This window comes from Callorhinchus milii, unplaced genomic scaffold (genome assembly GCF_018977255.1).
Source record: "Callorhinchus milii isolate IMCB2004 unplaced genomic scaffold, IMCB_Cmil_1.0 Scaffold3, whole genome shotgun sequence".
NCBI classification, from domain to species: Eukaryota; Metazoa; Chordata; class Chondrichthyes; order Chimaeriformes; family Callorhinchidae; genus Callorhinchus; species Callorhinchus milii.
In genome coordinates this window covers 77,321,363-77,464,349 of record NW_024704744.1, presented here as the reverse complement: position 1 = coordinate 77,464,349, position 142,987 = coordinate 77,321,363, and the positions used below count along the sequence as shown (strand labels likewise).

The 142,987-nt window shown below is 46.2% G+C and overlaps 6 protein-coding genes across 11 annotated transcripts; 3 read left to right on the top strand and 3 right to left on the bottom strand.

Moving 5' to 3' along the window:
- The first annotated feature begins 9,908 nt into the window (after nt 1-9,908).
- On the top strand, nt 9,909-57,028 carry LOC103181595 (equilibrative nucleoside transporter 1). 6 transcript variants are annotated; one of them, XM_042332997.1, is made up of 15 exons: nt 9,909-10,161; nt 20,991-21,053; nt 27,819-28,030; nt 30,013-30,640; nt 31,023-31,104; nt 31,250-31,416; nt 32,014-32,153; nt 37,863-37,997; nt 38,251-38,348; nt 39,674-39,773; nt 40,360-40,463; nt 41,192-41,300; nt 42,429-42,514; nt 54,216-54,412; nt 55,403-57,028. In XM_042332997.1, exons 4-15 carry the CDS (start codon nt 30,612-30,614, stop codon nt 55,512-55,514), a joined length of 1,359 nt encoding a protein of 452 aa, XP_042188931.1. In that variant the 5' UTR covers nt 9,909-10,161; nt 20,991-21,053; nt 27,819-28,030; nt 30,013-30,611; the 3' UTR covers nt 55,515-57,028. The 6 variants fall into 6 exon arrangements, with proteins under 6 accessions (XP_042188931.1, XP_042188934.1, XP_042188933.1 ...); XM_042333000.1 differs by lacking the exon at nt 20,991-21,053 and having other exon boundaries at nt 30,568-30,640; XM_042332999.1 differs by lacking the exon at nt 20,991-21,053 and having other exon boundaries at nt 30,561-30,640.
- Nucleotides 57,029-63,204: 6,176 nt separating this feature from the next.
- Nucleotides 63,205-81,287, top strand: hsp90ab1 (heat shock protein 90, alpha (cytosolic), class B member 1). The gene is made up of 11 exons (XM_007898209.2): nt 63,205-63,372; nt 67,611-67,757; nt 68,737-69,103; nt 73,149-73,315; nt 75,346-75,660; nt 76,078-76,243; nt 77,801-77,991; nt 78,394-78,541; nt 79,243-79,511; nt 80,077-80,410; nt 80,931-81,287. The coding sequence occupies exons 2-11, from the start codon at nt 67,611-67,613 to the stop codon at nt 81,038-81,040; spliced, it is 2,214 nt and encodes a 737-aa protein (XP_007896400.1). The 5' UTR covers nt 63,205-63,372; the 3' UTR covers nt 81,041-81,287.
- A 9,574-nt stretch (nt 81,288-90,861) lies between these two features.
- slc35b2 (solute carrier family 35 member B2) lies at nt 90,862-99,568 on the bottom strand. The gene is made up of 4 exons (XM_042333573.1): nt 99,467-99,568; nt 94,481-94,674; nt 93,716-93,876; nt 90,862-92,963 (listed from the first exon to the last, which is right to left on the bottom strand). Exons 1-4 carry the CDS (start codon nt 99,481-99,483, stop codon nt 92,031-92,033), a joined length of 1,305 nt encoding a protein of 434 aa, XP_042189507.1. The 5' UTR covers nt 99,484-99,568; the 3' UTR covers nt 90,862-92,030.
- A 5,933-nt stretch (nt 99,569-105,501) lies between these two features.
- On the bottom strand, nt 105,502-117,575 carry nfkbie (nuclear factor of kappa light polypeptide gene enhancer in B-cells inhibitor, epsilon). Its single transcript, XM_007898211.2, has 6 exons — nt 116,796-117,575; nt 112,431-112,533; nt 111,315-111,558; nt 110,848-110,936; nt 109,917-110,165; nt 105,502-106,465 (listed from the first exon to the last, which is right to left on the bottom strand). Exons 1-6 carry the CDS (start codon nt 117,149-117,151, stop codon nt 106,397-106,399), a joined length of 1,110 nt encoding a protein of 369 aa, XP_007896402.1. The 5' UTR covers nt 117,152-117,575; the 3' UTR covers nt 105,502-106,396.
- A 4,315-nt stretch (nt 117,576-121,890) lies between these two features.
- tmem151ba (transmembrane protein 151Ba) lies at nt 121,891-130,605 on the top strand. Its single transcript, XM_007898212.1, has 2 exons — nt 121,891-121,959; nt 129,169-130,605. The coding sequence occupies exons 1-2, from the start codon at nt 121,891-121,893 to the stop codon at nt 130,603-130,605; spliced, it is 1,506 nt and encodes a 501-aa protein (XP_007896403.1).
- A 5,455-nt stretch (nt 130,606-136,060) lies between these two features.
- On the bottom strand, nt 136,061-142,616 carry tcte1 (t-complex-associated-testis-expressed 1). The gene is made up of 4 exons (XM_042333477.1): nt 142,562-142,616; nt 141,124-141,357; nt 138,620-139,629; nt 136,061-136,419 (listed from the first exon to the last, which is right to left on the bottom strand). The coding sequence occupies exons 2-4, from the start codon at nt 141,314-141,316 to the stop codon at nt 136,210-136,212; spliced, it is 1,413 nt and encodes a 470-aa protein (XP_042189411.1). The 5' UTR covers nt 141,317-141,357; nt 142,562-142,616; the 3' UTR covers nt 136,061-136,209.
- Nucleotides 142,617-142,987: the final 371 nt, after the last annotated feature.

The window sequence follows — 142,987 nt, the reverse complement described above, 5'->3', positions numbered from 1 at the left end:
GGCAGAGGTAGGAAGGAGAAAGACTTTATAGACGCTATATAAAATGCAAAGATAAGTCTTGTTTTGCAAGAATGTATCCAAAACACTGTCCAGTACCTTTGCATATCTTCCCCACGTGAATGGAGCTATAAAATATCATTTTATAATGTGTTGTAGGTTATCAAGGCTCAGGGCTCCTGCTGTGATTTAAGGTGGAACTCTAAGCAAACAAGTTGTAAAAGTTTAGTTGTATAAAGAATTGGGAGAGAGAGAGAGGAGGTGATTGCTGGATTACCAAACATGCGTTAAGTAAGCAAGGCATGAGTGAGGAGTGAAGCAGGGGGTGTGAGGAGAGTGGAGGTGGGTAACTTTCACAACCCTCAATCTATTTCTCTCACGTCACTTAAGATCCGTCTCAAGATCTACAACAATAACGACAACAACAACTTGCATTTATGTAGCACCCTTCAAGCCGGACGGAGTTTCGGAGCGCTTACCTCTTTAATAATAAGAATAATAATCTTTGCATTTGATATAGCGCTTTTTACGTCTTCGAGACGTCTGAAAGCGCTTCACAGAATGGACTGTAAAGTGAATTGACCGGATATTTGTGAGCAACCCTGCTCTTGGGATCATCTTTTCCCTCCCCAACCCCCTCGGCTCCCACCCCCAGCTCAGGTGTCAGACAGTGCTCTGGAGGTCCTTCTGACGTGAAAGACACTGTGTCAATGTCAACTTGTATTGCATTGTCTAATTGTTAATCACACAAGTGATTACATTTTACAAGCTCTAAGAATTTGTTGTCCAGGACTGGGAGAAGCACCCTTCTCTTTTTAATCAGTGATTTCACACGTATTCGTATTTGTCCTTAAGTAATCGCTCAAGTCGCGTGCTCACAATCAAGAGGTAATTGGAAAAGGTGTCAGCCTGGCTCACGCCTCTGAGTCAGAAGGTTGTGGGTTCAACTCCACATCAGGACTTTGAACTCATACAGTCAAGGCTGACACTTCAGTGCTGTGGGGAGCCCTCATTTTGTTGGCAAATTTAACCAAGGTCCCAACTCTCTGTAACCATTTAAACATCCTATTGCACGATCAAAAAGCGAAGCGAGTTTCTCCTCGTGTCCTGGCCAACAATCTCTCAGATAAAACGGCCGTTTGTGGGAAATTGCTGTGAACAAATCGACTGTGCGTTCAATTACAAAACACACAGTCGCTACATTTGTCAGTGAAGCATTTTGGTCATCATTGGCTTTGTCCCAAATACAACGATTAGTATTAATTGTGGATTAAGTCTTAAATTTGGTTTTAATTTGCAAGACGGTCTTCCGCAGTTCTTAGACAGAAAACCAGCTACGTTTAAGAAATTCCATAAACCCACGTGATCTTTAATTTGAAGACAAAAATGGTTACTCAGGAGAAAGTTTTGTGCTCTTGAACTCCTGCCCATGAGCACTGCAAGAACCTCACTGTTCCATCCTCTGAAATCCCTCTCCCTTTTACACTCCGCCCTTGCCAACCTTCACCCTCTTCTCCCCTACACCCGGTCCCCAGAGAAGGGAGACAAAATGGGAGGTGGGAAGGAAATTGGTCACTGAACCCATGACTGTTTGTGGGACATTTCTGTGCACAATTGGCTGCCGCATTTCGCCCACAAAATATAGTCAATCCACTTACATTATATTCTGTTAAGCACTTTGAGATGTCTCAACAACGTGATGAGGCGCTGTATGAAATGCAATGATTATTATCATTTGGTTTGATACTCGTAAAGCGTGGTGATGGGTTTCCGCACGGATCAGATACCCGACTGACCAAAAACAAATCCTAACATCTTTCTTTGTCATCAAAGGATTCCTTCAATGAGTCCCAGCATTCTCGCTCTCAGGACCTCTCTCTGCTAACTCCAGCTGTTGTTCCCCCCTGTATGTATAAAGAATCATTTACCAGGTGTCTGTGTTCTCCGTCGTGCCTTGACGACAATGCTGGATTTTTGGCAGAGACTTGAATAAAGGAACGGAATGATGTTTACTGACTGTCTTCTATCAGTGTTATTTCACTGTGTGTGTGTGTGTGGGAGGGGAGTTCTCAGTTATGTGGTGAGAGTGCATATCACATGCTGTTTGCTGCTCACATGAAAGTCTGCTTTATTTGGACAGTTGGGGTGCAGTTGGATCGTAGTCTGTGAGAGAGTAGACGTCCCCAGGTTCAACCTCCACCTCTCCTCTGTTAAACTGACCTCTTCTCCTCTAGGTGGTCAGAGGAACAGAATTACTATAATAATAATCCTTGCATTTGATATAGCACCTTATCACGTTGGTGAGACGTCTCAAAGCGCTTCACAGAATTTACTCCAAAGTGTAGTGAATTTGTATTTGTGGACGAAACCTGGCAGCCAATTGCGCTTAGCAGTGTCCCACAAACAGCCCTGGATTGAATGACCACATTTTTTTTGAGGGATTATTATCTCCTGCAATCGATCCGCTAATCGACTAACAACTGGGTTCCCACTTACTGCAGGTAAACAGTGGTGTGTGGAGTAAGGAAACTTGCCTAAGGTTTTGCCTTGCCCAGGAATCGAATCCGGTTCTTCTCGCTTGCAAGGTGAGCGCTATAATTACTATGCTACGAGACTCTTATTTCAGAGAAAATGTGATGCCTATGTGAGGGGGAAGGGAATAGAGGGCTATAGAAGAAGGGGAATAGGCAGGGTGAGGGGCTTGTGTCAGGTATACACACACTGGCATGGGCTAGCTGGACCAAATGGCCTGTTTCATATCGGTCTGTGCAACTAACAGCAGAGCTTACCTTAAGGATTGTGTTTTGTAGTCACAGGAGCGCTTTGAGACGTCTCAACGATATATCAAATGCAAGATTATTATTATTATTTTAAATAACAATCATACAAATAACAATATAGCAGGACACCTGATCTTACAAAGAAAAGCAGATTTTCAAATGAATCAAAAACGAAATCTATCCGACTGAGGATTGCTCCCTGCAAGTTAGTGAGCACAGCAACAGTTAAATAATACTCCATTTCATTATTATTTTAAATAACAATCATAGAAATAACAAAATAGCAGAAATTTATGCCTTCCAAAAACATTTAATTTCGGTGATGTAAAGATTATCGTACGTACTTCCAGAGAGTCAGCACAGTCACAATATGATGAATGGATTGCTTCTGAGCATGCAGAGAATTGGATATTTACTTGAGAAGGAAAAATCTGTAAGAGGAGTGGGATTAGTTAGATAGCTCTTTCAAAGACCCGGCCCAGGCACGATGGGCCAAATGGACTCCTTCCGTGTTGAAAGATTTTATGATTCTATGATAGGGGAGACAGTGAAACTGATTTGCAGGAAGTTTACCTTTAATAACTCAGGGATTATTTTGGCAACCTGCCCATAAATCAGGGAATTAATGGTCCTGAGGTTAAACATTAGCTTGGGGCTGGAACTCTTCAAGGTGAACAGTTTGTGAAATGTACATGTATAATTGATACAAAACTTACCCGGCTGTGAACTTTAAACCACTGTTCCACTTCCCACTGTTCGACCAGCGTTAACCTAGTCAGCTCCAGCACGGGTTAGACACAGAATAACGCTCCCTCTCCAACCACTCCCAGATCAGCTGCAGTGAAACTATTTCCTCTGGTGGGGGAATCCAGAACAAGGGGGCATAATTTTAAAATTAGAGCTAGGTCATTTACAAGTGGAATCTGGAAGCATTTTTGCACACAAAAGGGCAGTGGAAATATGGAACTCTCTCCCCAAAAAGGCTGTGGATGTTGGATCCATTCACATTTTCAAGGCTGAAGTGAATAGATTTTTGTTCGGTCAGGATATCAAGGGATATGGGGCAAAGGCAGGTAAATGAAGTTGAGGTACAGATCCGTCACGATTTAATAGAATGGCAGAACAGGCTCGAGGGGCTGAATGGCCTACCCCTGTTCCTGTGTTTCTATATCGGCTACAGCACGGGTTAGATTACAGCACGGGTTAGAGTCACAGCGAGGCTGTTCATTGCTCTTCGCTGTGTAACCCTGGTCACAGTCTGGTATGGAATTGATTGCTAACAGGTGGACAGAGGTGGGTGTACGAGATGGTGGTGATGGAATATGTGACTCTTTTTAGCCACAAACTAATTGGTGAAATTATAACCCGAAGTTCCCAATGTTTGTTAATTGGCCGTGTGAACACAGTGCGTCTGTCCCGGCTCAGTGATCTGCCGTGCCTGAGTGTCAAAGGAAATGCCTGCTGTCCTGGAGATGTGTCCAGTCCTGGAAATCTCTGCTCCACAATCCAGAGACAAATAGAAATAGATCAAGAGCCTCGGGGGTTTTAATGTTCCATCTGATTCCAAAAGGTTTGAAGGTGGATTTTAATATAAAAACGTGTGTAGGAAATGAATTAGGCAGTCTTAGTTGTACCGTCCTGAATAGCTTTGCAATATCGGACATGAAATTTTGCCAGTTTCTTTGTTTTTTGATGCAAAACAAAGATGGGGCTAGGGTTAGGAAGTTGTCAATAGCTTTGTTAATTTACAATACAATACAAATTACATTTGTATAGTGCCTTTCACGTCGGGAGGACATCCCAAGGAGCTGAACAGGAATGTAAGTCTGGTTTATTTCACATACAGGCAACATAGTGCTTCCATTTGTTTTTCTGAATCAAAACGGAATGTGCTGGAGGCAGAAGGCTAGAGTCAGCACTTTTCATCCTCTTGAGAGGCTTATTCTGATTTCTTGAAGCATACTATTCCCTGAAAATAGCACATCACATTTCCTCAATTTTTCTAAGTATTGGCCTGCCATAAAGACAACAAACAAATTCCTCCCACATTTCTGTAAAATGACGATTTCTAACGATCCAAGATTTCCAAGAGCTTGCAGAAAGGTTTCCAATTGTTCAACCAGCTCTGGTGGATGAATCGTTCCCTTTCACAATAATTGCATCCAGTAAATTGTGTAAACCTGGCAGCGCTTAACATAGATTCTGAACATGAAGTCCAGTCTATGTAGTCCTCTTGTGATCTCATTGTGTCACACATCCATCCAGACATTTGATTGTAACTTGTTTATGTGGAACAGCAGTTCAACCAAAAAAATCAGTATCATAACAGTGCACAACTATATTTTGCAAGGTGTCAATGAAAACCTGAAAACTTTCAATAGGTCCACTTCCATAACAGTTGCAAGATATAACAGTCGTCCAAATAAATCTCTTGTCCCCCTCAGCTTCCAAATTTGCCAATCTTTTATTTCCAACTTTACAGTTACTGCAGCTGAAGCAAAATTCTTCACCTTTCGATGAGGAATAGGTTTATCAAAACGAGAAAATCTGCAAAGCAACTGAGGCAAAACTCCTCAGTCCATTTCTGATCTTTCTCATCACAGTTAGTCAAGTCATCACTTACATCATTAGGCATATCCTGACCTGTTGATTTGCAGTAGAGATTATCATCATGGGAATTCTCTGCAAAGGGATCTATTGTCGTCTGTATACCACTGATGAATTTTTTCACGTCTGAGTTATCTTGTGATATTCGATTTCTTTCTTGGCCGGCTTCAGCAATCCAATTGATCTCAATGTGAGATCAACTGGATTGCTGTAAAAGGAAATACACCTGACTGTTAAAGCACCATTATCCAAGATTTCTCTTGCGTCTGGATGTGTGTTGTCCATATTAAGCAAGTTGAGGTGGTATAGCAACAATTTGGATGACCAGCGGCAAACAATAATGAGCACATCTTCCCCAGATAATATATAAACAGTTCCAAATGGTTGGTACGACGTGCCCTGCTGATTAATAGAATGAGTTCAAACATTTCAATTTAAAGGATTCAGAATATTGCTGTCTTCCCATGATCCCCTTTTCTCGTTTTGCTGGTATAGATCTCATACTGGTTGAGAAAGTCTTCATATTCTTTTGCCAATTCAAATGTTTCTACAGTTTGTGGGTTAAGGTTGTCGTGCAGCTGAGATAAACCAGCTGTGGAGTCTGTGGGTATGGGGCTGCCGGCTTCTTGCAAGAAACTTTAGAAGTGCAAGTGTCAAAATGCTAAAGCCAGAAGTGGATGGATGTGTTTGCAGTGGTTAAAATGTTTTCCTGAGATGAGCTCATTGAGTTACCGGCAGCCAATAGTTAGTTCTGAGTCAGAGATGAACTGAATTTAAGCTTTAAACTTTGATCTCCAGTGGCCTCATCTGTATCAATTATATTAACACATGCTGTATATGTGTGCATGCAGCTATACATTTCATGTAAAATGATGCCTTGTATGTGATGATGGAATTAAAAATGTAGAACTTATATATGGTTTTGAACTAGAATCCCCAATTCTGCCATATATCTTTGGAGTGTAAATGAGGCATAATTATTTGACAAATTCTGTAAATCCATACAGGATGGTACGACTAAGTCTGCCTAATTCATATTCTACACACTTTGTTGTATTAAAATCCATATTCAAACCTTTTACAGTCAGACAGAACAATAAACCCCCTCCTCCGTAGGTCTTGGACTAAAGGGAAAGATTGGAGCACGGCTCAGAGTTTCAGCAAGTTCAGCAAGTCCACTCCAGGAATTGTTTCTCATTTTATCCCTTCCAACACTTGCACAATACTACGCTTGTTTCCTGTCATATGGCACTCAGTTTCCCACCCCATGGAGGTGGAAATCAGAGAGAATGCCCCCCTCCCCCCAATTCAGGACAACAACAGCAACTTGATATGACAGTCACACACTGACCATCACGCACTGACACACTGACCATCACAGTGACATACTGACCATCACACACCATCACACACTGACCATCACACAGTGACATACTGACGATCACACACTGACCATCATACACTACACACTGACCATCACACACTGACACACTGATCATCACACACTGACACACTGACCATCACACACTGACCATCACACACTGACACACTGACCATCATACAGTGACATACTGACCATCACACACTGACACACTGACCATCGCACACTGACCATCACATACTGACACATTGACCATCACACACTGACACATTGATCATCACACACTGACACATTGATCATCACACACTGACACACTGACCATCACACACTGGCACATTGACCATCACACACTGACCATCACACACTGACCCACTGACCATCACACACTGACACACTGACCATCACACACTGACACAGTGACCATCATGACTCACACACTGACCATCACCCACTCACACACTAACCATCACACACTGACACAGTGACCATCACGACTGACACACTGACCATCACACACTGACACAGTGACCATCACCCACTCACACAGTGACCATCACACACTGACACACTGACCATCACACTCTGACACACTGACCATCTAATTCACTGTCACATTCACAGGTTAGAGACAGAGTAAAGCTCACTCTACACTGTCCGGCTAGCACTCACACTGACTGTTAATGTGTGCTGGTCAGTGTGTGAGTAATGGTCAGTGTGTCCTGGTCAGTGTGTGACTGTCAGTGTGTGCTGGTCAGTGTGTGAGCGATGGTCAGTGTGTGCTGGTCAGTGTGTGTCTGTCAGTGTGTGCTGGTCAGTGTGTGTCTGTCAGTGTGTGCTGGTCAGTGTGTGTCTGTCAGTGTGTGCTGTTCAGTGTGTGTCTGTCAGTGTGTGCTGGTCAGTGTGTGTCTGTCAGTGTGTGCTGGTCAGTGTGTGCTGGTCAGTGTGTGAGTGCTGGTCAGTGTGTGAGTGCTGGTCAGTGTGTGAGTGCTGGTCAGTGTGTGTCTGTCAGTGTGTGTTGGTCAGTGTGTGCTGGTCAGTGTGTGTCTGTCAGTGTGTGCTGGTCAGTGTGTGAGTGCTGGTCAGTGTGTGAGTGCTGGTCAGTGTGTGAGTGCTGGTCAGTGTGTGACTGTCAGTGTGTGCTGGTCAGTGTGTGAGTGCTGGTCAGTGTGTGAGTGCTGGTCAGTGTGTGTCTGTCAGTGTGTGCTGGTCAGTGTGTGAGTGCTGGTCAGTGTGTGAGTGCTGGTCAGTGTGTGACTGTCAGTGTGTGCTGGTCAGTGTGTGAGTGCTGGTCAGTGTGTGCTGGTCAGTGTGTGCTGGTCAGTGGTGTGCTGGTCAGTGTGTGCTGGTCAGTGTGTGAGTGCTGGTAGTGGTGTGCTGGTCAGTGTGTGCTGGTCAGTGTGTGAGTGCTGGTCAGTGTGTGAGTGCTGGTCAGTGTGTGAGTGCTGGTCAGTGTGTGTCTGTCAGTGTGTGCTGGTCAGTGTGTGAGTGCTGGTCAGTGTGTGAGTGCTGGTCAGTGTGTGACTGTCAGTGTGTGCTGGTCACTCTCGTTATAATAGCACCAATTAGTCTGCCTGAAAGAAACGTAGTCTGCCAGAGCGAGGCAGACTAGGCACTTTAGGCACTCACGCATTTCGGCACTCAGTTTCCCCCAGCGGCTATCAGTGTGTGTTACAGTCAGTTATTGTGTGACCGTTAGTGTGACAGTAAGTGTGACTGTCGGTGTTATTTTGGGCTCAGGGCTCGTGTGACTGGAATGTGGAGACATTTATCTCTGGATTTATTCTGCTCACTAATTGGAGTTAGCGAGTTTCCAATCAAATTACTGGGTCTGGGAATTCATTTCCTGACATTTGATCGCTTACAATTGTCGCGTGTGAACTTTTATTAGATTCCTCTCAAATCAAAGTAATTTGCGTCACATCTGACCTGCTGACTCATTGCATCCCCAGTCAGTGTCCCTGCCCCCACTCTCACATAATAATCCTTCCATTAGATATAGCGCTTTTCACATCGTCGAGACGTTGCAAAGCGCTTCACACTGTACACTGTAAAGTGGATTGAATGTGTATTTTGCGGGCAAAATGTCCCACAAACAGCCATGGATTGAGCGACCAATTTTATTTCGGGGATTTATTGGCCAGGACACCAGGAGAGAGAAACTCTCTTCTCTCTTCGAATAGAGCCATGGGATCTTTAATATCTGCCTGAACAGGCAGATGGGACCTGGGTTTAACATCTCATCCGAAGGACGGCACCTCCGACAATGCAACACCCCCCCACAGCAGTGCTTTGGACGGTCAGTCTAGACTACGCGATTTCATGTCCCGACCGTAGGGCTTCAACTCACAACCTTCTGACTCAGAGGTGAGAGTTCTACCACTGCGCCAGGTCCTCTCCCGTGACTCTCACTCACCCGGCAGATGCGATATTGGGTTGCAATCTAACTTAGAAAGCAAAGTAAGATGAGACGGGTAAATTCAATTGCACGTTGTCTGGGCTGTATGTAAGGTTATTTTGGGAATCCAAAGTTTGCATTCCAACCCATGGAAAGCGCTTTAGCTTTCCTCCCTTATCTTTAATCACCGTTAAAAAAAATCTTAAAGCCTTCCTCTTCGATCTCTCTGTGGTCACCATCCTTCTGACTCAGAGGCAAGAGTCCTACCAACTGAGCCAGGTTGACATTTATTTGTTTCATTCCCTTTTGGAAGCTATTACAGGTTTGCTTCAACCATGTGTTTGGTTAGGCATTCCATGTGCTGATAACCCTGTGTTAAAGAAATTCTCCCTTTATGACGATTTTAATGCCCTCTCATTACTGACTAACCAAACTGCGCTGATAGTTTCTCCCTGTTCAAGAGGGCAGAGCCACCAAACAAGGAGGACTATTGAGGGGATATGTCCACAGAAGAATGTATAAGGTGCCTGAGACTGCCCCAAGGTCCAGATTCTGGCCAATCCGGTCAGAGAGGACCTGGGTTCGATTCCAGGCGGGATAAAACCTTAGGCAAGTTTCCTTACTCCACACACCTGTTTACCTAGCAGTAAGTAGGAACTTGGTTGTTAGTCAATTGATGGATAGCTATCGATAATAATCCATCCAAAATAAATAAATTTGGTCACTCAATCCACGACTATTTGTGGCACAGTGCTTAGCTGCCAAGTTTTCCCCACAAAATCTACACTGCTGTACAAAAGGGAGTGGGAATCTCTTTGACACAGAGGCAGTGTCGCTTTAAAAAGGGGAAGGTTGGAGAACATGCAAGATGTAGGAGGAGCGATGTTGGAGAGAAAAAGAGAGACACACACACAGAAAATATTCATAGGCTCGGTGTAGTGGAGGATCAACACAGGAAAGAGCTGTATACAGCGCAGACTGACAGCCTGACATGCAGGCAGGTGAGAGACTGTGACTGCACTCACACTGGCTCACACCCATGGCTCCCATTCACACTGACTCACAGTAACACACTGGCTCACACACACACACACACACACAACACACACTCTCTCACACACACTAACACACACTCTCACACAGACACTGACATACACTCTCAGACAGACACTGGCACACACTCTCACAGAGACATTGACACACACAGACATTGACATATACTCTCACACAGACACTGGCACACACTCTCACACAGACATTGACACACGCAAACACTGACACACACACACAGCCTCACATACTGATTCACAATAATAATAATAATCCTTGCATTTGATATAACAGATTGACACACACTCACGGGCTCACAAACACGCATACTGCAGCTGCTCAATGTGACCTAGAGGAGAGGAGAGTGAGCTGTGCCTGTGCAGGGACGGGGGACAGGCAGGGCTGTGTGTTTTCTGTTCCTGGGGCTCAGGCAGCTTTCAACCTTCCCCTGTGACTGGGATATGTGAAGGTCACGGGCAGTCACACTGGACAGACAGGGACGGTACCAATGGGAGAGTATATACTGCGCTGTTAGTGTATATGTTGTGTACACTCTGCTGTGTGTGTAAATCTGTTGTGTATACTGTCCTGTGTGTACATATCTATGGTGTATACTAGAATCGGTGTACACTGATGTGTGGGTCTATATTGTGTGCGCTGGACTATGTATATATTAACGTGTGAGCGCTGAACTGAAAATACTAGTTTGTGTGTCTGTGTGTGTATGCTCGGTGTCAGACTAACTCAGTTGCTAGCTCTCTCGCCTCTGAATCACGAGGTTGTGGGTACAAGCCTCCACATCTGGGCTTTGAGCTAGATTGACGCTCCATTGCTGAGGCGTATGGGGAGGGGTTGGGGGCTGTATTATCGGAGGTGCTTTCAGGTGAGATGTTAAACCGAGGTCCTGTCTGTGCTTGTTCAGTTGATGTTATGGGTTCCGGGGCACTACTTGTGAAGAGAAGGATGTCTCTCCTGGCCGACAATCCTCCAAACAAAATGGTTCACTTGCTTCATAGCTGATTGAAAAGATTGACTGAAATCACTGTCCCAAAAGAGGTAATTCCTGAGACGGACCTTCAACAAGAGAGGGAGTGAGTTGCAGGGACTCCAAGATGAAGTTGCAGAGAGCGGGGACAGATGTTGCCTTACTGTTTCATGTGTATTATACTGTATGTAATAATAATAATAATCCTTGCATTTGATATAGCACTTTTCACGTCTTCTCGACCTCTCAAAGCTCTTCAATAGACTGTAAAGTGAATTGACTGCGAACGCGGCAGCCAATTGCGCACAGCAGTGTCCCACAAACAGTTATGGATTGAAAATAACCAATTTATTATTGTTTTGGAGGGATTATTATTAGGCGTGTGGAGTAAGGAAACTTGCCCAAGGTTTTGCCCTGCCTGGAATTGAATCCAGATGTATACTGTACTGTGTCTGTGTGTGTGTGTGTGTGCATAGTATATTCTGTATTGTACGAGTGTGTGTGTGTACTGTAGTGTATACATATTGTACTGTGCATATACTGTACTGTGTATGTGTGCAATGTAATACAAGTCTGTGAGCACACTGTAATGTGTTTTCTTCTGCACTGATGTGCAAGTGTGCCCGGTAGTGTCTGCGTGTTCATTTAGTGTGAGTGTGCGCTGTAGTCTGTGTATGTGTAAACTGTGTGCAACATGATGTGCACACTGTAGTGTGATTGTGAATGACTGTTCACACTGTAGTGTGAATGTGTGCCCCAATACATCTGCAAACAATCCTGTTTACTGACCAGGGAGTTCTCCCTCTTAAGGCGAATATTGAGCTCTTATTTGAATTTGACTCCGTTCAGTAGGAACCCAGTTGTTAGTCAATTGGCAGATCTCCTTTCCAGGGATAATAATCCTTAAAAAAAGTCATAATTTGGTGACTCAATCCACAACTGTTTGTGGGACACTGCTGTGCGCATTGGCTACCGCATTTCGCCCACAAATATACAATCAATTCACATTACAGTATATTCTGTGAAGCACTTTTAGGTGTCTAGAGATATGAAAACCTCTGTACCAAATGCAGGGATTATTATTATTTTTCAAATCCTGCTTCTCCAGGGAATGTGGAGTTGTGTTGTCTAATGGCAAAATGAAACAAAGTACTTCTTCTCTCCTTACAAAACACTCCGACAAGCTTCGTTCCCACCTTGTACCTCTCTTTCCGGAGAGTTGCAAACTGAAATTCCTCAGAGATAATCCATAATAATAATAATTCTTGCATTTGATATCATATTTGATGTCTTCGAGACATCTCAAAGCGCTTCACAAAATATGCTGTAAAGTGAATTGACCATATATTTTGTGGGCGAAACAATCCTTGCATTCGATACAGTGCATGTAATGTCAAAATCCATCTCAAAGTGCTTCGCAGTGAACTGCTGTCAATTGTAGTGACTGATAATGCAGATGCAAATGCAGCAGATAATTTGCCAGCTGCGAGATCCCACACACACCCGTGAAATGATTCACCAAGCTAATCTTAACATCTTAAACAAGTTTGTTGTTTATGTGTGTGTCACCCTGGTTGTACTCTCACCTCTGAGTCAGAAGGTTGTGGGTTCAAGCCTCACGTCGGGACTCAAACACACATAGTCTAAGCTGACACTCCAATGCAGTGCTGTGGGTGCGTTGCATTGTTGGAGGTGCCATCATTCAGATGAGACATTAAACCCAAGCCCCGTCTGTGCCTGTTCAGGTGGACATTAAAGATTCTGTGGTGCAAGTTGAAAAGAGAAGAGACTTTCTCTCTCCTGGTGTCCTTGCCGACAATCCCCCACATAAAATCGGTGGCTTTCTCCATGGCTGTTTATGGGGATATTGTTGAGTGCAAATTGCCTGCTGCATTTCACCCACAAAACACACAGTCACTTCCCTTTAAAGTATATAATAATAATAATAATAATCCTTGCATTTGATATAGCGCTTTTCACGTCAGGAGGACGTCCCAAAGCGCTTCACAGAACACACTGTAAAGTGAATTGACTGTATATTTGTGGGCGAACGCGGCAGCCAATTGCGCACAGCAATGTCCAACGAACAGTCATGGGTTGAAAATGACCAATTTATTATTGTTTTTTTTTTGGTTTTGGAGGGATTATTATTAGGCGTGTGGAGTAAGGAAACTTGCCCAAGGTTTCGCCCTGCCTGGAATTGAACTCAGGTCTCTCGCTTGCAAAGCGAGTGCTCAACCACTGAGCTACAGGACTCCACTGGGAAGTGCTTTGGGACGTCCTCCCAACGTGAAAGGAACTGTATCAGATATTTCCAGATCATAATCCCCTTTCAACAACAACAACAAATTACATTTGTATTGCGCCTTTCATATCGGGAGGACATCCCAAAGCAAATCCCTGAATGAATGCTTATTGAGGCGGTGTCTGCCTTGTGAGTCAGGTGGACAAGAATGCACCTTCCCCTCAAGGCCTTTATACACAGTACAGTATATACAGTATATAAAGACTTTCCTCTTTGATCGTGCCTTTGGCTATCCCCACCCCCACCACCCCCTGCTACCCTCCACCCCTCTGAATTCCAACCCCCAGCTCGGGTGCAATCCCTTTGTGGAGTCCTGTAGCTCAGTGGTTAGAGCACTCGCTTTGCAAGCGAGAGACCTGAGTTCAATTCCAGGCAGGGCGAAACCTTGGGCAGGGTTCCTTACTCCACAGAGCCTAATAATAATCCCTCCAAAACCAAAAACAATAACAAAATTGGTCATTTTCAATCTACGACCTTTTGTGGGACATTGCTGTGCGCAATTGGCTGCCGCGTTCGCCCACAAATGTACAGTCAATTCACTTTACAGTGTGTTCTGTGAAGCGCTTTGGGACGTCCTCCCGACGTGAAAAGCGCTATATCAAATGCAAAGATTATTATTATTAACAGCGCACACTGGCCTGCTTCATGTCCTCTGCCCACCCCACTCCACGTCAGTGGACGAGCTCTCATCCATTCTACCTCTCGCTTTTTGAAACTCCTTCCTGGAGTCCCTCCACCTCGCCTCTCTCTCTTATGGGCACCTCACGGACTGTGGACTTGCCATAATACCTCTCAATCAAATGAGCCCTTGGAACTCTTGACCTGACTCACGCAATGCTCCGTAATAAACCTCTATTAGAACCAGATACAGCCTTACATTTGCAACCCAGCTGATTGCTGTTTACCCAAATGTCGCTCTGTGTGGCTCGGTATCAAATGCCCCTGTAGCTCTACTGACTCAGGTCCTAGTTGTGTACTGATCTGGTTTCCCTGCTAACAAAGCATTATGGTCTACTGTGTCTTTCGCTTGCCTCAAGGAAACGTCTGGAAGCTCCTTTCAGAATAATATTGATTGGAAATGAAACCAGAGTTATTATAGAGGCAAACGTGGCAGCTGAATCTCCACCAGTAACAAGACAAGTAACTAATTAATTTGAACGTGTATATATATATGATAATCCTTGCATTTGATATAGCACCTTATCACGTCATTGAGACGTCTCAAAGCGGTTCACAGAATATATTGTAAAGTGAATTGACTCCGTATTTTGTGGGTGCATCGCGGGAGCCAATTGCGCACGGCAGTTTTCCACGAGCAGTCATGGATTGAGCAACCACATTTTTTTTTGGAGGGATTATTCCCCTCAGAAAGCAATCCGCCAATCAACTAACAACCAGGTTTCTATTTACTGCTAAGTAAACAGAGGGGTGTGGGGTAACAACAACAACAAGATTACATTTGTATAGCGCCTTTCACGTTGGGAGGACGTCCCAAGACGCTGGACAGAGTACAGCATTTCAGACCCGAGCTGGGGTCAGGGGGGAGAAGGGAGGGGAGGGGAAGGAGGGTGGCCGATGGCATGGTCGAAGAGGAGGGTCTTGAGGTGGGACTTGAAGGAGGCTAAGGAGGGGGCGAGGCGGAGTGACTGGGGGATGGAATTCCAGAGGTTGGGGGCAGAGTGGCTGAAGGCTCTCCCACCAATGTTGGGGTGGGTGGGTCGGGGGACGTGGAGCAGGCCAGAGCCGGTTGAACGGACAGAACGGGCGGGTTGGTAGGGTGTTAGGAGGTTGCAGAAGGAGGGTGGGGCGAGGCCGTGGACGGTTTTGTATATGAGGACTAGGATCTTGAACTGGATCCTCGGAAGGATAGGGAGTCAGTGGAGTCGGGCGAGAGTGGGGGAGATGGGGTCACGGAGTTTGGTGCGGGAGAGGACATGGGCTGCAGAGTTCTGGATTATCTGCAGCCTGTGGAGGGAGGAGTTGGGAAGGCCACAAGCAGGGCGTTTGCATAGTTGAGCCGGGAGGTGATGAAGGCACGAACAAGAGTTTCAGCAGGACACTTACCTAAGGTTTCACCCTGCCCTGGAATCGAATCCAGGATCTCTCACTTGCGAGGCGAGTGCTCTAACCACTATGTTACGGGACTCCACATAGTTAGTAAAAGAACAAATGGGGAGGTTTGGAGAATTGTTTTCACGCACAGAGTAGTTATGTATGGAACACTCTGCCCTGAGCGGTGATCGAGGCAGCATCTATATTGGATTTCAAAAGGAAACTAGACAAATATGTTAAAAGAGTAAACTTCAGTGGTAGGGGGAAAGGGCAGATAAACGGGACTGGAAGGATTGCGATCGCTCTTTAGGAAGCTGGCACAAACACATTGGGCCAACGTCTTCTGTGCCGTAAATTTCCATGGAATTTATCTGCACGCTGAAATTCCACCTAGTCTTAGTCTGCATGAATAATTTTGTCTTAAATTAAATCTTGAATTAAATTAAATCTAGCACTAAGTAGGAACACGGTTGTTAGTCAATCGGCGAATCGTTTTTCCGGAGTTAATAGTTCCTTTTAAAAAAATATCTTGGTCACTCAATTGTTTGAGGAACTGTTTGAGGAACATTATTGTTTGCAATTGACTGCCACGTTTCGCCCACAAAATCCAAAGTCAATTCGCTTTACACTATTGGTTGTGAAATGCTTTTACTGTGTCTTTTAGCTTGCCTCAAGGAAACGTCTGGAAGCTCCTTTCAGAATAATATTGATTGGAAATGAAACCAGAGTTATTATAGAGGCAAACGTGGCAGCTGAATCTCCACCAGTAACAAGACAAGTAACTAATTAATTTGAACGTGTATATATATATGATAATCCTTGCATTTGATATAGCACCTTATCACGTCATTGAGACGTCTCAAAGCGGTTCACAGAATATATTGTAAAGTGAATTGACTCCGTATTTTGTGGGTGCATCGCGGGAGCCAATTGCGCACGGCAGTTTTCCACGAGCAGTCATGGATTGAGCAACCACATTTTTTTTTGGAGGGATTATTCCCCTCAGAAAGCAATCCGCCAATCAACTAACAACCAGGTTTCTATTTACTGCTAAGTAAACAGAGGGGTGTGGGGTAACAACAACAACAAGATTACATTTGTATAGCGCCTTTCACGTTGGGAGGACGTCCCAAGACGCTGGACAGAGTACAGCATTTCAGACCCGAGCTGGGGTCAGGGGGGAGAAGGGAGGGGAGGGGAAGGAGGGTGGCCGATGGCATGGTCGAAGAGGAGGGTCTTGAGGTGGGACTTGAAGGAGGCTAAGGAGGGGGCGAGGCGGAGTGACTGGGGGATGGAATTCCAGAGGTTGGGGGCAGAGTGGCTGAAGGCTCTCCCACCAATGTTGGGGTGGGTGGGTCGGGGGACGTGGAGCAGGCCAGAGCCGGTTGAACGGACAGAACGGGCGGGTTGGTAGGGTGTTAGGAGGTTGCAGAAGGAGGGTGGGGCGAGGCCGTGGACGGTTTTGTATATGAGGACTAGGATCTTGAACTGGATCCTCGGAAGGATAGGGAGTCAGTGGAGTCGGGCGAGAGTGGGGGAGATGGGGTCACGGAGTTTGGTGCGGGAGAGGACATGGGCTGCAGAGTTCTGGATTATCTGCAGCCTGTGGAGGGAGGAGTTGGGAAGGCCAACAAGCAGGGCGTTTGCATAGTTGAGCCGGGAGGTGATGAAGGCACGAACAAGAGTTTCAGCAGGACACTTACCTAAGGTTTCACCCTGCCCTGGAATCGAATCCAGGATCTCTCACTTGCGAGGCGAGTGCTCTAACCACTATGTTACGGGACTCCACATAGTTAGTAAAAGAACAAATGGGGAGGTTTGGAGAATTGTTTTCACGCACAGAGTAGTTATGTATGGAACACTCTGCCCTGAGCGGTGATCGAGGCAGCATCTATATTGGATTTCAAAAGGAAACTAGACAAATATGTTAAAAGAGTAAACTTCAGTGGTAGGGGGAAAGGGCAGATAAACGGGACTGGAAGGATTGCGATCGCTCTTTAGGAAGCTGGCACAAACACATTGGGCCAACGTCTTCTGTGCCGTAAATTTCCATGGAATTTATCTGCACGCTGAAATTCCACCTAGTCTTAGTCTGCATGAATAATTTTGTCTTAAATTAAATCTTGAATTAAATTAAATCTAGCACTAAGTAGGAACACGGTTGTTAGTCAATCGGCGAATCGTTTTTCCGGAGTTAATAGTTCCTTTTAAAAAAATATCTTGGTCACTCAATTGTTTGAGGAACTGTTTGAGGAACATTATTGTTTGCAATTGACTGCCACGTTTCGCCCACAAAATCCAAAGTCAATTCGCTTTACACTATTGGTTGTGAAATGCTTTTACTGTGTCTTTTAGCTTGCCTCAAGGAAACGTCTGGAAGCTCCTTTCAGAATAATATTGATTGGAAATGAAACCAGAGTTATTATAGAGGCAAACGTGGCAGCTGAATCTCCACCAGTAACAAGACAAGTAACTAATTAATTTGAACGTGTATATATATATGATAATCCTTGCATTTGATATAGCACCTTATCACGTCATTGAGACGTCTCAAAGCGGTTCACAGAATATATTGTAAAGTGGTTGACTGCGTATTTTATGGGCGAAATGCAGCAGCCAATTGCGCACAGCAGAAGAAGAGAAAGAGATAGACAGATAGACACACACACACACACACACGAGTGAGACAGACATACACAGAGCAAGCAAGCAAGAGGAAGGGAGAGACGGACAGTGAGTGAGAAACAGACAGAGAGAAAGTGAGAAAGGAAGACTAATCTCTCTAGGACAGAGGAAATTTTCCACAATTCAACAGTCTGTATCTAAGCCGTGGACTTTTTTTTGTCTATGCTGTAGGTGGGAGTGTTGGACGGACAGTGGGGAGGGAGCTTTACTCTGTACCTAATCCATGCTGTCGCTGACTGGAAGTTCACAGTCAGAGATAATAATAACACATCAACCTCCATGGTTGCACACTACAACTCACCAAGCCAGTCAGGAACCTCGGCGTCTTGTTCAACCCTCAACTGTCTTTTCTGCCCCACTATCAAGCCATGACCCGCTCTGCCTTCCCTCACCTCCGTAACATTGCCCGACTCTGCCACTACCTCACCCCTCAGGCCGCTGAAACTCCTGTTCACGCCTTCATCACCTCTAGACTCGACTATGCAAACACCCTGCTTGTCGGCCTTCCCAACTCCTAATCCAGAACTCTGCAGCCCGTGTCCTCTCCCGCACTAAGCTCCGTGACCCCATCTCCCCCACTCTCGCCCAACTCCCTATTGGCTCCCTATCCTTCAGAGGATTCACTTTAAGATCCTGGTCCTCACATACAAAGCCTCCCATGGCCTCGACCTACCCTACCTCTGCAACCTCCTAACCCCCTACCAACCCGCCCATTCCCTCCGCTCAGCCGGCTCTGTCCTGCTCCACGTCCCCCGACCCGCCCACCCCACCATTGGCGGAAGAGCCTTCAGCCACTCTGCCCCCAATCTCTGGAATTCCATCCCCCAGTCACTCCACCTCGCCCCCTCCTTAGCCTCCTTCAAGTCCCACCTCAAGACCTTCCTCTTCGACCATGCCATTGGCCAACGCCCTTCCCCTCCCCTCCCTTACCCCCAACCCCAGCTCAGGTCTGAAATGCTGTACTCTGTCCAGCGCCTTGGGACGTCCTCCTGACGTGAAAGGCGCTATACAAATGTAATCTTGTTGTTGTTGTTAACAATCCTAATAATAATCCTTGCATTTGATAGAGTGCCTTATCACGTTGTTTAGACATCTCGAAGCACTTCACAGAATAGATCGTAAAGCGGATTAACTGTATTTTGTGGGTGAAAATCCGCATCCAATTGTACACTGTGGTGTGCCACAAACAGTCGTGGATTGAATGACCAAATTTATTTATTTATTCTAGAGGGATTATTACTGAAAACGATCGGCCAATTGACTAACTGGGTTCCTAATTACTGCTAGGTAAACAGAGGCGTGTGGAGTAAGGAAAATTGCCTAAATTTCATTCCTCCTTGAATCAAACCCAGGTCCTCTCGCTTGCGAGGTCACTAGGCTACAGGAGACATAGACGTGAGTGATTGTACCTGGGTGTGGGATGGAGCAATGTAGCTATGTAGAGACCGAGTGAGAAATGGCAGCACGTGACAAATCAGGCAGCTTCACTGGGGAGAGGGTGTGGGATGAGAGGGGGAGGAGAACATATCTGAGAAATCCCTTGATAAGTTGCTGAAAGCTGCCAAATGTGGGCGAGTTTGGGGAAGTGGAAGTCACAAACACAGAGCTGTTGGTTTCAGTCTAAACTGATGGGGAAGTGAGACATGCACTGAGGGGAAAGGTTATTGGGAGCAATGGTGCCTGTTACACTATAAAACCCTCCAACCCACCACCACCACTACCATCTCTAGCCAGGAATGAGAATAGAAAGCATTCAAGAATGGGATTTTGAAGTCCAGCAAATCCAGGAATTGCAGAGATGCTGATCCAGCGGGTTTAGGAATTGCAGGAACAACAACAACAACTTGGATTTATATAGTGCCCTCCACGCCGGACGGCATCTCAGAGCGCTTTACAGTAACGGATTCCGGGACCGAGCCAGGGGGAGGGGAGGAAGGTGACCAAAGGCGCGGTCTAAAAGAAAGGTCTTCAGCAGAGACCTGAAAATGGGAAGGCAGGCAGCGAGACGAAGGGAGTGAGGAAGGCAGTTCCAGAGCCTCGGGGCATAGTGACTGAAGGCACGGCTGCCGAGGGTGGAGCGGAGGATTCGGGGGACGAGGAGGAGGCCAGACCCGGAGGAACGATGGCAACAGGTACTGTTTTGAGGAGAGAGGAGGTCACAGAGGAACGGGGGTGCAGAGGAGTGCAGGGATTTGAATACAAGGGTGAAGATCTTGAAATCAAATGCTAGTAATCCCAGGGGTATTGTGCACCCTTTCTTGTGTCAAGAATTAAATACATTCAGGAATCACACAACCTAAGCTGACACTCCAATGCAGCGCTGGTGTGTGTGTTGCATTGTTGGAGGTGCCGACCTTCGGATGAAATGTTAAACCAAGGTCCCTTCTGCCTGTTCAGGTGGATGTCAAAGATTCCATGGCGCTATTCGAAAAGAGAAGGGAGTTTTTCTCTCCCAGTGTCCTGGCCGACAATCCCCCAAACAAAACTAGTCACTCACTCCATGGCTGTAGTACGCTGCATTTCACCCACAAAACACACTTTACATTATATCCTGTGAAGCTCTTTGAGACGTGATAAGGCGCTATATCAAATGGAGGTATTATTATTACATATATAATTCCATTTCCCTGCTCTTTCCCCATCATGCCTAGTCTCAGTGCTCGTTCAACATCGTTCCCTCTTTCTCTCTCTCATTCCCTCTCTCTCTGTCTCTTTCTCCCCCTCTCTCCCTCTCCATGCAATTGAAACTTCAGGAGAAGAAAATACATCCTCTCTTCAGGACACGTTCTCTGTGCTCTATCCACCAACTCATTCCAGTAAGCAGATTCTCTGTTTGTGTGCCTGTGTCTGTATCACTCAGTCTCTGTTTTTGTCTCTCTTTCTTTGTGTCGATATGCCTCTCTCGGTGTCTGCCTCTCTCTACCTCTCTCTCTTTCTCTCTCTTAATTCCGGCCCTATGTTTGTCTCTGTCTGACCTTGTCATTTACTTTTTTCGCGTCTCTGCCTTTCTCTGTATGGCAGCCTCTGTGTCTCCCTTTGTCTCTTTTCTCTCACAGTGATTTAATCACATGTCTCTGTGCCCTTTCTCTGTACTGTAACCCCTGCCTCCGTTTCTCTTTTTCTTTTTCTTGCCCTGTCTTGTCACCTGAATTGCAAGGCAGTGAATGACTAAATTGATGACGTAATGGATAAAAAGAGATGGTAATCTGGAAATAAATAATTAACCTGAATTTAGTGCAGAAACACATGGCTGTTCTGTACCAGCAATGTCCCACGTGGAGGCAAATTCATTTTGAGTTTTTGGCCAGAGGGAATGTCGGATACCTCGCATGGCATTTAAATGTGTATGAAAACTTACAAAAATTTAAGGGGAAAATTGCACAAAAATTTGACTTTGTTCGGAAGCTTTGCCAGGCTGTAATAACCGCTTTCTCCTGCTTCCCTTCCATAATCTCCCTCCTACTCATTCCACTAATCCCACAGCCTCTTCTGTAATAGACAATTCCCACATTCCCACTTTGCTGCTGCTGGTAAATTGGTCTCTCTCCATTGAAGCACTTCAAACGCAGTGTTTAAGTCTCAGTCTGGCTCAGTTGGTGGCACTCTTGCTTGTGGGTCAATACAGCACAAAACACAAAATTATATTCGTAAAGCATCGGGAGGACGTCCCAAGGCGCTGAACAGACAAGGAAATGGACTGGGGCAATGGATTGCATTCCTGTAGCATCGCGGTTATCACGCTTGTCCCGCAAGTGAGAGGACCCGAGTTTGATTCCCGTGCAGGGCGAAACCTTAAGCAAGTTTCCTTACACCACATGCCTCTGTTTACCTAGCAGTAAGTAGGTGTTTACTTAGCAGTAGACATGATAAGACACTGTGTAAATTGCAAGGATTGGGTTGGCAAGCTTCTTCCTAGTTTACATAAATAGATAAATTATTCATTCACTTTATGGCTGGGTGGGGAGAGGGGGAGGGGACTTACTTGTTCTGCACAAATTGGCTGCCTTTTTTCCCTGCAGACAGATTCAAAACAGTTGATGGGAAATGTGAGATGCTTTGACATAGTGAGACATTAAATATGCAAAGACTAAATATCAAAAACTGGTTTGTCTTTCGTTCCCCTCCATTCCGCCATCGGAGGCTGTGCTTTCAGCTACTGTGTCCTGAAACTTTGGAACTTTCTCCCTCAATCCCTCTGCCTCGACCACTCCTTCCCCTTTCTCGATTTTCCCCTTGACCTTCCTCTTTGACCATGCTTACCGATCACTCCCTCCCTCCACCCCCACCGACTTGGCATCGGGCTCCGCCATTGTTAAGCGCTTCGAGACTGCCTGCATGCCACTATATAAATGTCAGTTGTCGATGGTGATGCTGTTGGCACAGTTTCCTTATCCACAAACAATATGTAAGTATCAACCCAAACACTGAAAGAAATCAGGCAAGACGGTTTATATAAATATACAGATCTGTGTGGCAGAGAGAGAGAGTGGAGGGTCCAGGGATGGCAATAGGCTTCAGAGACCAAAGACAGAATCAGAACCAGCTCCATTGACAGTCTTGTGCGATGGGGCTCACTGAGAGGATGACGCACATATGTCTGAAATTGAGGTTTCCCTCAGGGCTCAGCAAGACACGAGATAGAACATGTCAAAGAGGAAGAAAGCAACAAAATAAGCAAGGCAAGCTGAATCCAGTGCTGAATCAGCAATGTGGTTTAGTTCGGAAAGAAACAATTTAACAGTAGTCCTTGCATTTGAACACAACGCCCTAACATGTCATCAAGATGTCTTGAAGGTTTTGCTAGAAAGTGTGGTGACGTTTTGCAGGAGATCACAACAGCCAATCTATGCACGGCAATGTCCCACAAACAGCCCCCCACAAAATGTGCATTTTTGTAGGGCTCTAACGGCATCAAAACATCTTAGAATGTCTCTGAGTAATTACCATCACATATGTTGGCTGTTTTTGTAGGCAAACGGTGCAGTCTTTTAGTATTTCGTAAGCACCACACACACACACACAATCAAAGAGATTGTTTGGCCAGGACACCGGGAGAAACTGCCTTCTCTCTTCAAGAAGTACAGTATACCGGGATCTTCCACGACCACCTCAACACGCGATACAGCGCCTTCTCAAACGTAGCTTCACAGCAACAACAGAAGAAAATTACATTTGCATAGCGCCCTTCAAGTCGGGAGGACGTCCCAAGGCGCACAGGTTTAGTTTGCATTTTCCATGCAAATGCAGCAGTTAACTTATAGTCAACAAACTTGAGATGGGCCAGAGATTTATTCGAAACTCTCCTGTGGTTGTTTGAATTAGGCAGAAGCTCCCATTAAAGTGCCGAAATAATGATTGGTGTAAAGCTGCTCTCTAGTAGAAGTGCTGATTCCAAACACTGACTAACTGGAGAGGGAGGGGAAGAAAGAAGATGTGGGATTTTGGGATGTTCTTGCTATGAACAAAAATGCAAGATTTATTATGTTCTCAGCCTGGAGCCAACAGACAAGGATTCATAAAATACTGACTTGTAGTCAGGACAGGACCTGATAGAGGTCTTTAAAATAATGAGGAGTTTTGATAGAGTCAATTAGAAAGAAATTATTTCCTCTGGTCAGTAACTGGAAGGCATCAATTTAAGATAATTATAATAATCATAATCCTTCCATTTGATATAGCACTTGGTCACATCGTTGAGACGTCTCAAAGCGCTTCACAGAATATATTGCAAAGTGAATTGACTCCGTATTTTGTGGGTGCATCGCGGGAGCCAATTGCGCACGGCAGTTTTCCACGAGCAGTAATTGATTGAGCAACCACATTTTTTTTTGGAGGGATTATTCCCCTCAGAAAGCAATCCGCCAATCAACTAACAACCAGGTTCCTATTTACTGCTAAGTAAACAGAGGGATGTGGGGTAACAACAACAACAAGATTACATTTGTATAGCGCCTTTCACGTTGGGAGGACGTCCCAAGACGCTGGACAGAGTACAGCATTTCAGACCCGAGCTGGGGTCAGGGGGAAGGAAAGGAGGGGAGGGGAAGGAGGGTGGCCGATGGCATGGTCGAAGAGGAGGGTCTTGAGGTGGGACTTGAAGGAGGCTAAGGAGGCGGCGAGGCGGAGTGACTGGGGGATGGAATTCCAGAGGTTGGGGGCAGAGTGGCTGAAGGCTCTCCCACCAATTTTGGGGTGGGTGGGTCGGGGGACATGGAGCAGGCCAGAGCCGGTTGAACGGACAGAACGGGCGGGTTGGTAGGGTGTTAGGAGGTTGCAGAAGTAGGGTGGGGCGAGGCCGTGGACGGTTTTGTATATGAGGACTAGGATCTTGAACTGGATCCTCTGAAGGATAGGGAGCCAGTGGAGTCGGGCGAGAGTGGGGGAGATGGGGTCACGGTGTTTGGTGCGGGAGAGGACATGGGCTGCAGAGTTCTGGATTATCTGCAGTCTGTGGAGGGAGGAGTTGGGAAGGCCGACAAGCAGGGCGTTTGCATAGTTGAGCCGGGAGGTGATGAGGCACGAACAAGAGTTTCAGCAGGACACTTACCTAAGGTTTCACCCTGCCCTGGAATCGAATCCAGGATCTCTCACTTGCGAGGCGAGTGCTCTAACCACTATGTTACGGGACTCCACATAGTTAGTAAAAGAACAAATGGGGAGGTTTGGAGAATTGTTTTCACGCACAGAGTAGTTATGTATGGAACACTCTGCCCTGAGCGGTGATCGAGGCAGCATCTATATTGGATTTCAAAAGGAAACTAGACAAATATGTTAAAAGAGTAAACTTCAGTGGTAGGGGGAAAGGGCAGGTAAACGGGACTGGAAGGATTGCGATCGCTCTTTAGGAAGCTGGCACAAACACATTGGGCCAACGTCTTCTGTGCCGTAAATTTCCATGGAATTTATCTGCACGCTGAAATTCCACCTAGTCTTAGTCTGCATGAATAATTTTGTCTTAAATTAAATCTTGAATTAAATTAAATCTAGCACTAAGTAGGAACACGGTTGTTAGTCAATCGGCGAATCGTTTTTCCGGAGTTAATAGTTCCTTTTAAAAAAATATCTTGGTCACTCAATTGTTTGAGGAACTGTTTGAGGAACATTATTGTTTGCAATTGACTGCCACGTTTCGCCCACAAAATCCAAAGTCAATTCGCTTTACACTATAGGTTGTGAAATGCTTTTGAGACACCACTTCTGGAACAGATAGTAAGTTGTTCAAATAATAATAGCATCTGTATTTGATATAGCGCCTGATCATGTCGTCACCACATCTGAAAAAAGCTAGGAAGGCTATACAGATTTGTAAAGTAATGTGGCCGTAAGTATTTTGTGGGTGAAACACAGCATCCAATTTGATTTGCACACAGCAATGTTTCACAAGCAGCCATGGAATGAATGACCCAATTTTATTAGGGCTTTGTTGGCTCGGATACCAGGAGAAACTTCCTTCTCTTTTTCAATTAGTGTCATGGGATATTTAACATCTGTGGGGATTGTTGTGTGTGGAGGGGAGATGTCGGGTGGGTGGAGTGTTGTGTATGTGGAGGGGGGTGAGTGTGTGGATGTGGGGGAGTGTGTGGATGGGGGGAGTGTGTAGAGGGTGAACGCTGTGTGTGTGTGTGTGTGTGTGTGTGGAGGGGGAAGTGTGTGGAGGGGTGAGTGTTGTGTGTGTGGAGGGGGGAGTTTGGAAGGGGGGAGTGTTGTGTGTGTGGATGGGAGGGGGGAGTGTGAGGAGGGGGGAGTGTGTGGGGGGGCAGTGTTGTGTGTGTGGAGGGGGGAGTGCGTGTGGAAGGGGGAGTGTTGTGTGTGGAGGGGGGAATGTTGTGTGTGGAGGGGGGAATGTTGTGTGTGTGGAGGGGGGAATGTTGTGTGTGTGCAGGGGGAGTGTGTGCAGGGGGAGTGTGTTGAGGGGGGAGTGTGTGGAGGGGGAAGTATGCGGAGGGGGAGTGTGTGGAAGGGTGAGTGTTTTGTGTGTGGATGAAGGGGGGGGAGTGTGTGGAGGGGGGAGTGTGTGGAGGGTGAGTATTTGGAAGGGGGAGTCTGTGGAGGGGGGAGCGTGTGGAGTGTTGCGTGTGTGGATGGGGAGGAGTGTGTGGAGGGGGGAGTGTGTGAAGGGGGGAGTGTTGTGTGTGGTTGGGGGCGGGGGGGGGTAGTGTGTGGAGGGGGAGTGTTGTGTGTGGAGAGGAGAGGTCGGGAGTGGGGGCGGGGGGGCAGGGGGTGGGGGCAGGTTATGCAATGGGTCAGACGATGCCTTTACATCTGTGGGTCATGGGGACAATCCTAGATCCTGACAGAGGGGAGGAAAGGCTCTGCTTTTAGATGGGGACTTGGGTGGGTCAGGGATCACCCCAGACACCAGTGGTGACCATCTGCTCTGTGTCTCTTCTCACTTGTGGGTGTTCAGAAGGCCTCACAGAGCTTGGCCAACTCGGGCAATGTGGGTTGAGGAGGAGGGTAAGTTGTAGAGAGTATCATTCCTGTGAGCTTTTTGTGCATGAATAGGCCTTTCATACCTGCTGCGCTCGGATGGGGGTGGGAGGGGGGGGGGGGTGGGAGGTCAGAAGGAAGCTTGTTACTGTGGTATGTGAGGCAGATTATAGCTGTAATTGACTTTCCATGTTGGACTCTCAGTATCCGACCCCAGGGCTGAGTAACCTTCACACCGGCACAGTGACCCCACTCAGTCAGTCGCTGTGTTACAGGACGGTGTAGCTGTGTGTGTCCTGGAACTCACTGCGCATGACACGCGCTCAGTTCCCACAAAAGGGAACTTAGTGGCTCCACATCTCAGCTGTTGACTGCCCGGCGTCAGGCTCTGTCACTGTTAAGCGCTCCGAGACTCAGCCCCACGTGAAGGGCAATGTATAATTGCTTGGTGGTGTTGTTGCAGCGCTTTATTCAGGTCGGCGGAGAGACAGACCCAGAGAGAGACGAAACAACAAAGTTACATTTACAGAATATAGCGCCTTTCACGTCGGAAGGACATATCAAGGCGCTGGACCGTTAAGGGTTTGCACCTTTTAATATAACTCGATCCAAATCAAGGGGGTGTTAGTAGCTTTTTAAGTGTCTCTCGTAAATCCACCACTCTAAGCCACACACTTTATCCCACTCCCAGTGTCCTATGGTATTTCCTGCCCTTCTTATCTTCCTTCTTATTCTTTGTGTCCTTTTGTTAATTGTCAATTTACTCTTAAAAGAGTATCCAACATACCTGACGTGGGAGTTGGAATCAAGAGGGGTGGAAGGTAGGAGGAGTGGGACTGGAGAGTGGCCGAAAGCCCGGTCAAAGAGGAGGGTCTTGAGATGGGTCTTGAAAGAGGAGAAGGGTGGGGGAGAGGCTCCAGGATGGATTTCTAGAGGGTAGGGGGCAGAAGAGCTGAAGACCTGACCGCCAGTGGTAGGGTGGCAGGGCGGGGGACACGTAGCAAGCCAGTACCCGCCGAGCGGAGAGTGCGGACAAGTTGGTATGTTCTTAAAAGGCTGCAGAGGTAGAGTGGAGCAAGGCTGTGGAGTGCTTTAAAAGTGGGGACGTGGAGTATTCAGGGGGTGAGATCATCTCCTCATCTCTTTATCAGGAGCTGTATTGTGAATGCAGATGGAAATAGAAGATTCCTGATCAACGGGTGTGGTGGTGAGGTCTGGTGATCTGAGTTGTCACAGATAAACAAGAAGAGTGAAGGATCTGGACTGGAGATAGGACTCAGAGTACGGACCTCAGACATCGCTTGGACGTCAGAGCGCAAAAGGCAACTGCGAGTAGACACGCAGACAGATTCTCTCTTCTCAGGTCAGTACAAGTACTCAGAGCATTCACCTCGCAAGCGAGAGGACCCAGGCAGGGTGAAACCTTAGACAAGTTTCCTTACTCGTTTGTTAGTCAATTGATGGATCGCGTTCCAGGTGTAATAAACCCTTGAAAAAAAAATAATAATTTGGTCATTCAATCCACGACTGTTTGTGGGACACTGCTGTGTGCAATTGGCTGCCACGTTTCGCCCACAAAATACACAGTCAATTTACTTTACAGTGTATCCTGTGAAGTGCTTTGAGACGTCTGAACGACGTGATAAGGTGCTACGTCAAATGCAAGGATCATTATTATATATTTTTAAGTGTCTATGTGTTTGGAGGCTTCTGGTGACACTGAGTTTGGTGAGGGGGGTAAATTGGTGCAGAGGGGTCGAGTTTGTAGAAAGAGAGAAGTGTTTGGTGTGTGATGGGGCAAATGCTGTTGAAATCTGAAACAAACACAGACTTCAATGAGAAACTGGATTAGTGTCATCTAGTTCGCCTTCCGTCTTCCTGGCGATCGAATGCACATATGTCCCAAACTGCCTATGGACTATATCCCATAACATTGTTTTCTAAAAGAAAACTATCTAATCTGTGTTTGAAAGAATCAACACTTCCTGCTTCAACCGTCTCCCAAGGGAGCCTGTTCCATGGGTTCACTCTTCGCTCACTGAAATAGTGTTTGCGTAGATTTGTTCTGAATTTAACTCCATCTTATTCTTAGTGTCCTCTTGTTTTACTAATCTGGACAAATTGAGACTCATTATTCTCTTCCATGAAGTGAATAATAACAATCCTTGCATTTGATATAGCGCCTCACCATGTCTTCGACATGTCTCAAAACACTTCACAGGATATACTGTAAAATGGATTGACTGTATTTTGTGGGTGAAATGCAGCAGCCAGTTGCGCACAGCAGTGTCCCCCACAAACAGTTGTGGATTGAGTGACCAATTTTTTATTTTGGGGGATTGTTCGCCAGGAAACCGGGAGGGAGAAATTTGTTATTGTCTTTGTTCAAAGGGGATGATGATCTGAAAATATCTGATACAGTGCCTTTCACCTCAGGAGGATGTCTCACAATGCTTGACAGGATATACTGTAAAATGCAGTAACTGTGTGTTTTGTGGCTGAATGCAATTTGACTCAGCAATATCCCCATAAATAGCCATGGAGTGAATGATTAATTGTATTTGGGGAGATTGTTGACCACGACACTAGGAGAGAGAGAAACTCCCTTCTCTTTTCGAATAGTGCTGTGGGATCTTTAACGTGCACCTGAACAGGCAGATGGCACCTCAGTTTAGCATCTTACCCGAAGGACGACACCTCCGAAAAAGCAACACCTCCCCAGCCCTCCATTGGTGTGTCAGCTTAGAGATTGTTGGCCGGGACAAGAGAAAAGAGAAATGCCCTTCTCATTTTGAATGGTGCCGTTGTCAATCCCTAACGATGACCTGAACAGGCCCTGGCGAAACCTCATTGTAACATCCCACCCGAAGGCCGGCATGTCCGATAATACATCAGTCTAAGCTGTGAGCTCAAAGTGCTCCTGATAACTCTGCATGCCAAAGCCCTCGTGAGTAGGGTGGGTCTAGCTGGAATACCAGCAGGAAAGCTTGCCAGACAATGTTCTCAATGGCAAACTATGTGGTTTTAGCTGGTTAGACTCCAGCTGTTACCACAATGCACACTCTGAGCTCCCCACGCCTTGGCTCTTGCCAACCTGTGCCTAATACTTTCTGAAATTGGGTAAACAGGATGCGTCCTTCACAGGGAGAGAGTGCGCACTCCATCCCAACAAGTTATCTCTGGAATTTCCATGTGTAGTGGGATGCCTGGAATTTTCAGTTTGGTTTGGATACCCGGTGATGGGTTTCCGCATGTGCCAGACACCCGGCTGAACAAATAATAATAAAAAAGTCACATAAACAGTCTCTGCCTGTTCCTCTAACTCTGGGAATTTGTTCTCATTAGAAACACGTGAGGAATGAGATCTTCAAAGGTTGTGAGGTTATTGCAGGAGAGGGGGGGATGAGCAGGAGAGTGGGCAGAGAGCATGGGGAGGCGGGAGGGGGTGAGAGGTTTGCTGGATCCGAGAGTTGGGCAGTCGTTCCCACACTGGGGTCTGTGGTCAGGGCCCTCCCAGGAGGTGAGCTCATGTCAAAGACAAATAGCTGGTTAGGGGGAAAGATTAAAGGTTGTAGGGATTAAGTGCAGAGCCATACGATCAAACGCTCCACGGGACACGACTGGATTATCTGCTGGTGGTGGAGGAGGAGACCGTGGGAATAGCATCTGCTGAACAGAGCCCTGCCACACAGCTAGTAATCTACCAAGGAAGGTCCTGCTCTCCTATGCAATCCAGTGACTTTCCTCCAGTTTACTTTTCGCTGGACACCACTCGAGTAGCAAGCTCAGCCTCGGAGAGACGCACCCTGTGTTTAACCCGTCCTGACCTGGAGTGCTGGACGGACAGTGCTTTACTCTGCTTCTAACTCGTGCTGTATTTCTCCTTGTTGGAGGGTTAAGGTGTGATCTGAATATTGAGAGCGTAGGAGTGCTGTCCGGCAAAAATGACAATGAAACAGGAGCCAAGAGACCGGTAAGTTAAGTCTGGCGAAAGCATAAGTTCTTTGCGGGGAGGAGGGGTAGTAGAGGAGAGGACCGTAAGCGCTCAATGATGCTCCCCCATGTGAAGACCACTGTACAAACTCAAGCTATTGTTGTTGTCGTTGTGGGTCGTGATATTGCCATTGGTTTGATCATGCATTTCTCTCTCCAGTATTGTTCCCCGCCGGTGTACCCCTACCATCAACCAGCTGTGCAGGGAATAGGGGGGTTCTGGGTGGGTGGGTGAGGGGAGGGGGTTGTGTGGGTGGGGGTTGAGGGGGCTCTGTGTGGGTGGAATGGGCTGAGTGGGTGAGGGTGAAGGGGTGCTGTGTGGGGGCTGGCTAGACAGGTTCTCACTGTGCTGTGTATCACAGGTTCAATGCTGTGTGGCTAATATTTCTGATCTTGGGCCTGGGGACACTGCTACCCTGGAACTTCTTCATGACGGCCATTGGGGTAAGAGGAACCTCACGCTTTACCTGTGCTGGACGGACAGTGTTTTACTCTGTGTCTAACGTGTGCAGTAACTGACTGCTGGACGGACGGTGTAGAGAAAGGTTAACTCTATGCTAACTGAGCTGTTTTTGTTTTCCTCGGGCAGTATTTTAAGCATCGTTTGCAAGATGAAATCGATCCAAACCTGACGCTGAATGGGACACAGCCCTTGGAAGAAAACTACCTGCAGGGGATTTTCGGAAACGTGATGACTCTCTGTGCCATGCTGCCCCTCCTCATCTTCAGCTGTCTCAACTCCATCCTCCATGAGAGGTACAACCAGTCAGAGGGAGTGAGGTTGTGCCCCTGAGGGGGTGAGGCCGTGCCTCTGTGTGTGTGTGTGTGTGTGTGTGTGACAGACAGGTTATATAATCTCTCTCTGCCTCTTTCTATCTCTCTCTCTCTTTCTCCCTCTCGCTCTTTCTCTCAATGCTTGTGAAGCGCTGCAATGTCAGAGGTGCTGTCCTTCGCTGAGATATTAAACCGAGGTCCCGTCTGCCTGTTCAGGTGGATGTTAAAGATCCCGTGGCACTATTCGAAAAGAGAAGGGAGTCCTTTCTCTCTCCCTGGGTCCTTGCCAACAATCCCCCAAATAAAAGTGGTCGCTCACCTCCTGACTGTTTGTGGGACATTGCAGGGTGCAAACTGGCTTCAGCGTTTCGCCCACAAAATATAGTCACTCCACTTTGCATTATGAAGCGCTTTGAGATGTTTTAACAATGTGAACGGAGATTTCCCCCAGTTCAGGTGCAAAACCTTAACTGTCCAGTACCTTGGGACATTCTTCCTTGCTGTACAATGGCAATTTGATGTTGTTATACCAAATGTAAGAAGGAATACATTTTTCTTTTTCTTTCTTTCTCCCCTTAGGATTCCTCAGGCAGTGAGAATCAATGGCAGTCTGATCGCCATCTTCCTGCTCTTTCTGCTGACCTCGGTCCTCGTTAAAATAAACATGAATCCCACCACTTTCTTCATAATCACCATGGTTACGATCATCTCCGTCAACTGTACGTCGCTAAGGGTCAGGCATGTGGGGAAGGTGTCATGCCCACGCATTCGTGTTCATGTGTGCATGAGCGAGAGGTCAAAGTGTGTATGAGAAGTCAAAGTTGTGGGTTTGTATGTATGTTTGAGACGTCAGAGTGTGTGTGTGTAGGTGGGTGAGTGAGAGGTTCTGCTCCGCCACTGTGAAGAACTCTGTGTGGGGGCGCTATATAAATGCAAGTAGTTGTTGTTATCGGAGTTTGTGTGCTGTGTACGTGGATGAGAGTTTGAAGTGTGCGTGTGTGGTCAGGGTGTGTGTGTGTGAGGTCAGTGTGTGTGTGAGATTAGAGTATGTGTGTGTGAGGTTAGAGTGTGTGTGTGTGAGGTTAGAGTGTGTGTGAGGTTAGAGTGTGTGTGTGAGGTTAGAGTTTGTGTGTGTATGAGGTTAGAGTTTGTGTGTGTGAGGTTAGAGTGTGTGTGAGGTTAGAGTGTGTGTGTGTGTGAGGTGTGTGTGTGTGAGGTTAGAGTGTATGTGTGTGTGAGGTTAGACTGTGTGTGTGAGGTTAGAGTTTGTGTGTGTGAGGTTAGAGTGTGTGTGTGAGGTTAGAGTGTGTGTGTGTGAGGTTAGAGTGTGTGTGAGGTTAGAGTGTGTGTGTGTGAGGTTAGAGTTTGTGTGTGTGTGTGTGAGGTATGTGTGTGTGAGGTTAGAGTGTATGTGTGTGTGTGTGTGTGAGGTTAGAGTGTGTGTGTGTGTGTGAGGTTAGAGTGTGTATGTGTGTGAAGTTAGCGTATGTGAGGTTAGAGTGTGTGTGTGTGTGTGTGAGGTTAGAGTGCGTGTGTGTGAGATTAGAGTGTGTGTGTGTGAGGTTAGAGTGTGTGTGAGGTTAGAGTGTGTGTGTGTGAGGTTAGAGTGTGTGTGTGTGAGGTTAGAGTTTGTGTGTGTGTGTGTGAGGTGTGTGTGTGTGAGGTTAGAGTGTATGTGTGTGTGTGTGTGAGGTTAGAGTGTGTGTGTGTGTGTGTGAGGTTAGAGTGTGTATGTGTGTGAAGTTAGCGTATGTGAGGTTAGAGTGTGTGTGTGTGTGTGAGGTTAGAGTGCGTGTGTGTGAGATTAGAGTGTGTGTGTGAGGTTAGAGTGTGTGTGAGGTTAGAGTGCGTGTGTGTGAGATTAGAGTGTGTGTGTGAGGTTAGAGTGTGTGTGAGGTTAGAGTGTGTGTGTGTGAGGTTAGAGTGTGTGTGTGTGAGGTTAGAGTTTGTGTGTGTGTGAGGTGTGTGTGTGTGAGGTTAGAGTGTATGTGTGTGTGAGGTTAGACTGTGTGTGTGAGGTTAGAGTTTGTGTGTGTGAGGTTAGAGTGTGTGTGTGAGGTTAGAGTGTGTGTGTGTGAGGTTAGAGTGTGTGTGAGGTTAGAGTGTGTGTGTGTGAGGTTAGAGTTTGTGTGTGTGTGTGTGAGGTGTGTGTGTGTGAGGTTAGAGTGTATGTGTGTGTGTGTGAGGTTAGAGTGTGTGTGTGTGAGGTTAGAGTTTGTGTGTGTGTGAGGTGTGTGTGTGAGGTTAGAGTGTATGTGTGTGTGAGGTTAGACTGTGTGTGTGAGGTTAGAGTTTGTGTGTGTGAGGTTAGAGTGTGTGTGTGAGATTAGAGTGTGTGTGTGTGAGGTTAGAGTGTGTGTGAGGTTAGAGTGTGTGTGTGTGAGGTTAGAGTTTGTGTGTGTGTGTGAGGTGTGTGTGTGTGAGGTTAGAGTGTATGTGTGTGTGTGTGTGTGTGAGGTTAGAGTGTGTGTGTGTGTGTGTGAGGTTAGAGTGTGTATGTGTGTGTGAGGTTAGAGTGTGTATATGTGTGAAGTTAGCGTATGTGAGGTTAGAGTGTGTGTGTGTGTGAGGTTAGAGTGCGTGTGTGTGAGATTAGAGTGTGTGTGTGTGTGAGGTTAGAGTGTGTGTGAGGTTAGAGTGTGTGTGTGAAGTTAGCGTGTGTGAGGGTAGAGTGCGTGTGTGTGTGTGAGGTTAGAGTGTGTGTGAGGTTAGTGTGTGTGAGGTTAGAGTGTGTGTGTGTGGTTAAAGTATGTGCGTGTGTGTGAGGTCAGAGTGTGTGTGAGGTTAGAGTGTGTGTGTATGTGAGGTTAGAGTGTGTGTATGTGAGGTTAAAGTATGTGTGTGTGTGTGTGTGTGAGGTTAAAGTATGTGTGTGTGAGGTGTGTGTGAGATTAGAGTGTGTGTATGTGTGAGGTTAGAGTATGTGTGTGTGTGTAAGGTGTGTGTGTGAAGTTAGAGTGCGCGTGTGTGAGGTTTGAGTATGTGTGTGTGTGTGAGGTTAAAGTATGTGCGTGCGTGTGTGTGATCAGTATGTATGTGTGTGAACTCAAGAGTGTGTGAGAGAGGTAGATAAGAGAGTGCTAGTACAGTATCCAAACTCCTGGTCACACAGATCATGACCTCATTTGGCTGTGAAAAAGCCTTTTGAAACCAAGAATTTCCCTGGTTTACTGAAATCCGGGTATCCAGAATTCGGACCAGTCCCCAAATAGAAATATTTAAAAACATTTTTTGCACAAGTGTAGACTCTTCCGTCCACTCTCCTATCATGCATTTTTCTGCCTCACCGTGCTTGCTGGCCTTCAGTGGCCAAGGATATCGACTTTACTCAGTTTGAATCCCGAGAGCAAAGGAGATCTTACTTGCTCTCTTCTGCTCGTGAGATTCAAACCATTACAAAGTTAAGGCTAGAAGTTAAGGCTCCTCTAGGGCAGAGTGACCATAACATGATGGAATATAGTGTTAAGTTAGAGAGTGATGTCGTTAAATCTGAAGCAATGGTCTTAAATTTAAATAGAGCCAACTTTGCAGGTATGAGAGAGAATTTAGCTAAAATAGACTGGGGAATTAGATTAAAGGATATGCCAGTAAACCAGAATGGCAAACCTTTAAAGATATAGAACATGATTCCCAGCAATCACATATTCCCTTGAGGAATAAAAATAGCATGGGAAAAATACTTCAACCATGGCTAATGAGAGCAGTTAGGAAAAGTATAAAATTAACAGAAAAGATCAATACTACTGTCCAAAAAGAGTAGTAAACCTGAGGATTGGGAGGGCTTCAGAGACCAACAAAGAAAAACTAAGAAACTGATTAGGAGGGAGAAAATGGATTATGAGGGGAAACTAGCTAGGAACATAAAAACAGACTGAAAGAATTTTTACAAATACATAAAGAGGAAGAGACTATCAAAAGTGAATGTGGGTCAGACAGACAGAGACAGGAGGAATTATAATGGGGGATAAAGATATGGCAGAGCCATTAAACAAATACTTTACTTCTGTCTTCACGTTAGAAGACACTGAAAACTTACCAAAAATAGAGGGGAACCAAGAAGCTAATGTTAGTGAGCAATTTAGGGAAATTAACATCAGTAAAGAATTAACACTAGGGAAACTGTTGGGATTGAGAAATGACAAATGCCCTGGACCTAATGGCCTGCATCCTAGGGTTTTAAAAGAGGTGGCTGCTGAGATAATAATCCTAAATTAGGGACCTCCTAGTGGGGTACTTAGAAGACCATAACATGATTAGGCAAAGTCAACATGGCTTTACAAAAGGGAAGTCATGCTTAACAAATCTTTTAGAGTTCTTTTAGGATGTAACTAGCAGGTTAGATAGGGGGGAACCAGTCGATGTAGTGAATTTAGATTTTCAGAAGCCATTCGACAAGGTGTCACATAAAAGGCTGCTACACAAGATTAGAGCCCATGGAATTGAAGACAATATATTAGCATGGATCGAAGAATGGCTAACGGGAAGAAAACCGAGAGTAGGGATAAACTGGTCCTTCTCAGATTGGGAGAATGTGACTAGTGGAGTGCCACAAGGATCAGTGCTTGGGCCTCAACTATTTATATCAATGATCTAGATGAGGACATAGAACTTAAAATATCTAAATTTGTGGATGATAATAATAATAATAATAATAATAATCCTTGCATTTGATATAGCGCTTTTCACGTCGGGAGGACGTCCCAAAGCGCTTCACAGAACACACTGTAAAGTGAATTGACTGTATATTTGTGGGCGAACGCGGCAGCCAATTGCGCACAGCAATGTCCCACAAACAGTCGTAGATTGAAAATGACCAATTTATTATTGTTTTGAGTTTTGGAGGGATTATTATTAGGCGTGTGGAGTAAGGAAACTTGCCCAAGGTTTCGCCCTGCCTGGAATTGAACTCAGATCTCTCACTTGCAAAGCGAGTGCTCTAACCACTGAGCTACAGGACTCCAATACTAAGCTACAGATACTACAGCTACAGATACTAAGCTAGGTGGGAGAGTAAGCTCTGAGGATGACACAAAAAGATTGAAAGGCTTATAGATAGGCTAGGGGAGTGGGCAAGAAGGTGGCAGATGGAATATAATGTGGGGAAGTGTGAAGTTATTCACCTAGGTAGTAAAAACAGAAAAGCAGATTATTTTCTACAGTGGGAGAGACTAGATAGTGTTAGTGTTCATAGGGATTTGGATGTCCTTGTACACCAGTCACAAAAAGTTGGTATGCAGGTACAGCAAGCAACTAGGAAGGCTGATGGCACGTTGGCATTTATTAGAATACAAGAGTAGAGCAGTCTTGCTGCAACTGTATAGGGCCATGGTGAGACTGTACCTAGAATATTGTGTGCAGTTTTGGTCTCCTTATTTAAGAAAGGACATACTCACCTTATCGGGGGTGCAGCGTAGATTCACTAGGTTAGTTCCTGGGATGAGGAGGTTTACCTATGAGGATAGGTTGAGTAAACTAGGCCTATATTCTCTAGAATATAGAAGAATTAGGGGTGATCTTATAGAAACATATAAGATTTTTATGGGGCTTGACAGAGTAGACAGTGTGAGACTGTTTCCCCGGTAGGAGAATCTATAATTAGGGGTCACAGTCTTAAGATTAAGGGTCAGCCTTTTAGAACTGAGTTGAGGAAACACTTCTTCACTCAGAGGGTAGTGAATTTGTGGAACTCTCTACCACAGAAGGCTGTAGATGCTCTGTCCTTGAACATATTCAAGACTGAGATTGATAGATTTTTGAAGGATAGAGGGATATGGGGATAAGGCGAGCAGATGGAGTTAGGTTCGAAGATCAGACGTGATCTTATTGAATGGCAGGGCAGGCTCCAGGGGACCGAATGGCCTACTCTTGCTCCTAATTCCAATGTTCCTACAATGCCGTAATTTACCGGCATTTTTCAGCCCTGGAACAAAGATGGCACGAAATAAAGTTGGTAAATGCCGCTACTGGCATTGTAGTGGTTAGAGCACTCGCCTTGCAAGCGAGAGGACCCAGGTTTGATTTCCAAGCAGGATGAAACTTAGGCAAGTTTCTTTACTCCACACACCTCTGTTTAGCTAACAGTAAGTAAGAACTTGGTTGTTAGTCGATTGCGGATCGCTTTCGGGGGTGGAGGGTAATAATTTCTGCAAAAAATAATTCACGTGATCGCACGATCTACGACTGTTTGTGGATCACTCCTGTGCGCATTTGGCTGCCGCGTTTTGTCCACAAAAATACTCAAATACAAGTCAACCCACTTTGCGGTATATTCTGTGAAGCGCTTTGTGACCGATGTGATAAGGCGCTATCTAATGCAAGGATTATTATAATTGCATTTGGCCGGAAATAACAGTTCACCAGACCTGATCTTCTCTAATAATGCTATTTCTTTCCCAATGGCGTGGATTTTCCTGTGTTGTGCCTTTCAGCGTTCGGAGCCGTACTGCAGGGCAGTGTGTTTGGTCTGGCTGGCCTGCTCCCCACCTACTATACCACCCCCATCATGAGCGGCCAGGGCATGGCCGGCACCTTTGCAGCTTTGGCTTTGATCTGTGCCATCGCAAGTGAGTACACTCCACAGGATTCCCCTCGACAGGACTCTCCTCTCTAATCTCTCTTTCCCACTTTCCCACTCTCTCTCTCTCTCACACTCCTATACTCTACAGGACTTCTCTCTCGCTGGATGGTCCCTTCCTTCTACACTCTCCTTCCTTCGACTAGACACCCTCTTCCCATCCTCCTACAGTATACAGACAGAGCCCCTTTACCCTTCGCTTCCTCCTTCAGTCTATCCCCCTGAATCTCCTATTCTTCCAGGTGGATCTGAGCAGACTAACAGTGCCTTTGGATATTTCATCACTGCTTGTGGGGTCATCCTTATTGCTATCTTGGCTTATCTTGGCCTACCTCGTCTGGTAAGGTCTCAGTTTCAATCTTGTAACCATAAAATTCCTCGAAAATTTAAACTTGTCTCACGTCAATCAATGTTCAATTTAAATTTAATTTCCAACAGTACCTAGATATGTGCGTGGGTGTGTGGGTGTGGGTGGGGGAGCACAGGGGAGCAATTCGTTATGGACCTCCTAGTTTTACGATTTCCCAACCTCTACCTCTTCTCCATAGGGCTGGGCTCAGTGACTCACTTCAACAACAACAGCAACTTGCAATTATAATAATAATACTTGCATTACGACTCAAAGCACATCACAGGATATACTGTAAAGTGAATTAACTATTATATTATATTTATATAGCGCCCCTCACACAGGATAGGGTCTCAGAGCGTTAACAGTGATAGAGTCTGACACCGAGCCAGGGTGGGGCTTGGGTTGACCGTAAGCCTGGTCGAAGAGGAAGGTCTTCAGACGTGACCTGAGGATGGGAAAGGAGGGGGCAAAGTGAAGGGATAGAGGGAGTCAGTTCCAGAGTGTCACGGAGTATTGGCTGAAAGCGCTGCTCCCAATGATGGAACGGAGGGCCACGAAGTTCAAACAGGAGGCCTGAGCTTCAAATAGTGTCACACTTGCCTCTGGGTCATAAGGTTATGGGTTCAAGTCCCACATTGTGACTTTGAACTCACAGTCTACACTGTACTGTCGGGATGCGGTCCTTCAGATGAGATGTTAAACCAAGGTCCCATTGATCTGTTCAGATGCATGTTAAATGTCATGTAGTATAATAATAATGCTTGAATTTCATTTAGTGCTTTTATCACGTCGTTGAGTCATCGTAAAGCGCTTCACAGAGTATTCTGTAAAGTAAATTTAAGCACTCTGAGATGCTGCCCTGTGTGAGGGGCGCTATATAACTGCAAGTTGTTGGGGTTGTTGAATTGACTGCATTTTGTAAGTGAAACACGGCAGCCAATTGCACACAGCAGTGTCCCACAAACAGTCGTGGATTGAGTGACTAAATTATTATTTTTTGGGGGAAGGATTATTACCCCCGGGAAAGCATGACACTATTTGAAAAGAGGAGGGACTTTTTCTCTCCCGGTATCCTGGCCAATAATTCTCCAATGAAATTGGTGTTAAATTGATTAAATCCAAGTCTGTCTGTAGGACATTGCTGTGTGCAAATTGGTTATATTGTAAAGCAAATTTATAGTCATTTGCCTTGGAAATACATATTCACTACCCTTTACAGATAATCATATGAAGCGCTTTGAGACAGACACCCAACATGAAAGTTGCTGCATGAGGTATAAGGATATTATTTTTCTCTGCTCCCCCTTTTCCAGGAGTATGCTCAACACCACTTTAGAAAGGAAAGGTCCAATCATACAGCTCCCACCGAGACATCAGACGAGGCAGATGCTAAATTCAACTTCCTGCCAAAAGGTGAGACACTCGGAAAGTCAGACGGTGGGGTGTAGACTACACAAATTCACAACGCCCCAACTTCTCCCCCCCACCACCCTCTCGTCCAAGGTCCTTGACCAGGAGGTTTGACGATGTGAGGTGGAAGATGATCCAGTTTACATGGATCGGCTTGAAAAATTGGCTCTGTTTTCACCGGAACTTGTGAGGTTTGGAGAGGTTTTAATTGATCTTTTCAAAGTTTTAGAAAGTTTCAGAGGATAAATAACAACAACAACAACAAATTGCAGTTGTTACAGTGCCCTCGTGGGGATGGTGGGAAGGTAAAAGGGCACAAGAAAACAGCAGAGGAATTTGAGTAGAGAGTTCCAGTGTGCGTGCTAACACCAGCACATCACAGATATGACCTGGAGGTGGCAGAGGGGAGAAGGCCGTAGTGAGTTTGTGTGGGGAGCGGTCAGTGAGTGAGCCAGTCGCTCCGGTGTGACATAGAACGGAGCGGATGGGTTCCAGGAATCTATGATGGCTCCTGTTTTCGAGGCAGTGGTGGAGCTGGTGCTTGTGCTGGCTGAGTTCGGTGAGGCTAACTCCGTGACTCTCCTTTCAGATGGAACCCACGACACAGAGAAGGTGCCCTCGATCAGCCTAATGGACAAAGAAGAGGAGGCGGAGCAGAGCGAGAATGTGCCAGTCATCGCAATCTTTAAGAAGGCTGGTTCCTCAAATAGTGTCCCGGTGGTTACACCATAGGCGCCACTGCTCTTCCCCATTTCACACCCAAATAAAAATTGGTCATTCACTCCATGGCTGTTTGTGAGACGCTGCTGTGCGCAACTGGCTGCCGCGTTTCAGCCACAAAATATAGTCAATTCACTTTACAGTATATAGGTATATATACGGTCTTGTGCAGTTGGCGTCTCGATTGGGTCAGTGTAGTTAGGTTCTAGATTGGAGCTGCGCAGTTGGGTTCTACAATTGTTGGTTTCCAGAACCGTTTTCCTTCAATTGGGCAACAATTGCTGCAAAAGGAAAGAGAGATGTATGGCAAATAGTTGTGAATGTTCACATTGGAGGGGAGACCCTTACTGAAGTCTTTCAGATTCTAGTGGGTGTAGATTCATGAGACTCCAGTACCTTATTACTTTATATGGGTCGAGGCTTCCCTGGTCTCTCACTCAGAAGGGGTGGAGGAATGGAGTGAGATTGAAGCACATTATTCACAGGGTGTGTGAGTGGATTGGGTTGTCCAGGGAGATGGATCGTGAGGTCAGTTTCACAAGGGAATTGAATCTTCTTTTTTGAAAACAAAGGAAATTTGGAGAGTGAGAGTTAAGGAGAGATTAGATGTGTGTGGCCAGATGTACTGGAGTGTTCTCTTCTGCATCTGCAGATCCATGTGTCCCTGGGTGGGATCTGATCTTCTCTTCCTTTCGTTCCAGTTGTGGCTCATGGCTCTTCTCGTCTGCTTCACATTCACGGTTACCATCGGGGTGTTCCCAGCAGTCACTGTCGATGTGAAGTCTATCGTATCCCCCAAAGGAACCTGGGGTAAGAATCTGGTTGTAAGAAGCAACAACGACAACACTGAATTCCTACTGTGATTTCCCACACATTCCCTTCGCATCGTCCCCTCCCTTGCCTCTTTCAAGGCCAGTCTCAAGACTCTCTTTTTCAACCGTGCCTTTGGTCACCCTCCTAACCCTACCCTCCCTGCTCTCCACCCCTCCTGATACAAACCCTCAGCTTGGGTGCAAATCCTTGACTGTCTTGGGACATCCTCCCAATCTGAAAGGTGCAATACAAATGTAAATGTTGTTGGTGTGAGAACAGTGAGGAAATACCTTCAGAGAGGATTGAGACAGTTACGGCACCACTTGAGCAGAGAGAGAATGAGGAATCCCTGATTGTATAATATACACAGGAGTATTATGCTCTGTAATATATTACATGATGTTTTATATAATATACAGTAGAGCCTCAGTATAACCTGGTGATTAGAATATCCCTAAAGTTCTAACCTGCCCTAAAGTGAATTGTTACAGCCAGTTTCACTACATATGAATAATAATAATACTTCTTGGCATTTGAGATAGCAAGTTATCACATCGTTGAGATGTCTCAAAGAGCTTCACAGAATTGACTGTGTTTGTGGGCAAAATGCTACAGCCAATTGTGCACACCAGTGCCCCACAAACAGTCGTGGATTGAGTGAGCAAATTTTTTGGGAGGTGGGATTATTACCCCCGGAGAGCGATCCGGCAATTAACTGTATTAAAACAATAAATAAATAATAATTTGGTCACTGAATTCGCGGCTGTTTGTGGGACACTGCTGTGCAGAATTGGCTACCGCGTTTCTCTCACAAAATACACAGTCAATCCACATGATATATAAATGCAAGTTGTTGTGTAAGAGGCACATTTTACTGAGGCCTCACTGTACACAGAAACATTTGACCCAATAGCACATGATGTGTTATTATGTAACTGAGACGGAAGTAATCTTAGAGAAAAGGTTTGGATAATTCACATTTTTTGTTGTTATCTAACCCAATAGCTCATGATGTGTTATCATGTAACAGAGACAGAATTAATCTTAGAGAAAATGGTTTGGATAATTCACATTTTTTGTTGTTATTTGTCTTGCGTTTCTCTCATTTCTCTTTTCCTTTCTTAGGCTTGTATTTTATCCCAATCGGCTGCTTCTTGTTCTTCAATGTCTTTGACTGGGTCGGTCGTAGTCTGACTGCCATCTTCATGTGGGTAAGTTCTGGCTCTCGTTAGATACAGTTCTATACTCCAACATCAACAACAGCTTACATTTATATAGCTCCCATTACGCAGAACTCTTGACAGTGGCAGAGCACAACACCGAGCTGGGGGAGGGGATGTGGTGACCATTAGAACAGTCAATGAGTAACTTCTTCAGGTGTCACCTGAAGATGGGGAAGGATGGGGCAAGACTGAGGGATCGAATCATAGAATTCTTGCAGCACGGAAGGAGGCAGAAGGATAGAGGGAGAGCGTTCCAGGTTTCGGGGCATTGTGGCTGAAAGTGCACAAGAGACAAGCAGGAGGCCGGAGCCAGTCGAGCGGAGGCAGCAGGTGGGTTGGGGAGTACGGAAGTCGGAGAGGTAGAATTGTGCCAGAGCGTGAAGGGATTTGAAGACGAGGATCTTGAACTCACACACACACACACACACACACGCTTGCCATTGATATCGCTGTCTGGCAAGCTTTCCCGCTGCTTATCCAGCCAGGATCACGCTACCAGTTAGGGCTTTGGCTTGCAGGCCAGTGCTATTCCTTACTCTGGGGAAGCCATTGGAATATCCTGCGTTTATGTGTGTGTATGACTTAACCCAAGGTTATCACCTCCATTTCACAATGAGTGAGCTGGCTGAATCAGCAGAGTCAGCCTTTCACATTCCCACACCCAACCCCCTCCACCAGAACTGTGTATCCTGCCCTTTGAATGGCCACTTCCCCATATCTCTCCCTTAGTCCAAACTCACGAGACTTATTGATGTTTCATCTCACTGCTTTGTGTGGAGCACAACACTGACTCACACAACAACAAATTATCCACTGTGCAAAGCACTTTGAGATACTCGAACGGGATAAGATGCTAAAATCCAATACAAATAGCATTTAATTAATTATTTAGAAGATGATTTAGGGGGACGATTTGCCAGGGACAGATCTATTATCTGACTCCCATATTCCCGAAGAAGGGATTCTGCTGTCCCATCCCTCACCCAGACCAAAAATGCAGAAGCAGCTTTTACTTTTCACGTCATAAGATGTGGTTTAGCTCAATTAGCTAAATTGCCCTCTCCTGGATCAAAAGGTTGTGGGTTCAAGCCCCATTGTAGGGGACTTTAAGCATAATAATAATCCTTGCATTTGATTTAGCGCCTTATCATTATCTTCGAAACGTCTCAAAGCACTTCACAGAATATACTGTAAAGTGAATTGACTGTATATTTTGTCGGCGAAACGGCAGCACACAGCAGTGTCCCACAAATAGTCGTACATTCAGTGAACAAATTATTATTATTTTTGAAAGGATTATTACCCCCGAAAAAACGATCTTCCAAACCACCGGGAAATCAAACTTGGGTTCTCTCGCTTGTGAGGCGAGTGCTCTAACCACTAAGCCACAGGACTCTGTTATAGCACTCACCTCGATGTGAGAGGATCTTGGTTCGATTCCCGGGCATGGCGAAAATTTAGGCAAGTTTCCTTACTCCACCGGCCTCTGTTTACCTAGCAGTAAGTAAGTTGATTGGCGGATCGCTTTATGGGCGTAATAATCCCTTAAATAAAATAATAATTTGGTCAGTCATTCCACGACTATTTGTGGGACACTGCTGTGTGCAATTGGCTGCCGAGTTTCACCCACAAAATATACAGTCAATTCACTTTACTGTATATTCTGTGAAGTAATTTGAGACGTCTCAATGATGTAATAAAGCGCTATATCAAATACAAGATTATTATTATTATTAAAGTCCTGACCTGAGGTTTGAACCATTTGCAACAGAGGCGGGAGCTCAAGTGAGAGTGACATGAAGTTTAATAATAATAATCCTTACATTTGGTATAGCACTTTTCATATCAGGGTGGATATCTCAAAGGGTTTCACAGGATATCGGTAAAGTGTAGCGACCGACTATTTTGTGATTTGTACAACAGTGTCCCACAAGCAGCCATGAAGCAAATTACTAATTTGAATTAGGGGATTGTTGGCCAGGGCATGAGGAGAAATTCCCACCTCTCTTTTCGAATAGTGCCAAAGATTCTTTAATGTCCACACAAACTGGCAAACAGGCCTGCGGTTTAACGTCTCACCGAAAGGACGGCACCTCTGACAACCCTCATTGTCTGCCTGGACCGTGAGTTGAAAGTCCTGAAGAGGGGCTTGAACTCACAATCTTCTGACTTAAGAAATGAGAGTGTTACCAACTGAGCCAGGCTGACTCACATTAGATGTGAAACCAAGGAGCAGCTAATCCCCCAGTAAGTAAGTCAATTAGTTCCAGTCCCTCTCTCGGATACTCATGGTTGTCACATAATTTGGGAAAAATTTAGAGTTATTACTGGCAGGCTACCCGGCTACACTCAGCATTTATAGTAATTGTGTAACAATAACAATACAGTACTTCCATTTGATATAGAAATGTCTTCAAGCGATTCACATGATGTTACTGTGTAATGAGCTTGCACTTGCAAGCTGTGTTTATTAATCTTTAAATTTATTGGTTAGAAACATGTTAAACAATCAAATTCCCAGGGGAAATTAGTGGAAAAGGGATTTAGAAGGCAGTTTCTCCCAGCGTCACAAGATCACAATATCAGTCTGGGTGAAGAAGGCCCTTCACCCCATCTGATCTCCTCGCTCCAGAACACGCACCCTAACATACCCACCCTTCACTGTATCAAGCTGTTTTTTAAGTGAGTCCCAGTGTCCTGGCTTTAGCCATCTTTCCTGGCAACTTGTTCCAGTCCTTGCTTACCCTCTGTGTAAAGCAAAACATCCTGGTATCTATCCTGAAAGTATAATAATAATAACTCTTGCATTTAATATAGCGCCTTATCATGCCATTGAGACGTCTCAAAGCAGATCACAGAATATACTGTGAAGTGAATTGACTGTACGTGAAAGGCGCTTTATAAATGGAATCTTGTTGTAGTTGTTGTTGTTGTATATGTTGTGGACGAAACGCGGCAGCCAATTGCGGACAACAACAACAACAACAACAACAAGATTCCATTTATAGAGCGCCTTTCACGTCAGGAGGACGTCCAAAGGCGCTGCACAGTTGGGTCATGACCCGAGCAGGGGGGAAATGGTCAGGGTGACGGGAGGGAAGGGAGGGAGAGAGGAGGGGGGAAATGGTCAGGGTGAGGGGAGGGAAGGGAGGGAGCGAGGAGGAGGAAGAGAGTCGAGAGGGGAGCTGAAGGCACGGTCAAAGAGAAAGGTTTTGAGACCGGCCTTGAAGGAGGAAAGGGAGGAAGCAAGGCGAAGGCACTGGGGGATGGAGTTCCAGAGCCTGGGGCTGAGAGGCTGAAGGCCCGACCACCGATGGTAGGGCGGTTGGGGCGGGGGACGTGGAGCAGACCGGAGCCAGAGGAACGGAGGGTACGGGCAGGTAGGTAGGGGGATAGTAGGTTGGAGAGGTAGGAGGGAGCAAGGCCGTGAATGGCCTTGTAGGTGAGGATGAGGATCTTGAAATCAATCCTCTGGGGGATGGGGAGCCAGTGGAGGCGAGCGAGGGTGGGAGTGATGTGGTCGCGGTGTCTGGTGCGGGACAGTACACGAGCTGCAGAGTTCTGAATGACCTGCAGCTTGTGGAGGGAGGTGGCGGGAAGGCCGGCGAGGAGAGAGTTCCCATAGTCCAGCCTTGAGGTGACAAAGGCGTGAACCAGGGTTTCAGCAGCGTGAGGGGTGAGGTAGTGCCGTAATCTGGCGATATTCCGGAGGTGATGGAAGGCGGTGCCAGTTGTGGTGCGGATGTGAGGGAGAAAGGACAGCTCAGGGTCGAACAAAACGCCGAGGTTCCTGACTGGCTTTGAGAGGTGGAGAGTACAGCCTTGGATGCTGATGGTGTCAGCGCCTGAGGTGCGGAGGCGCTGACGTGAGCCAATCAGGAGGGCCTCGGTTTTTCGCACGTTGAGCTGAAGAAAGTTGTCTCTCGTCCAGGACTCGATGTCGGACAGGCAGGCTGTCAGGACATCGGTGGTCGTGGAGTTGAGAGTAGAGGAGGAAAGGTAGAGTTCAGCAGTGTCCCACAAACAGTCATGGATTGAGTGAGCAAAACAAAACAATTTTGTAAGTAGGAACTTGGTTGTTGGTCAAAAAATGTTTTGTTTGTTTTGAAGGGATTCTTACCCCCGGAAAAGCGATCCGTGAATCGACTAACAACCGGGTTCCTACTTACTGCTAGGTAAACAGGCGTGTGGAGTAAGGAAACTTGCCTAACGTTTCACTATGATGGGGAATCAAATTCAGGTCCTCTCGCTTGCGAGGCAAGTGCTCTAACCACTGAACTACAAGTCTCCACTCCTAAACCAAGCTGAGAATTCCATGATCCCACCTACACATGGAAATCCCAGAGGTAGATTGTTGAATTGGAATGCGCACTCTCTCTCTGGAGAGATGTATCCTGCTTGCCTTATCGCCTTAAATATTAGGCGCAGGTTGGCAAGAACCAAGGCTTGGGGACCCCAGAGTGTGCATTGGGGTAACTCCTGGAGTCTAACCGGCTAAAATCGCATAGCTTACCATTGAGAACACTGTCTGGAAAGCTTTCCCAATGCTTGTCCAGCAGGGACCACCTTATCCATTAAGGCTTTGGTTTGCAGGGTTAATAGGAGCTGAGTGGGAGGAGTCCCTGGGCGATTGACTGGGATGATTAATGGTTCTGAGAATCTAGGATACTTGTGACAGTTTTATTTTTGGCTCCAGTAAATGTTTCCAGTTTTCACTCACAGTCACTGCATGACATTAAAACATTTCCTTCGCTCTGAGCAATTGCTGGAACCAGCCAGCCAGCCAGCGCACCCACCCCTACATTCTCAACCCACCATCTGGTTGGACTACATGCCATCTCCATTCCACGGCCTCCTCTCTCACTAACTGTGAGTCCTGTAGCTGTCCTGTTGTGGAGTCCTGTAGCTCAGTGGTTAGAGCTCTCGCTTTGCAAGCGAGAGATCTGAGTTCAATTCCAGGCAGGGCGAAACCTTGGGCAAGTTTCCTTACTCCACACGCCTAATAATAATCCCTCCAAAACAAAACAATAATAAATTGGTCATTTTCAATCTACGACTGTTTGTGGGACATTGCTGTGCGCAATTGGCTGCCGCGTTCGCCCACAAATATACAGTCAATTCACTTTACAGTCTATTCTGTGAAGCGCTTTGGGACGTCCTCCCGACGTGAAAAGCGCTATATCAAATGCAAGGATTATTATTATTATTATTATTAACTCTTGTTGTGCCAAACGTTCTTCCAACCAAGGTTTAAATCCTGCTTGGGTTGCAGGTGTGGGTCTTAGAAGGGGTTGCGACATCAAGAGGCAGAACTAATTTGTTTTAACTCATCCCCCTGACCCCATCCAAGGACGTGACTTCTGTCAGGTGGACAAAACAACGGAGTAAGGAAACTTGCCAAAGGTTTCTCCCCCGCGCGAATCGAATGCAGGTCCTCTCACTTGGGAGGCAAGAGCGCAAACAACTACGCCATAGAACTCCACAAGACTAAGATTGAGTGGAATATTACACCTCGGAAGCCAGAAGCCCACTGGATTTTGCTCCCTCCCTAACCCAGAGCACTGCACTGAGGCTGGTCACAACATCGAATGAGATCAGTAACTCCCAGAACCATAGATTGTTACTGCACAGAAACCGTATGATTGCAGAGTCCTGTAGTGTCATCTTTAGAGCACTTGCCTCGCAAGTGAAAGAACTGCAGTTGGTCACTCAATCCACGGCTGTTTGTGGGACACTGTTGTGCGCAATTGGCTTCCACGATTCGCCCACAAAATATACTGTCAATTCACTTTACAGTATATCCTGTGAAGCGCTTTGAGATGTCTCAATGACTTGGTACGGTTCTACATCAAAGGCCAGGATTATTATTATTATTATGATGATGATGTGCTCAGTCGATAGCAATCTTGCCTCCGAGTCAGAAGATTGCGGGATCAAGCCCTGTGTCAGGAATTGTAACTCACACAGGCTCCAGTGCAGTGCTGGGGGAGGGCTGCATTGTTGGAGTTGCCAAACTTTGGATGAGATGTTGAGTCGAGGCTCCATCTGCCTATTCAAGTGGACGTTAAAGATGCCGTACCACTATTTGAAAAGAGAAGGGAGTTTCTCTCTCCCAGTGTCCTGGCCAACAATAAATTGGTCACTGACTCCATGGTTGTTTATGGATCATTGCTGCGTGCAAATTGGCTGCAGCATTTGTTTACAAATCCACAGTTTCTCAACTTTGGTGAAAAAGCAATAACTCTTGCATTTGATACAGTGCCTATAATTTTGGAACATCTCAAATCACTTCCGGGGATTTGCTAGGAAATATAATGACTGTTGAGTGATTTGCTGGCAAATGCAGCTGCCAATTTGCACACAGGAATGTTCCACGAACAGCCATCAAGTGAATGATCAACTTATCGAGAGGGTGGTTAGTCAGAAAACCAAGAGAAACTATTCTCTTTTCGAGTAGCGTTTGCAAGATCTTTAACTTTCCACAGGATTCCACATTTTAGCACATGGACGCCTGTAGTGTATTAGTTAGAGCACTCACCTGGTTCGCGGAGACTGGTGCGGGTTCAATTCCCGGGAAGGGCAAAATATTAGGCAAATTTCCTTACTCCACACGCCTTGGTAGTAAGTAGGAACCTAGTAGTTCCTACTTACTATTAGTAAATACCTAGTAGTAAGTAGGAACCTGGTTGTTGGTCAAATGGCGGATCGCTTTCTGATGGTAATAATCCCTCAGAAAAAATTGTTCACTTAATGCATAACTGTTTGTGGGATACTGATGTGGGAAACTGGCTAACACGTTTTGTCCACAAATTTACAGTATATTCTGTCAACAACAATAACAAAATTACATTTATAGAGTGCCTTTCATGTCGGGAGGACGTCTCAAAGCGCTGAACAGTCAGGTGTCAGGGCCTGAGCATGGGGGAGGGGTGTTGTAGGGGTGAGGGAAGGCAGAGAGGTGGGAGGGCGACCAAAGGCACGATCGAAGAGAAGGGTCTTAAGACCAGCATTAAAGGAGGCAAGGAAGGAAGCGAGGCGAAGGGATTTGGGGATGGAGTTTTAGAGTGTGGGGGCAGAGAGGCTGAAGGCCCGGCTACCGATGGTAGGGTGGGTCAGGTGGGAGACATGGAGCAGACCGGAGCCCGCTGAACGGAGGGAGGGGGCAGGTTGGTAGGGAGTCAGCAGGTCAGAGAGGTAGGAGGGGGCAAGACCATGGATAGCCTTGAAATTGAGGACGAGTATCTTGAACCCGATCCTCTGGGGGATGGGGAGCCAGTGGAGTCGGGCGAGGATGGGAGTGATGGAATCACGAAGCTCGAGAGTACACGAACTGCAGCGTTTTGGATGATCTGCAGCTTGTGAAGGGAAGAATTGGGAAAGCCGATGAGGAGGGAGTTTCTGTAATCGAGCCTTGATGTGACGAATGTGTGGGTAAGGTTTTCGGCAGCTTGAGGGGTGAGGGAGTGGCGGAGTCTGGCAAGCATTTGACACGTCTCGATGATGTGATAAGATGCTATATCAATTGCAGGGATTATTATCATTTATTAAAGCTGGAACGGAACCTGAGCAGTGAGGAGGGGGAGGGGGAAGGGGAAATAGCCATCTTTGATACTAGCATAGATGTGGCACCTGTATTAAAGTGGATGGATAGCTTGACCCCCCCTTTCCCCCCCCCACCCCCAAACTGAATGCTGGATCCATTCAAATTTGCAAGGCTGAGGTGAATAGATTTTTGTTAGGTAAGTGTATCAGGGGATATGAGGCATAGTCTGGTAATTGGAGTTGAGGTACAGATCAGTCATGATGTAATAGAATGGCAGAACAGCCTCAAAGGGCTAAATAGTCTTCTCCTGTTCCTATGCAAACAATATTTTCACCCCCTACCTATGGGTGGAGGAGGGTAATATAGCTTAAGTATGAACGTAAACAAGCACCAGAGGCAAAGATATTGGCAGTTGCCAACGTTAGACTCTGCGGCAGAGGAAGGAAGTGGGAATTGGGTAGAGAAGCGTTCTTCTCTGAAATTTGACAATAATTCCGGGATCCGAATTCATTCCGTCCACATCCTACTTTTGGTCTGAAACAGATGGGTGATTTGGACTGAACTCAAAGCCACTTCCCAACTGGGTAGAGAAGCCATCTAAATTCCCGGTGGAGTCCTGTAACTTAGTGCTTAGAGCACTCGGCTCGCAAGCGAAAGGACATGAGTTCGATTCTCGGGCCGGGCAAAACCTTTGGCAAGTTTCCTTACTCCACACGCCTCTGTTTACCTAGCAATAAGTAGGAACCCGGTTGTTAATTAATTGACGGATCGCTTTTCTAGTGGTAATTATCCCTCAATAAAAAATTGGTCGCTCAATGCACAACTGTTTGTGGGATACTGCTGTGCGCAATTGGCTGCTGCGTTTCACCCACAAAATACAGTCTTTTACAGTATATTCTGTGAAGCTGTACAATGTGATAAGATGCTATATCAAGCGCAAGGATTATTATTATATGTTATAACTGCACCAGCCAGAGTACTATTAGAGAGTGGAGACCTCCAGTCCTTCTGCCATGGTCATACTTTGGAGCCTGGCTGATTGGTGACTGTCTGGCATATCAGTGAGTCAACAACAACAACAGTTTGAATTTATATAGCGCCCTTCACCTGGGGTAGTGTCCCGGAGCATTTGAAACACAAAGGCTCACACAGAATGGCCCGGTCCCAGGTTTTATCCTTCGCTGCATTCTGACCTATACTGACCTCAGCCGCAATCAGGGCTACAGGGCCCAGAATGGGGGAGGGGGGTGGGGCGAGGGGATGGGAGAATCAGTGAAGGTTCTCCTGCTTCAGATGTTTATCCACTCCCCGCTGGATGGTAAGCCTCGGCTCTTGCCAATCTGCACCTAATACTTCCTGGAATTAGGTAAGCAGAATGCGTCCCTCCAGAAGAGAGTGCAACAATCTATCTCTGGGATTTCCAGGTGTAGGTGGGATGCATGGAACTCTCAGTTTGGTTTGGATACTCTTAAGCATGATGATGGGTTATATAATTGTAATTTGTAGTTGTTGTTATTTCTGCATATGTCAGACACCCAGCTGACCCTTTCCTCCCTTAAAAAAATGGAATGCTCTTGCGGAGATCGTGTGACGATAAGATTGGTTGAGGTCTCTTCTTACACCCGACGTTTATCTGTCTCTCGGTCTGCTTGTCTGTCTGTCTGGGCTCACATCGTGGGAATGGGGCCGAAAATAATATGACTATGCCTCCCCCCCGCCACCCACCCCTCCGTCCTCCTAGGAAAGGAAGACAAGGAAGAGGAGAGCTAGTGAACGCTGGATGCCAAAATCTTCTGGCTCGCTGCCCTTGTGGGAATGTCAAGAGAACGTTATGTTCCAAAACACAAGGAAATTATTAAAATCAAGAGAACGCAAAATAACAGGACAGAATGCGAAATAACCCAGAGACCAATTGAATCGAGAGCTGTTGGCTTGGGCTGCTGGGGACGCGGGGCAGGAAGGAGGAAGAGAAGCGAGGGTGCTGATCAGTAATGCATTATGGATTATGCTATGCAAATCGCGCAGCTAGCCCGCTCCCGTACTCTCCTCCTTCAAGGCACGGCTCAAAACGTACCTCTTTGACCCTGGTTTTGTTCATCATTTTCCCCCCACCACCTTTCCCCTCGGGGTTCCCGTCAAGCAACGCAAAGTGCTTTGACACACCCTCCCAATGTGGAGTCTCGTACCATAGAGGTTAGAGCACTCGCCTCGCGAGCAAGAGGACACAGGTTTGATTTCCAACCAAGGTGGAACTTTAGGCAAGTTTTGTTACTCCACACACCTCTGTTTACCTAGCAGTAAGTAAGATCCTGGTTATTAGTCAATTGACAGATTGCTAACTGGGGGTAATGATCCCTTCAAAACCCCCCAAAATTGGCCACTCAATCCACGAGTGGGATGCTGCTGTGCGCAATTGGCTCTGTGTTTCCCCCACAGTCAATACACTTTACCTTATATTCTGTGAAGCGCTTTGAGACATCACAACGACATGATAAGGCCCTATATCAAATGAAAGCATTATGAAGCTGTATTATATTAAGACCAAAATCAGGGGCCATCAATATAAAATAGTCACAAATAGATCAAATAAGGAAGTTAGAAGAAATTTCTTCACACAGAGGGTAGTGAGACTGTGGGACATAAGGAGTTGTTGAGGCAAATAACATAGATGTATTTAAGGGGAAGCTGGATAGGTACATGAGGGAGAAAGGAATAGAAGGTTATGCTTGAAGGCTAAGTTGAGGAAGGGCAGGAGGAGGCTCACAGGGCAAGTTTCCTTACTCCACTCGCCTAATAATAATCCCTCCGAAAAAAAACAATAATAAATTTGTCATTTTCAATGTGGGACACTGCTGTGGGAAATTGGCTGCCGCGTTTCACCCACAAGTATACAGTCAATTCACTTTACAGTATATTCTGTGAAGCGCTTTGAGACGTCTAGAAGACATGAAAAGCGCTATATCAAATGCAAGGATTATTATTATTAATGTGAAAGTTATTGTGTAAATGTAAATCGGACAATATTGTGTCCTGGCCAGAGATAAGCTGAGCTATGCTTTACTACGTTGTGCAATAATGATGAGCTGCCCTGTGCCATGGAGTGCTGAGCCGTGTCGCTCTGTCCTGTGAGGAGCTGAGCAGTAAGGGAATATCCTAAATTTCCACACTGAACAGAGTTGTCCTATTGAGGCCGGGCTATTGAAGGAGTCAGCAGTATGTGAGTGTGACTAAGTGTTTCTGTGTGACTGCCCTCATTCCCAGGTGCCTAATGTTGGGGTTGGCAGGGCTGCAATGTGACTTATGCTGTCTGGCTCGCAGGGCCTCACATGCCCCTTCTTATTGATTCCAGCTGTCTGACTCCAAATACATTACTGTTAAAAACAAGACATGTCTCAATTTCCGTCTTCCCTTCTCCTGGTAAGCAAACCACAGAGTCCTGGCTACCTGATCTGGGAGTGTTGCATGGGTCAGAATTGAAGCTTTACTCTGTGTCTAACCCATGCTGTAGCTGACCTGGGAGTGCTGGACGGACAGTATAGAGGGAGGTTTACTCTGTCTAACCCAGGCTGTGTAAAGGCAGCTTTTGTCACGTTGCGTTTACACAGTACAAGAATAGCCAAACGAAAAACGCTTTTATTCTCCTCTATTTCATCTGCATTTGGCTACTGGTAATACACGTGTCACACCAAACAGTTAAAAAGTAAAAATGAGTTTTTTTTAAAAAAATGTTTCAAACACGTTTGGAAATAATGGTAATAATAATAATAACCTTCGCATTTGATATAGCGCCTTATCACGTTGTTGAGACGTCTCAAAGCGCTTCACAGAATATACTGTAAAGTGAATTCACTGTATTTTGGGGATGAAACACAGCAGCCAATTGCTCACAGCAGTGTCCCACAAACAGTCGTGGATTGAATGACCACATTTTTTTTCTTAAGGGTTTATTACACCTAGAACACGATCCACCAATTGACTAACAAACGAGTAAGGAAACTTGCCTAAGGTTTCGCCCTGCCTGGGAATTGAACCCAGGTCCTCTCTCTTGCAAGGCAAGCGCTCTAACCACTACCCTACAGGACTGTGTAAACGCGTTGTTATGCAGGGTCTTAACCCCCCCCTCCCTCTCTCTCTCTCTCTCCTCAGCCTGGACATAACAGCCGCCTTTTGCCGGTGCTGGTGCTGTGCCGTGTGCTCTTCGTGCCCCTCTTCATGCTGTGTAACGTGTGGCCACGACGACTCCCTGTCTTCTTCGCCCACGACGCTTGGTTCATTGTCTTCATGATTTTCTTCTCCTTCTCCAATGGCTATCTGGCCAGTCTCTGCATGTGCTACGGACCCACGTGAGTGCCCCTGCCTCTGTAGCTCTCTCTATATCCCTTTTCCTCTTTCCCTCTCACTATAATATCCATATAACCCCCTCCCTCTACACCTGCCTCTACACCATTCTCCCTCTATATCTCCTTCTCTCAAAAACTATCTTCATTCCTCCTTCTTTCCGTCCCTCCCTCATTCCCTCCCTCCCTCTATACTTCACTGTCTCCACGTCAGGTTTGAACTTACAGTCTGAGCATCCAGGGGATGATTGTTGCATTTTCGAAGCATTGCAATGTCCGAAGCGCTATCTTACATAAACCAAGGTATCGTCTGCCTGTTCACGTCCATATGTACGCTCTCTGGTTTGGATACTCTTAATCTCAGTGATGGGTTTTAACCCTGGCTGACTAAAAAAAGAAAAGAGAAAGGAGTTTCTCCCAGTGTCCTGGTCAACAATCCTCCACATGAATTTGACATTCATCTCAGAGCTGATTGTGGGACCCTTCAAAAACAGACAGCAATGACCCGTGAAACCCTTTATGCGACATGGCAACTCGATGTGAAAGCGCATGTTCTTTTTTTTGTCAGGAACATAAGCCTTGATTTTAAGGAGAGCGCTAACCATTATGCTATGGAGTCCTGTATTGTAGTGGTTAGGGCACTCAACCTCCCAAGCGAGAGGACCCGGGTTCGATTCCCAGGCGGGATGAAACCTTGGGCAGGTTTCCTTACTCCATACACCTTTATTTACGTAACAGTAAGTAGGAACCCAGTTGTGAGTCGATTGGCAGATCGCTTTCTGGGGTTAATAATCCCTCAAAAAAAAAATTTGTCATTGAATCCATAAATGTTTGTGGGACACTGCTGTACGCAATTGGCTGCCGCATTTCACCCACAAATATAGTCAATTCACTTTACATTATATTTTGTGAAGCGCTTTGAGATATCTCAACAACGTGATAAGGCACTATATCAAATGCACAGATTAGTATTATTATTTGTTTCCTCCCCTGCAGAAAAGTGTCTCCGAAGGAAGCGGAAACTGCAGGCACCATCATGTCCTTCTTCCTATCGCTGGGGCTGGCGCTCGGAGCAGTGTTGTCCTTCCTCTTCCGAGCAATGATCTGATGGGAGATGCCGGTGGAAAAGCGTCAGACTGGCCAGATCCACGGATGGTATTCTGGAGCGGGTCCTTCCAACTAAATGGATGGCTGGCACCAAAATTCTGCAACCAGTATTGGTCTTTTTTTTCACATATATTTGATATTTCGTCACGTGGAAGACGAACAGTGTTACAACTTGTGGACCTGCGAACAGGACCTCCTCTCCCCGGGGAGAAGTATGCCTCTGCCCCTGAATTTACCCTGGCACCAACCAACAGGCAGAACTGCAACATCAGGCCTACATCAAAGGCTTCTCCAACACCCGCCTTTCTGCAGTTTGTCAAACGTTGGCACAAATGTTTTTTTGAACTTAGATTTTTTTGACGTTTTACTTTCAGAAATATCACCTTTTATAAATGTTTGCTTTGAGTATTGGCATACAGGAGCAGACTGTTTAGCCCATTGAGCCTGGTCCACTAGTTTACGAGGTCAAGGCAATTCTTTTAATTCCACCTCCCCAGCTTTTCCTGTACCCCGCTAATACCTGCTTCCTTCCCAAAGTATAGATCAAGCAATTGCTTTTTAACCATCCTAATTGATTATTTGACCTTTCTTGATCTTGGGGGAGTGGGGGGGGCAGTGTGTTCTGTACTCTCGCAACCCTCTGTGTGAAGAAATGTTTTCCAATCCACAGGAACATAAAATCTTACAGCACAAAAGGAGGCCATTCGGCCCATCGTGCCTGTGCTGGCTCTTTGAAAGAGCTATGAACTAGTCCCACTCCCCCTCTCTTATCCCAGAGCCCTGCAAATTTTTCCTTTTCAAATACTTATCCAATTCCCTTTTGAAACCGACTATTGAACCTGCTTCCACCATGCATTTAAAATCATAAAAACTCTGGATAAAAAATGTCTCCTAATCTCGCTTTTAAATTTGCTTTGATTTTAAGATGACACTCCCTGTGTATTAGACCCATCTACCAAAGGGAAGAATCAACTACCTGACTAGTCAGCTCCCCTTATTATTTTAAACATCTCGTTCAAGTGATCCCTTAACCTCCTCAGATTTAAGCAATATAGCCCACGTTATCTGGCATTATTTACTATTTTCCTCACCATCCTTTTGTATTAACGTTTTTTTTAAACAACAGATCCTTTTAAGAATGAATGTATTAAATGGAGCAAAGTATACGCTCATGGCTGCCATGTCCGACCTCCGCCCGTAAGTGGCATTATAGGCTTATGTGCTTTTATACACAGAACCAGGCTTTCACACAGTGTGGTATCGCCACCTACCGCCAGACAGTGCGTGCCACATCCATCCTTTGTATTATTAATTCACAAGACTTTACAGCTCTTGTGTGTGTGTGTGTGTGTGTGTGTGAGAGCAATGTGTGTCAGCCATACAGACAGTAAGGCCTCTTAGCTAAGAACAAGTGTATATCTGTTCTTATAAGTTACTCCTTGAGCTAGCACCTGCCAGAGAAGTTCTGTTGAGATTTGCTTGTGTTGGTTACCATGACCGAAGCTCACCCATAAATGAGAAGATTTGGGGAAGGATCGAGCTCCTGGCAACAGCCACGCTTTCGACCCTCTGTTGCTTGGGATCGGTATTGCTGTACTTCCGATCTGAGGAGTTTGATCTGCCCTCACAAAGAGATACATGTAGTGAATCATGCCCTCTCCCGCACCAAGCTCCGTGACCCAATCAGCGCCACCCTCGCCAGGCTCCTCTGGCTCCCCATCCCTCAGAGGATAGAGTTCAAAATCCTCATCCTCATTTTCAAGGCACTTCATGGCTTTGCCCTCCTCTACCTCTCTAACCTGCCAACCTCTTCTCAACCTGTCCGCTCCCTCCGTTCAGCAGGCCAGTCCGGTCTGCTCCATGTCTCCCGCCCAACCTGCCCTACCATTGGCGGCCGTACCTTCAGTCTCTCTGCCCTCACTGTTTGGAACTCAATCCCACAATCCCTTCGCCTCGCTCCCTCCCTTGCCTCCTTCAAGGCACAATTCAAAACCCTCCTTTTCGACGGTGCCTTCATCCGCCCTCCTACTTCACTGCCCTCCCTCATCCCAACCCTGACCCCCCCACGCTCAGGTCCTGATCCTTGACTGTTCAGCACCTTGGGATGTCCTCCCGACATGAAAGGCGCTTTACAAATGTAATTTTGTTCTCGTTGTTGAATACAGAGCTCACTTGAGCACTTGGGCACTAGGCTAAGGCCAAGTCAGGTATTAGGTTCGCATTTTCCTTTGACAATTTGCGGCCTAAAAGAGTTCAGGAGGATTGGAGCTTGTCTGTGGAGACAACCCTCATTCCCTAGTAGAACGTATTTGGTCTAATTACAGTTAATGGGGTAGGCCTAACCTCGCTCATTAAAAAAAACACACAGAGAATAAGGCCTCCCCAGTTCCAGTTTGGGATTCCTACCAGGTTGCACTGCCTAAAATACAGCCCCCTGGTCTGGCACCACACCTCCAAAAAGCAAATCCAATCCAGAACTCCAGTTGAGCTGCAGCCCGCAACCACCTAATCATTGTTGAGTGATTGAATGAGAGAGGAATGATGTGTGTGTTGTAATTTTTGCACAGAACCAGATTACAGATAGACCTGTATATATGTATACATCATAAGGCAGCAGTTGTTGAGGGATGGAGATATGAATTTTCAGACTTGTGGTTTGAGCTACAATACACTGTTCTTACGAATCTGGCCTCATTTATTTCCTACACTACACTCATTCCAGTTTGGGCTCCGCTACAATTGCCACAACAGGGGCCACTGGGCAGCATCCCTCCCCCCCACCACCCAAGGTAACAGTGTGGAATCCTGTAGTGGCTAGAGCACTCACCTTCCAAGCGAGAGGCCTCGGGTTCGAGTCCCAGGCAGGGCGAAACCTTAGGTAAGTTTCTTTACTCCACACGCCTCTGTTTATCTTGCAGTATGTAAGAACGCAGTTGTTAGCCGATTGGCGTATCACTTTCTGGGGGCAATAATCCTTTTAAGTGATAATAATAATTTGGTCCCTCAATCCACTATTTGGGGCACTGCTGTGCGCAATTGGCTGCTTCGTTTCGCCCACAACATATAAACATTCCAGTGTATTCCGTGAAGCGCTTTGAGACGTGATAAGGCATTATATCAAATTCAAAGATTATTATAACAGTGGACAGCAATGCTGCTCCCTAGATCTGTCCTCACCCAAGGTTCTGTAGATCATGTCCTCTTCTGCACCAAGCTCCACATATATATTACCCCTCTCATCCTCTCCGAGCTCTGCTAGCTTCCAGGCTCCTCCCCCCACCATGGATCAAATTTGAGATCCTCATCCTGATCACCTTGGGACAAGCTTTCAAAATCATAAATGTTTCTGATCAGTAATAATCCTTGCACTTGATCCAGTTGGGAGGATGTCTCAAAATACTTCACAGGCTTTACTGTAAAGTGCAGTGAATTTGTACTTCATAGGCAAATGTTGCAGGCATACTGCCATGAAGTGAATGACTAATTTTTGTCGATTGATTTTAGCCACGATATCAAGAGAAACTCCCATCGCTCTTCAGATAGTGGCATGGAATCTTTAATATCTGCCTGTTCCGGTTTAGTATATCATCTGAGGGATGATATCTCTGCCAATTCAGCAGTTTTCCCCAGCACTGCATTGCAGTGTCAAGATAGATTGTGTGAGTTCAAGGTCCTGACGTAAGGTTTGAAGCCACCACCTCCTAATCTCTAATGGGGCTAAAGAAGAGAACTCCAGTGAGGGAGTAAGCACCAGCAAAGACACGTTGGGGAAAGAGCAGGAGAATGGGAATTATAACAATTATAATCCTTGCATTTAGAGGAAAGAGCTCCAGTTGGGGAGCAATTACAGCACAGATGTGATAATAATAAGTAATAATAATCCTTGCATCTGTTATCACTTCTTTGAGATGTCTCAAAGCGTTCATAAAATATACTGTCAAGTGAATTGACTTTGGGCAAAACGCAGCAGCCAATTGCGCACAGCAGTGACCCACAAACAGGCGTGGATTGAATGACCAAATTTCTTTTTAAAAGAGATTATTACCTCCGGAAAAGTGATCTGCCAATCGACTAACAACCGAGTCCCTAGTTACTGTTAGGTAAACAGGCGTGCAGAGTAAGTCCTGTAGCTCAGTGTTTAGAGCACTCGCTTTGCAAGCGAGACACCTGGGTTCAATTCCAGGCAGGGCAAAACCTTGGGCAAGTTTACTTACTCCACACGCCTAATAATGATCCCTCCAAAAAACAAAACAATAATAAATTGGTCATTTTCAATCCATGACTGTTTGTGGGATACTGCCTGTGCGCAATTGGCTGCTGTGTTTCGCTCACAAATGTACGGTCAATTCACTTTACAGCATATTCTGTGAAGCGCTTTGAGATGTCGAGAAGACGTGAAAAAGCACTGTATCAAATGCAAGGATTATTATTGTATAACTTGCCTAACGTTTAGCCCTGCCTGGTAATTGAACCCATGTCCATGTGCTCTAACCAGTACGCTATAGGACACCACGATGAGGAGAGAGCAGTGGGATGCAATTAAAACGCCTTTGGGGTCATGTGAGGGGTGTATAGATCCACCACTATAATAGCTTGGGTTTTTCCTGTGCACAAATAGCTTCCCCATTTGCCTGCAAAAAGTCAATAGGCTTGATGTTGTGAAGGTTTTTGAAATGTTTTAACATAAGACACTGTAAAAATGATATTTGGAGCTTCAACTCACTCTGCAGTGACTATCAGCATTGTGAGGCAGAGATGCAGGAAAATAGGAACGTACAGCAGTGAGAAAACACATTGCCTGCATCTGGCCAGCCCAAGAGGAAAATAATCTGATGCTTTCTCTATCTGTCATACCCCTTGATGGAATTCTTCACCAAACAGCCTTTGAATTAACTCTTGATGAGAGTGGGAGGGTGGGGCTTTGTGATGGACAGGCTCTGGTCCAAGTAAGGTTTAAGAGGGGCCAGGGAATGCCAATGAGGGGAGAATTGGCAAGATTTATTCCAGAGGTGACAAAGCGTGGATGAAAGTTTCAGCAGCAAAGGTGGTGAAGGAGGAATGTTACTGGGAAAAGTGGCTGAAGTGAAAGAAAGTGATTCCTGTGGTGGGTTGGAGGTAGTGATTGAAACTCATTACACGGTGTAGTAATAATATTTACTTTTAATATAGCATTTTTCACATCAGGAGAACATCTCAAAACGTTTCACAATATTTACTGTAAAGTGTAGTGATTGTGTACTTTGTAGACAAATGGGACAGACAGTTTGCACGCAGCAATGTCCTACAAACAGTCATGAAACAAATAACCAATTTTATTTGGGGGATTATTAGCCAGAACAATGGGAGAAACTCCCTTCTCTTTTCAAGTAGTATCATGGGATTTTTAATATCCACTTGAACAGGCAGACAGGACCTTAGTTTAACATCTTATCCAAAGGACGGCATCTTCAACAATGCAATGCTCACCTAGTTCTGCACTGAAGTATCAGCCTAGAAATATGAATTCAAAGTCCTGACAGGGAGCTTGAACCCATAACCTTTGTGTCTCAGAGGCAAGAGTGCTACCAACGGACCCAGGGCTGTCACCTTGGCTCTTCTCTGCACAGAGGATTGTTAAGATGTGAAATGGCTGGTTGGGAACAGTAGTCAATGCGTGATCAATAATACAACCACAACAACTTGCATTTTATATAGTGCCCTTCACCCGGGGCAGCGCTTAACTCAATCTCAAAGTGCTTAACAACAACAAATTACATTTCTATAGCCCCTGTCACGTCAGGAAGACGTCCAAAGGTGCTGGACAGTCAGGGATCCGCATCCAAGCTAGTGGTTAGGATCAGGAGTGGAGGGTGGGGTGGGGGGGTGGTGGGGGTAGGGGTAGGAGGATGACCGAAGGCATGGTCGAAGAGGAGGGTCTTGAGATGGGTCTTGAAGGAGGCAAGTGGGGGGCTAAGGTGGTGGGATTGTGGGATGGAGTTCCAGAGGGTGGGGGCAGAAAGCCTGAAGGGCCGCCCACCAATGGTGAGGTGGGCATGGCAGGGGACGTGAAGCAGGCCGGAACCACAGAATGGAGGTAGCGGATAGGTTGGTAGGGGGTTAGGAAGTCACAGAAGTAGGGAGGAGCAAGGCCATGGAGGCCTTGAAGGTGAGGACCAGAATCGTGAACTGTATCCTCTGAGTAATGGAGAACCAGTGGAACCGGGCGAGGATGGGGTGATAAGGTCGTGGAGCCTGGTGCGAGAGAGGACACGGGCTGCACAGTTCTGGATGATCTGCAGGCTGTGGAGGGAAGAGTTGGGGCGGCCGACAAGCATAGTTTGCATACTCGAGCCTGGATGTGATGAACGTGTGGATAAGGGTCTCAGCGGCGTGCGGTGAGAGACAGTCTTGGGTAATGTTGCGGAGGTGGAGAAAGGCAGAGCGGGCCATTAATAATAATAAAAAATAATTATCCTTATTACGTCGGTGAGACGTCTCAAAGCATGATTGTGGGGGACGAAGGACAGTTGAGGGTCGAACAGGACGCTGAGGTTCCATGTTGGTCCCGTGAGGTGTAAAGTGCAGCCATGAAGCAGAGCCTGAGGCAGAGCCGGACACCCAGTCGGGAGGAGGTGACCGTAAGCACGGTTCGAAGAGGAAGATTATTAGTGGTGATCTAAAACAGGGGAAGGAGGGGGCAAGGCAAAGAGATTAAGGGAGAGAGTTCCAAAGCTTCGGACATAGTGGAGCGGAGGGTCGAGGAACGAGTAGGAGGGCAGAGCCAGCCGAGCAGAAGCAGCGGGCAGTGGTGTGGGGAGAAAGCAAGTTGGAAAGGAAGGGAGGTGCCAGGGCTCGAAGGGATTTGTCTGGCTATCCTAAAAAGGAACCATTTGAAATAATGCGGAGAAAAGGCAGGCAAAGTGGGAATGAAGGGACGGTCTCAAGGCGGGACGTGGAACAAGGTGAGGGAGGGATCGAGGGAAGCGAGTCGGAGGGACTCCGGGATGGAGAACCCGCACAGTTCTGTTGGGGATACTTGAACTCCAGAGTGTCCTTGTGTGACACACTATCATCATCATCATTATTATTATTATTATTACTACTGTAAACCTCGTGCAAGTCGTATCAGTTGGAGGGTGGGGGGGGGGGTGGGGTGCACACGTTTCATGACTTAGGCAAAGTGTGAGTTGCGTCAAACTGGCACAGAACATGAAGCCTCCTGACAGGACCCTGGGCAGATGCAACGACTTAGGCGATCATACGATTTGTACAGATCAGAGTTAGGCGAGTTTGACCGTTATTTTGCTGAAAACTGAAGCGAGCCGCGAGGCTGGGGAGCCGAGGGCCCGGCCCGAGTCTGGGAGTGCGCTGCCATGGCAACCGGGGGCCGCGCCCCGCCCCCTCCCGGCGCTTGAGCGACGGCTGACGTCACTGCGCCTGGAAAGTGCTGGAACAAACCGCAGCGCGCCGCCCTCGCACCGGTCTTCCTCCTCGCGCTGTCAAAGAGTGCCCCGCCTGCCCTTTCGGATTCCGCTCGCCGCGACCAACTGCGGAGGTGCAGCGGCGGTTGGGACGTCGCAATAGACGGAGAGGAACGGTCCAGCCGGGGTTTGGGCATCGGTGAAAGGGAGGGGAGGTCGCAATTCCCGCCCCTCCGCCGTTGCATGCGCGCAGGGATACAGGCGGTGGTCGGGGTAGTGAGGCAGGGCAGATAGTGCCAGTACGAGCGACGCACGGCCTTTCGGCGGCGGAGGCGACGGCGGTAGCAGCGCGGCTCGCAGCTTCCCAGAGACAACACCGAATATACCCGCGGACACGGTACAGATACCGCGAAAAAACACTACCTCGGTTCACGGTAGAGACTCCCCAACAGAGCCAAGGTAATTTTGCAGCATTTTTGCCCCGTCCCTTCGTGACCGAATCGCTGTTAGTGTCGGCCTTCGCGCGCGCGTGTGAGCGCGAGCGAGAAGCGTCGTTTCGTGGGGTTTTTTTTTCAAAAAAAAAACGCTCCCTTTAAACTGAAACAAAATTCAATTTACAGCCCAGTTGCGATGGGGCTATAAAAATGCTTTTCGCATCGCATTCGCCACGGGGAGAGAGGGTGTGTGTGGGGGGGGGGGTTTGTCTCTCACTGTGTTATCTTAAAAAAAATGTATATGTAGTTTGGTTTCGTATCGGCCCAGAATGTGCGAGAACGGCTCCAAAGCTTCTTCCTAACTATCCTCAAATGCCAAACACATCCTCAGTGTCTTGTATCGACTCCTCTCCCAACTGCCACAGGCCGGCCACCCTCTTGCCTTTCCTTCCTTCCTTCCTCCTTTCCCCCCCCCCCCCCCCCCCCACACATCCATCCCGCGCACCAGAGACGCAGTGCCTCGCTGCTCACTGCTGTGCGAGAGGCAGACCGGCTCTCTCTTATACACCGTTAATTATTTATGTATGTAATGTTATGGATCTGTCGCATCGAGATCAGTTCGGTCATTCATCTCCTTGGCCGCCCGGTTTTGGCACCTTGTGCGCAAAGTAGATGGCAATGTGTTTGCCTTTAAAATACAGCAACTGCTGCACTGCTCAATAATTCCTGGTGCAGTATCAAATGCATCTCTCAAATTATACCGTTTTACAGTATGTTTTCTGTTCTTACTTTCTTCGCAACAAGGTGTTGCGACCGCAAGGTTTTTTTTTATTGTTGCTGAGTGTATTGCTGAGAGGATATATAATGCTATCTATAGGCTTAAATGTCTATAGATCTTATCAAAATGTAATCTGAAATGTATCATTTCTGTTACATTCAGCCATTGATTGCAGTGAGGTATGTATACAGTATTTATAATTGCATATTCCTCTGTATCTACAAGAGTGAATTGGAAACTTGCAATGCAGTATAGGAAATATTCATTAAATGTAGGTAGTTATTATCACATTTATATTCTGTTTTGGAATACAAGGCTGAGAGCTGCTGACTGGATACATTATAAAATAAATATAGCCACCAGCTAATTACAATTTAGGCGTGTTCTGAAACCATGAAAAGAAAGGTGCTGGAAGCCAGCAGAATGGGTTTTAAACACCATTTAAATGGCAACTTAGCAAGATTTGTGAAAGATAATCTGAGAATATAATATCAGTGTATGGGCAGTAGATATGATTAAAATTCACTTATCCTTCTGAAGGTGCTAAACTATGGCTGGGGGGTGGACACTGGGGATAATTGTAATGTTTCAGCTGCTGCTCCTGATAAGGTCAGCTAACAATCAAACATTCGGTCTATGACTTTACAAGTTTTCATCAAAATATGTTAGGAGTGGCAGCTGCAGAAGAGCAAATAACAATGGGAAATTATTGGCTCAAGAAACTTTGATTCATATGGAACATAGTGAGGGCAGATATATAGAAGTATAAAATGTACATTGTTTTCAGCTAAATATTGAGGGGTGCCACCTCAGGATAGCAGACTGAATAAAATACAACCAAATATAAATAAGGAAATGCACTTCAATAATGTAAATCACTTAAAAACTGAATGGGAGTTTTGGAGCCAGCTCGGAGGACAAATAAATGCAGTCCAATTCACAAGGTGAGACAGCACCAGCCATTTCATCATTGCTGTGTATAAAACTGATCAAGTGGAAGGAAAGGAGGTAATCAAAGGCATTGTAGTGCTGGATTAGCTATTCGGCGTGTCCTATGTATAAAATTACTGCATTGTTCTGTAGAGTAAATAGGTTTCTGTTCTGAATTATTGCTGGTAATGCAATGAAAAACCACATGGGACCAGCACATGGTCAGAGCCATCTTAAAGGAAACAGGAAAACCCTGTGATGTCACTTCCAGTGAGCATGAGTTTGCACATTTCATTGATAAATTGCGGCAGATTGAAGCTTGTCATTGAGAACAGCACAATGAAAGTCAACTTTTCTATCGCTAAGACATTTTATATTCTTGATATTCAAGTATCTGTTATGTAATCTCTATTAGCTCTCCTGGTGAGGTTATATGATACTTTTATTGATTTGCTGATGTCCTTCCCTATAGATATTACATGTTGAAGATAGAAATGGAAATTTTCTGCAAGGAAGGGAGCTATTTTGGATATTGTTTGTCTCACTGCTTTTTTTTAGATTAATTCCACTTTCAAATCATGTGCTATTGCAGCGCAGATGCTTATCCTTTTGAACGATTCTTAAAATAGCCTTAAGTCATTTCTGTTGTGATCTATCACTTGGTAACCAGTGCATGCCAGTGATTCGTTTATAATGTGAAGAACTTGTCCACAAATATATTGTCAATTCACTTTACAGTCTTCTGTGAAGCGCTTTGAGACGTCAAGAAGACGTGAAAAGCGCTATATCAAATGCAAGGATTATAATGCATCCTACTTAATTGTAAGCGAACGAACGCTGGGATGTATGCGTACAGCATTTCATGCTGATCATGAAACTGGTTGTTGATTCAGCAGTCATGGTGTCAAGATAATACTGCAGCTGCATTTTCAAGTTTTGCAGATATGTAGTTATGTGGCAGCCATCTATCTCGTGAGTTATTGACGGGTAATTGTTGATCATTATTTGAAAGTCTTAGTTCTCAAGTCAGTGATTAATGGTCCCAATATCTAGTCTGCTAAGCAGAAGTAAGTTGTGTGTGGGAAACCTTTTTTGGGAGGAGGCAGAAAATGGCTCAATTTTTGTCTGAACCATGGCTAAAATCCCTATTTGTCTAGTGGGCCATAATTCTTCTGGTGGTATCAACTAGCCTTAAAACCACACGTTCGTTCTGTATTCCCAATGTTGCCCGCCACTGCCTATCCCCTCAGGGCACCGAGACCCTCAGTCATCGCATCCAGGCTCAACTACACAAACTTCCTGCTCACCAGACTTCCCAACTATTCCCTCCACAAGCTGCAGATTATTCAGAACTCTGGAGCTTATGTCGTCTCCCATACCAAGCTCTGTGAACTGATCACCCCCATCCGATAGAGCACTTGCCTCGCAATTGAGAGACCTGGTTTCAATTCCTGGCGGGGAGAAATGTTGGGCAAGTTTCCTTACTCCACACACCTGTTTACTTAGCGGCAAGTGGGAACCCAGTTGTTAGTCGATTGGCGGATCATTTTTCTGGAGGTAAATTTCTTCTTTTAAAAAATTGGTCACTTCAATCCACGACTGTTTGTGGGATGCTGCTGTGCGCAATTGGTTGCTGGATTTCGCCCACAAAATATACACTCAACTCACTTTACAGTATATTCTGTGAAAGTGCTTTGAGACATCTCAAATCTTGAAAAGACACTATATCAAGTGTAAGGATTATTATTACCACCCTGCCCGCCACATCCCTCAGATGATAGCTTAAAATCCTCCTCAGTTTTAAAGCCCCCACGCTCTTGATCCTCCCTACCTTTGAGACCTGGTAACACCAGAGCAATTTTCCACTCCCTCCACTCTGCACTGGCCTTCTTCATGTCATCAACCCTCACTGCTCCACCGTGGCAGTCGGGCCTTAAAATTTTCTACCCCCACCCTCTGATACTCCATCTTGGAATACCTCTGCTTCAAAAATTTCCAATTTGACTGCTTTTGGCCACCCTCCATTTCTCTTGATTACAACCGCTAGCTCAATGCAAACCCTTAACTGTCCAATGCCTTGGGATGTCCTTCCGAAGTGAAAGGTGCTATATAATTTTGTTCTAATAATCATGTAAACATCAACGGGTCGGTTACCTTTTGCAATGTGCAGTTGGGTTACTTTTGAGTGGGCTTATTGTTTTGTATGGGGGAGATCTTATAACCTGCTGCACAGTGGCTCTATTTGTTGGAAAGAAGGAAGGTTGAATGGATTATGTGTAGGACTTCTGTTTTTTGGGGAGTTTAAAATTTTCACTTTACTTTTTTTAAAGCAATTTGGGGGTTTTAAGTTTTCATTTCACTTAATTGTAATGACAAGATTCAGATGCGCCTGCACATGCAATATGGAGAGGGATGGGCGGAAAGCGAGAGTAATGCTTGCCCAGTTAACCATTTATATTTTTTGTATTTGGTTTATTGCTTTTTATCAATTAAAACAGAAAATCGGAAGCCCTATTTATGTGGTACAGTACTGATGAAGGATTTTTATCTTCTAGATGCCTGAAGACGTTCGCACTGCGGAGGAGGATGTGGAGACTTTTGCCTTCCAGGCTGAGATTGCTCAGCTTATGTCCTTGATCATCAACACATTCTATTCCAACAAAGAGATCTTTTTGCGAGAACTCATCTCCAATGCCTCTGATGTGAGTGTCTTATCACACTTTATAAATCAAATGTCTACATAATAAAATTTGTCTAGCAATAGTAATGGACTGCTACCGTTTGCCTAATTCACTCAAGACAAATGATTTGAAGCTGGAAACTTTTTACCAATTCTTATCAATAGATCTCAACTTAAATGATGTTTTTAGATGGAAAGCTTTGTATGTTTAAATAACTTGGAACTGAATTAGAATTGTGAATACGCACAATTTAATATTTTGACTGGTACCAATGATTTGCATTATGTCCTGTGAGATAAACCAAGTACAATCGTGTTTGAGATAAGGCCAACAGTAGGTGTGGAAGAATATAATGGGAGGTTTTGCATAATTTGGGATTCAGGCTGTATCTAACCAGATTACTACAAAGCGAATGTATTGTTCAACTAAAGGTTCCTTCAGAGAGGCAACCTTCAAGCAAATATAAAATGTAGCAGCGCGTGGAGGGATAGATAGTATAGAGGCTCTGGCAGGAATAGTTGGAAATAGCAGCGAGGGTGGGAAGAGTGGTGGTTGTTACCATGCTAATGTGCAGAGACATACTAATTGTAATATCACCAGATTTCATCGTGTTTCCATTCCAACACCCTAGAAGTTCCTCGTGTATTTGTTAGTTTATGTTAAGATATTGACTAATGGGTGTGATTACGTCCTCCTGACGTGAAAGGCGCTTTATAAATGGAATCTTGTTGTTGTTGTTGTGATGGCAGTAAGATCATTTTCTATTTGGCAAACACCATACTTGTACGTGGATTGACTACAATAACAACAACTTGCAATTACATAGCACCCTCCACACAGGGTGGCGTCTCATAGGTTTCCAGGGAGGAAGTGTTTATCCAATTTTTTTTATTGCAGGACATTCCATGTTGTGAGGATTGTTTCAGATTGCTTTACAATGTTTGGTTTCTGTCACATCTATGCTTGAATAGTTGAAATGTTTTTTGTTTAAAACCTCTAGGCCCTGGATAAGATCAGATATGAGAGTCTGACTGACCCATCAAAGATGGAGAGTGGTAAGGACCTAAAGATTGAGATCATCCCCAACCTGAAAGAGCGTACCTTGACCATCATCGACACTGGCATTGGGATGACCAAGGCCGATCTGATCAATAATCTGGGCACCATCGCCAAGTCTGGCACCAAGGCCTTCATGGAAGCTTTGCAGGCTGGTGCAGACATTTCCATGATTGGTCAGTTTGGTGTTGGTTTCTACTCTGCTTATCTGGTTGCTGAGAAGGTTACTGTCCTGACCAAGCACAATGATGACGAGGAGTATGCATGGGAGTCTTCAGCCGGAGGTTCCTTCACTGTCAAAACCTACACTGGTGAGTATATAATGCAACAGCCTGGTGGGTGGGGGGGGTTGAAAAACACATTCTGAGTAGTCCCTAGGATGGCATCAATTCTCTAGGATGGTAGAGTGTTTCTTATAGCATTGGGGATAGGATGGTTCTGGTGGATGTTACTATTACTTTCCAGGCTAATCTGAGTTTTCACCTGAAGATAATTCTTGAATCTCAAGATAAATTATAATCATGATATAGTGCCTTATAAAATTATCAATATCTCAAAGAGCTTTGCAGCATTATTGAAAGTGTAGTGACTATTTTGTTGCCTCCCAAATTGGCTTAAATTAAGTCTTAACTATTCCACATGTGCAGAATCTTGAAATAGGATCATCTATTAATAGATGGGACACTTTTAAAGGAGTGTTTTGGCCTGCAATAAATCTTCTATGATAAAGATGGACATAACATACTTTTTTAGTATCCTTTTAAAGATATGTTTATTTTAATAAAACAATAGTGCGTGGTTTTTGAGGGATCTCCGTTGCTCAGTGTCATGTGGATGCCATGTATTATTACATGAAAGTAACCACAACTGACATGGCTAAAGATCGGAAATGTATACTCTGCTGAGCCAAGGCTTTTCTTTCTCCATTCACTCAGAAGGTGGTTGGGAAATTGGGGTACAAGTCTCTGGTTCCCGCCCTGCCACCCCTCAAGGTTTTAATCTTAGTTGTGTATACATATTATGTACGTAACAGAATACAGCTGATAGCTGTGTACCTGCAAGCCAGAATATATTAACATTTCTCAGTACCACTTCTGTTAAGTGGCACTGAGCTACTTAGAATTAGCCAGCTGTCAGACTTCCCCCTGACTAGTTGGACATAAGGCTATAGAACGTCATATCAGTACAGTAAATCCTGGCTACATGTTTGAGGAATTAACCAGGCCCGGCCTGGAAAAAAATTCTGTGATTCAACTAATAAGATTCCACCCCATGTTTTCAAACTCCCATCAGACTATGTGATGCCCATAGCTTGATACCGGTTTAGCTATGAGCATCAATGTAACTGCAACGTATCAGTTGTGAGTACAAAACTAATGTTTTTTGTTTTGTATTTGTTTGTTTATTTTAAAGATTAGCGTTTAGTTGGCCGGATCTGATCTCTCCCTGGTTATCCAGGAGTTTAGTGTATTTACAGGTCTACAAATAAAATCGGGGCAAGTGAGGTTAATATCATAGCCTTACTGCAGATTAATTTGCCTCACCGTGTGCGGTTTGCTGTGAGAGGGCAGGAAGAGGGGGCAAGATTATAATCTGCAAAATCAATGTGACTGTTCACGTTGACCACTGGTAAAGGGGATGTGAAGAGTCATAATGAGTAGAAAGCTATGTATTTATTACCAGCTCAACAGTGGAAGTGTTTCTTTTTTAAAAAATTATAAACGTTTGACAATAGTGGAAGATATCATTAAATAATTTACTAACAAATCACCACATTTATCAACCAGTTTCTCCAGTATTGAGTTACTTTGTAGTTCGCACTATTTCTTGAACATGGTCAAGGGTGTGTGGAAGCCCAGCGTGAACGTGCTCAGGTAGTCCCTTTGCAGAAATTGAGGACACTGTGGGAGGTGTCCTTACTGTTGCACTTACAGTTACTGGGTGGCAGCACTCCGTTGCAGGATTGCTCCATGTCTGTCACTTCCACGTTCAGGTTGCCAAACAGCTGGAGTGCCGGAAGCTGTTGTGATAGTAAGATTGTTTGCCATCAGTCTCTCAGTCTGGCCTCTCGGCTTTGCCTGTTGTACTGGGTCTCGTCAGTTTTGGTTCCATCAAACTCTTGTTGAAACACTCGTCCAAGCTCTTGTTTTGGAGACTCTCAGTCGAGTCTGATAGCATGTAGTCACCTGCGGTGCCAGCGATGCTCTGAAACTGGAGGCTGCCTTGGATGAGTGACTGGATGGTTGATGTGCTTGAACTGTTGCGGGAGCTGCTTCTCTTCCAGCTTGACCCTCTGAAAACTGGACTGGATTGGGCAGTCCCAGGGAGGCTACTTGTGCCCTAAAAGGAGGGATTGGAAAAAGAATATGTGAGTTTACAACTGAACCAGTTTGCATCTTTAAAACAACTTTTTGTTATTGGCATAATTTGAAACCTGGTAGTAATGCCATAAAGGAGAAATCTTATAAAGAAACCCTAATGTTGGAGTCTCCCAAAGAGACACAAATTTGTCTTTGTGGCTTGTCCAGCATAGAATAAGGTTAAGATGAGTCAAAATTCAGCATAAGCAATAAAATGGTGCAGAACAAATGTCCCAGTGGACAGGCTGGGCACTTGGCAAGTTTGTCACAAGCTCGGTTAATCCCTGTTTTCAGTTGCATTGTGTGGGATTGGGAGGAACCTGCCTTCTCAGAGCTCAAGACATTTCTCCCATCTCCCATATTCATATTGGGAGATTACTTTGATGAGTAGCTTAGCAAAACTCATACAGGTCAGCTGCTCCCTGAAAAGCTGCACAGAGCGAAGAAGTGGCTTTCTTTTACTGCATTGGTGTCAGCTAGAATAAATAACCAGTAGCATAACTAGTGTGCGTATCTAGTTGTTCTTTACTGGACAAGGCACTGTGGCTATAACAAGTGTACATCAATAAGCATAACAAACCTTGAGCTCTTGGAAGCTGAAGTTCTCAGGAACCCTGGATAATGCACACATGCTGATGCTGTTGGACCGACGTCTTCCTGTATGTTCCCGGGAGCGAAGCTCAAGTGGCTGAAACTCTGCATAATCGGATTCCTCAATCTGGGGTGATTTGATCTCGTAGTCCATGCAGCTCATTGTGAGAATCGAGCTTTGCTGTTGCTGCTGGAGTCCTGGGTGGACTTTAATGCCTTGCTGTGGTCTGTTCGGGCTTTTGTTGGTTTTGTGACACGTGACAAATGTTGATTTGGGCTGCTTTTTTGACTTGACTAAGCACTTACTCACATGATTAGCCTTCTTTTTAATTGGATTGTGGATTTAGAGGGATAAAACCGTTGATTCCACCAGATCCTTTGGTTGGTGGGGGGGGTTAATTCATTAAATGCACTATTCACATGGCTGATTTCACAAGCTTATTCTTTCCCCTCAAGTAACTTCACTGGTTAATTTACTAGCCTGTCTGCTGCACCCGGTCCTCTGTTCATTGGTTAGTAAATAATCCTTCCATTTGATGTAGTGCCTTTCATGTCAGAATGTTTCAATGTCTTCAGGGTTTACTGTAAAACCGCTGTAGTGACTATTTGACACCGATCCTGTTGAATCAAGTAAATGTGTAATCATTACCCAAACAGTGGTATAAGATAAACTCTTTACACAAGGTTATTAGAATATCAAAAATGTTGGTTAAATTGGAATCTATAATGGCTTATAGAAACTTAGAAAGATAATTGTAAAAGATAACTCCTTAAGGTGTGAGGGGTTGGAAAAGCAGGTGATTGTGCTCAATAGTTAGCTTTCTCAGAGCACAGGCTCGCCGAGTTGAACTGACACCTTCTTTTCTGTATGATTCTACACTTCATATGAAAAGGGAAAACCGCCAAATTTACCTGCACAGCACTGGACTGTAATTTCCTGTTGAGTTGTTTACAACAACAAGATTACATTTGTAGGCATTAGAATGCTTTATCAAATGCAAAGATTATTCCTGTGAGTGTTGAATGGTGCTGGTGCTATTTTTGTGGCAACTGGAAAGTACCAGATCAGAATATCAGCATTATATGTGATGGTATAGTGGGGTCCCTCTGTATTTAATAGATAAAATGCTCCATTGCCCAGTTAAGTCTTGCTGCCTTCTTCTCTGGGCTGTTTGAAAAGGATCACTTACATTCTTCACACGTGCTGAACTACCTGTGACCATGGATGTGCTGGGCTGCTCTAAATACGTAGATAGCTACTTTCAGGTTTGTCTCCCTACTGATAAAGCAGTGCATCTTACACATACTTAGACTAATGATGCTTTTGTGGGATTAGATTAGTGAGGTATTTGAGTGAATAAATTCTATACAGTTCTAATCTTGTTACTTTTTTTTCTTTTTGAAGGCAAGGGTGATTCTGATGGCTCAGGTTGCCCAGGCTTATCAATCGGCAGAGGTACAAAGATTATACTACACCTGAAGGAGGATCAGTCTGAGTATCTGGAGGAAAAGAGGATCAAAGAAGTGGTCAAGAAACACTCTCAGTTCATTGGCTATCCCATCACACTCTTTGTAAGTAATGCAATTTTAAAAGTTATTTTCAGGTTATTTTTTTCTTTGGCTCATTAGTCTCCTCGTAAGGTTTCGTGGGGTCTTCATCATGGACTAGTTGCCCCCTCCTCCCAATACCATGTCCAAGTCATCAGTGTTTGTTTGTGAGCCTAGGCGGTTTGCTGGCAGACCATTTGACTACCGAGGACATCACAGTTGACCCTACTTATCCTCAACGAGCTCCTATGCATGCACACGACAAATAGAGGGTGCTGAAGAAGCACTAGAAGCAAGAAACTCAGCTGATTTAAACCTTTTTAATCTGGAGAAGGCAAGGGCCGATTTAGCCTCCCTAGCAGCCCAGCAAATTCAGCATGGACTGAGATTTGAACAAGCAAGCTCCTGGCTTCTTTACCTGTACAGGGTGTCCACAAAGTTCTCTTACATTCTATTACAAAACAGCGATACAAGTCTATGGAGCAGCTGAAACAAGCTGTCAGACATATACTTCACCTCATTACTCCATCCATGTTACAGAAGATGTTGCACCGAACATGGCGACGTGATGTGTTGGCACTCGCACCGATCCTTGGGTCTAAATACTGTTAAACACTTGTACTGAATACAATGAAGTACTTGAAATGCATTATTATTCTTCCACATGTTTCAGTTGTTGGTCAGTGCTCTGTGGGGAAAAACATGAGAGGAGCAGGACTGTGTGGTGACCCTGTAGGTCTATCCACTGTACCACTGTGGCTGCTCAACTGCAATGCTGTTGGCTGCCAAAGTATTTTCTTTGTCCTACAAGGTTTGCAGTATCCAAAAATATGGGGAAAATATTCCATAAATAGCAAAACAAATTCCAATTTCTTATGACATGCCATATCTGCGTGGACTGTTCTATTGCCCTTGCAAGTAGAGGAATAAAGTAGTAGCAGCTGGTATACTTGTCAGCTTCTATTTGTCTTATTTGTTTTATTTTACATGGAGGGATTCAAATCCCTTTTGCCAGGTCCACATTTGGGAAGTTAAAGCTCCTGCAGAGCACGCGTGTCTCAGATTCCTTATATTTGCCTCATCCTTTAAAAATTAGATGTGCTTAGACTCTAATCTCACTTACGTCAGCCTTGTTGTTTAAATCTAAGATGAGGAGCGGACCATGTGACATACTACAGTAGTTGTAAGATGGTTACTGCTTTAACTTCTTTTAATTTTGCATTTGAACATACATGAAATTCAATATCCTTTAAGGAGTTCAGTTGGGAGACCTTGTTTAAGGTTTATATTTTGTTTTTTTAAAAGTACAAGATTTTATGAAGCCATGGTGTACATTAAATATGAAGCATTTAGTATCTGGACAGAGATAGTATGGGAGGAGTGAAATGGGGAAAACTTGCTTCGAGTCTTCTCGCCGGCCTTCCCGCCACCTCCCTCCACAAGCTGCAGGTCATTCAGAACTCTGCAGCTCGTGTACTGTCCCGCACCAGACCCGCGACCACATCACTCCCACCCTCGCTCGCCTCCACTGGCTCCCCATCCCCCAGAGGATTGATTTCAAGATCCTCACCTACAAGGCCATTCACGGCCTTGCTCCCTCCTACCTCTCCAACCTACTATCCCCCTACCTACCTGCCCGTACCCTCCGTTCCTCTGGCTCCGGTCTGCTCCACGTCCCCCGCCCCAACCGCCCTACCATCGGTGGTCGGGCCTTCAGCCTCTCAGCCCCAGGCTCTGGAACTCCATCCCCCAGTGCCTTCGCCGCCTCCTCCCTTTCCTCCTTCAAGGCCGGTCTCAAAACCTTTCTCTTTGACCGAGCCTTCAGCTCCCCTCTCGACTCTCTTCCCCCTCCTCGCTCCCTCCCTTCCCTCCCCTCACCCTGACCATTTCCCCCCTCCTTGCTCCCTCCCTTCCCTCCCCTCACCCTGACCATTTCCCCCCTGCTCGGGTCATGACCCAACTGTGCAGCGCCTTGGGACGTCCTCCTGACGTGAAAGGCGCTTTATAAATGGAATCTTGTTGTTGTTGTTGCTGACACGGTTTGTTCTCTTTAGGTTGAGAAAGAACGAGATAAGGAGATCAGTGATGATGAAGCAGAGACTGAGGAGAAGCCTGAGAAGGAAGATGAGGCAGCCAAGGAGGAAGGAGAGAAGCCCAAGATCGAGGACGTAGGGTCTGATGAAGAAGAAGATGGTGAAAAGAAAGACAAGAAGAAGAAAAAGAAGATCAAGGAGAAGTACATTGACCAGGAGGAACTGAATAAAACCAAGCCCATCTGGACCCGCAATCCTGACGACATCACCCAGGAGGAGTATGGCGAATTCTACAAGAGCCTGACCAATGACTGGGAGGATCACCTTGCTGTGAAGGTGAGATGAAGGAAATGCAGGGAGAGGGTCACTTGGATGATATTACCTGAACTTTCCAGGCTAAGTTTTAAAGGTTGCTTATGTATGAAATGATGCCAGCGTTGAGGAATGGATCATTTCTGCACAAAACATTCCCACTTCGATTTTGGTTGAGATGTCCCACCCTTAGCTTCAGAGAAGCAGTGAGGAGGAAATAATGAAAAACGCTACTAAACATATGGAAATGTTACTCCATTATGGTGCAAATTAAACACAGTTCCTGTATAGATTGCATCAATCAATGCCAGAACTTCCATGGCAGTTGGAAACTCACTGTATTAAATGGCTGTTTTTTGCAATACTTTAGCTGTCATTTACGAACAAAATTACCCTGTGTTCTATCTTTGACTAACGGGTAACTTGTGTTTTTTCTTTCAGCACTTCTCTGTGGAGGGTCAGCTGGAGTTCCGTGCCCTGCTCTTCATCCCACGCCGCGCACCCTTTGATCTCTTTGAGAACAAGAAGAAAAAGAATAACATCAAGTTGTACGTCCGCAGGGTCTTCATCATGGACAGCTGTGAGGAGCTGATACCCGAGTACCTCAGTAAGTGGTTAGAATAACCTGAAACAGTGGATGCTGGGATCCACAATAACATTGTAAATGTGCAGCAGGTCCCTTGGAATGTGGCACGTCCACTGTCTGTGTATATAGTTCCCAGTCTCGGAGGGTTTCAGGTTACAGAGGCTTAGCACTATAGTGAATTAGTTTAATCTACCTGTCCTTTTGTGGGAGGGGGCTGACTGTGCTAAGAATGACCAAGAACTCTCTGATTTAATGTAGAACAGTTATTTACTGTATATTCATGCAACAAAGAGATGACTGCAACCCTGTGACCTGGTCAGTTACACTGAAGTGCCTGGTATCTCGACCTGGTAAATTGCTCTGAGGTTGTTTACTGCTATGGTATTTGAGAGGGAGCAGTTGTCTAATGTAACCATGCTTTCTTCTTCCCCACCTACCTGCCATCATATCCGTCTTCTGCTTTCAAACCACGCTTAAAAGTCCGATACAATAGTTGTGTCACAAGGCCTTCTAGCAAAGGAGGTGTCCTGTTGAATTCTTTTGAGGCAATGGGGAAAATGCCAAGATATTCCCAATGCCATTATAGTCTTAAATTCAAAATTATTGCTTTCTTGCCTATAGTATCCTAAATCGCTTCAAAGCAAACAAATCTTTGGCAATGCAGAGGAATTGGGTATGATTTTTTGTGTTAGGGGTTTGAGCTGTGGGGGGCAATTCAATAAAATGGGATCCATCTCCGAGGGATTTTACAGAGGAATATGAGATACTGAGAAAGTAAATGCAGAACAATACTTTCAGATTTGGAACAGGTAACCAGGTAAGATGGTTGGGACCCACGCTGCTGGATTCTTTAGAAACTATTCAATGCTAAAATGGCAGTGTGTTAGGGAATGAATTTGGGAATGATGGAATCAGGTTTACTTAAGAGACTTCTTTACCTCTTTTTTTGGTGTGTTGTGAATTGTTTGATACCTATATGAACTGAAACCCAAAGCCTAGCTTTTGGTTAAATCTTGAAACTTCTTCATTCTCTTCTTAAACCAGTAACCCAGTGTTTTATGGTTGACATGTGCATGGCTGCTCTCACAGTAAGTGGTACTGGCACTATTTGCTCAATGATCTGTAGCTATCTGTGTAGACACCTTTTAACTTGTCCATGAACAGTGGGCTCTTGTGATTTAATTATATACATACTCACCCCTCACAGGATTAGAATAGTGAAGTTTATTGGATTCAGACTTCCCCATAGGCATTTTCTAGTGTGGGTGAAGTTTACACAGATTTACAAAGAATGCACAGCATGTGAATAGGCCTTCAGCCCAACCAGTGTCTGCCGGTGTTTATACTCCCATGAGTCTCCACCTGCCCATGCCTTATACCTGCCTCCCGTACCCATCTATTCCCTTCTCCCTTGTGTGAAAGTTTAGCTTCCTCTTAAATGCATCTATAAGATCTGATGCAGCTACTATTTCAGGCATTGAATGCCACAATCTAATTGTTCTATGTATTGAGTAGTGCCTCCCAGATTCTTTTAGATTTCCCCCAATCGCTATCTTATACAACAAATGTTTGTTTCAGACTTTGTCCGTGGTGTCGTAGACTCTGAGGATCTGCCCCTGAATATCTCTCGAGAGATGCTGCAGCAGAGCAAGATTCTAAAGGTCATCCGGAAGAATATTGTCAAGAAATGTCTAGAGTTGTTTGGGGAGTTGGCAGAGGACAAGGACAACTACAAGAAATTCTACGAACAATTCTCAAAGAACCTCAAGGTAGTGTTTGGTGGGGGATAAGGAGAGAGGATAGAATGGTAGCCCTCGTGTGCCTGCGACACACTTATTGTCCCTGAGTAAACTGGTAATGTGTTCTGCTTGTAACATGTAACAAGTAAAGATAAGAGTTCAAGAATAAAACTGGTAAAAGGATTGGCACAGATTTTTGTACTACTTGTGGCACAGCATCTATTACCCATAGATTATTGCATCCCTCAATGATTAGCCACTTGATAACAAAGTGTAAGAGCCATAATTTTGAGGCACCTTCTTTCCTCCACTAGGCCACTGACTTCTGAAGCAATCTGGACTGTGTGCATGAGTTGTAAGAGCAATTTGCAGTTTGTCCTCAGGGCTCTTGCTGTTTCTGCAATGGTGTTTATAAAATCTGAACTTTTACAGCTCGGCATCCACGAGGATTCCCAGAACCGCAAGAAGCTGTCAGAGCTGCTGCGTTACCACACCTCACAGTCAGGAGATGAGCTCACACCCCTGTCCGACTACATTTCTCGCATGAAAGAAAATCAGAAATGCATCTACTACATCACTGGTCAGTTCCAGTTCGTGCTTTGCTATTTTTGTGGTGGGGGGGGAGGTGACAGATTTCAGTTTATTCTGTAATAAATAATACTTGCGTTTGATATCTAACGCATGTTATGTCGGCATCTCAAAGCGCGTCCTAGGATATACTCTAAACTGGATTAATTGTATTTTGTGAGTGAATTCGGCAGGCATTTTGTGTGCAGCCATGTCCCACGAACAACCACGAGTGAGTGTCTACTTTTATTTGTGGGTTTTTTTTTTGGTTAGGATACCGGGAGGTACTCCCATCTCTTTTCGAATAGCGCCATGGGATCTTTAGCGTCCACCTCAATGTGTAGGTGGGACCCTGGGTTAACGTTTCATCCAAAATACGGTATATCCGAAATGCAACACAACCCTGGTGCTGCATTGGAGCATCCCCCACATCAGGATTGTGATTACCGATGTGGGGCTTGAACCTACAACCTTCTGACTCAGAAGCGAGAGTGCTATCACTGAACCAAGCTAGCACACAAATCTTTGTATTCTCAAGTCATATTTCTTCTCCTCAATCCCCTCTGCTGCTACCCTGAGCTTGGATGCCCATTCAGTATTGTCGAGCACTTGTTAGAGACATCCTGATGCTAAAGGTGCAATGTAAATAGTAAGAGCGAGCACTTTAATTGAAGAAGGAAGCACTGAACAAATTTGCTATTTGCTTCTTTTCAGGTGAAAGCAAAGATCAGGTAGCTAATTCTGCCTTTGTGGAGCGTGTGAGGAAGCGTGGCTTTGAGGTGGTCTACATGACTGAGCCCATCGATGAGTACTGTGTGCAGCAGCTGAAGGAATTTGATGGCAAGCAACTAGTGTCTGTCACCAAAGAGGGCCTGGAGCTGCCGGAGGATGAGGACGAGAAGAAGAAGCGAGAGGATGACCGAGCCAAGTATGAGAACCTGTGCAAGCTCATGAAGGAGATGCTGGATAAGAAAGTGGAGAAGGTGGGATAATAATTCTTACATTTGATACAGCGTATTAGATGTCTTAAAGCGCTTCACAGAATACACTGTAAAGTGAATTGACTTGTTTTGTGGGTGAAACAAGATAATAATAATCTGGTTCTGAGCAGGGCTGTGACTAATAACCTCTTCACGTTAGGCCATGAGGTTAGCTTTATCCTTCCACAACGGGTAGACTGCAATGAAGCTGTATGCTTTTAACCTACAGTTCTTCCCACCACATTGTTTTCTACAGCTGCCAGTTTAAGTAGCTGAATGCTTGGTGGCAGCAGAACAGTTGCCCACTGCACAATAGGAAGGACTGAGGCCCGCACAAAATCGTGGAATCTCATAATGGCATGGTATAGAAATTGGTGCTGTTTTTTTTTCTACACAAGCCAAGTAGTGTGCTTGCCAATAAGCCAACAGTTTGTGGCAGCACATTCTACATTTCCATCACATTCCATGAAATGTTTTCTAACCTCCCTTTCAATTTTTGTAAGTTCCCTGTGATGTGATTTGAAGCACATTAAAGGTACTATAACAACTGCTTCTCTCCTGTCTTTAGGTTACAGTTTCGAACCGCCTGGTCTCCTCCCCATGCTGCATCGTGACCAGCACCTATGGTTGGACTGCCAACATGGAACGCATCATGAAAGCCCAAGCCCTGCGTGACAACTCCACTATGGGCTACATGATGGCCAAAAAACACCTGGAGATCAACCCTGACCACCCAATTGTGGAGACACTGAGGCAGAAGGCTGAAGCTGACAAGAACGACAAGGCTGTCAAGGATCTGGTGATCCTGCTGTTTGAGACCGCTCTGCTGTCCTCAGGGTTTTCACTGGATGATCCTCAGACCCACTCCAACCGCATCTACAGAATGATCAAGCTGGGGCTCGGTAAGTGGTTGTGATGAGATACTTTTTCCCCCAGTGGCCAATGAGTTACTTATAACCTTAAAACATTGCGTTAAATGGGTTAGAGCTGGAGCAACGGGTGCATTTCCTCAACAGATTTTGAGCTATCTCCAAAAGTGGTAGGATAGATCCAGTGGATATGAGGATAATTGAAGTCCACTTTATAATGGGGCTACAATAGCCAGTCAGTACTTCTGCATTAATTGCAAATGCGAGCAAATGGCCAGCTCCTGTGCTAAATCATGGCCAATCACCTTCAGTGCAACACCACTTGCTGCATCCCAGAGAAGGGAAATGGCAGCTGTGCTTGCTAATTCACTGAAAACAGATAGCTTGCTGAGACTGAATTGTCACTCTGGGTTAAGGAGTGAAGAGTGGTTGCTTGAGGGGATCGGTGGACAGCTAATGTTACTTAGTTTAAGTAAGTGCTTTGAGTGCTAATATGATTTCTCTACATAAGTTGTTGTTCCCAAGTGTTCATGTGGGGTAATCCTTGTTCCAGGCATTGATGATGATGAGGTGATGACAGACGAGCCTGTGCCACAAGCTGCCGATGATATCCCTCCCCTCGAGGGAGATGAAGATGCTTCCCGCATGGAGGAAGTGGATTGAAGCCTCTCCTTCGCCAGCCGTCCTCTTCATCCAGCCTTGGACTAATGTAATTTAATTTGGACTTTCAAAAGGAAGAGTTTTGTGCTGTGTAAAGTAAGGGTCTGGCCGGTCTGGCCAGCTTACATCGGAAGTGCTTCCTTTAGGGGAGTCGCTTCCTTTGTCTATCAGATGTTCGGTCCTTTTGTTTTTGTAAAGCATGCTATTTCTGTTCTGCAGCCAGTGCTGTGAAATAAAAACATGAAAGAAACTCTGGCTTGCATCAATTCACTATTTCCATCGTGGGTTCAGCTGTCAGACACGCAAGGCTCCCGAAGCATCTGCTCTTGTCCCAACGTTGTAGGTGATTTGGGTGAATGAACTTCATGAAAATAAATACTAATAATCCTTGCATTTGATATAGCGCTTTTCACATCTGAAAGCACTTCACAGAATATATTGTAAAGTGAATTGACTATTTGTGGGCAAAACACGGCAGCCAATTGCACAGCAGTGTCCCACAAACAGTGACCAATTTATTACTGTTTTTTTTATCTTGAGGGATTATTATCAGACATGTGGAGCAAGCAAACTTGCCCAAGGTTTCGCACTGCTGGGAATCGAACCCAGGTCTCCCGCTTATGAGGCGAGTGCTCTAACCACTATGTTACAGAACCGCAGTTTCTATTTGCTGGAAAGGAACTGGGAACTGACACCATCGGAGTGGGACAGTTTCCTTATAACTCGCGCGTTACCAGACGCAAGAGCGCTAGAGATGGTCTTGGAGCTGTGGATATTTTTCTGATGGGTATTCTGGTTGCCTCTTTACTGCTGATTCAATCTATTACTCCAGTCTTGCATCCATACTCACATAATGAATGCAAGTCTGGGATCTTGCATTGAGCCCAGGACATTAACAGCCTAGACTCCTGCTGAAGTGAGTCTCTGTCCAGTGTCTTATAGGTAATTTGCCCAGCTCCCACATCAGGGTGGAAAGAAATGAAAATAATATTTTTTAAGGCCCTGATAGGCTGCAAACCTGTTGCAATACAATGTCTCAGAAGCTGTTTAATAAATAAGTGAAGTATGGGTGGTTCATTTCTGGGTTGTCTGGTTGGTGCTAATGGAAAATATTGACATTCTTTGCAAAGTGATGGCAATGGCACAAACAACATGCAGGAGTTGCCTTCTGTTGGTTGCACCAAAACCCGGGTGCATGGCTTCTGGCTAATGTGGGTCCATCCATAGAGATACCAATGCTATAACAAGGCTGTGTGACACCAGAAGTTATAACTGGGTTCCCCTGTATGGACACCTCCATACCCTGTACTGGATGGGACCCTGCAGAGTGAGTTTTGCTCTGTTTAGGGATTTATACCAGGGACACCAATAAATAATCCTTGCATTTCATGTTGTGCCCTATCACATTGTTGAGATGTCTCAAAATGCATCACAGAATATACTGAAGAGAATTGACTATATTTTGTGGATTAAATGCAGCAGCCAATTGTGCACAGCAGTTATGGATTGAATCATCAGATTTTGTTGAGGGATAGTTGCCCCTGGAAAATGATCTGCCAATTGACTTAACAACCAGGTTCCAAGGAACCTTGCCTAAAGGTTTTGCTCTGACCAGGAAATGAATTGGGGTCCTCGCTTGCGATACGAGTGCCAGTATGCTACAGGACTCCTCAGTGTTAGCACAAAAGGGTTATAATCAATTACAATTTATTAATCAGATTGTCATGTAATTATTTGTGGAGTCCTGTAGCTCAGTGGTTAGAGCACTTGCCTGGCAAGCGAGACACCTGGGTTCAATTCCAGACAGGGCGAAACCTTGGGCAAGTTTCCTTACTCCACACGCCTAATAATAATCCCTCCAAAACAAAAAACAATAATAAATTGGTCATTTTCAATCCATGACTGCTTGTGGGATACTGCCTGCGCACAATTGGCTGCTGCGTTTCGCCCACAAATATACGGTCAATTCACTTTACAGTCTATTCTGTAAAGCGCTTTGAAACGTCGAGAAGACATGAAAAGCGCTATATCAAATGCAAGGATTATTAATATTTATTAGGGAAAGCAGTGACCACGTCAGATAAATCAAGTATTGACCTTTTCTTTGGGGGAGTTCAGCAGTTCCTTTCAGATGGCATTTAAACAGACACTTTCTGTTTATCTCGCAGCCACAGCTCAAACTTATTGTCAGCTTCCATTTTGATCCACAAAGCTCCCAACTCGCAATTGCTTTCTTTGTTCGATGCCCAGTCTGAACCGGTTTCAAGATTGGGTTCTTTCCCAAGGACAGTCCATGTCTCTCTCCCCTTATCAAAGACACAAGAGTGTGATTGGGACGCAAAACCGTGGAAACAACCAGTACTTGTCAGTTCTTTTCGCACAGAATTAAATTCTGGATTTCCAGGGTGCTGTGCACTGGAAGAGACGTTCAAGATGCAGCCTGAAATTGAGAACGGACATGCTGGACTACCCACTCGTCCCACAGGATGGCGATAGGATGCTACATCAAATACCAGATTCGTGTCTACTTTGATGGCACCTTTCATGTCAGATAAATGTCTTTGATGTACAGTACACAGCAGGGAATCACTGAGTGGGCGGCAATTTGAAGATGTATCCGAAAGAATAAAGAGAAGGAATTTGGGGCAAGTGTTTCAAGTGAGGGATGAACTAATTAATAGGAGGGACTAGGGAATAATCGGTAGACCAGAGATGGAAGAATGCAGGGAATAGACAGGAGAATGAGACTATGTAATAATAATAATGTTATAATAATAATGTGGAGTCCTGTAGCTCAGAGGTTAGAGCACTCGCTTTGCAAGCGAGAGACCTGAGTTCAATTCCACGCAGGGCGAAACCTTGGGCAAGTTTCCTTACTCCACATACCTAACAATAATCCCTCCAAAACCAAAAACAACAATCATTTTCAATCTACGACTGTTTGTGGGACATTGCTGTGCGCAATTGGCTGCCGCGTTCGCCCACAAGTATACAGTCAATTCACTTTACAGTGTGTTCCGTAAAGCGCTTTGGGACGTCCTCCCGATGTGAAAAACGCTATATCAAATGCAAGGATTATTATTATTATTATTATCTTTGCATTTGATTTAATGCCTTATGTTATTGAGAAGTCTCAAAGCGCTTCACAGAACATATTGGAAAGTAGATTGACTGTGTATTTTATGGCGAAGTGAAGGCAAGAGAATGGGGCTGTGTACCTGAAGCTAGAGAAAGAAACTGGAGGCGATCACAAAGGGGTGGGCAAAACTAAGGGATCTTCAAACACTAGATACAGTCTGAACAAATTTAACACAAACGACATGCAGCTTGGGATTCTCTACTTGAGTTCCCTTTTATCTGTTGTGTGCTGTACACGTTAAAAGGTCCCGTGACACTACGTGAAAAGAAGAAAGTCTCCCAGTGCTCTGGTCAGTTAAATTGATCAATCATTGTATAATCATTTGTGGAGTCCTGTAGCTCAGTGGTTAGAGCACTCGCTTTGCAAGTGAGAGACCTGAGTTCAATTCCAGGCAGAGGGCGAAACCTTGGGCAAGTTTCCTTACTCCACACAGAGCCTAATAATAATCCCTACAAAAAACAAAACCAGTAATTAAATTGGTCATTTTCAATCTACGACTGTTTGTGGGACATTGCTGTGCGCAATTGGCTGCCGCGTTCGCCCACAAATATACAGTCAATTCACTTTACAGTATATTCTGTGAAGCGCTTTGGGATGTCCTCCCGACGTGAAAAGCGCTATATCAAATGCAAGGATTATTATTATTATTTAACTGTTTGGGACCTTGCTGCACTTAAAATGGTTGCCACGCGGCTTACGACAATTACACTATGTATGCTAAACAGCAAATTAACAGCAACAGCTACATCAACCCCTTTGTAATCCCCTGCAGTCTCTTTCCCTACCTTCATGTAAATAGCCTCATACTCCTGCCTTCACTTCGCCCACAAAATACAGGGCGCTGCATAATTGCACCTTGTTGTTTACCAAGCAGTAAGTAAAGAACCTAGCAGTAAGTTAGTCAATTGGCAGATCGCTTTCCGGGGGTAATAATCCCTTAAAAAAAATTTGGACACTCGATACGGCACTGATCATCAGCACTCATTAGCCTTACCATCAAATGTAAGGATTATTATTGTCGTATTACTGTTTTACTGATATGATTTTCCAATTTTTACCCCACACTGCTTAACTTTTACTTGTTTTCAAAGGCATCCAAGTTGTATGTGCTATATATAATCCGGTCTTTCTGTCACTTGTCCTGAGGTTAGAGAGATAGACTGTGGGTCTGGGGTTGTGCTGCGGGTTGGGGGGGTACACAGAGTTTGCGCAGATACACTGCTTACATTGAGGACGTGCCAGCTGTGTGCAGTGCTGGAGTCAGGAGTCTGCTGACAGAGGTGAGGCTGAAACTTGATCCAGGAACTCGGGAGCATGTACACAAAGCCTGATACATACACGGCTGAGATTGTCATGGTTACAAAACAAGGCAATCTTATTCTCTTTCCCCACCCTGCCCGCTCCACTCACTGCACACTGTTTTCATTTCAAGCTCGCCTTGGGGAATCGGTCCTCGATACACCTTTTGGTGCCTCGCCTCGCCCCAAGCCTTTCCTTTGTGTGTGAGCACAAACAGCAAGTGTCTGCAGAGTATTCAGCCACAGGGGCTTTGCAGCTTCAATCCAATCATTTGATGAACACACACACACACACACACACCCAACCCTCCAGAAGGTTCTGCATTACGATCATCAAAACCCAAACTGCTGTTCCGGCTGAGATATCTGTAACTCATCAGAGCAAAGATTTAAACCTGGCACAAGTAGCCAAGGACCTTAATAATAATGATCCTTGCATTTGATATAACGCCTTATTACGTCTCGAAGAATGTACTGTAAAGCATATTTTGTGGCCAAAATGCGGCAGCAATTGACACAGCAGTGTCTCACCAACAGTCGTGGATTGAGACTGTTAATATTTTTACAAATATATTTAATAAAATATATGTTTCAATGTTTGGCAACCACAAACCACGTGGCAGTGAGTCAGTGCAAGAGGTTGGGGCTGGAGAGTCAGGGGAAGGAGGTGGTAGGAATGCTTGAATACTGCCAGCACACAGCAGCAAGTGAGGACAAAGCGCCTTTGAGAATGGTACAGAGTCTCACAGTCCAGGATCCTGACTGAGACCATGTCCTTGAGGCTGGGAACTTTTCCCAGACTTCTGCTACAATGAAAAGCGTTCCTTGTGTAACAAATATAGGAGGATGGGAGGCAGTGCCTGAGCTCACACCAGTCTCAAAGGTTTTTTTGAGGGGGTGGTGGTGGAGGCAATTATCTGCTCCACGTGCTCCTGGTAGAGAATTCACTGTTTTTCCTGTTCTGCTCTGTGCTAAATGTAGCTGCTTTGAAACTGTGCATTGCAATTTCATTTTCTAATTTAAAATTCAATTTATTTAAACTTCTAACCAAGGCTAACACCCCGGTGCGGGGAGGGAGTACACAACATTTTGGGTGAGACATTAAAGCTAGCTCCCATCTGCATTTGTCCACACCAGTTTGGGTAGATAATTATATAATAATTATTATATATTATATTATTATAATAATCCTTGCATTTGATATAGCGTTTTTCACGTCTTCTAGACGTCTCAAAGCGCTTCACAGAATATGCTATAAAGTGAATTGACTGTATATTTGTGGGCAAAACATGGCAGGCAATTACATTTGATGTGTCCCACGGTGTCCCACAAACAGTCGAGGATTGAAAATGACCCATTTATTATTGTTTGGTTTTGGAGGGATTATTATGAGGCGTGTGGAGTAAGGAAACTTTTGCCCTGCCTGGAATTGAACCCAGGTGTCTCGCTTGCAAGGCGAGTAATCTAACCGCTGAGCTACAGGACTCCACCCACTGAGCTAAAGGCTTCACAGATCATGGTTGATCTTCTAACCTAAATCGATTTACCTGCCCTATCCCCATATCCCTTAATCCCTTTAGGTTTTAAAAATCTATCGATCTCAGTCTTGAATATGTTCAACGACTGAGCATCCACGGCCTTCTGGGGTAGAGAATTCCATAAATTCACTACCCTCTGAGTGAAGAAATGTTTTCTCAACTCAGTTCAAAAAGGCTGACCTTCAATCCTGAGACTATGACCCCGAGTTTTTGATTCTCCAACCAGGGGAAACACTCTCACACTATCTATCCTGTCAAGACGCTTAAGCATCTTATAGGTTTCTATAAGATCATCTCTAATTCTTCTATATTCTAGAGAATATAGGCCTAGTCCACTCAACCTCTCCTCGTAGGTCAACCCCCTCATCCCAGGAACCAATCTAGTGAACCTATATTGCACCCCCTACTCCCTACTCTTGTACTCTAACCCCTTTGCAATAAACGTTAACATGCTATTAGCCTTTCTAATTGCTTGCTGTACCTGTATACTAACTTTCTGTGATTGGTGTACAAGGACACCTAAATCCCTCTGAATACTAACACTATCAAGTCTCTCCCCCTCTAGAAAAGAATTTGCTTTTCTATTTTTTCTACCTATGTGAATAACTTCACACTTCCCCACATTATACTCTATCTGCCACCTTCTTACCCACTCACTTAACCTGTCCTATATCCCTTTGCATCCTCCTTTTGTCCTTCTCACAGCTTACTTTCCCACCGAGCTTTGTATCGTACGCAAATTTAGATACATTAATCTCTATTTCCTCATCTAAGTCATTGATGTAGACTGTAAACAGTTGAGGTCCAAGCACTGATTCTTGTGGTACTCCACTCGTCACAACCTGCCAATCTGAGAAGGACCCATTTATTCCTACTCTCTGTTTTCTGCCTGTTTAACCACTCTTCAATCCGTGCTAATATATTACCCTTAATTCCATGAGCCCTAATCTGATGTAACAACCTCTTATGTGGCACCTTGTCGAATGCCTTCTGAAAATCCAAATACACTATATCCACTGGTTCCCTCCCATCTAACCTGTTAGTTACATCGTCAAAAAACTTTAAAAGATTTGTTAAACACGATTTCCCTTTCATAAAACCGTGTTGACTCTGCCTAATGATATTATGACTTTCTAAGTGCCCCATGACGACGTCCCTAATTATAGACTCTAGAGTTTTCCCTACCACCAATGTCAGGCTAATTGATCTATTGTTCCCCATTTTTCTTCTCCCACCCTTCTTAAATAGAATTATCTAATATATCTTTGAACGTTTGCCATTGCTTGTCTACCGTCATATCTTTTAATCTACTTTCCCAGTCTATTTTAGACAAATCGTCCCTCATACCTGCAAAGTTGGCTTTATTTAAGTTTAAGACCCTTGTTTTGGACTTAACTACATCACTCTCAAACTTAATATTAAATTTCATCATATTATGGTCATCCTGCCCTAGAGGAGCCATAACTTCAAGATTACTGATCAGCCCTACTTTGTTACATAACGCAAGATCTAGGACAGCCTATTTTCTGGTTGGTTCCTTAACATACTGTTCTAGAAAACTATCTCTAATGCATTCCATAAACTCATCCTCTAATTTACTTTTGCCAATTTGTTTTTCCCAGTTTATAAGAAAATTAAAATCACCCATTATTATTGTCCTACCATTGTTACATTCTCCTCTAATTTCCTGATTAATATTCTGCTCAATACTGTAACTACTGTTCCGGGGATCTATAAACTACTCCAACTTGTGACTTCTGCCCCTTGTTGTTTCTTAACTCTCGCTATACTGACCCTAAATCCTGATCTTCTGACTTAAGATCCTTCCTCTCCACTGGTTTTATCTCATCCTTTATTAACAGGGCTATCCCCCCACCCCCCACCCCGTTTTCCATATTGCCTATCTTTCCTATAGTCAGGTACCCTGGAATGTTTAGCTCCCAACCATGGCCTCCCTGTAACTGTGTCTCAGTAATGGCTACTAAATCGTACCCGTTTATCTCTATTTGTGCCATTAATTCATTTATCTTGTTACGAATGCTTTGCGCATTCAGATATAGCGCCTTTAATTTTAACTTTTTACTATTTCACCTATCATTAGTGTCCTTTTTTCTTTGTTAAACTCTTTGTCCCTACTTGACACACTCTGTTCTTCATCTCCCAAGTCACTACTCTGCTCTACAGCCTTGACTTTTCTTATATATTTTGTGAGTTTACATTTAACTGTAACCCTCCCTCCCCCTCTTATTAGTTTAAAGCTCTATCTACCTCCCTAGTTATTCATTTTGCCAGGACACTGGTCCCAGCCCAATTTAAGTGGAGCCCATCCCGATCAAAGAGCTCCCTCTTTCCCTAACTCTGGTCCCAGTGGCCTCCCGCATTATTCCTTCAGCCACACGTTTAATTCCTTTAATCTGCTTGCTGGTCCCTATATCAATTTGTGCATGGCTCAGGTAGTAATCCTGAGATTATTACCTTAGAGGTTCTGCTTTTTAATTTCATCCCTAGCTCTTTAAACTCCCTCACCAGATCATCATTACTACTACTATCTATGTTGTTGGTTCCTACGTGGATCACAATTGGATCCTCCCCCTCCTGCTCCAAGTTCTTCTCCAACCTTGGCACCAAGAAGGCACTACAGCCTTCGTGACTCCTGGTTGCGGCTGCAGAGAACAGTATCTGTCCTCCTGACTGTATCATCTCCTATCACAACCACATTCCTTTTTGCTCCCCCCCACTTGTGTGGCCTCCTGTACAGAGGTGCTGTGGTCAGTTTGCCCATCCTCCCTACAGGCTTCTTTACCCACACAAGTTGCAAGTACCTCATACCTGTTGGACAAGGTTAAAGCCAGAGGCTCCTCCACCCCTCCCTCTGGGGTCCCCTTACCTGCCTGACTGTCAGTCACGCCATCCTGTCCCTGACCACTGACAAGATCTGTACACCTACTAAGCCTCAGGGGAGTGAGTTTCCTGGATCAAAATATCCAGGTAGCTCTTCTCTTCCCTAATGCTGCGCAATGTCTGCACCTTCAGATTTCAGCTCAGCAACTCTGAGCTGAAGTTTCCTTAGTTGCAGACACTTGCTGCAGATGTAGCTGCCCGGGCTCAGGCTGCTCTCCATGAACTCCCACATGCTCCCACTGTAAAATGAATTGACTGGATATTTTGTGGGTGAAACACGGAAGCCAATTGCGCAGGGTGGTGTCCCACAAACAGCCGTGGATTGAGTGACCAAATTTTTTGAAGGATTATCACCAGAAAGCGTTCCTGTTTGCAATTACTTCTGATGAACTTAAATTTGTTCCTCCGATTGACTAATCTTTCAGATTCTTTTGATAGTCGTCTGGATTGAGACTGAATTAAGAGTTTTCACAAGTATAATAATTCTTGCAAGGGATATAGCACCTTATTGTGTCATGGGGATGTCTGTTTCACAGGAATTACTGTGACTGCAGTATGATCTGACTATATATTTTGTAGGGAATGCAGCAGCCACTTTGCACACAGCAATATCCTACAAACAGCCAATGAAGTGAATGACCAATTTTTATTTGAAAGATTGTTGTCCAGGACACTAGGAGAAACTTCTTGCTTCCTCTGTTCGAGTAGTGCCATGAAATCTTAACATCCATCTGGATAAACAGACAGGACCTTAATGGGAATGGTTTGAACCCACAACTTTCTGTCTCAAGAGGCGAGACAGGCTGTCCTCTGTTGACGACTGGGATCAGACAGCACACCTGTCTCATGTGAAGAGCAGACTCGATGGGCTGAATAGTCTGTTTCTGTGCTGTGATTCAAATCACAGTGGAGTCGACAAAAAAAGCAAAAACCTCATTATAAAAGTGCTTGTGTTTTTAAATAGTTTATTGGAAGTCATTCTGGACTGAAGACAGAACAGTATCCCCCTACAGCCGCATTACCCCCTCTCTAGACCAGAACTAAGTTAGTGATTTAAAAGCAGGTAGACCTGCATATCCTTATTATTCCCCCAATTCCAATTAGCAGTCAAAAACAGTAGAGCCCAGGCTAAATGTTAGTTCTGGACCAAGTGGCCAAGAGACACACTCATATCCAGTTTCCCCTACAGGGAGAGAGACCTTAACCTTCTCCTATGTGGGGTCTGGTTTGTACCTAGGTTCCAGAGGTGAAAAGCCAGCCTCTGACCCCCACCTTCATGGTGCCACATCAGACAGAAACAGAGAGACATAGACAGAGAAAGAGAGATTTTTACTTCCTCTACCTGCGCTGGACCATCAAAAACAAATTACATTTAAATAGCGCCTTTCACATCGGGAGGACGTCCCAAGGCACTGGACAGTCAGGGATTTGAACCCGAGCTGGGGGTTGGGTGCAGTTGGGTGCATCAAAGGTGCAGTCAAAGAGGAGGGTATTTACCACTTTATCACAATAAAGAGCAAAGGCTGACCCACTGCATCACCCAGCGCCTCCATAAGAACAGTAGTGTTTGAGCCAGAGAAAAATATAGCTGATTCTCTCCTCTCCTTCCCTCCTATTCCTCCTCCTCAACCAGGGAGATCTAGGACGATAGAAACGTGACACATTGGGAGGCCATTGGACCTATTGTATCAGTGCGTTCTCCCACCTACGCGAGATTTCGCTATATAAAGTGCAATTGCAACTTTGAATGCAATTAGCTCAACCCAATGTGGAGTGGAACTGGCCAATGTTAAACACTCCAAGATGCTGCCCTGTGTGAAGGGCGCTTTATAATGCTTTAAAAATGCAAGTTGTTGTTGCTGAGTGTGGGGGGGGGTGCTGTTTGGGGGGGAGAGGGTTGTCAAAGGCCATGCAGAATGATTCCCTGCATCGCCCATTCCCTCTGTTAATCCAACTGCTCTCCCAAGCTGCAAACTCCCTTTCATAATGTACATTATATATATTTACACGTGTGTGGGCGTATGTACGTGGGTGTAAAAAAACAGTCAAGAGGCTAAATGAGTTATATATAAAAAAAACTGTGCAGCGAGATTCGGAGGATCCAAAAGACCGATCGATCACACTTTCTGCACAGGATTCTGCATTGCGCCTCCTGGCCGCTTCTTCACTCGGCTCCGGGCGTAGACGCGCAGAAAGAGCGCCACGAAGACGATGGTAACGCCCAGAACCCCCACTTTGGTGATGGAGTGGCCGTAGATGAGGCAGGAGAGCAGGATGGCCAGCGCCTGGCGCAGGGTCATGATGATGGTGAAGACGGCCGCACCGAACTGGCCGATGGTGTAGAAGATGAAAAGCTGGCCGAAGGCAGAGCAGACCGAGAGCAGGGCCGCGTGGCAGGCGAACTCCGAGTGCCGGGCCATGAAGCTCACAGACTCCAGCAGTGCTCCCTGTTCCAGCAGTGAACCCAGCGTCAGGAGACAGGAAAAGAGGTTCACCCCGAACATCATCTGCACCGAGGACATCTTGTGCTTGAAGAGGGCATCCTGCCAGTTGGAGGTGAAGCTGTCGAAGAGGATGTAGCCGGTCAGGATGACCACCCCAGAGAAGGTGGTGACGGTGGAGGAGTTCTTGCTTTCTCCGCGGGCGAGGAGGAACATGCTGACGCCCAAGGAGATCAGCATGGCCGTCAGGTATTCCCAATACTCATAGCTCTTGCGTGACACCACCTTGCCCATCAGCATGACGGGGATGACCTTGGAGGCCTTGGCCAGCACCTGGGTAGGGAAGCTGATGTACTTCAGGGCCTCGTACTGACACCAGCTGCTCATCACATTGGAGAGCGAAGCAAATGAGTACTTGTACATGGGGGCACCGTGCCGCGGCTGTTTGGTCAGCGCGCAGTAAACCCCCGCCACCGTGAAGGCTAGGATTCGGTTCATGAAGACCAGGAACTGAGAGTCGTGGAACTTCTCTCCCGGCTCGGTCTCCGTCTTGCCGTAGCTTCTGGTCATGACTCGCTCCTGCAGGACCCCCCACGTCAGGTAGGACATCTGTGGGAAGGGATAAGTGTGAGAACGACTCTGCGTACTTGTCCTGAGATTCTTACGTTCTCTCTCCCCCCTGATCCCTACCACCTATCGTACACATCAGTGGAATCTGGGCTGCTCCATGGCTCAAAAGAATCTAGTGTCAGCTTTCATAGAAGCATGAAAAAATCACAACACAGTTCATCATCCTCCCCATCATGTCCTGGTGCTAGTTCCTCATTCCCCTGCTCGTGCCAACTCGCTCAGTGGAGCCACCAACTCCAACCCCATTCTCTCTGCTCTTTCCCTGAAGACAATAGGAACAAAAGGGATAATTAGAAAAAAGTCTTTACACAAGAGTTGATGGGAATACTCTGGGCCGAAAGACTCATTTCTGTGTGTTAACATTCTGTGATTCCATCACCATCTGGAGTGGAAAGTCTGTAACCAGAGGACACTTGTAAGAGATAGTAACTAGGAGTGATCTAAAAGAGAATTTAGGAGGAACTACTTCACACAGAGGGTAGTGAGATTGTGAAACTCGCCACCTCAAATCGTTAGAGTAGATGCGTTCAAGAGGAAGCTGGACCCTCACATGAGGAAGAGGAGACTAGAAGGGGGTGGGAGGGAGTAAGGAATCAGTGAAAACTCATGTGGAATATAAACACCGGCACAGGCTGGTTGGACTGAGGGGCCTGTTTCCATGAGGGACATTCTTTGGAAATCTCTGCATAAAGCGTAATGTACAGGAAAATGTCTGAAAGGCCATACGCTACCTGCAGCCCCACCACACACGCCAGCAACTTCAAGGCTTGTTTAGTGGAGGAAGATGGTGTCTCCTCGATTCGGGACACCACAGACACATCTTCCTGGAAGCCGGGCTTCGGGTCGTTCCCAAACACACAGGCTTTAATGATGGGGAAGCAGGGGCCGTGACCTGGAATCACACACCATGGAGGGGAAAGGGAAGGTAAGGCAAAATACATCAGCACACATCAGCAAACCTGTCTGCAACTCGTGTATAATAATATAATAATCCTTGCATTTGATATAGCGCCTTATCACATCATTGAGACGTCTCAAAGCGCTTCACAGAATATACTGTAAAGTGGAATGACGGTATATTTTGTGGGCAAAACGCGGCAGCAAATTGCGCACAGCAGTGTCCCACAAACGGTAGTGGATATACTGTGAAGCACTTTGAGACATCTCAACGGCGTGATAAGGGGCTACAGCAAATGCCAAGATTACTATTATTATTATCATGTAGGTCCAGTTGGTGGGTGTTGACAGGGTGTGTTGACCATTGGGGCATCATAGCATCAATCCTGTCCTCACCTAAAAATGAAGCAAAGGGTCTCTGGACAGCAACATGGACCAACAAGTCCAGCTGATTTCGCTTCCCCTCCACTCCCCGCTCCAGTGGGGGGCGACTCAGGCTGGCGAGAACTCCGACTGTGACGCAGCCTGAGATCAGTAACTCAGGGCAGAGTCTGTATCAATTCTCAACCAATCTCAGATTCTCCCGCACAGACACTCACCCGTTTCCAGGTAGTTTTTCCTCCGGAAGTATTGCAGGAGCAGGTAGCCAGGAAGGATGATAGTTGCGTAACCGGAAAGGTTCACGAGGAAGCGAATCAGCCAGAAGTCGGCCCAGATGTCCTGGTGCTCAGGCACCAGCCCCGGCTCGGAAGCGGTGATCGGTGTCATCAGCACTGACCCCAGCAGCACAAGCCTGAAAAAGAGTTCAGCGTTACTGGGAGCAAAAGAGAGAGCGCGAGCATAGTCATGTCCCGGGAGTGAGAGAGAGCGCAGGTAGCGTTACCGGGAGCGCTTACCTCTCCGACCTCCTCACTCCCCAATCCACGGCCCGGCGCCTCCGCTCGACTGGCACCGGCCTCCTGCTCGTCTCTCGCTTTCTCCACCCCACCATCGGAGGTCGCGCTTTCAGCCACTACACCCCAAAAACTCACTACAACCATTCCTCGGTTTGTGGTGGGGGAGGATGTGCTTTTATTTTTGCTTGTGTGCAAGAACAATCAATACATCTGACAGCATTTTTCACATCAAAAGTCTTGAAACACTTAAGACATGATAAGACGCCATATCAAACGAAAGGATTACTATTATTATTATGGTTTACAGTCAAGTCTAGTAACTCTGTATTTGTAGGCAAGAAATGCATCTATGAATGGACACGCACATGCAGCCAGTTTCTGCAGGAGGGGGTGGGGGTTAAGCCCACAACTTTATGCTCAGAGGAGTGCAGGCAATCGAGACCTGTGTGAGCGTGTGTGTGTGGTGTTTGCGAGTGCGTGCGCATGCGCACAAGAGGGTATGAAAAAGAATCAGCCTCCCGCTAACGCTGCTCCCAATGCTCCAACTAACCCCAAACCACTCGCCAAAAAAAAAAATGTTTGCAGATGGCTTCTCGCAGCCCTATCCTGTGTACATAAGCAAACTCTGATGAGATTTTGTACCTATGTTCCACTGAGCAAACAAGGACACACGCAACAACTTGGGGTGGGGCAGCCAGGTAGGAGCAAACCCAGGACATTGGGTTGGACACGAACAGGATTCTGGCAAAGCCTACAAGCATTACACCTCACGGCAGTTTAGTTAACCCTTCCAGCAATTAGGCTCTCAGGTGGATACAAAGGAACTGGTTCAGTTAGAGATGGATTAATAATAATAATAGTCCTTACACTTGGAAGCTGTCCTTCCTCCTCCAAATCCAGTCCCTGACCAGGATACCTTCCTCCACCTCCAACCATACCTCACCCCCAAATGCAGCCGGAGCATGCGTTTACGATCTCCCACTTGGATTACTCAAACGTATTCCTCGCCGGTCTCCCCAGCTCCACTATTCAAAACTCATTCAGAGCTCTGCTGCCCACATACTTACCCGGACCAAACTCTGTACCCACTTCTCATCAGCTCTGGCCAGGCTCCACTGGCACTCCATCACCGAACGGATCGACTTCAAGATCCTCACTCTCGTGTTCACATCCATTCACTTCATGGCACCTCCCTACCTCTACGACCTCCTCATTCCCCAATCCACTACCCGGTGCCTCTGGTCGACTGGCAGTGGCCTGCTGCCTGTCCCTCGCACCCTCCGCACCACCATTGGAGGTCACGCATTCAGCCACTATACACTGAAACTCTGGAACGCTCTCCATTAATCCCTCCAGCTTGGTCCCCTCTCTCCCCTCTTTCAAGCCCCGCCTGAAAACCTTCCTTTACGATCATGCTTACGGTCACCTTCCCACCTGGCTCAGAGTCAGGCTCTGCCACTGTTAAGTGCTCTGAGACGCTATCCTGCGTGGAGGGTGCTATATAAGTGCAAGCTGTTGCTGTTGTATAGACGCCTTATACAATGCATTACAAAATTACGTTTGTATAGCGTCTTTCACGTCAGGAGCATGTCCCACGGACTCATTGTCATATTCAAGATGAGCGATAAACATATTGCATCATTATTGGAGTTTCTCCCTGGGTCTTGAGTGCGGATGGAGGGAGGGAAAGAATAGCCTCGCGGGAGGGAGGGAGAGAGAGAGAGAAAGAGGATGGCTGGCAGAAGGGGTGGAGGGGGAAGGGAAACGGATGGCCAAGGTAGGGGCTGGGGGGGGGGGCAACAGGCAACGAAGGAGATCAATATGCATTGAGGGATGGGGGAAAAGGACAGAGACAGACATGACAGAGGGATTTTTGGGGCATCTGATAGATGCGGAAACTCATCATCAAGCTTAACAACTTGCAGAGAGCCCTTCAGGCTGGAGTCAGTTGAGCGAAGGATGGTGTGGTAGAGTGGGGTACAAGCTGGTTGGACAGATATTGATTTGTACGCAAGTGTGAGAATTTTGAAATTGATCAGTTGTGCAATAGTGAGCCAGTGGGGCCTGGCGGGGACTGAGGTGATGGAGGTATGGAGCAGGTGAGGATATGGGTGGAGTTCTGAATCAGAGTGTCCAAACCAAACAGCTCTGCGTGTGCTCCCCACTCGCGCAAACTCCTGCGCTTGGAATGGAATATGCGCTCTCTGGAAGGACATGCCCTGCTTACCTAATTCCAGAGAGTATTAGGAACAGGTTGGCGAGAGCCAAAGAGGTTCCACCCCCGCACACCACACCAAGTCGGGGTACTGCTGGAGTCTAACCAGCTGAAAACTACATAAGTTGTTATTAAGAGGGCGTAGTGTGTGGAATCTCTTCGGCTCGTGCCAACATAACTCTGTTGCCAAACGTAACAAGAGTCCTTGCACTTGGTGTAGCACCTTATCATGTCGCTGTGAAATTACTGTGAAATGGAGTGCAAGTGATGAACAGCCATGAAGCAAATTACTCATATTTGGGGGATGGTTGTCCAGGCCACTGGGAGAAACTCCCTGTTCTTATTGATGAGCACCTTGGAGTCAGTTTTTCCCGTTGACCTCTCTTCCCCATACCCTTCAATAAAGGGAGGAGAGTGCGCAGATATGGGGGGCTATAGAGAGCGCGGATATGGGGGGGGGGGGGGAAGTATAGAGAGCGCAGATATGGGAGTATAGAGAGCGCAGATATGGGGGGGGGGGGGGGAGTATAGAGAGTGCAGATATGGGGGGGGGGGCGTATAGAGAGCGCAGATATGGGGGGGGGGAGTATAGAGAGTGCAGATATGGGGGGGGGGGAGTATAGAGAGTGCAGATATGGGGAGGGGGGGGGGAGTATAGAGAGCGCAGATATGGGGGGGGGGGGGAGTATAGAGAGTGCAGATACGGGGGGCTATAGAGAGTGCAGATATGGGGGGGGGGGGAGTATAGAGAGTGCAGATATGGGGGGGGGGGGGAGTATAGAGAGCGCAGATATGGGGGGGGTATAGAGAGTGCAGATGTGGGGGAGTATAGAGAGTGCAGATATGGGGGAGTAGAGAGTGCAGATATGGGTGGTACAGAATGCAGATATGGGGGAGTATAGAGAGTGCAGATATGGGGGGTATAGAGAGTGCAGATATGGGGGGCATAGAGAGTGCAGATATGGGGAAGTATAGAGAGTGCAGATATGGGAGAGTATAGAGTGCAGATATGGGGGTATAGAGAGTGCAGATATGGGGGAGTATAGAGAGTGCAGATATGGGGGGTATAGAGAGTGCAGATATGGGGGAGTAGAGAGTGCAGATATGGGTGGTATAGAGTGCAGATATGGGGGAGTATAGAGAGTGCAGATATGGGGGGTATAGAGAGTGCAGATATGGGGGGTATAGAGAGTGCAGATATGGGGGGTATAGCGAGTGCAGATATGGGGGAGTATAGAGAGTGCAGATATGGGGGGTATAGAGAGTGCAGATATGGGGGAGTATAGAGAGTGCAGATATGGGGGGTATAGAGAGTGCAGATATGGGGGGTATAGAGAGTGCAGATATGGGGAGTATTGAGAGTGCAGATATGGGGGGTATAGAGAGTGCAGATATGGGGGGTATAGAGAGTGCAGATATGGGAGGAGGTGCAGATATGGGGTATAGAGAGTGCAGATATGGGGGGTATAGAGAGTGCAGATATGGGGGGTATAGAGAGTGCAGATATGGGGGGTATAGAGAGTGCAGATATGGGGGGTATAGAGAGTGCAGATATGGGGAGTATAGAGAGTGCAGATATGGGGGTATAGAGTGCAGATATGGGGGGAGTATAGAGAGCGCAGATATGGGGGGGGTATAGAGAGTGCAGATGTGGGGGAGTATAGAGAGTGCAGATATGGGGGGAGTAGAGAGTGCAGATATGGGGTGGTACAGAATGCAGATATGGGGGAGTATAGAGAGTGCAGATATGGGGGGTATAGAGAGTGCAGATATGGGGGGTATAGAGAGTGCAGATATGAGGGGTATAGAGAGTGCAGATATGGGGGAGTATAGAGAGTGCAGATATGGGGGAGTATAGAGAGTGCAGATATGGGGGAGTATAGAGAGTGCAGATATGGGGGGTATAGAGAGTGCAGATATGGGGGAGTATAGAGAGTGCAGATATGGGGGGTATAGAGAGTGCAGATATGGGGGGTATAGAGAGTGCAGATATGGGGGGAGTATAGAGAGTGCAGATATGGGGGGTATAGAGAGTGCAGATATGGGGGAGTATAGAGAGTGCAGATATGGGGGGTATAGAGAGTGCAGATATGGGGGAGTATAGAGAGTGCAGATATGGGGGAGTATAGAGAGTGCAGATATGGGGGAGTATAGAGAGTGCAGATATGGGGGGTATAGAGAGTGCAGATATGGGGGGTATAGAGAGTGCAGATATGGGGGGTATAGAGAGTGCCGATATGGGGGGTATAGAGAGTGCAGATATGGGGAAGTATAGAGAGTACAGATATGGGGGGTATAGAGAGTGCAGATATGGGGGGTATAGAGAGTGCAGATATGGGGGGTATATAGAGAGTGCAGATATGGGGGGTTATAGAGAGTGCCGATATGGGGGGTATAGAGAGTGCAGATATGGGGGAGATACGGGATGCGGTGTCCTCTCCGCTGGGGCTCGGAGCGGGGACGGTGCGGGTTACCTGCTCGGGCGGCGCATGGCTCCTGTTGCAGCTTCAGGGATCCGGGCCGCGGCCTCCGCTCGAGCTGCTGCGTCCAGACCCGACTCCGCAAACCAGCGCCGCCCCCGCGGGCCGCTTCCGGCCCCCGCCCTCCACCGACAGCGCCGCGCCGCGCCGCCGCCGGTAATGCAACCTCCACATGCGCGCGCACAGCGCCACCCGGAGGCGGGACCCCGGCACTGCAGCCTCGACACACACACACACACACACACACACACAGCGCCACCCCGAGGCGGGACCTCGGCACTGCAGCCTCCACACACACACACACACACACACAGCGCCACCCCGAGGCCAGTGTTGCTATTGCAAACTGCCCCCCCAGTCCAGGACCAAAGGATGAGGTGGGGTTCGTGGCAAAACAACGACAACTTGGATGCATACGGCGCCCTCCACGCCAGACGGCGTCTCAAGAGCGCTTGGGGAGGGGACCCGAACCCACAACCCTCCGACTCGGAATGCGAGAGTGCTGCCACTGAGCCAAACGTGTCGCCTCAGCGCCAGTTCAGCCCAGAGAAGACCCCCCTCACCTCTCTCGCTCCCCTCCCACTCCACCACCCTTCAAGGATAGGAAGGAAGGTGACACACACACACACACAGCAGGAGGGTGGGCGAGTGGATAATAATAATAATAATAATAATCCTTGCATCTGACATAGCGCTCTTCACCTCTTCTCGACGTCTCAAAAGGGCTTCACAGAATATGCTGTAAAATTAATTGACTGTATATTTGTGGGTGAAACGCGGCAGTCAACTGCACACAGAGGTGTCCCCACAAACAGTCCTGGATTGAAATGACCGATTTATTATTGTTTTGGGTTTGGGAGGGATTATTATTTGGCTCTGTGTGGAGTAAGGAAACTTGCCCAAGGTTTCGCCCTGACCTGCCGGGAATCGAACCCAGGTCTCTCGCTTGCAAAGCGAGTGCTCTAACCGCAGAGCTACAGGACTCCACGAAGTTGGGGTGGTGTGAGGGGCTGAACTGCTGATGCTGAGGGGGCAGGGAAGGGAGAGGAACGAGTATGGGGGAAATGGGAGGAGGGAGCAGGTATTCTCCCTGTGTGGGGGGATAGAGCGCGGATATCAGGGCGGGCAAAGGGAGAATAGAGAGCGCAGATACGAGGATGGGGAATAGAAAGTGGGTTTGTGGTAAAACAGGAGAAGTGGATGCAGGGAGGGAGGGCTCCAGCCTATACTCCTGTCATTGAGCACCCTGGAGCCAGAGGCTGCTTCACAGCAATAAAAAACAAGTCTGTTTGCCAAAGGCCCTATTCACACGATGAACTGGTTTGTCATTAAGCCTCGATATGCGACATTGGACTTAGAATCATAGAATCCGGCAGCACAGAAGGAGGCCATTTGGCCGATCGTGCCTGTGCCAGCTCTTTGAAAGCTACCAACTTGTCCTACTCCCCCCATTCTTTCCCCATAGCCCCGAAAATATTTCCTTTTCAAGTTACCTATCCAATTCCCTTTTGAAAGCTACTATCGAATCTGCTTGCGCCACCCTTTCAGGCAGTGCTTTCCAGATTATAACAATTCTCTGGGTAAAAATAGATTTTCCTATTCTCCCCTCTGGTTATTTTGCCAATGATCTTAAATCTGTGTCCTCTGATTACCAACCCACCCGCCAGAGTTTACTCTACCAAAACCCCTCATAATTCTGAACACCTCTATTAAATCTCCCCTTAACCTTCTCTACTCCGATGAGAACAATCCCAGCTTCTCTAGTCTCCCTACATAATTAAAGTCCCTCACCCTGGTACCATTCTGGTAAATCTCCTCTGCAACCCTCTCCAAAGCCCTGACATCCTTCGTAAAGTGCGGCGCTCAGAATTGGGACACAATGCTCCAGCTGAGACCTAACCAACGATTTGTAAAGGCTTAGACTTGGTTTGAAAAACATCAACGTGTCTGGAACGTCGCAGCCGCTACAGTCCATTACCCTAAAAGCTGTCAAACAGCTGATGAGGAAACTCCAAGGCTCGAGGCAACAGCTGCTGGAAGTCTACATTCACGAGGAACACATTCATGTCTGCAGGGCTTGGGAGGGCTGCGGTCCACTTTAATTGGTTTGCAAAGAGGTAAGGCAGATGCTGCTCAAGTTATGTATTTCTGATTGGTGGAACCATCATTCAATAGGTGTGTCCCAGCTGTGGGCAGGAAGATAGTGACAACATTTCATACTGAGCTGTGTTTGCTCACCAGGAAGCTTGCAGGGTGTTCCGGGTACCTGCCGTTCACTTATTGAGGGTTCAAATCTGCACTTGTTTGATGTCAACTAACTGACTGGTCACAGCCCTTTCAGGAGGGAGGCGGGAGGTAGAGAGGAGGTGGGAGTGGAGCTGAATCCAAGGTAAAATGCTTAGCAATGGATTATCGGACTAGAATAAACTTTTTGTAGTGGTCTCGGTAGTCCAGGTGGGTCCAGAGCCAGGCAGCACCAGGCACTACTGATAAAATAAAAAATTCTTTCATTTGGTATAGTGCCTTTTACAACAGGAGGACGTCCCATAGCACGTCACAGGATATATTGTAAACTGGAGCCATTGTGTGTTTTTGTATGCGGGCAAATCATAGCAACCAATTTTACGTGCAGCAGTGCCCCAACGAGTGACCAATTTTATTTAGGGGATTGTTGGCCAGGACACTGGAAGAAACACCATTCTCTTTTCAAAGGGTACCAGGAGACCTTTCGCATCCATCTGAACAGGCAGACAGGGCATTGGTTTAACGTTTCATCTGAATGACGGCACCTTTAACAATGCAGTGCTCCCCCAGCACAGAATTGGAGTGTCAGTTTAGGACTATGTAGGTTCCAAGTCTCAACGTGGGGATTGAACCCACAATCTTCTGAGTCAAAGGTCAGTGTGCTACCAACTTAGCCAGGCTGACAGGACAGACTAGCCAGCCTGGCTCACTGGCAGGATTTAGAGGGAACAGACCAGCCACTGGGAGCAGGGATCGTTCCTACTCACTCAGCTCCTGGTAACCATGTAAGCTAAAGCCCTAACTGGGTAGGATAGTGATGGTTGGAGAAGAGGCGAGAAGCTCGCCAGACAGTGCTTTCAGTGGCAAGCTATATGGTTTAGCTCAGTTGGGTTTGGATACTCAAACATGGTGATGGGTTTCTGCAAATGTCCAACACCCATCTGACCAAAAAAAAAACTTCTGGAGCAGCTTTTTTCTCAACCTACCATCTACTGAACACACTAACGGTTTAGAGGCTGGGAGATGCACCCGAGTATTAGCCTTGTGGTGCTTTTTAAGGAGTGGTGGGCACATACACATGGAGCCCTTTAGGGAGCGAGGGTGGGGAGTGCAGTCACTTTAAGGATCAAGGAGTGTGAGTCCCTTTAAGATGGGGGGGGGGAGAACGAGCAAATGCAAAATCTTAAGAAGCAGATGGTCTGTTTCTTCCCTTTAAGAAGCAGATGGCCTATAGGGACGGTCAAGCACAAGCTTACACCTCCCACAGAATTTGCTCAGAATTGCAGAAGTTGTTTAGTCCTCGTGACCTGGGTTTCCTCCACGGCCTATATTTTACGAGGGGGCTTTTCTGTATCTTGTAAATATAACACAGGGAGGAGGGGGATTTCCTGTCCTATACAGAGTCTTAAGGTTAGGACTCAACCTTCCTCAAGTTTAAGGTCATGTCTTTTAATGTACTGAAGGGACTCAGCTGAAGGTTCATAAATTGCTGCACAAAACTGTCTCGTGATCATTCTGTACTCGGGGACAGTGGGGAGAGGGGTTGAGATCTCACAAAGATGTTCCAGATTTGTGCCAAGTCAGCTGATTGGAGATGACCTCAGCTGGGCCAAAACGAACGGACGTTTCCCTCCATCTGGAATAAAGTGAGCAATGCACGCTGCTCACCCTATTCCAGACAGTCTTAAGCACATTTTGGTGAGAGCCAAGACTTGGGGACCGCAGTGTCCGTCAAGGTAACAGCTAGAGTTTAACCAGCTAAAACTGCATAGCTTGCCATTGAGACAAGCTCCCAGTTGCCTTGTCCAGCTAAGACCACCTTACCCATTAGGCCCTTGGCTTGCAGGGTTAACAGGAGCTGAACAGGAAGATTCCCTGCCCCCAGTGACTGGTCTGCCCTTCCAAGTCCTGCCGGTGAGCCAGGCTGGCCTGTGCTGCATTAGCAGCGTCCTGGAATACTGCAGACCTACCTGGCTCAGGAACTCGACTGCAGAGCCGAGACCAAACAAGGAGGGTTGACATAATGACATTCCATCATCAACTTGGAGCCTATTCAACTCCAAGAAGACTCCACTTAACTTCCCAAAAGGTTCCATATATGCAAGGAACTAACAGAAATAGCCAGAAAAATCAGCTCGCTTCATCATCAACCAGACACTCGGGCCAACACCCACTCCTTCCCTCACCAAGGTACTGTCCGCAGGAGCCGTACCATTTAATGATGTACTGCAGCAGCTTGGCAACCAGGCGTCCACAGCACCTCACAGGCCTGCAACCTCTACCATCCAGAAGAGCATAATTCATGGGAACATCACCTCCCGATGTGGGTTCAAGCCCCACATCGGGACTTGAAATCACATAGTCCAAACGGACATTCGATTACAGTGCCAGAGAAGGTGGGGGAAGAGGTGCATTGTCGGAAGTGGCATCTTTCAGATCAGACATTAAACTGAAGTCCCGGGTGCCTGTTCAGGTGAACGTTAAAGATCCTATGGGATTATATGAAAAGAGAAGGGAATTTCTCCCAGTGTCCTGGTCAACAAACACACCCCCTCCCTCTCTTCTCTATTCCAGACTTCCACAGCACCTCACAGCCCTGCAACCTTCACTATCCAGAAGAACAAGATGCCATCTTATTCACGGAACCATCACCCTCACATCACTCACAATCCTGACTGGACATTAATTGTCGCAGAGTGATAATCCTGGAACTCTCTATGCCAGTGTCGCAGAACCACCTTTGCCATAAGGGGATTAAAGAGAAGACCCTCTCCCCCACCACAACCCCCTCCCCACTGTCACCTTGTCAGGGCAAACAGGGATGGGCAATAAATAATAATCACTCTTACATTTGATATACCGCCTTTCACATCCGTAGGACATTCTTAAACCATTTCACAAAATGCACTGTACTGTAAAGTGTTGCAATTGTGTATTTTATAATAGAATAATAATCTTTACATTTGATATAGCGGCTTATAACGTCGTTGAGTCATCTCAAAGTGCTTCACAGAATATATTTGAAAGTGGATTGATCGTGTATTTTGTGGGCAAAATGTGGCAGCCAATTGCGCACAGCAGTGTCCCACAAACAGTCATGGTTTGAGTGACCAATTCTTTTGGTAGGTGATGATATGAACTCAGCAAGGTCCCACAAACAGCCATGAAGTGAATGACCAATTTTGTTTGGGGTATCATTGGCCAGGCCAGAACTCCCCTCTCATTTCTCTGAGTAGAACGGACACGATTTCAGTTTAATATTTCATCCAGGCAAGGTTGTTTACTGAGTTCCAGCAAAACATCAAGGTAGCCACATCCTGAGACAGAGTAAATAAGTCTCAAATGTTGTGGTTGCACTTAGTGTGGCGCTGACAGCACCCATATTTGCTCACATTAACACGTGTCTCATTAGCCTGAGATTTTCCATCTCCTACTATCCCCTTGTCTTTTCTCCACCTGGCAGACTTGTGCTGGGAGCCCATTCACTAGTAACCGGAGAGAGACTGCACCAAACTAAATTCATTTGAAGACTACTGTTGCCAACAGCAGAGTAGGGAGTTCTAGCTCGGTCAACATTTCCCCAAACAAAATTGGTCATTCACTTCTCGGGTGTTTTGGGGACCTTGCTGTGTGCATACAATCACCTACAAAATACACAGTTAATCCACTTGAAAGTACGTTCTGTGAAACGCTTTGAAACGTCTCGATGACGTGATAAGATTTTATATCAAATGCAAGAATTATTATTATAAGACGCGTCAAAACAGAGATTAACACAACAACGGTTCTTGAAAGGCAGCAGCTGAACTGTTTATTATGAGGTACAAGCGGGTGAGGGGTGGCAGCCAATGGCATAGGCACCACTCCTGCCCCAACCCCACCATCCCAGCTGCTGGCTTCCAACTCTGCCAATCCTTGAACCACAAATGAGGTTAGGTCACACGATAAAGGATTACAAACTCTGACCTTACCTACTACCTACCCCCCCAAAAAACACACACACACATAAACTTACAAGTTATAATAAATACTTTCCCGCTGGCCAAATCTAAGGCCATCTTGTCTTTAGCAAGATTGACACATGGGCATGGGGCACCGTTTTGCTAACCACCACTTGGGACATGGGTCAATCCATTTCCGCATAAGTCAAGCCATCCCTAGCCTGCTTCTCACCAGCAGACAGACTTCAGGGTGATCTTCACAGCTCCGAAGTTCATTGGAACAACTAGAAAAGGTCCCTTGATGAAGTTAATCCAGTCTGCTAGCGTCAGGAGGCAAACAAAGTTAACGGATCCGTTGGTGAAAAATAAAAGAGCATTTCAGGACAAAGCAGTCCTGGTGAATGCAATTGGCTTTGGCAGGGTGGGTGGGGGAGGTATAGGAGGGAAAGAGAGGTGGTGATGGGTGGAAGGGAAGAGAAGCAACATTCTCTCTTTCTCTCTAGGCTTCTGCATGTTCAGAGCTTGAGGTCCTCACGCTTAGTTTGGTGCTCAGATATTCAAACAGCTGGTCCTTGCGTCAGCCTCGTTTTGTTTCCTTCCGGTATCTATTCACGAATAGAGGAGGATTTTTTCCAATCATCTCCCTGTTCCTCTCCCCACCCTCAAACCTCCAACCCCCCCACCTCTGCCCCGAAAATATTCAATAGACAGTTCTTTCCTCAGACTGTCTTTCCGCAGGTTAGAAGTCAGCACAGAGGACTGGCTGGCCTCCCAGCTTCACATCGTCAAACGGAAACAAGGCCAGAATCTGGAAAAGACAAAGATCCACTTTTTATATAAAAAAAAACACTCAAGAAGTTCTGACAAATGTTCCTGGATGCTGGATCAATTGAAATGTTCAAGACTGAGGTGGATAGATTGTTGTGAGGTCAGGGTATCAAGGGATATGGGGTAAATGGGAGTTGTTATACATATCAGCCATGATCCAGAATGGCGGAACAGGCTCGAGGGGCTGAATGGCCTACTCCAGTTCTTATATTCCTATGTTCCACCCATCTGATCTCATCCCTCCAGTACACCCATCTCATCGTTCACCCATCACAGCATCGAGCTGTTTTTTAAATGAGTTCCCCGTGTCCAGGCATCAATCACGCTTGCTCACACCTGAGCCAATAGAAAAATGCAGAAATGTTTGCCAAAAATTGTGGGGAAATTTTTGATAAAATTCTGCAGAAAATTGCGGGGAGTTGATTGATTGCTATTGAGGTACATTTTACTGCCAACCTACATTTTTTCACTTTATTGATAAAAACTAAACATAAGGAAATAACACATTAGATTGTTGCAAAAAAAAATTCAATGACTTCTTTCATATAAATGGGGGGCCCTTTTTGGGGGGGTGGGGGGGCACATCAGCGAAGCTACAGGAGCTCACCACCTCCTGCCTCTCAGACCCAGGGACTCAGAGAGAGAGAGAGAGAGACACATGCACACACACTCATATACAGAGAGAGAGAGACATTCACAGATACAGAGCCACAAACCTTCTCGGAGAGAGGGACAGACACACACTCACAGAAACCCAGAGAGAGACACACACACTCAGATACAGAGAGAGACAGACACACTCACAGACACAGACACATTCTCAGAGAGAGAGAGACAACAATAAAATTACATTTATAGAGCGCCTTTCACGTCGGGAGGACGTCCCAAGTGCTGAAACACACAGAGTCACTCACTCACAGAGACCCAGAGAGAGAGACACAGACTCACAGACACACACAACTTCACAGAGAGAGAGACACACACACATAGGTATACAGATTTACACAGTGGAGAGACACATACACATTCACACAGACACTCACAAACACAGAGAGACACACACAGACACCCAAAAACCCAGAGACACACACACAGACACTCACAAACACAGAGAGAGACACACACAGACACTCACAAACACAGAGAGAGAGACACACAGAGACACTCACAAACACAGAGAGACACACAGAGACACTCACAAACACAGAGAGAGAGACACACAGAGACACACACAAACACACAGAGAGAGACACACAGACACTCACAAACACAGAGAGACACACATAGACACTTACAAACACAGAGAGACACACACAGACACTCACAAACACAGAGAGACACACAGACACTCACAAACCCAGAGAGAGACACACAGACACTCACAAACACAGAGAACAGACACTCACAAACACAGACACACACAAACACACAGAGAGAGACACACACAGACACTCACAAAGACAGAGACACTCACAAACACAGAGACACAGACACTCACAAACACACAGAGAGAGACAACAGAACAACAAAACACAGAGAGAGACACACAGACACTCACAAACACAGAGAGAGAGAGACACACAGACACTCACACAAAGAGACACACAGACACTCACAAACACAGAGAGAGACACACACAGACACTCACAAACACAGAGAGACACAAACACAGACACTCACAAACACAGAGAGAGACACACAGACACTCACAAACACAGAGAGACACAATGACACTCACAAACACAGAGAGACACACAGACACTCACAAACACAGAGAGACACACAGACACTCACAAACACAGAGAGAGACACACAGACACTCACAAACACAGAGAGAGACACACAGACACTCACAAACACAGAGAGACACAAACACAGACACTCACAAACACAGAGAGAGACACACACAGACACTCACAAACACAGAGAGACACACACAGACACTCACAAACACAGAGAGAGACACACACAGACACTCACAAACACAGAGAGAAACACACAGACACTCACAAACACAGAGACACAGACACTCACAAACACAGAGACACACACACACACAGAGAGAGAGACACACAGACACTCACGAACACAGAGACACAGACACTCACAAGCACAGAGACACACAAACACACAGAGAGAGAGACACACAGACACTCACAAACACAGAGAGCAACACACAGACACTCACAAACACAGAGAGACACACACAGACACTCACAAACACAGAGAGAGACACACAGACACTCACAAACACAGAGACATAGACACTCACAAACACAGACACACACACAGACACTCACAGACACAGAGAACACACACACACTCACAAACACAGAGAGACATACACAGACACTCACAAACCCAGAGAGAGACACACATACACTCACAAACACAGAGAGAGACACACATACACTCACAAACACAGAGAGAGAGACACACAGACACTCACAAACCCAGAGAGAGACACATAGACACTCACAAACAGAGAGAGACACACAGAGACACTCACAAACACACAACAATCACAACAGCGGGGCCTCTGAGTGAAGCCCATTTGCCACTTGTCCCGCACCGCTCATACGCATCCGGAGCAGCTCCACCCGCAGCAACGTCAGGAAACCACCGAGGGGCCTGCGGGGCCCAGAACTTTATTTATTTATAAAGGGTTTGTAGTGGAGATCGGAGGGGGGGGGGGGAGAGGGGCAGATCCCGTGGGAAAAGTGCGGCCACACATTTCTATTGGCCTGGCTCATAACCAGCCCGTCATGACTTACAGGCTGAAAGATGTGGTGGGGTAAATACTTGGGCAGGTTTGTGGAGTCCCGCGGGGATGTGGTTGGAGCACTTGCCTCACCAGCAAGAGGACCAGGGATCGATTCCTGGGCGGGGGGGCGAAACCTTAGGCAAATTTCCTTACTCCGCACGCCTTTGTTTATCCAGCAGTAAGTAGGAACCCGGCTGTTAGTCGATTGGGGCATCGTTTTGCGGGGGTTTATAACCCCTCAAAAAAAAATTGGGCGCTCAATTCACGATTATTTGTGGAACGTCGCTGTGGCACAATTGGCTGCCTCTGTTCGCCCTCAAAATACACAGTGAATCCACTTTACAATATATTCTGTGAAGCGTTTTGAGTCGTTTTGACGACATGATAAGGCTCTTTATCGAACGCAAAAATCATCATTATTATTATTATAATACGGTCCTCCCATCACAGCATCCAGCTGCTTTTTAATAAAAATCCTTGCATTTGACATAGCGCCTTATCATACCATTGGGATGCCTCAAAGCGCTTCACAGGATATTGGATAAAGACGATTGACTGTATATTTGTGGTCTGTAAATGAAGCGCGGTGTCCTGGCCTCATCCACTCTTGCTCATAACCCCCTGTAACCAGTTACAGGCTGGGTGAGATGGTGGGAAAGTTACTTACGTCCACATTACCGGCCGCCAGGTCCTGCGGGGTCTCCTCCTCCACGTTGGGCAGGAAGGTGTCAGCTCCTGCCTGGCACAGGGCGCTGGCGATGCCCGTGTCCTGCCTGCCCACTGCCAGGTGCAGAGCGGTGCAGCCGTTGTACATCACGGCATCCACGTCAGCGTTGTGTCGCAACAACAGAGACACCAACGCAGCCTCGTGCAGCTCCACTGCTAGGTGCAGTGCCGTCTTCCCACTTGTACCATCCTGTACCCAACCACAGACAAGCCGTCAGAGACAGTGACAGAGAGAAACACAGAGAGAAAGCCACAGAGAGATAGACAGAGCGAGAGATAAACACAGAGAAAGCCACAGAGAGAGACAGAGAAATAGACAGAGAGAGATTAACACAGAGAGAAAGCTAGAGAGAGAGAGACAGAGAGAAACAGAGACACACACAGACACACACACACACACATACACAGAGACACACACACACACTCAGACACAAACACACACACACACATACGGAGAGAGAGGAAGACACGGAGCGAGAGAGAGACAGACATAGAGCAACACAGAGGAAGAAAAACAGAGAGAGAAAAAAGGGAAAGAGAAACAAAATCAGAGAGTGAAACATTCATGAAGAGAGAGAGAGAGAGACACGCGCACACACACACACTCAGATTAGAGAGGAACCGAGAAATACACAGTGAGGAAAATAGAGAAAATGAGAGACATGGGCAGATAGACGCAGACAGTAAGAAGATTGAAAGAGATAGAGTGGAGAAAAATAGAAAAACAGAGAACAAGAGAGTGGACCAGAGACTGAGCGAGAGTGCGGAAGAATGAGAGAGACACACACACAAACACACCCACAGACAGAAAGCGAGACAGACACACACATTCACAGAGTCAGAAATAGAGAGAGAGATGGAGAGAGTCTAACCTGTGCATCAACGTTTGCCCCATTCTGGAGAAGATGTTCCATTATCTCCTGGTTTCTGCCCAGTGTTGCCACATGTAGACATGTCACACCTGCACAGAGATACAGAAGGGGAAGAGATACAGGTCATGAGTTGCTGCAAAGACACAGAAATCCAGTGATGTATCCCAGCTCCTTCAGCAACGTTTCTCCCAGGATAGTGGTGTGACCTGATCCCGACTAGCAGCTCAACACAGACATTACCTGGTTCCCCCTACCCCACACTCTCTCTCTCAACCCTCCCTCACTCTCTCTTTCTCACCACTGCCCCCTCTCCACCCACTCCACTCCCTCTCTCTATCTATATTTCACCCCTTTTCTCCACACACTCTCTCTCTCTCTCACCATTGCGTCCCCGTCCTCCCCCCACAGTCCATGACCACCTCTGGTTTCTCCTCCACCCACTCTCTCACCACTGCCCCATCACCCACCTTGCCAGTTCTGTAGCTCCAAGTCCTGGTGCCTGGGTCCGAGACAGAGGTGTTGGAGGTTGTCTCTCTCCTGCGCTGTGGGCTGCTGTGTCAGGGCTTGGACACACTGGACCAGCCCATACTCACAGGCCAGATGCAGTGGGGTATTGCCGTGCCAATCCTGCTGCTCCAGACTCACTCCCCTCAGCACCAGCGCCCGCACCAGGCAGCTCTGGTTAGTGTACACACACAGGTGCAAGGCAGCCTGCAACACACAGACAGCAGCAAGTGTGAGCAGCAAGTGTGAGCAGAGAGCTCCAGTGGCGGAGGGGGTGGGCGGAGAGGGGGTGGGGTGGGGTGGAAAGAGAAAATGACGAGAGGTTATAAGAACATAAGATTTGCTGAATGAAATAAGACCAAGGTCCATCCAGTTCACCTTCCACCATCCTGGCGGTTGCTTGACATGTTGTAAACTATACACTGTATCCCGAGATACGATTTCCTAACAGAAATCTATCCGATTTGTTCTCGAATGAATCGACACTTGCTGCTTCCACCATCTCCCTGGGGAGTCTGTTGCATAAGGTCACTGCTCGCTCTCTGAGATAGTGTTTCCGCCAATTCGTTCTGAATTTAGCCCCTTCAATCGCAGGCCATGTCCTCTGGTTCTACTGTTCAGTACAAGATAAAACAGCTTATCGTGGTCTACGTTATATCTTGTCCCTTTAGAATCTTAAAGACTGTAATCCTATCGTCCCTCAGCCTCCTCTTCTCCAGAGTGAACTTGCCCAGTTTCCCTAATCATTTTGGGGCAAAGGCTCAGGAACTGTTTACCAAGACTGAGAGAGAGAGAGAGAGAGAGAGAGAGAGAAAAAAAATCGGGGCAAGCCGGGGCAGACAGACCGGGGGTGGGGGAATTCTTCCCACTCAACTCCTGTAAACCTTGTGAGCCAACGTGGGTGTGCATGTGCAAATGCGTGTATGGGTGTGTGTGCGCACGTGTGTATATGTGTGCAATGTGCAAATGTGCGTATGAGTGCGTATGTGCGTGTTTACATGTGCGAATGTGTGTATGTGTGTGTGTGCGCAGGGAGGGGGGGGGCCTGGAGAGGGACCACCAGCTGAGTAAAACCATACCTGAAACAAGTCGTTCTGAATCTCCAGCACCTCCACAGAGAAGAAACTGATGAAGTGCAGGGCGCATGCTTCTGCCTTGTGAATCGCTGCCAGGTGCACAATGCTGAAACACACACAGACATGCATCAGTGGCTTAGCTCCCGCAAACGCAGTACAAGGTAACATGCTCGCATCGCCCGCAAGTAAGGACCGGGACGAAGCCTTAAGCAAGTGTCCTTACTCCAGTAGGTAGGATCCCAGTTGTTAGTCGATTGGCGGGTCGCTTTACCGGGAGTAATAATCCCTTAAAAAAATTCAATCCATGACTCTGGGACATTGCTGTGCGCAATTGTTCTGCTCACAAAATATACAGTCAATTCACTTTACAGTGTATCCTGTGAAGAGCTCTGAGATGTCTCAACTACATGATAAGCCTCTATATCAAGGATTATGTATTACAGGAGCTCTCGCCCCCTCTTTTCTCCCACTCCCACAATACCAATAATCGTTGCTCAACGTCCCCCTCCCCCTCCCCTGCCTCCCCCACATCACACCCCACTACAGGTGGTCCAGCCCCACCTTCTCTTCCTCTTCTGACAGGAAAGTGTTAGATTTGAGTCACATGTGTGTGTGACGCATGGAAACATGCAAATAGAAAAGGTGTGGGGGTGGGGGGGGGGGGGTTGACAGCAGCAACATAACAGTAAAATGGGTCAAAGACATGATGCCTGGCCCCGACGCAACCCACACACAGCCTAAGCTCACTTCCACACCTCTGTGAAGAAACAAAACAAGGGCTTTCAATCAGTCATTACCTTCTCGGTACAGCGGGGGCAAATTCCCCCCCTCCTCCCCCATCCCTGGGCTTCCCCTCCCCTTAGATTTTCCCCAATTTCCACACCTCCCCTTCTTGCAAACTTAGAAAGTCCTCATGACAGTCTCGTGAAGTGAAGCTGCAAAAGTGCTCAGGCACTAATTCCTACACCCATGTTACACCCAGCAATATGTTATCTGTGTGTCAGTCTGGCTCAGTCGACAGCACTCTTGCCTCTGAGTCAGAAGGTTGCGAGTTTAAGCCCCACGTTGGAACATGAACTCGTACAGTCTGATCTGACACTTCAATACGGTGCTGTCTGGGGGCTGTTGCATAGTCAGAGGATGAGATGTTAAACCGAGGTCCTGTCTGCCGGTTTTAGGTGGATGTTAAAGATCCCATGGCACTATTCGAAAAGAGAAGGGAGCTTCTCCCGGTATCATGGCCAACAATCCCCCAAATAGAAAAAAATTGGTCATTTGTTTCATGGTTGTTTGTGGGACGTTGCTGCCGTGTTCACCCACAAATACACTGCCATCCCATTTCACAGAAACTCCCGAGAAGTGCTAAGAGACGTCCCCCTGACGTGAAAGGTGCTGTACCCAATGCAAGATTATTATTATGAGTTATTTAAGCTGATCGGTGAGTATAGACATGAGTGGGCACAAATTTAAGACGTTCACAGAAGGTTTGAAAAAATAATCCATTACAGTTGTGGCATCAAGTCCGTCGGTTCTTTTAAACAGGAATTAGAGGTGGAATATCTTACGGGGATGTGCAGGAGAGTGAAATTAGACTACCACTACTACTAATAATAATCCTTACATTTGATATAGCACCTTATCATATCGTTGAGATGCCTCAAATCGCTTCACAGAATATACCCCCCGAATCCTCCGCTCCACCATCGGTGGCCGTGCCCTCAATCACTACGCCCCGAAACTTTGGAGTTCCCTCCCTCAACCCCTTTACCTCGCTCCCTCCTTCTCCATATTCAGATCGCACCTGAAGACCTTCCCCTTCGACCATGCCTATGGTCACCTTCCCCCTCCCACTGGCTCTGCCTCAGGCTCCGCCATTATTAAGCGCTCTGAGACGCTGCCCGGGGTGGAGGGCGCTATATAAATGCAAGTTGTTGTACTGTAAAGTGGATTGAATATTTATTTTGTGGCCGAAACACGGCAATCAATTGCTCACAGCAGTGTCCCACAAACAGTCATGGATTGAGTTACCAAATTATTATTTTTTAAAAAAAAATTATGAAGGGATTATTACAACAACAACAAGATTCCATTTATTGAGCGCCTTTCACGTTGGGAGGACGTCCCAAGGCGCTGTACAGTTGGGTCAGGACCCGAGCAGGGGGGAAATGGTCAGGGTGAGGGGAGGGAAGGGAGAGAGCGAGGAGGGGGTAGAGAGTCGAGAGGGGAGCTGAAGGCTCGGTCAAAGAGAAAGGTCTTGAGACCGACCTTGAAGGAGGAAAGGGAGGAGGCGGCGAAGGCACTGGGGGATAGAGTTCAAGAGCCTCGGGGCTGAGAGGCTGAAGGCCCGGCCACCGTTGGTAGGGCGGTTGGGGCAGGGGATGTGGAGCAGACCGGAGCCAGAGGAACGGAGGCTACGGGCAGGTAGGTAGGGGGATAGTAGGTCGGAGTTAGTAGATCGCTACCCCTGGAAAAGCGATCCACCATTCGACTAACAACCAGGTTCCTACTTACTTCTAGATAAACAGAGGTGTGTGGAGTTAGGAAACTTTCCTAAGGTTTCACACCACCTGGGAATCGAACCCAGGACTTCTTGCTTGCAAGACGAGTGCACACCCCCAGTACTGCATTGGCGTGTCACCTTAGACTATGTGATTCAAAGTCCTGACGTGGGGGCTTGAACCCACAATCTTCTGACTCAGAGGCGAGAGTGTTACCATGAGATGAGATTAGAGTGCATAGCTTCAGTGAGGGAGTGAGCACCAGCACATACACCAAAGAGATAAACAGGAGAATGGGTAAAAGGTCCAGTGGGGGAGTTGACACCAGCTCAGACACAATAGGGCAGATAAAGAGCAGATAAAAATGGTTCGTGAGACCTTGCACTGCACAAATTGGCTGCTATGTTTGGCTACAAAGCCACAGTTATTATTACAATTGACTACAATCCTTTGACCTACACTAGACATCACAGGTACTGCATTAAACGTATAATGTATATGGTGGCTTCAGCTGTTGTGGCAAATTAACTACAAATAATAATCCTCACATTTGATTTTTTCTTTGGTCAGCCGGGTGTCATGTGGAAATCCATCACCATGCTTATGAATATCCAAACCAAACTGAGAATTTCATGCATCCTACTTACACATGGAAATTCCCGAGATGCTTTTTGGAATGGAGTGTGTACTCTCTCCTTGGAGGGACGCATCCTGCTTACCTAATTCTGGAAAGTGTTAGGCACAGGTTGGCAAGAGCCAAGGCTTGGGGATCCCAGAGTGTCCTGTGCATTGGGGTAACTGCTGGAGTCTAACCAGCTAAAAACCACTACTTGTCCAGCTAGGACCACCCTACCAGTTAGGGCTTTGGCTTACAGGGTTAACTGAGTGGGATGACTCCCTGCTCCCAGTGACTGGCCTCCCCTTCTAGGTCTTGCCGATGAGCCAGGCTGGCAGTGCTGTGATCAGTAATACCTTTGAATACTGTCCTGTCTGGCTTAGGAACTGGACTACTGAGACTGTCACAGAACATGGGCTCTATTCCGACATTCTGTAGCCAAACATTTCACCTTGGACCAGTTCAGCTCCAAGGAGATCCAGCTTACCCTCACCCCACCCACAGGAGGATAAGAGTGCCACTAACTGTTCCAAACTCAAAATTGCCTCACTGACAACCAGGGTGTGTTTTTTAAAAAAAAACGCTTATAGCTATATCTATTCAAATGTTTTCTAGGATAAAGGAAGTAGGATGTGTCCCTCTAGGGAGAGTGCGCATTCCATTCCAACAATCTATCTCTGGGATTTCCATGTGTAACAACAACAACTTGCATTAACATGGCACCCCACACACAGAGGGTAGCATCCCAGAGCTCTTGACAGTGGCAAAGCACAACACCGAGCCAGGAGAGGGACTGTAGTCTTCAGGCGCAATCTTCCCCATCTTCAGGCGCAATCTGAAGATGGGGAAGGAAGGGCAAGGTCGAGGGATGGGGGAAGAGTGTTCCAGAGTTTCGGGGCACAGTGGCTTAAAACACGGCCATCGTGGTGAAACGGAGGGCTCGAGGGACAGGTAGGAGGCCAGAGCCAGTCGAGCAGAGGCAGCGGGTAGGGGGTTCAGGAGTAAGGAGGTCGGAGAGATAGGGAGATACCAGGGCATAAAAGGATTTGAAGACGAGTGTGAGGATCTTGAAATCGATGTGTTCACTGGCGAGAACTGGTGTAATGGGGGTATGGAGTTTAGTGTGTGTGTAGGTGGGCTGCCTGGAACTATCGGTTTGGTTTGGACACTTTTAAGCATGGAGATGGGGTTCTGCATGTGTCAGGCACCGGCTGACCCAAACACGTTTTAAAATTTAAATGTATTACAACTTACGTGTCCCCATCTTCCCCCAGGAAAGTGTAAGGATCCAGGGGAGAGTCTGTCACTGTCTTGTCCCTGGATTCGGTGGCTCCTTTCTTGTTGTCCTCATGTCTGATCCGACAGGACTTGTCCAGGGCTTCAGACAGCGAGTCAGTGATGGACGAGGTGCCGTACGAGGAATCCAGGCGATCAGAGAGACACGAGGAGCCATAACTGGAGTCAAACTGATCCTCCTCCACTTCCTCTACCTTCACTTTGCTCGCCGGCTCCTGGGGCTCTCCGAGCGATTCAACCAAACCCGAATCACACCGAGATTTATCCACATCCAACTTGCCGTCGGGATCCGCTTTACTCGCCATGTATTCCATGGTGTTTCAGGTGACTATTGTGTGAGTGAGCCGGGTCCTCTTGACGGTGGATCGACGTTGCAAAGTCGCCTTTTTTTTCAAAGTATTTGGGGTTACTCCTCCCCACCCCCTTTTTTTTGCAACGAGAGCGACCGAAAACAGCGGCCGAGGCCAAGGAGTGTGGTGTGGTGGGGGGGCGTGAGTTGCTTGTTAATTTCAGGTCAAGTTCAGTCCAGGTCGAAGTCTTCACGTTTGCTGGAAGGGGACGATTCCCAACTACCTCCTGTCGGTAATCCGAGTTCCAGGATTTTTCTCCTTTCTTGTTGCAAAATCCTCGAGTCCCCCGGAGTCTCTGCGAGTGTGAGTGAGTGAGTGTGTGAGCGAGTGTGAGCTACTCTCTCTCTCTCTCTCTGCGGCACTACAGTGTTGCAATCGAGAGAGGAAACTCCTGACTGGGGATTTCCCATCAGGTTTTTTTTTGCAAATGTTTGCAAGAGCCTGAGTTTGGGGACCAATGGCGAAGTCTTTTACTGAGCAAAAGCGCAGCCAGGCTAATCGGTTGGCCGTTTGCTGACTCCGGATCCTTCCTGGGGGATTCCCAAAGTGGGCGGGCAATGCTCATAAATGAGGCGTGGAACAAAAAGAAAGGTTTAACAACCTCCCCCCCACCCCACCCCCTCCCTCCCTCCTACACACACACACACACACAGCAACATGTCATCAGGACCATCAAGATCTTCCCTGGAGTTTTTATTTCTCTTCTCTTTACTTACTCACTCGCTCCCTCCCTCCCTCCCTCCCCACGTACCCTTCGATATAGCTCAATGCCTCCCCTTTCAAGCAGCCTGACGTGCTTCATCGATAATAAATGATAAAAATATGCGTCCGGTATAAGCGCCGTGGGACGTCCTCCCGACCGTGAAAGGAGCCGCGCAAATGTCATTTTGTTGCTGTTAGCGCCTCGTCGAGATGTCTCAAAAGCGTTTCGCTGTAAAGCGAATTAATTGACTGTATATTTTGGGGGCGAAATTCGGCAGCCAATTAAGCACAAGCAGCGTCCCACAAATACTCGTGGATTGAGTGACCACTTTTTCTTTTGGTTATTGCCACCCGTAAAGCGATCCGCCAATCAACTAACAACCGGGTTCCCACTTACTGCTACGCGAACAGAGGAATGTGGAGTAAGGAAATGTGCCTAAGGTTTTTGTCTAGCCCGGGAATCAAAGCTGGGAATTCTCCCGCTCAGCTCCTATTTAACCTGCAAGTCAAAGCCATAACAAGTAGGGTGGTCCCAGCTGGACAAGTAGCAGGAAGCAAGTCAGACAGTGCTCTTTCTGCAGTGCAAGCTGTGAAATTTTAGCTGATTAAACTCCAGTAGTTACCCCAATTCACACTCTGGGGTCCCTTGGCTCTCACCAACCTGCACCTAATACTACCTAGAAGCAGGTAAACAGGATGTGGCATTACTCCAAGGTCCCGTCTGCCTATTCAGGTGGATGTTAAAGATACCATGGCACTATTCGAAAAGAGAAGGGAGTTTCTCCAGGTGTCCTGGCCAAAAAATCTTCCAAATAAAATTAGTCACTCAATTCATGGCTGGTTGTGGGAAATTGCTGTGTGCTACTGATTGCCCTATTTCGCGCACAAAATATACAGCCAAACCACGTTACAGTATATCATATGAAGTCCTTTGAGATGTTTCGATGACATGATGAGGTACTACATCAAATGCAAGGATTATTATTATTATTATTATGTGTACTTCAAGGAGTGTGTGCATTCTGTTCTAGACACAGCAAAATTTCTATGCGTTGGTGGTACACAATACAGTATGTGGAAGTCTGTCTGGTTTGGATACTGGTTTGGATAGTCTGGTTCAGGTGGTAGCACTCTTGCCTCTGAGGCAAAAGATTGTGAGTTCAAGCCTCACATCGGAAATTAGATCTTATATAGTCCAGGCTGACACTCGAATGCAGTGCCAGGATGTGCTGCATCGCTTGATCTGCTGTCATTCAAATGAGACCCTCGTACATGCTTTCATTACATCGAGGCTCGACTATGCAAACTGATTGCTTGTCGGCCTCCCCAACTCCTCCCTCCATAAGCTGCAGATCATCCAGAACTCTGTAGCCCGTGTCCTCTCCTGCACTAGGCTCTGTGACCCTATCACCCCCACCCTCGCCCAACTCCACTGGCTTCCCATCACAGAGAGGATACAGTTCAAGATCCTGGTCCTCACCTTCAAACCCCTCCATGGTCTTGCTCCCCCTACCTCTGCAACCTCCTAGCCCCCTACCATCCTGCTCGCTCCCTCCGCTCAGTTGGGCTCCGGCCTGCTTCACGTTCCCCTCCTCACTCACCCCACTATTGGAGGATGGGCCTTCTGCTGCTCTACCCCCACCCTCTGGAACTCCATCCCGCAGTCCCTGCACCTCGTCCCCTCCCTTACCACCTTCAAGACCTATCTCAAGACCCTCCTCTTCAACAATGCTTTCGATCTCCGTGCTTCCCCCCCTGACCTCCACCCTCCCCGACCCCCAGCTCAGGTCCGAAGCTCTGTCTGTCCAGTGCCTTGGAACATCCTCCCAATGTGAAAGGCACTATAAAAATGTCATTTTGTTGTTGCTGTTGTAAACCGAGGTCCAGTCTGTCTGTTCAAGTGGACATTGAAGACCCTGTGGAATTATTTGAAAAGAAGAATGTCTCCTGGTGTGCTGGCCAACAAACCCCAAATAAAATTGTTCATCATGTGAAATGCTTTGAGATGTCCTCCTGGTCTGACAGGTGTTGCATCAAATGCAAAGATATTTATTTATTATCTCACCCCCTCAACAGAGCCAAAACCTCAGTGGTTAGAGCACTCACCTTGCAAGGGAGAGCCCCGGGTTTGATTCCCGGCAGGGGGAAATGTTGGGCAAGTTTCCTTAGTCCACACGCCTCTGTTTACCTAGCAGTAAGTAGGAACCCTGTTGTTAGTTGATTGGTGCATTGTTTTTCTGGGGGTAATAATTCCTTCAAAAACAATAATAATAATAATTTGGTCCCTCAATCCTCAACTGTTTGTGGGACACTTGTGCGCATCGGGCTGCCGCGTTTTGCCCACGAAGTATGCAGTCAATTCACTTTGCAGTATATTCTGTGAAGTGCTTTGAGACGTCTCAATCACGTGAATATGGCGTTGAGACGTCTCAAAGCGTTGCATAGGAAGTATTGTAAAGTGGATTGACCGTGTATTTTGTGGGTGAAACACGGCAGCCAATTGAGTACAGCAATGCCCCAGAAACAGGATTGAGTGACCAAATGTTTTGGGAGGGATTATTACCCCCAGAAAGTGATTCGCCAATCGACTAACAACCGGGCTCCTACTTGCTGCTAGGCAAAGGGAGTATTCATACAGGATTTGTTTGGGTGGGAGGAGTGGTAAACATACTGTGTGCATTTGCTTGATACCCCATTTCCAACCCATCTCTCTTAAGCCAGTGTGCACATTCGTTATCAACAGCATCTGGTTGTGTAGCAATTTTTTTTAAATGAAAGAGTGATTGATAACATCAATCTGTGTGTGTGTGTGTGTGTGTGTGTGTCCAGCTGTCGATGTGCATAGATTTGAAATGTGTTAATCGATCTGCTTAATAAACCTTTCTGTGGTGAGGAACCAGTGAAAGAGCCAGACACAGAGAGACAGAGAGAGAGACACACACACACACACACACACACCCCTCTCCCTCCTCCACTGGAATGAACACAGCAAGTGACAGGGAGTGTATATGTGTGTGTGTGTGTGTGTGTGTTAGAGACAGACAGAGATACAGACTCGATGCAAATGAACACAGAAAGCAACGTAGAGAGAACGAGAGAGATTCACACACACACACACACACACACAGAGAGAGAGAGAGAGAGATAACAGCATAACTTTGCCTTCCCACCAGAGGGAGAAAGAGAGGAGTGAGAAAAATAGAGAGAGAGAGAGAGAGGGAGAGAGGCAGGGGGTGGGGTGGGGTGGGGGGGGAGAGGTAAGGTTGCAACAGTGAGCGAGAGGATGGGGAGGAGGGGGTTTGGCTCATCACAGCACCTGAGAATGTGATGTGCTTTTTTTTTGTGTCGGAAAAGCTGTTGGGGTTGGGGTTTGCCTTTTGCAAAAAAAAAATAAACGAATAAAACTCTTCCCTCTCTCCCTCTCTCTCTCTCTCTCTCTCCCCGAAGATGTGATGACAGCAGCTCTGGTAGGAATGCAGCAAAAGCTGCAGGAGGCGTTAATGCCGGGCAGCCGGGAGGATGGGAGCAACCGCTGGCGGTGTGGGCATCACTGGGGCACTCAGCTGATCCGACAGGTCTAGAGAGGACAGCACAGCACCTTGGACCTGGATGAAGGTCTGAGTGTTGGGTGGGGTGGGTGCGATTCTCTCCACCCCTCTGGGTGGGGTGGGGGGGGGGTTGGGGGAGGGGAGAGTGCTGTGTGTTTTGGGGGGGGTAAGGGGGCAAGAGGGGAGCGGAGTGGGTGGAGGGGGTGATGTGTTTGGCAACTGCCTTTCTGAGTCTCAGTTGGGCGGGTTGGTTGTCCGATAGGGTCCTCGGGCCCTTATTCCCCCGGGCAGGGAGACGGGGATGGTTTGATTGCGGGATCGCGGGGTCGGAGGCTGACTGGCACCCATCCCGGGGGCGGGGGCGTTGGCGGTGACGGTGGTCAGGGGTAGCGTGCCGGCGTGCGTGTTTTGAGCGGAGGGAGGGAGGGCGGGCGGGCGGGCAGCAGACGCGCCATGTCACCAGCAGCGGTTACCGAGAGCAGTCCGGTACCCGACGAGGAGACGGAGAGCATCAGAGAGGAGGTGAGTTGGATTGAAACACCGGTTACGGTGTTATGGTTATGATGCACTTTCTTTCTCCCCCCCCCGCCACCCCGGCCCCACCCCCTCTCAGATATCAGGAGTTAAAACGTAGTTGCCCCCTCCCCATAACAATAATAGCCCTTGCATTTGATATGGCGCCTTATCACGTCGTCGAGACATCTCAAAGCGCTTCACAGAATATACTGTAAAGTGAATTGACTGTGTATTTTGTCGGTGAAACGCAGCAGCCAATTGCACACAGCAGTGTCCCACAAACAGACATGGATTGAGTGATTCAATTATTTTTTCTTATTATTAATGCTTTCCCCATATAAAAGTTGGCATCTGCCTGATTACACGGTCACACAGGTCAGCATTCGGAAGTCCATGAGGATTTGTAAAGATTTTTCGGTTAAATAGGATCTTGGTCCGTATTTCTTGGACTCCTCCTTCTGCTTCCCTCCCCCTCCCCTCCCTCCCCTTTCCCCATGTGCGAAGTTCAATTGTAAACAATAATAATCCTTGCATTTGATGTAGAGCCTTTCACGTTGGAAGGATGTCTCAAAACGCTTGACAAAATTTAGTGTATAGTGAAATTGTTGTGTGGACAGGGAAGGGAGGTTGTGGCTGGTGTTGGTGCACACATGGAATCAGTGACGGGTGCGTTGATCCCCAGAGCTTTAGCCCAGAGTCACCAGGAGCCAAACTTTGGTCACACCAACATTAATTCACCCACCAGGGCAATTTGAGCTCACACATAAGAGGGTGTTGTCACTGAGTTAAAGAAAAAGTGCAGGTGGGTAAAAGAGGAGGTATTAATGTGTTAAAGAGGAGGTACCAATGGGTTAAAGGGGCGGTGTCAATGGGTTAATGAGAATTGCCAATGGGTGCTGTGCTTTCAGCTACTAAGCCCCGAAACTTTGGAACACTCTCACTCTATCCCTCCGCCTTGCCCCCTCCTTCCCCATCTTCAGGTCACGCCTGAAGATCTTCCTCTTCGATCGTGCCTACGGTCACCTCCCCCCGGCTCGGCATCGTGGCACGCCATTGTCAAGCCCTCTGGGACGCTACGCTGCACGAGAAGCGCTGTACAAATGCAAGTTGTTGTTTTGTTAAAGGGACAATTGCAACCAATGGTCACTGGGAAGCCCTAGTGCTGAACAACCACATCTCCACACCTGGGGAGAGTTGGTCACTGACTGTTCTGTTTATCAACATTCATTACACTTAATAGTAACTCTTTTTGTTCAGTGCTGAGATGTTTTGACATGATAAGATGCTATATTTAATCCAACTTTCATTTATTCTAGATTGTCATTCCCTTTTCTAAACGAGCCTTAACTGAGGTCCCTTCTGCCTTCAGGCGGATGTTAAAAGATTCTGTGCTGCTATTTCAGAGAAAAGTGTTCCCAGCCCCCACCCCCGATGTCCTGGCTATTATCCCTTATTGAGATTCACCCCCCCACCAACAAAAATATCTGAATAATCGTCTGCTCATCTTATTATTGTGTGAAATGTTGCTAGCAGAGATCAGCTGCCATGTTTGCCTATATATATAAAACAACATTCATTTCATTTCTAATTATTCAAATATTTATAAAGCCCTTCTAGCCATTTCTTTTATACGAAAGGCGCTGTCTAAATGCAAATTGTGCAGTGCTTCAAGATGTTTCTTTTATGTGAAAGGTGCTCTACGAATATAAGTTGTGAAGCTTTTTCAGACATTTGTTTTATGTGAAAGGCATTCCGCTTTGAGGCATTATCCTACGTGAAGGGCGATATATAAATGCAAGTTGCTGTTGTATAAATATAAGGTCTAATTTAGATAATTTATTTAAATAAAATGCAAATAGATGGAAAAAGAGATACAGAAGGGATAGTAATGTCAATCTGCATTATTTCCTCATAGATTTTTAATTAAGAAATATCACAAAATCAATCCCACAATTTTGTTTAGGGAGGAGGACAGGTGGCATTTGCTCATTAAAACGTCACACATCAGGTTGAGTCCAGGAATGAGAGGCATTATTTATGAGAAGAGACTGGAAACTGGGGCTCTTTTTACCAGAACCAGGGAAGATTGAAAGGAAACCTGATGGAGGCATTCAAAGTCATGAGAGGTTTTAATAATGTGATTAAAAAAAATTACACCGAAGATTAGGGATGTGGAACACTAGACCAAAAATTGTGCTTCAAACAGAATACATAACAGCTTTTAAAAAGGAATTAGACAAATATTTGAAAAGGAAATATATAAAATAGAGTAAGGGGGAAAGGCAGGGGAATGGGACAACAAATTACATTTATATTGCCTTTCACGTCGGTAGGACGTCTCAAAGCGCTGAACAGTCAACGATGTGCATAAATGTACTTCCTTGATTAAATGCAAATGGGACTAGATACATACCTCTTTCAGAGAGTTGGCACAAGCATCATTGGCTGAATGTGCATCTGTGTTTTGCAGTTCTATCATTTTGATTCTAAGTGATGTCTTTCATTGGCATTAATGTGTATTGGTGAATGTACAAGAACTGGCTTGTCAAATACATTTCAGAACAGTGAAGATGCCGCTTCTTTGAAAGGATGGAGGGAAAGGAGAAGTGAATATTTCTGTTAACCTACAGAGAACTTCTGCCCCTAGACTGGTAATTGCTATACACGGGGAGTCAGTCCCATGAATGTCTTGTCACATGTGACATCAAAACCCAGCCGGGCCTTAGAGCTGTTCAGCTAGAAGATATAATAATAATAATACTCCTTGCATTTGATATAGTGTCTTATCATGTCGCTGAAATGTCTCAAAGTGCTTCACAGAATATGTTGTAAAGTGGATTGACTGTGTTTTGTGGAAGAAATGCAGTAGCCAATTGCGCACAGCAGTGTCACACAAACAGTCGTGGATTGAATGCTACCACATTTTTTTTTGGAGGGATTATTACCCCCGGAAAGCGATCTGCCACTGGATTAACAACCGGGTTCTTACTTACTGCTAGGTAAACAGAGGCGTGTGGTTTAAGGAAACTTGCCTAAGGTTTTGCCCCCCACCCCAGGAATCAAACTGGTGCATTGAATTGAAAATAGGCCCAGTTCCTCAAGTCTCTTGGTGAAACATTGAAATTGCACGCCTTATATATTACCAATAGGCCCCAAATTAATAGCACAGAAAAAGGTCTTTCAGCCCCATTGTGTCCATGATGGCTCTTAAAAGATCATTTCCCATACCACTGTGAATTACTTATGTTTAAATTTCTATCTAATTTCCTCTTGAAAGCTAATATAGATATGTCTGACACCCTCCGCCCCCCCCACACACACTTTTTACTCCTTTAGTAATTATTTTAAATTGATGCCCTCTAGTCACTGACTCACCGACCAGCGAAAATAATTTCTCATCAACTATATTAAAACACCCCATAATTTTAAAGACCTTTATCAGGTTTCTGCTAAATTTTCTGTGTCAGGAAAAAGAAAAATCCTCACATCTGGTACAGCATCTTCACGTCAGGAGGACACCACACAGTTCTTCAAATCCCCCAAATTGAAGTTGTCTTGGCCAACAATTNCCCCCCCCCCTCCCACCCCCAATAAAATTAATCACTCACTCCATTGCTGAGGCATTGCTGTGCACAATTGGCTGCCATGTTTCACCCACAAAATACTCGAAATATCAATCCACTTTACAGTATATCCTGTGAAGCACTTTGAGATGTTTCAATGATGTGATAAGGAGCTATATCAAATACAAGGATTATTATTATATTCACAGGATATACTGTAAAGTGCAGTGACTTTGTGTTTTGTGAGCAAACCACAGCATCTAATTTGCGCACAGAAATAAATGTCCCACAAACAACCATGAAGTGAAGTGAAAATAGGTCCTATTCTTCCAGTCTCTTGGTGAAACTGTGGTCCTTATAGATTATTTAACTGGAGAAAAGCATTACCCCTGGGGAACATCACTATTTTCCTCTCTCCATCCTGAATAACAACCACTCTTTATTTTCTATCCTTTCCAATCTTCTATCCATGCTACAACCTTTCAATTAATGCCGTGCACTTTATAATTTTTTGAACAAGCTTTTGAAGCCTGGGTTCTCTTATTAATCATCCCCGATTTAACTTGCACAGAGGTTATCAAAGTGCGGTAGAAATGGGGCTTGGTGTGGGTGTGGATAGAGGGAAGCAAAATGGATAGATACAAAGGAATGGAAGCAGAAAGAGAGGATTGAATAAGAGAAACAATTCAAAGGAGGAAGGTAGGCAGAAGTGAGACACCATGTCCCCAGTGGCCCATGGAGTTAATTTGAGAGCAGGTGGAAACTCTTGACTTCCCCAATAACAGGGAGAAATAGCAGCTACTGCTTGGGTTACCTGGGGACACTGTGTAGATGCTAAGGACTTGCAGTGAGTGAATGCAGTAGCCAAGCGGTCTGAGATGCTACCCTGCATGGAGGGTGCTATATAAGTGCAAGTTATTGCTGTTGTGCAATCACACAGCAAGTCCCCAACCAGCCTCAGTGAAAGGAATTCCCTCCCTGTAACTTGTGTTCTTATTTTTTTCACCACTATGTTTAGTCTCATCAAGGTGAAGGAAGTCAGCTCCAGGGAATGGAATGCTTTTGTGTCAAAATCCAGCACTCCCCAGTCAGGTACAAAAATACAGAGCTCCTACACTTGGCCCATCCAGCTAACTATTGTTGTTTCTAGATGAAACAGTGTCCATGGAGTTTTACTCTATATTTGTGCTGTAGTTATCCTGGAAGTGCTGGATGAGACAGTTTATTATAATAATAATCCTTGCATTTGATAAAGCACCTTATCGTTGAGACATCTCAAATCGCTTCACCGAATATACTGTAAAATTAATTCTCATGGGCGAAACGCAGTAGCCAAGAGCACACAGCAGTGTCCTACAAACAGTCAAAGATTGAGTGACCACATTTATTTTGAGGGATTATTACCCCCAAAAAGCGATCCACCAATCGACTAACAACTGGGTTTCTACTTACTGCTAGGTAAACAGGTGCGTGGAGTAGGGTTTCGCCCAGGAATCGAACCTTGCGAGGCGAGTTTAGAGGGAGCTTTACTCTGTATCTAACCCATGCTGTGACTGACCTGGGAGTGCTAGATTGGACGGTGTAGAGGAAGCTTTAATCTGTATCTAACCCATGTTATAGGTGACCTGGAAGGGCTTTACTCTGGGTCTAACACATGTTGTAGCTAACTTGGGCACTAAATGGAGAATGAACCTGGAGTTCTCTGTTCTAATTTTTAATCACTGCCTTACCCCCCACCAAGCCTCTCCACTGAGTTTCTGCCAATTACATCTGAATGTGTGGCTGGTCAATTGCAAATTCATTGGCGTCTGGAGACTCATCTATCATCCCACAAGTCCCTTCAGCCAATAAACTCATTATGTAATTCAAATGTAGCTTTGATTTATCCTGTGGTCCAGTTTTAAGACCTGGAGGGGGTCCTTCAGCTCATCAGATCACTTCATTCGGTTTATTAGATCTTTTAATCCCACTTCTCCACATTTTCCCCATAACCCTTACTTGTCAAGTATCTATCCACATTTGTGCATTTGCTATACTAAAAGCAGAAGCTTGTACTTATACATGCACAATAACATCTTGAAGCACATTGCATAGACAGAGTGAAATTCTGAGCAAAGTGGGAAATAGGGGGAGAAGGGAGTTGACCAAATATGCAATTGAATAGGTCAGTTTTCTAGAAAGGCTTTGAAAATGCAAAGGATTTTATAATAATAATATAATAATAATATTCCTTGCATTTGATATTGTGTTGTTGAGAAGTCTCAAAGCACTTCACAGGATATATTGTAAAGTGAATTGACTGAATATTTTGTGAGTGAAATGCGGCAGCCAATTGGCACAGCAGTCGTGGACTGAGTGACCAAATTATTATTAATTTGATTTGTAGGGAAAGGATCTGGTAATCGACTAACAACCAGATTCCTACTTACTGTAAGGTAAACAGAGGCATGTGGAGTAAGGACACTTGCCTGAGGTTTCTTTTGCCCGGTAAGCTGGGGCCTCACGCTTGCAAGGCGAGTGCGCTAACCACTACGCTACAGGACTCCACAATAGAAAGGATGAGAGATATTTTGGGGGGAGTTCCAATGAGCGGGAACATCATGGCTAAACACTCAGGTGCCTACGGTCAGGTGGAAAGGGTGAGGGATGTCCTGCAGGTACAAGTTGGCGAGAGAATGGGGGTTGAGATGGTAGATGGGGTAGGAGCGTGGAAGAATCAAAGAAAGAACTTTCTTTTCATAGCACCTTATCACACCAAAATATTTCAAAATGCTTCACAGATAAGTGACTGTGTTTTTGTTGGCAAACGTTGAGCCCATTTTATAATAATAATCCTTACATTTTGTATAGTGCCTTTCACATCAGAAGGAAGTTGCAAAGGGTTTCACAGGATATACCGGAAAGTGTAACAACTCTATATTTTGTCGGCAAACTTGGTAGCCAATTTGCACACAGTAATTTCCCACAAACAGCCATGAAATGATTGACCATTTTCCTTAGGGGATTGTTGGCCAGGACATCGGGAGATACTCCCTTCTCTTTTTGAATAGTGCCATAACTTTAATGTCCAGCTAAACAGGCAGATAGGACCTCAGTTTAATGACCCATCCTCCAACATTGCTGCACATCCCCAGCACAGCATGTGTCAGCCTAGACTATACAAATTCCTAACCGCAAACCCACAACCTTCTGACTCAGGGGCAGGAGTGTTAGCGACTGAACCAGGCTGACAAACAGCTTGTGTACAGCAAGTACCTATAAACCACCAAGCAGTGAATGATCAGTTATGTTGGAGGAGTGTTGGCTGGAGAAATTCCAAGCCTCTCTCTAGTTCCATGTTCCAGGATCTTTTAAGTCGGGCAGATGGCACTTCAGTTTAATATCTCATCTGAAGAATCGCACCTCCGACAATGCAGTACTACCCTTTGTATTGCACTGGAGCACCAGCCTAGACTGTGAGCTCAAGTCCCGATGTGGGGCTTGAACCCACAAACTTCTGACCCACCCAGAGAAGGGAGTGCATGCTACCAACTGAGCCCTGAGCCAAGCTTCTGAACTGATGTTGACAGCTGAGTGTGAAAGCTTGTTAGTCATTGACTTTCTTTTCCCTGTGTTTTTTCCTTCGGAATGGGTGGGAATTCCATTTCAGCAGCAGCGTCCAGTGAAGCAGTCCCTGAGCCAGTCCCTGTGCCGAGAATCACATTGGAAGTGTCTCACGCTCTCGCTTCTGATGTATGGTTGTCTGGGAGCCATGACTTGGTGTCATGTGACCAAGGTGACCAGGCTGACCTTTGATAGCGCCTACAAGGGAAGGTCCATGATGTACCATGACAGCCCTTGTTCCGATGGCTATGTCTACATACCGTTGGCCTTCCTGGTCATGCTGTATGTGGTCTATCTTGTGGAGTGCTGGCACAGTCATACCAGGAACGAGCTCCAGTATAAGGTGGATGTGGAGAGCGTGTATGAGCATGTGGAGAGGATGCAGCAATCTACGCCCTGCATCTGGTGGAAGGCCATAAGCTACCACTATGTGCGCCGGTCCAGACAGGTGACCCGCTACCGCAATGGTGATGCTTACACCACAACTCAGGTCTACCATGAGAGGGTCAGCACCCATGTAGCTGAGGCAGAGTTCGACTACTCCAACTGCGGGGTCAAGGACGTCTCCAGGGAGCTGACCGGCCTGGAAGAAGGGACGGCCACTAAATTCCGTTTCACCAAATGCTTCAGCTTCGCCAACATGGAATCCGAGAACTCCTACCTGACCCAGCGCGCCCGCTTCTTCACCGAGAACGAGGGCCTCGACGACTACATGGAGGCCAGGGAGGGTATGCACCTCAAGAACGTCGAGTTCAAGGAGTACATGATCACATTCGGGGACCCTGACCGCCTGCCCTGGTACGTGTCCCATCGAGCCTTCTGGGTGGCTGCCTTCCTGACCCTCTCGTGGCCTCTCCGGGTGTTGGTGGAGTACCACACCGCCTTTGCCCACTACCACGTGGAGAAGCTATTTGGCTTCGACTATGTCCCCTCCACGCCGGGGGAGGACAGGCCGTACTTCAGGCGCATCCCCCGGGTCAACACGGTGGACAGCACAGAACTGGAGTGGCACATCCGCTCCAACCAGCAGTTGGTGCCCAGTTACTCTGAGGCGGTGCTCATGGACCTGGTCGGGCTCTCCGGCTGCAATGGCTACACCCTCTGCGGTTACGGCAGGTATCGGCGGAACTGTGAGCGGTGTCACCGGGCCATGAGCAGCGCCTCCATCTTTTCCCGCAGCGGACTGAGCATCTGTGGCAGCTCTCCCCGCATCCCGCTGAGCGGGAGCCGCTTCTCCCTGGGGAGGCTGCATGGCTCCCGCAGGAGCTGCTTCTGGAGGAGCAGCAGTGGGAGCCTGCAGGAGGCTGGTTGCCCCAATGAGCAAACCCGCTGCCTCTCCAGCCAGGTCCAGGTCGAGGAGGAGCCACCTCCCTACCAGGATGCCCTTTACTTCCCAGTCCTCATAGTCCATCGCAACGAAGGTTGCCTGCACCATGACCATAGGCACTGCAGCAGAAATGGTTCGTGCATTGAGACATCGCTGTAAAACCAATGGATCGTGTGCCCTGGAGTCACCCCACACAGGGGCTTGCCAATTGCATAGAGGGACTATGAACTCACAACGACAACCAACCAACTGGATGTAGAATGGGCCACTCAGGTCATGATGCCCATGGAATTTATTTTTATGAAACCACGACTGTTGTTGAACATTTTCAAAGGGAAGAGGCCAAGGTCCTTAAATCCATCATTTCAACAATTCGGAGTTTTTCTCATTGTTGAACGCTGGCTCCGATAAGAAGTTTCTGGGCAGGATGCCCCAGTAAGCGGGAGAGGGTGGAGGAGAGCTGCGAATCTGTACCATTCCACTTGTACCATGCCTGCCTTCAACGCGAGCTTCCATCATTGTGTCGAGCAGGGTGAAGAGAATGGATGCAGTGATAATCCTTCACACTAACCACACCAATGGAAATTTACAACTCACTTTGAGCCGGCAGAAATACAATCTATTGAAGAACCAACAAGTAACACAGGAGTAGGCCATTCAGACTCTCGAGCCTGTTTCGCCATTCTAATTAGATCATGGCTGATCTGTACCTCAACTCCCAAGGCACGAGAGTGATGGGACACAAGTTCAACTGCTTGTACCACACTACCCTGGATTGTAAAATTTGGAGGAATCAACTTTACTAGATTTTACTTCTTTCCTTCACATAGCCATGGGCTAAAGGAGGACCAAGTGAAACAAAAAGAACTCACATTTTTATATAGCGCCTTATTACATTGAAACATCTCAAAGCGCCTCACAAGTAGTTACTGATAACTGCAGACACGGTTTTTGGTGACAAAAAGGCAGCCATTTGCACCACCAAGGTTCCACAAATTACCACAGGGTGAATGACCAATTAATCTGGTGGATTGTTGGCTAAAATACCAAGATAAATTCCCTTCTGTTTTCCAGCAGCATCGCCAAATCTTTAATGTCTACCTAAATAGGCAGGCAGGATCTCAGTTTAATAGAATTGCTACTCCGACAATATAGTGCTCCATTAGAATGCACTGCAATTAGCCTGTGAGCTCAAACACTTGGGAGATTGAACCAACAACCTTCTGACCCAGAGATCAATGTCACCAACTGTGTTGGGCTGACTGAATGGTATCAGGATGTCCTTATGTTTTCTAAGTACCCATTTTAAAGAGGTGGTTCAGCAATTTACCTTGTTATAAGATATTAAGTAAGATATGTATTGGGAACTAGAGTGAAAAAATACCAGGCATTCAGATGTAGGTCCACAAGCAAGTCATAAAGCTGGAAAGAGTTTATGGTTTATCATTGAAAAGTTCTATAATTTAGGAATATCATCTCAAAAAAAAGGTGCAGATGAAGAAAGTTCTTGACCATTTGATCTCATCCTTCCAGAATACCTACATCCTTCCTTCCAGAATACACATCTGCCTATTCAGCATCAAAGCACTTCTCAAGTGTGTCCAGCACCCAGCCTTGATCACCCTTCATGTTAACCCCATTCCAGGAGTCAGTGCCCACCTGTGTAACGAAATACATCCTAGTGTCGGTTCAAAACTTGCCCTTCTAACATCTGAATCTGTGCCTGCTGCCTCACTGTATCTGAAAGTAATCTGAGAATGGAGGAAATAAAAAGAAAACAGTAACAATGTTCACATATCTTTCATGTAGGAAAATTAGTGGAGACTTCTGATGGTCAGTCTGAGGATCTTGTAGTTGTTCCACTTGAGAACAGGGGTGAGAACAGCCTAGTACAGCAGAAGATATGGGCTGCAGAGTTCTGAACGGATTTAGAACTACAATCTTGGATAAAAGGGAAACCACAAAGTGAGATCTCAGTGACAGAACGACTCCAGAACAAATCTCCAGGTCAACAGATGAATAAAACCATTTTCTCCACTTCTCAACAGCCACAACTTGATTCCTTGTTTCACAGTAAGAATCTTCAGCTGAATTTCAATGGACATTGGAAATCCAAGTCAAATATTCTTTGTGCATCTCTGCTGCGAAGCTACATAACTGCAAAGCCCATTCTGATGCATCTACCTAGAAAAGGGTCCATGAAACAGTGGGCAAAATGGATTTCACACCTATGCAACCCCACAATATATATTGATATATAAATGCCAGACTGTGTGATAGCTTCATGATTCCCTTCCTCGGTGACTATCCAATAGTGCAATGTCTACTGTTAACTAATGCTTCAGACTGTTCAGCTCAACAACTTAAGGAATGTATTCTCTTCAAGACCTCTCCAAGGACTTCTTTGATAACCTGTGTGACTTTGATAGGTTATGTGGATCATTCACTGTGATTATTAGAGTGCGCTCTTTCAAACAAAAAAAACACAATAGGGTGAAGAACTTCAGCACAAAGCTAAGCAGGTTGGGTTTGTGATTTAACATATCGGCCAAAATATTTTGTGTGGAACAATTTGCTGCAGACTTCAATCTAAAGTGCGGATCAAGCTTGGTCGTCACTGCTTTGTGTAACATGCCTTGTGATCGTCTTTCTTTCAGTGGGTGCCATTGTTAATGGGCATGATGGTAATATGAAGCAACAACTTGATTGACATGTATCTGCAAGTTCAATCATTTCCATTTTATGAAGTCAATTGGAGGGGGGGGGGGATTTGAATGGGAAGTCATTTTCTAGACTTGCCATATTGAGGCGGCTGGCTTACCTGACTGCCCAAAACAAAAGCCTGCAAAACATTTTGAAAACATTATCACCGAAAAACAGATAGCCAACTGGGCTCACAATCTTTTGGAAGGTAGGTACCATGGATGAATTGGGTGCTAAACTATTTTGCTAATCTGATGGGCTACTGCCTATTGACCTGATTCATTGCTTTGTTAGCAGACATTGGCTGTATCTGTAGGAAAATCGTCTCCGTTATCTATCACTTCAGTATGAGTGATACACGCGTTCTTTGACTGTTCAATGGTTTTGCTGTCATGTAGATGATATTTATACAGAATCTGAATGTCCCTCAGAAATACAAATGGGTTGGGAAAGGGGAAAGGGATGGAGGAGAGGGATACACGTCTGTATATGTGCGTCTGGCCCTTGTTGGTTGTATCTCTGCGAACGAGCACTGTGCAGAGTCCCATCACACAGCTTGAATCTCTTACACAGAACTGTGATGGGGGGGGAGTTGGGAGTGGGAGGGGAGAGAGGGTTCGGGATGAACACAAAGCACTTCCACGGAATGTGGGGTGGGATGGAGCTAATCCAGTCTGGGGTGGAGGGTGGGTTGCTAAAACACAAAATGTATGTAAAAGAGCCAGTTTCTCCCAATTTTGGGCTGTACTACTGTAGCAAGCTGAGAATAAAGCACCTTCTGTTTGAATTGAACTTGTCTGCATTATAGAGTAGCACGGACTCACCACCCCCCTTCATAACAATAATCCTTGCATTTGATATAACACCTTATTGTGTCTCAAAGCGCTTTACAGAATATATTGTAAATAATAATAATAATAATCCTTGCATTTGATATAGCACTTTTCACGTCGGGAGGACGTCCCAAAGCGCTTCACAGAATATACTGTAAAGTGAATTGACTGTATATTTGTGGGCGAACGCGGCAGCCAATTGCGCACAGCAATGTCCCACAAACAGTCGTAGATTGAAAATGACCAATTTATTATTGTTTTTGGTTTTGGAGGGATTATTATTAGGCTCTGTGTGGAGTAAGGAAACTTGCCCAAGGTTTCGCCCTCTGCCTGGAATTGAACTCAGGTCTCTCGCTTGCAAAGCGAGTGTTCTAACCACTGAGCTACAGGACTCCACAGTAGAGCCACGATTATCAGTTTGTTTCAATTATCTACCTCCAATAATACATTTAATCGGATTTCAGTGTTTGGAAAAACAGAACAATGTGGAAATATGCATCTGGCAAAATGGAAAAGGTTAGAAGTGGAATGCTTGGAACAAGGCTCAATAAGCAACACCAAAAAGGCCAGGAATGTAGTAGATGATCTATGAGCTATTGTAAATTCTGCCTAATTAACATACACCCAAATTAGAGCCACTGTTTGACCAGGACTCACAGTGGAAACACAAACTATCTTTGCAGCAAAGGATCAGCAGAAAAATAGTTAAGAGTGACACAAACGCTTTAAGGAGATTAAAGGGGATCGACTATTTTGTGGGCAAAACGCAGCAGCCAATTGCGCAGAGCAGTGTCCCACAAAAGAGTCGTGGTTGAGCGACCAAATTATTATTTTAAAATAATTTTATTTGAAGGGATTATTACCCCTGGAAAGCAAAATGCCAATCGACTAACAACCAGGTTCTTACTTACTGCTTGGTAAACAGAGGCGTGTGGAGTAAGGAAACTAGCCTAAGTTTCCCCGTCCCCTATAACTTGAAAAATGTGTGTGTATGCAATGCAGAAAATTGTGGAGACCTCAGGCTTTCAAAGGGGCCCAGCAGTGAATATGTGAATTTCAAGGCTTAGAAAGTCTCAAAGTGTTTGACTGGCTGCTGTGTATTGCAGGCAAGGTGGGAAGGGCAGATAAGAGGAAGGTGACTGAAAGCATGGTTGAGGTTGTTTTTAGGAGGATTTTGAAAGCAGAGACAGGATGCTAAGTGAGGGGAATTTTTACAGTATTCAGACCAATCATGGATGGGGGGAGAGGAATAAAGCTCTAGGGTCAGTTTGGGAGGAAATGAAAGACTTCCAAACACTCAGTAACCCAACCTAGGGCAGCACAAACAATGTCTCAGCACTTTTCTCCTCTTCCCCCCAATTAAATTTAGACTTATACAGCTTGTTTCACGTAAATGAAACATCTCTAGGCAAGTGTTTTACAACAACAACTTGTCTCGGAGCATTTGACAATGAAGGAGCCTGATGCCGAATCGGGGGGAGGGAGGAGGTGACCATGAAAATAAAACTGATTAGAAATGAAGGGAATGTTGTTAGACAAGGCAAACACAGCAGCTAATCTATGCCTGTAACTTCGCACTCACAACAATGAGTTGTCAATTCATTTGAATTTAGAGAGGGAATATACAACAGCTTGCATTTATATAGCGTGCCCTCACATAGAAGAATGTCTCAGCAATTTACAGACAGGTGGGGGGGCGGGGGGGGGAGGGTAGAGGGGGAAAGCACTGACATTGGCATGGTCGAAGAGGTCGGTTTTAAGGCAGGACAGAGGATAAAGGCACATGATCGGAAAGTTCGGCCCCCAATGGTGATGTGGGTGAGAAAGGGCATGTGCAGGGCCTGAGTTATCTGATCGAGGATGTCGGAGAAATAGTGAGGTGCTGGGGCATAAGGCAAGATAACCAGGGGAACATTTCTTTGAAATGGCTGTAGAGAGAGGGACCCTTTTTCTGAATCACTGGGCAGAGTGAAACCATGATAACTTAATAATACAATCTGCAAAAGGGATGATAACCTGGCAATAAGTAATACATATTTAATGTAGAATTAGCCCTCACCTCAAGAAATTAAAATGATGGAGCTGACCCAAACAGGGGTTGTTACATCTGTAACAGGAGGAGGTGGGGGGGGAAGTAAAGAAGAAAACAAGAAAAGCCCAAAATGATCCGATGAACTCACTCTCACTTGTTTCTGGAAGTTTTCTGGAAGGAGGAGTGGGTTGGTGATTAAATGGAGTATGGGGCGTCGGTGGTAGATGAGTTTGTGGCTTTCACAAGTTTCTGCTTGCACATGTCCTCCCGCACTCGCTCCTGGTTGTTGTAGAGTACCTGATTGATGAAGTATTCTGTCTCTTGATTGATCTCTGTCAGTCGCAGGTCAAATTTCAGCAGGGTTCTGTTCTTCGCAATGCCCTCCTGCAGCTGCTTCCCACCATCCTAACCGAGCAAAACAGATGCAGGATTGAACCAAGAGGTCACTTGCTATACTTGTCCTTCCTGTATTGATTAGAGCACTTGTCTCGCAAGTGAGAGGACCCATGTTTGATTCCCGGGTGGGGCGAAACCATAGGTTAGTTTCCTTACTCTGTTTACCTAGCAGTAAGTAGGCACCTGGTTGTTAGTCGATTGGTGGATCGCTTTCCGGGTGTAATAATCCCTCCAAAAATAACCCCCCAATAATTTGGTCACACAATCCATGGCTGTTTGTAGGACAATGCTGCACACAATTAGCTGCCGCGTTTCACTCCCAAAATACAGTCAATTCACTTTACAGTGTATTCTGTGAAGCGCTTTGAGACGTCTCAACGACAATAGGGCACTATACAAATGCATGTATTATTATTATTATTATTATTATTACACTGGGATTACGCACTGATACAGTGATTTTAAAGAAACATCAGAGAGCTTCCCTGAAGACACTGAATCCTGCTATATGCACCAAATGACCAATGGTAGCTCACCCAATGATCACTTTTTATGCGTGAATCAGGAAGGGTGTGGGGAGCGCGGGTAAAGGAAACATAACAGTTACACTCAATCCTGCCTTCACCTGACATCCAATTACTCTCAATATCGTTGTTTGTCCTCCATCATGTCTCCCCGGGTTTATTATCCAATTCTCAACAAATGAAGTGAATCTTACGGAGGCAAATGCAGCAACTAATTTGCATCCAACAATTTTGCACTAGTAGGTGAGTAATCGAGATGAGTAGTCAATTGAACAACACCTTGCATTTATATAGCATCCTTCACGCAGGTTAGCATCTTGAAGCAATTAATAATGGTGTTGTGTGACACTGAGCTGAGGAGAAAAAGGAGAGGTGAACGTAGGCATGGGCAGAGAATGTAGGCCCGGGATGTGATCTGAAGACAGACAAAGAGGAGGCAAAGCAGAGGGATTGAGGCAGGGAGTTCCAGAGGGTCAGGGGTTAGTGGCTGAAAGCACAGCTGTCATTGGTGACGTAGAGAGGTTGAGGGATATTCAAAACAACAATAACTTGCATTTACATAGCGCCCTTCACTAAGAGTGCTTGATAATGGTGGGGGGACGGGGGCAGTGACCGTAAGCACGATCGAAGAGGAAGGTCTTCAGACGCGACTTGAACAAGGGGAAGGAGAGGGCAAGGTGGAGGGTTTGAGGATGATTGTTCCAGAGTTTGGGTTATAGTGGCCACCAATGGTGGAGTGGAGGGCATGATGGACAAACAGGAGGTTAAAGTCAGTTGAGTGGAGGCAACGCATAGTGGGTTAGGGAGTAAGCAGGTCGGAGAGGTAGGGAGGTGCCAGGGCATGAAGGGATTTAAAGATGAGTGAGAGGATCCTGAAATCGATCTGTTTGGTGATAGGGAGCCAGTGGAGTCTGGCTAGAACTGGGTACGGAGTTTATTGTGGTGATAGGGGTACGGAGTTTATTGTGGTGATTACGTGGTACAAAAGGAGCTGGCTAGCTAGATTCTTAGGAAGTAAGGGAGAAAGGGTGGGATAATGGGAGCAAGGAAGGTTTGGTGGCTTAATAAGCCAAGGTCACAAATCCATGACTGTCCTATACCTTGGGACGTCCTCCCGATGTGAAAGTCGCTATACAAATGTAATTTGTTGTTGTTAATAGCATCCTCCTGTTTCTGTGCTCTTACAATCAGGAAGAAAATTCAACAATTCTTTTAAACCCGAAATGTCAGATAGTGACATAACAGCGTGGCCTATCATTTGAGATAGTGCCATATCAAGTTATTAAGATGCCACAAAGTGCTTCACAGAATATATTGTAAAGTGAATTGACTATATTTTGTGGACGAAACATGACAACAAATTGCGCACAGCAATGTCACACAAACAGTTGTGGATTGAGTGACCAAATTATCATTATTATTATTTTTTGAAGGGATTATTACCCCCAGAAAACGATCTGCCAATTGACTACGTACTGTTAGGTAAACAGAGCCGTGTGGAGTAATGAAACTTGCTTAAGGTTTCGCCCCACCCGATAATCGAACCAAGGTTCTCTCGCTTGCAAGGCGAGCACGCTAACCACTATGTTAGGGAATTCTACTATTACTGCACCCCGCTAAATCTTGCTCTCCTCGATTCCTACACTCCACCAATAATCCCCTCCTTGGACTTCAACAATACTTACAGGCCCAATGCTATTGCAGGAGAGGTCGATGCACTTCAGGACACTGTTCTTGGCCAGGACCTCGGAGAGAACCATGGCCATGGGCTCCGTCAGTTCGTTGCTCCCCAGGTGAATCTCTTCCAGGGTGGGAGACTTGATGAGAGCACGTCCGATGGCTTGTCCCCCGTCATCACCGATCTGGTTTAGCCGGAGGTTGAGCGACCGCAGGGTGGTGTAACGCCTTAGTTTGTAGGATAGAGCCTTGGCTCCATGGGCCTTGATTTCATTGTTGCATAGGTCGATCTTCTCCAGCTTACTACTGAGCACCAGCTTGGCTATGGCTCTGGTCCCCCGGTCTCCAATCTTGTTGTGCGAGAGATCCAGCTCCATCAGGGACGGGTGGTCCAGCATGTGCTTGATCAGGACCCTCAGTTTATCATCGTCGATCTTGTTGCGGGTCAGCTTGAGGACTTTCAGGCTGATGCAGGCTTTGATTGCCTTGGCCAGCAAACGGCAGTCGGTGTTGGTGAACTCAAAGATGCTCCATTCAAAATTCATCCCACAGTCTTTGACCCCATACGTCACGTGCAGCTCCTCTAGTTTCAGGAGCTTAGGCAGCAACATACTGAAATCAAAGTGGTCCAGGCTTGTTTCGCTGTTGCTTCCCACCTCCGAGATGTCGTCCTCCTCCACCTCGGGCAGCTGCTTGACCGGCGGCAGAAGCTGAGAAATCTCCAGCCTTCTCACATAGTTCTTGCAAAGAGGCACCAGCTCTAGTATCACCACCTGGTCTGTGGTCTCCGGGATGAAGTGCTCAATGATGTTCTTCAGGAGCCTCTCAAAAAACATGCTCTTCCAGCTGCCGCCATGTTTGGACATGTCACAAACCTCCCAGCATTCCAGGCAGCACCGCCTCCAGTAGCCCTCGTCCCCCACCAGGTTGGCTGTCACCTGAATAGGAATCTCTGTGGATATCTTTTCCAGTACTCTCTCTTTGTGGTGTTTCAGCAGCCTTTTCAGGATGGGGTTACCTGGAGAACAAACATAGATATTTAACCGGATAGATTAATTGCTGGGAGCAATCCAGCCCATCATGTCTGCTGGGCCCAAGACAGAGTGTCCCAAGATCAAAGACAAAAGCAAGTAAAGGATAGGAAATCAGAGAGAGTGGGATTGCAGATAATCTTCTATACTAATAAAGCAAAAATGTCTTTGTCTACCAAGAACGCAATAACCGATTTATGTAGAGACATGATTTAAACCTCATCGGAAAGGTCTTGCATGGGAGAGCGTCATGGGCATATGTTTTGGGGGGAATGCCTATCATTGATAAGCTGTATTAAAAAATATATTAAAAAATGCTTTAATTAAGCCCCCAAAAAGGTATACATGGTATTTTGCAACAAAGTGGCGACAGAGGTCACACACACCTTCTAGAGAGATTTATTTATACTAATAAAGACGAAGTGCCAGGAGTCCTCCCAACCAGGAGTCCTCCCACTGGAGTCCCAAAAGGATACATGTGCAAATATGTGAACAAGGGATGCCAACGAGTTCAATAGCACATTTTCTTAACCTTAAGGGATAAAGATGCCGAAGAAGCGAAGATCAAGCCTTTCAAAGACAAATAAAAATGCCAAACGAGAGAAGGCCGATTAAATGAAACTGGTTGCAAGCGTAGCTGTAACGGGTAAGGCTAGCAATAATAATAATAATAAGATGACTAAAAAGAAGAAGAATCCTTGCATTTGATATTGGGCCTTATCATGTCATTGAGATATCTCAAAGGCGTTTCACAGAATATATTCTGAAGTGAACTGACTGTATTTTGTGGGCAAAACACAGCAGGCAATTGCACACATCAATGTCCCACAAACAGTTGTGGAGTGAGTGACCACATTTTTTTTTGGAGGGATTATTACTCCTGGAAACTGATTCACCAAGTGACTAACAAACAGGTTCCTACTTACCGCTAGGTAAACACAGATGTGTGGAGTAAGGAAACATGTCTAAGCTTTCACCCTGCCCATGAATTGAACTCAGGTCCTCTCACATCCGAGGGTTCTAACCACTGCAATACCGGACTCCAGATTTGATATTTATCACATGGGAGATGTACTAGAGGTGGATCTCCTCTCTCCATTGTGGGTGATGAAATCTGAGGAACTGGGTCTGTACTTTATGCTGCTGATTAGTGGGCTACCAGATTTTTGGATTTGTTTTCTAAAAGGCTGTTATCCCTCAAACGCGTAGTGTGTAAGTATCTCCCTAAGGGAAAGGGGACTGAGATACATCACCCAGTATACAGTGAGGTAGAGGGGACTGAGTGACACGAATCAGTGTACAGTGAAAAAGAGGTGATCAAGAGATACCAGGCAGCATACAGATATCTCCATGATGGAGAAGGAAGTGAGAGACTCCAGTCAGTGGGTAATGAGGGAGAGAACTGAGTAACATTAGTTAGTATATCAATGCCGAGATAATTCCCTGCTTTGTCCAAACCAACCCCTTGGTGCTTCACTTACTTCCGAAGTTTGTTATAATATGGTTGAGGCAGAGGTCCACAAGTGTGGGGACAGTGGCAAGGGACCATTCAGGATCTTCAGCGATGATACGTCTCATCCTCCTGGGGTCTGAAGCAGCGTTCTTGTTGGGATCTGAACTTGGGGAGAGGTTATGCTGGTCCATTTCAGTGGCTGTCTTGCTCATGGAGGTCATGGAGATGAATTTAATTATCTTCAGAGGTTCAATGTAGGTGGCTAGGGCAATAAAGCAAGAGGGAGGTCAGCAGAGATTGCGTCAGGCCCTCAGTGACAGATAATAAATTTTTAATAACACAAAATAATTATAATATTTATCCTTATATTTAATAAAGCACATATAACAGCAAAACAATGAAATCCATTTCAGAGGGATGGCTGCTAAGTGTTCCGACAATATTTGTAGGCAAATGTGCACAGCAAGGTTTCAAAAACATCTATTTTATCTAGAAAAAATCTTTGGCTTGGACACTAAAAGACACTCCATTCTCTTTCCCAATAGTTTAAAGTATCACTGTAGGATGACACCTCCAACAATACAGGACTACAATGGAATCAGGTTCAAATTCCTACTTGAGGCTTGAAACCGCAATCTGCTAGTACAGAGGCCAGAGTGCGACTGACTGAGATATTCTGAAATTGTTGAATAATCGGAGGGAAGGAGAAATTTTATTCCATGGAATAAGGTACAGTAACACTCATTCCACCTGCTGCTTGCTGACTTGTCCATAGCGTAGAAGAGAGTTTTGTCCTCAAGAGTGGAAATTAGGTTTATCTCCAGTCTGGAAACTGGAAACCACGCATCCCACCTTACACACAGAAATCCTGGAGCTAGAGTGTTGGAATGGAATGTGCACTCTCTCCCTGGAGGGACGCATCCTGCTTCCTAATTCCGGAAAGTATTAGGCGCAGGTTGGTAAAGAGCCAAGGCTTGAGGCAGAAGGAGAAATATGTTCCAAGGTGTGAGAGTTATTTATTCCCAGAAACTGAGTTTTATTAACAAGTTTCTCCGAAGTGGAGCGGGATTGGTTAGTCTCCAGGGTTGAGGGGGGATTGGTTAGTCCTCAGGGTGGAGGGGGTATTAGTTAGTCCTCAGGGTGGAGGGGGTATTGGTTAGTCCTCAGGGTGGAGGGGTATTGGTTAGTCCTCAGGGTGGAGGGGTATTGGTTAGTCCTCAGGGTGGAGGGGGTATTAGTTAGTCCTCAGGGTGGAGGGGTATTGGTTAGTCCTCAGGGTGGAGGGGTATTGGTTAGTCCTCAGGGTGGAGGGGTATTGGTTAGCCCTCAGGGTGGAGGGGTATTGGTTAGTCCTCAGGGTGGAGGGGTATTGGTTAGTCCTCAGGGTGGAGGGGTAGTGGTTAGCCCTCAGGGTGGAGGGGTAGTGGTTAGCCCTCAGGGTGGAGGGGTATTGGTTAGATACTGACCGGCTGAGGCGGCAGTGACGGGAGATGAGCTCTCCCCTCCCCCTCTCTCTCTCTCGGCGCTGCCGTTGCCGGGGAAACCGACCAGAATTCCTCGCGCCCGAGGCAGCCGGAAGTATCATCCATTGCCATGGAAACTTGCACATACCCTCCCCATACACCGACCCCCCCCCCACATACTTACCCCCTCACCCCCACACACACACTCCCCCTCTCACCCCACACACACACACTCCCCCTCTCACCCCCCCACACACTCCCCCTCTCACCTCTCACCCCCCCACACACAACACTCCCCTTCTCACCCCCACCACACACACTCCCCCTCACACCCCCCCCCCACACACTCCCCTCTCACCCCCACACACACACACTCCCCCTCTCACACCCCACACACACACACTCCCCCCTCTCACTCCCCCCACACAC

Excerpts from the sequence above, each read along its gene's own strand:
- LOC103181595 (XM_042333000.1), top strand. The coding sequence starts at position 30,612 with ATGACAATGAAACAGGAGCCAAGAGACCG. Across the intron at positions 41,301-42,428 it reads ATCCCCCAAAGGAACCTGGG|GCTTGTATTTTATCCCAATC; the intron begins GTAAGAATCTGG and ends TTCCTTTCTTAG. Across the intron at positions 54,413-55,402 it reads TGCATGTGCTACGGACCCAC|AAAAGTGTCTCCGAAGGAAG; the intron begins GTGAGTGCCCCT and ends CCTCCCCTGCAG.
- hsp90ab1 (XM_007898209.2), top strand. The coding sequence starts at position 67,611 with ATGCCTGAAGACGTTCGCACTGCGGAGGAGGATGTGGAGACTTTTGCC. Across the intron at positions 77,992-78,393 it reads AATTCTCAAAGAACCTCAAG|CTCGGCATCCACGAGGATTC; the intron begins GTAGTGTTTGGT and ends GAACTTTTACAG. Across the intron at positions 80,411-80,930 it reads AATGATCAAGCTGGGGCTCG|GCATTGATGATGATGAGGTG; the intron begins GTAAGTGGTTGT and ends TCCTTGTTCCAG.
- slc35b2 (XM_042333573.1), bottom strand. Across the intron at positions 93,877-94,480 it reads GAAAAACTACCTGGAAACGG|GTCACGGCCCCTGCTTCCCC; the intron begins GTGAGTGTCTGT and ends GTGTGATTCCAG. Across the intron at positions 92,964-93,715 it reads CGTGTGTGGTGGGGCTGCAG|ATGTCCTACCTGACGTGGGG; the intron begins GTAGCGTATGGC and ends CCCTTCCCACAG.
- nfkbie (XM_007898211.2), bottom strand. The coding sequence starts at position 117,151 with ATGGAATACATGGCGAGTAAAGCGGATCCCGACGGCAAGTTGGATGTG. Across the intron at positions 110,937-111,314 it reads GGAGCTACAGAACTGGCAAG|GTGTGACATGTCTACATGTG; the intron begins GTGGGTGATGGG and ends ATCTCTGTGCAG. Across the intron at positions 106,466-109,916 it reads TGGCGGCCGGTAATGTGGAC|ATTCTGGCCTTGTTTCCGTT; the intron begins GTAAGTAACTTT and ends TGTCTTTTCCAG.
- tmem151ba (XM_007898212.1), top strand. The coding sequence starts at position 121,891 with ATGTCACCAGCAGCGGTTACCGAGAGCAGTCCGGTACCCGACGAGGAG. Across the intron at positions 121,960-129,168 it reads CGGAGAGCATCAGAGAGGAG|CAGCGTCCAGTGAAGCAGTC; the intron begins GTGAGTTGGATT and ends CCATTTCAGCAG.
- tcte1 (XM_042333477.1), bottom strand. The coding sequence starts at position 141,316 with ATGACCTCCATGAGCAAGACAGCCACTGAAATGGACCAGCATAACCTC. Across the intron at positions 139,630-141,123 it reads TATTATAACAAACTTCGGAA|GTAACCCCATCCTGAAAAGG; the intron begins GTAAGTGAAGCA and ends TTTGTTCTCCAG. Across the intron at positions 136,420-138,619 it reads CCTGCAATAGCATTGGGCCT|GATGGTGGGAAGCAGCTGCA; the intron begins GTAAGTATTGTT and ends TTGCTCGGTTAG.